This window comes from Carassius carassius, chromosome 31, assembly GCF_963082965.1.
Source record: "Carassius carassius chromosome 31, fCarCar2.1, whole genome shotgun sequence".
NCBI lineage: Eukaryota > Metazoa > Chordata > Actinopteri > Cypriniformes > Cyprinidae > Carassius > Carassius carassius.
Window position 1 is genome coordinate 5,545,211 of NC_081785.1, and position 143,798 is coordinate 5,689,008.

A 143,798-nucleotide genomic window follows, 5' to 3' on the forward strand; every position below is an offset into this window, starting at 1 on the left:
TGACACATACTCAGACAGACCGGGTATAAATACACAGAAGGTGAATGAGGGAACTGGAGACAGGTGGGGAATAATCAATTAACTCAAACAAGGAGGAAGGTGACCAAATAAGGGAACAGACAGTTAATAAGGTGACAGACACCGTGGGAAAGGAGGACATCTAGTGGAAACCCAGGGACACAACCCAGACACTGTGACAATTTCTTATTAGTCCTCTCTGTACATTAACATCCGGCAGAAATCTATTGAAAGTTACATAAAAACATTTGAAAGGATGATTAAGTTTTTGTTAAGACACTTGAGAAAATCAATACAAGGAAGAGAGATGAATTCCAGTAAATGCTGCGGAGTATGTCTGAGCATGCATTTTGCACAGCCTGTCCTTAGAAAAGGTCAAGACAAGAAACTAAGGGTCAAGGTCAAGGTTGTTTTGGATAGCATGACTTAGTTAACCCCTGCTCTGACAGGTTACTAGAAAGCAGCCATGTAAAACTACTAGATAGTAACTAGTAGTCATAATGTTACTGTGGTAACAATAGCTGTAGTAACTGTGGTATTTTGCAAGTAATTATTTACCATAGTTACAGTAATTGTAAAGGTTTCAACACGTAGGTAGTACAGTATCAGACACCTTTTCAGTTCAATCTTGACAATCCTGTCGAACCTGGCGGTGTCAGGTTTTCATATTCAACACTACTAACATCACAGAACCAGTTTGTAAACTTTATATTTATTCTGTTAAACAGCTTTTTCCTGGATGCAAATAAACGTCCACGCCCTCGTTAAACTCCCTGCCACGTCATATTCCACGCACGCAGACAGAGAGAGGAGGGAGCGATAGAGCGATACCCGTATTCTGACAAGCCCCGCCCTTTATCTGATCAGTATTTGTGAGGATTGGTCAGAGGCACTTCAAACCAGTCGGAACGCAGGCGGAACTTCATAACGCAGGCGGAAGTGTGTATGTCATGCTGGAACATTGAGGATCTCTGTAACTGGATTGGAGTTACTGGATTCATTCAAACATTTTACAAAACGAAAGCGGTCAATATCCATATGTCTCCGTAAGTAAATGACAAATCGATCTTAGATCTTAGGCTGCGCGAATCTACAACAGTTGATCTCGAGCTCTGTTGACATTTGACTGAACATACGGATTTTTTTTGGGGAATTACAGATTGAGAATGTAGGTAGATTTTGGATGTTGGAAATGAATCTAAATAATACAGGGACCTAATAATGTGTACTTTCTACACTGAATTGTGACCTTTGCCTTCATTAGTTGGGGTTGCCATAAACTGCTTTGAGATAATTTTATGCTTATTACTTGGAATATAATATTTTCTTGGTAACTTTGACTAACTGAATGTTGTACTGTCATTCTTTGGAGTTTTGGTTTGTAATAATGACACACCTCGAAAAGAAATATCTTTACATGGTGTGTCTGGTGTAAGTTTTTATTAACAAATTATAATTTTTTTTGTTTTTTAATTGTCAGTTTTATGTTTATATAGTTTAAATATCTTTTTTAATGTCAGTGTTATTTTAGTGTAAATATTTAAATTGAACTTTATTATTTTAATAAAGTTACACTAAATGAAAATGAGAAATGTTTCCTTAGCATGAATTAAAAATTAAAAATAGTTTTTTATTTATTTATTTTATTACTGTCAATGTTTATTTCAAGTAAGTTTTATTCAACAATAATAGCAGAAGTTTGAATTTGATTTGTGTTTAAATGATCAAAGTCCGAATAAATTGTTGCCAGTATGCATTTATTGCCAGGGATTCCTGATCCATGATAAATTCATATAAAACTTTATTTGATTATAGGGCCTCTGGAATGTTGCTGGACGAGACTCCTCTGTTTGATCCTTCTCTGCTTCAAGAGCTGGACTGGAGCAGCAACACTGTCTCCTTCTCACCTGCCATTTCTCCCTCTCAGCCTGGAGAAGGTCTGGTCCTCCGTCCTCTGTGTACTGCTGACCTAGACAGAGGTACTGCTTCCCATTCAGCACTCTGCCCACTCATGTTCAGTACTTCCAACAACCAGGATAAACATGTTTGTCTTTATTGATTTTTTTTAGGCTTCTATAAGGTCTTATCACAGCTAACAGTGGCTGGGGATGTCACAGAAGAACAGTTCAAAGGTACTGCATGTCCCTAATGCAAAACATCTCTCATTTCTTCATATATATATATATATATATATATATATATATATATATATATATATATATATATATATATATATATATATATATATATATATAAAATGTGTACTTTTTATTATAGCAAATTTTGAACATATGAAAAAATCTGGAGACTATTATGTCATAGTGGTGGAAGACACAAATCTTGGACAGATTGTTGCCACAGCAACACTCATCATAGAGCACAAATTTATCCATGCTTGTGCAAAGGTACTTAACATTTTCAATGTATTTGACTTAATATTTAATTACTTTAAATATTACTTTAAATTAACTTTAAATATGTATTTTGCAATTAAGCTTATTTTTTTTCATGTTCATATATATATACATATATATATATATATATATATATATATATATATATATATATATATATATATATATATATAAATAAAAAAATTGTCTCTGAAGAGGGGGCGTGTGGAAGAAGTGGTTGTGAGTGATGTATGCAGAGGAAAACAGCTGGGAAAACTGTGAGTTTGTTTTTTGAGACACTTTTACATTAGTTTTACTTTCAAAAGGTACTTTGAACATAATACTTTTGCTTTTGTTTTTAGGTTGGTATCAACATTGACTCTCCTCAGCAAAAAATTGCAATGCTACAAAATAACGCTGGAGTGTGCGCCGAAAAATGTGGAGTTTTATAAGAAGTTTGGCTACTCCGCTTCAGATGAGACTTACATGCAGCGCCGGTTCTTTGACTAAATCCAAAAGAATCTTGAACATCATAGAATGTTTGCTTTAGAACTCTTAATCTGTTCTATTTTCTGAGATTAGACTACCTCGAACTTGCACCTTTTTTAGCTAGCAAAAAAAAGAAAAACTTGGTAAATTGGTGACAAGTTTTGTCACAATATCAAAATATTCTGAAATAATGCATTTTGAATTCGCTACAACACAGAACAATGTGCATATTCAAGAACGTTACTAAATGTACGCAGCCAACATCAAGCACTTGCTTTGAAAGTTATTCAGTTGTCTGTTTAAAATGTGTTTCACTTCACATAACTTGCTATAGAAACAGAAATCATGTCTGATCACATATAGAATTCACAATAAGTAACACTGTGGCCTGTCTTAAGAGAAAAGCAAAACATTTTGTTTTATAGAAGGGCTTTCATACTTGAATGTTTTCTAATGTAAAGATTTATATATGTAAATTGTTTTTGAAGAGGGAAAACAAACCGTTTCGAACCCATTTAGTTTCCAAATATTCTTTTTTTATCCTCTTTTACTTAAAATGTTAATGCTGTGTTTTGTGCTTTATTCTCTTTAAAATACCAAAACTCAAATCACATTTTTCATTCTACAAGTGAGTACTATGAAAGCCGTATTGAAACGGTTTTTAATTATTTCTGTTTCTCTTGCAGGTACTTGTTTTCAACGTAGAAATCAGTAATAGAAAAAAGGTTTACATTTATTGTGCTCAATGTGTATTTTCTCAATTCTGGCTTTAGTCTTAGCCACTGGTGATAATCATTAGTCATGTGTAAAACTTAAATGAAGGAAAATAAATTATTTTGAATAATAAATGATGCAATGAAAGCATATCTTTGTATGCTAAATGTCTTTATTTTTGTACTTTCACTGATAGCCGACAAATTAGGGGCATTCAAATACTTTGTCTCATCTGTCAATCAACAGCCAAACATGTGGCATTGATGGTATTTGTGCTTTTATAAATGTTATATTTGATGTATCAACAATGAATGGCAAATGGGTGAATGAATGAAAACATTTTCATTAAAAATCAATTATAAATCTCAAGTTTATAGTGTATTTCAATGAAATGCAATCATCATTCTGAATCCATCTAAACCCAACAGTCTCATCATAGACAGTCGTATGTTTGCACCAGGGATAGATAACATTAAAAACACAAGATGTAAGTAGCCATCTTTTATTGAGCAGTAGGATGTTAATTCTATGGCAAACGCATCTTTCCTTATCTCAGTCTGAATTCATTCCCCACATAAACACTGATTTATCCTACCATTTCTATGGCAGTAACAGTCCCATTCTTTAATCCCATCCCCTCCCAACCCAAATCCATCCAACAAAATAACAGTAATTCAAGTATCAAAAGTGCATTATTGCAATACTGTCCCGCTGCAAATGCAAAATGCTTTAAATACTATAAAACTGCGAAACATTTCAGTGCATACAGCTCAAAAAAGAAAAAGAAAAGCTTCCCCAGCTCCAAGGGACACGAGGAGCAGTCTCTCCCTCCCAGCCCCTGTACAAATATTTACATTTTTAATCCCAATAAAAATGTAAAAAGAAAAGTCCACTGTGGTTAAGCACTTTTTTTAGTAAAGCCTATCCATTTTGTGCTGCCGTAACTTGCATACTCCCGAAATCTTCATCCTCTTCTAGTGTTCGCTTTAGACTTCCTGTAGGGAAAGAAAGATGATATTAAGAATGGCCATAGTACCGGTATGTATAATGACCCTGGTTTCATACATTACTAATGTACAAATTACACAGCTCATTTCTATAGTACAATTAACCCAGTAATTTATCATAGATTTAGAAGATGTTTTTATCCAAAGGGACAAAAAAATGAGTTACTAACATAACCATTAATCAAACGGAGCCAAGAACAAAATCAGATTCACAACGCAAACATTAAAGAGTACAAGCTAGAAGAGAGAGATCAAGATATATAAAAAAAAGAAACCACTAAAACAGTTGTTGTAAATGCTACAAGAGAATTGAGGCATCACAACACTATAACGTGCAGTATGAATAATTGAAAATTGCTAAATATTTTAAGCGTTATTAAATTATTAGTATTTTTTTAATATTAATTTTGAGTGTTAGAAGTTTTTGGAAATCTAAATAAGCACATTCACTTACATATTGGCAATAAAAAACTAAATAAAAATTATATATATATATATATATATATATATATATATATATATATATATATATATATATAAACTAATGTAGTACCAATATACTATGTATCGCTATTAGAAATGATTAAACTATTTACAAACTTAACCGTTTGGCCATAAAAGAATGTTCTCTTACCTGGCATCCCAGCTTGGATGGAGAAAGACCTGCCCAACTGAATGGGTGACATCATCTTGATGGTAAGCTTTGCAAGATATATTGCTTCATATTCCTTCATGAAAACAGAGAGAGCATCCATTTATTATGTACACATGTATATACAACAGGTATTGCACTTAATGCTGAATGAATTATTAATGCTGAGATTTGTTTTTAAATCATACCTGTAGCTGATGAACAAAGCCTACATTGGGATTAATGCAAAATCGTCTCTCTTGTACATGACTAAAGGCATCCCTGTAAATAAATAAAATGACAGGATATGCAAACTTCAAGACAAACCATATTATTCTGTATTAATATTTTTGGACATGCATGAACTGTTTCTCCGCTAATAATTTTACCTGTATTTCACACCAAATGTCTCCATAAGGTAGGCAATAACTAAGGCAGCACTGGAAAAGATAGGAGATTTTATTAAATCAAATCAAGACATTTGAGAATATTTTACAAATGATTTGAAGTTAAAAGACAATTTTTTATGACCACAAATAAAATATGATTATGGATTTTGGTTTTGGCATACCTTCTTGATATCCCTGCATTTCCATGAACAAGTACCTTTCCTGCAACACAAAAATGGGCAAGACATTAACATTATAATAAAATAAATGTTGTCGACACTGCAAACCTATTTTCTTTACAAGAAACTGAACCCAAGATTAAAACAAAGAAAAATCTAAATGTAATATTTAAAGTATAGATCAATCAATATGGAGAAACTTTCATTACCCCCTGTCTCTAAACATCCATCAATAAATTCTTTAGTCTATGAAGAGAAAAATAGATTATCATAATTAGACAAAAGTTTCACACACACCAAATAAAAAATTATTAATAATAGGAATTCATAAAAGAAAGGTCAGCTTACCATTGGGAAATACCTAATAATATTTTCCACAGGGTTATCTGCTATATCTAAAACAAGGTACCTATAAACAAATAAAAAACGTAAATTAGCTATTAGAAATAGTGGAGCTTTATACTTAAGTACCACACAGAAGAAAGGATATCCAGAAATCAAAATACCTAAATTTATGAGGAAAGTTTGGCTTTATAAAGTTGGCCTCAATGTCTTGTCTGACACACACGATGTGAGTTATCCCCTGCTTCTCCAGCATTGAGAGCTGAAAGAGAGAATGAATTAATACAGGAATCCCAAGGTACAGATCATTTTCATCATGAGAACAGTTTCTCTCTACAGTACCTTACTCTTCATAGCAGCTGAATAGGGGCCAAGAAACAGTCCTGGGAGGATTTCCTAAATCATGTCACCAGACAGTTTTAGTAAAAGTGATCATTTGATGACAAGGAGGTATGAAATGTGCCTAATAATGTAAGATGTTGACTCAAAAAAAAAAAGTAGAAAAAAAATCACCACTGAAAAACAATCTTCTGAAAGTTTGTACTAGCACAATAATGTACTTCACCGCAAGTGCTACATCTGTACAATAGCCATAAAAACATAAAAAAAATCATGTGCAAAGTTTGTTTATTATCACTCACCTGCATCTCTCTTCTCATTGGATATGCCCAGTCCTGCAGAAATGAGATTATAAAATTTTATTATTAGTTTTTAAAGGCATTCTTACAGTTATAATATTATCTCACCACTATAATCATAAACTGCAGCCACACAGGTGATCCATACGATCCAGACCAATTATTTTTTTAAATAATCAGTTCTGTAATATTAGTGTTCAAGTTAGACCAAAACAAAGCATCAAAGTAATGCACTTGATAGACTGGAGTCATATGATTACTTGTGGATCATTGTGATGTTTTTATCAGCTGTTTGGACTCTGACTAAATTACTCCAAATCACTTCTGATTAAGAAAGAAACTCATCCTTAGATGGTGAACTACTCCTTTAAGTGAAAAGTCTTGGGGGTAAAGGTATATTATCAATTAAATATTATCAAATTTTGGTTAACATTATATTCAATATTAGCATCGTAAAGAAGGTTAGAGATGAATGACGTGTTTGCTAATAAATCGAAAATCTTAAAGCAACTAAAGTTAGTTATTAATAGAAATTATCAGATTATTCACATATTATTCCCACTATCATAATAAATACTACCCATACTACATTTCCTGACTGAGATGGTTGTCATTTGTAATGAGAAATGCATGACTTCGACTCAATTGTTGTTATTCTAGTACACATGCATCGGATGCACATGATAACTGCTCATAGAAACGAGTTAGTTAAGAGCTTTATATATTGAATATATCAGCACAGACCGCTGTATTTATTCATGCATTTACACACACTAGTCAATCATGTAGTGCTTTGAAACAGACAGATTAAAGAGTGACTGTTGTTAGCACTGCGCTAATAGAACATACCAGCTGCTCTTCTTTGGAGGCGGGCAGGGACGGGAACTGGAGTTTATTCCCTTCGTCCATTGTGCGAGTGGTATTCCAGCTTTCAATAAGTTCACGTCCCCTTTGATGGATTGAATATAAAAGACGAACTAAGTGCAAATAAAGTAGAGTTTATGGAAAAGCTCCGCACTCAAGCACGCCATGCTGCTTCCACCCGGAGCGGTCACGTGACACGAGAGCGCCATACGTCGGGAAGGGGCGCGGTCATGGGATGTCAGTCAACGATCACCATTCAATGTTTAGGTGTAATAAAATGCTAATGTGTTGACATTTAAAAACAAAAACCAACAACAACAAAAAAAAAACAACAATATTTAGTGGTAAACTATGGTGCCCGTAAGGTGACTTGTTCGGTTTATTTAGTTTTGTTGTGGCCACGAAATAATAACTCGTGGGAACGTGATAATAGGCTTGTTTGAGATGTGCAAAATATGCGTAGAACCGATCACCGGTGATCAGCGCGAGATGCATGCCGGTTAGAAATGTGTCCGAGTGACGTCCGCCTTGCTCTGATGTCATGCTGACATATGTCAAAAATCTCTCGCGAGCGCAAGGCGCACATGTCGGATTCTGCAGTCGGGCGCAGTTGCTCTCCACCGACTGCGCTGATCAAAAGCACTGATTGGAAACGACTTGCTGACGACACAGCTTAATGCTCATTGGTTTAAACAACAGTGATGTAACGTTCTCTTTTAAAATGTTTGATTTTAAAACAATAATATCATGTTTTGTGTGTTTATGTTATGTGTGAATAGTCCCAAACTATCTGACAGTGCGATCTCTTTGGGTTAAGTAATTTAATTTTTATTAAAAAAAAATCTAATAAATAAAAACATGTATGTCTATATTAATGAAAAAAAAATATTGATAAACACGTCTTTGGTATGTAATTAACCCCATAACTGTCACCGTCCCACCTGTGGGACGCTTGGCACTCTTTTTTGTTGTTGTCTTTTTCTCTATAAAATCTTTTAGTAATCATCATAAATCATATCATTTGAAAGCTTAGAAGCCCAAGATTCATCCTGTGAAAACCATATTGAAATCGGACATTGCTTTACCATGTATTTGGTACTTTAATATCTAATGGCGGTCACCTCCCCCTTAGTGGGCAGGGTCAAGTGTCATAAAAGTAGTGGCCACAACAAAACTAAGTAAACCGAACGAGTCATTTTACGGGCACCTTAGTAAAAAGATCAAAGTTGGTAGAAATTTTCAATGCCCATAGGATAGAAAAAGAAACAGCATATACCCTTCGCAAAGACCCTCCCCCCTTAGTTACTGTTGCTACGTCCGACAAGCCATGAAAAATACAAGGCGGAGCAAAGAGGCCACTGACATTGTGCTGACAGACAGGACAAAGCAAGTTACTTCTTAGTCTCAGCTTTCAAATTTTGTAAATTTTTAAAGAAATTCAAACAATAAATACCGTTTTGTGTCTCTTTAATGTGTTGTGACCAAGGTTATAATCGTTAACGAAAACAAACGAAAAAAACGAAAACTAGGTGAGAAAACACATTGTTGTTAACTGAAATAAAAACAAAAACGAGACATTACAATAAAACGATAACTAACTAAAACGTGTGTTTGGCACAACTAACTAAAATAAAATAAAATTATAGATTAAATGTCTTTAGTTTTCATCTTTGTCAATGTCTTTCATAGAGCAAATAACATTCAGCTGCATTTCCTTTCCCTGTCTCTCACTTGTGCGTCTCTCTCATGTACACGTCCGTGCGCACACACAGAAAATTGTACAGCTGGGGTGTTTGTATAGAAAATTATTGCTTGACTGAAGTACACTGTGTTCCAAATTATTATGCAAGTGACATATCCATAGAATTTCAGTACTCCGAAATCATATTGATATGTCACTTGCGTAATAATTTGGAACACAGTGTAAAACCATCTCTCTCTTTCTCGCCCATGCACACTCACTCACGCACACACCCAGGGCACACACACACACACTAAAAAAATTAAAAGCTGTATTTAAAGTTTTTTTTTTTATTTGTTATTTGTCATGTTCTTTTCTCAGATTGAGCTCTCTGACAATCTGACAGAAAAGTCTTGTTGTGGCTCAAAAATGGGTTGAATACATGCGGTTCATGTATGAGGTTTTTTGCTGGCACACGTCACTTACACATTTTGCACTTACTGTTTACATATTTGTGCCCATAGGTTTCGTTTTTGAATGAATATTTTCTAAAATTGTATAATGTTTTTGTTGAGTTATTATTACACAATACTTTTTCTGACCTTTTTTAATCTTGCCCCTGACAAATAACTTCAATTATGTAAAAAGAATAAAACTAACACTAAAACTAATAAAAACTAAACTAAAACTAAGCATTTTCAAAAAATAAAAACTAAACTAGCAAACCCACTTTAAAAACTAATTAAAACTAAACTGAATTTGAAAACAAAAAGTCAAAACGAAAAAAAAAAAAAAACTAATGGAAAATGCAAAACTATAATAACCTTGGTTGTGACAGATCACTGTAACACCTCAGTTCAAGCCACACGTGAACTGATCATCTCTTCCTCTGTACTAGTTTTAGCAAAAAAATAAACATGAATGAACATCAGAGTGTATCTTGTTTTAACAGCTGAATAACAGTCCACCGATGTTTGTCTGGTTCGTTTGTTGGACAAAATGTCGGATTCAGCGTTATGATTGGTCAGATCGTCTGTCAATCAAAAGAGGTGTCCTTTTGTTATACTATGAAAAGTATATTCATTCATTCAGCTAGTTGCAAAAAATGCTAAGTGTTGATACTTCTATCAGGAAATACAAATTTATTTGTTCTATATAATGTTGATACCATTTTATTAATCATTCAACGATACATTAACATTGTGCCCCTGTACTGATATGGCTTAAAACTTCATGGTTGGTGTACGTGGGATATGGTAACTTTCCTAATGTCATAATCTCCTATAACAGCACACCAAATGCCCTAAAATGTGTCAATCATAAGAAAATATATTTGTAGGAATATAATCCTTGTTACATTGTTAAAAAAAGATTCCAAAAGGTTTTTTGGAAGGTCATCTTTCAGTGACCAGTTCTTAAAAGAACCATTTTTTCTTAGTCTAAAAGATATTTAACATAAACTAAACAATTTTTTACAACGATAAATATGTTTTTGTGCAATTAAAAGGTTCCATGGATGTTCACAGTTCTACATGGAACCAAAGATGCCACTAAGAAAACCTTTTTTTGGCAACAACAATACTCAAGATACTGACCAGACATCAGAATATTTATTGAAAATCCCATCTGTTAAACTTTCTGGTGACATCCAGCGAACAGGATGGAGACCTTCACCCTTACACACATCACGGGCCAATCCCAAATGTCCTATTTTAATGACCCTTTCTGGGTCAGTGTAGCTTCTTACTGACAGCAGACAGTTCCTTGCGCAATATCCCTGTGCATATTAAAAATAGTTTAATTTAGATGTATTTACATTCATGCATTTGGCAGGCACTTTTATCCAAAGAGATTTACAGTACAATTGCTTTTAAGGGTGTATTTTTCATGTATTTATGTATTCTCTGGGAATGAAAACCCATGACTTTGGGATTGTTAGCTACAGGAATTCTTATATTAACACATCTTTGTTCCAAAGCATACTCACTGGATATGATACATTACTGTTTAAAAGTTTAGGGTCAGTATGTTTTTTTTTTTTTTTTAGAAAGAAATGACAATGGATTAAATGAATGAATTAAATTAAATGAATGAATGCATTAAATTGCTCAAAAGTCTCAGAAAAGGCATTTATAATGTTATAGTGTAAACACTGTCCTTTTGAACTTTCTGTTCTTGACTGAACTGCTTGATTTCTGAAGGATGTGACACTAAAGTCTGGAGTAATGCTGAAAATTGCAATAGAAATAGTTATTTTAAATTGTAATAATACTGTACTTTTGATCAAATAAATGCAGCACTGGTGAGCATATGAGACTTCTTTAAAAAACATGAAATAATTTCACTGACCCCAAACTTCTGAAAATTTTTTTTTACAGCAGTAAATCTCAGTAATCGGCCCTTTTATACTTTACTTTCTCCCACAACACTAATTAACAGTGTCATTGTTAATTAGCCATTTGCTCTAGACCAGGGGGCACCATCATCATTTGTTTTGCTCCATTTGTTCCCTATAATCATATTTTCAGCATGATTCTGAGAGCAAACGTGTCTTTTACCTCATCAAAAAAGCTTCTTTTAAGAATATGGTTTTATCATAGTCACTGGCATCTTTCGCAGTGTCTGAGAAGAGATCGGTTTGTGAGACAACGGTTTGTAGCAACCTATAATCGTCAAAACAGCATGTAAGTAGTCCCCATAGAAGTACAGAATATATGTATGTGTGTGTGTGTGTGTGTGTACCTTGACAGCCACTCTCCTCTCAGGAACAACTTTACTAATTTTGGCTGCCAACTGTAACTCTTTCATAAACTTCTCCAAAAGCACAACTATACCCAGCTATACCCGACAACCTATGAAGCTTCAGACAGTCTCTTGGAAACACAGGAAGTGTCCTTGTCTCTCCTTGGGCGGGTACGTAACTGGGAAATGTGGGAAAGCTGTTTAAATATCAACACATTTTGTGGCTTATAGATGCAACAAAATCACACTGAAAAGAAGCATTAGTTTGTAAGTGATGTTCCTGTGTACCTGATAGCATAGCAGTCATTACCAAGACCATATAAACATTGAAAATGCTCCAATTCCACATTTGAATGGACATGCACAACTGTTTGTGTAACTGTCCCAGGATCCTTTTTCTTATGACATCTGTGCCAAACTACATCAAAACAGCAAGTGAAACAAATGTTGTGCTTTCAAATCCTCCAATTAATATTAATATGATGATGAAATAGACTTTTGCAAAAGGGAACTGTGTCATTTGTGTACTTACTGACTGCAGCGAGGATGAGAATAATTAGTGTAATACAGGCAGCAACCGATACAATCACAATAATTAATTTCATGTCACTGTCTAACGAAGTTCCTGCTGGGTGACAACCAGAGAGCAATTAAAGCAATAGTTCATCTAGAAAAGAAAATATGCTGAAAATGTTCTCACCCTCAACTATTCAATATGTAGATGAGTTCATAGAGTTCATTGGAACAGATTTGGAGAAATTTAGCATAACATCACTTGCTCACCAATGGATCCTCTGCAGTGAATGGGTGCCGTCAGAATGAGAGTTCAAAAAGCTGATAAAACATCACAATAATCCACAAGACATCCACACAACTCCAGTCAATTAGTTAACTTTTTGTAAAGTAAAATGCAGCGTTTCTAAGAAACAAATCCATCATCAAGATGTTTTAACTTCAAACCACTGCTTCTGGACAAAATACCAGTCCATCATCCATGACAATGCTTACTTTTGCTTGTTTAGAATTGTTTTGGACTGTTTGCGATTGTAAAGGGTGCTTGATCTGTGCATATTTCTCCCTTGATTCAGATGAGACAACCTTTTCATGGAGAAAAAAATATGATGCATTATTTGTGGATGATTGTGAGATTTTTATCAGTAGTGGACTTTCATTTTGACGGCACCCATTCACTGCAGAGCATCCATTGGTGAGCAAGTGTTGTAATACTAAATCTCTCCAAATCTCTTCCAATGAAGAAACAAACTCATCTACATCTTGGTTAGCCCATATGCATATGTTGTTTTTCTTAAATCAGCTGCTTTTGATGTTTACATTTTTATTATATTTAAATGTATATTCAATGAGCAATGCAACATTCTTCCCAGGATTAATAAAATTTGTTTGTGTTGATTCACATTTACCACAATACGAAAAAGGGGTAATGGTGATGTTTAGTTCGGTTCCTGTTATGGGAAACGTATTATCAGGATGACAATCTGGTGAGTTACTGCAGAAATGTGTTGGAAAGATGTTGGAAACATCATCAGTGTAACTGTCAAAAAACATTGTTTTCTTTTAAATAACTCAAGGTGGATTTACATAACCTAATTTAAAATAATAATAAAAAAGGTGTATAAATTTTGGAGCACAATTCCACAATAAAATGACACAATAAAACATAGTCAATACTGCTGAGTTTCCAGAGTATTGACTATTTAATAATAAATTTACATGGTAATTGTTGAAAAGTATGGAGCTATAAAAATAATGTGTACAGTATAACTTGGTCTTGGGAATTTAGACAGTATTAAGAAATCTAGAGAATAAACCTTTACTGGGGCTTTGTTTTAGGAGACAAATTTGCTCTTCTTACTGTCTAAGAGAAACAACTGAGATATTGAAGTACTGCATTTGTGATTTCTCTTTCCTATGGGCATTCTTATGTGGTGGACATGTTTTATATTTATTGATTTGGAAAGAACGGACCTGTGGTGTTGCTCTTGATTAGACTGTCTGCGAGACAGAAATCGGCATCCTCTTCTTTCATCCTTAATGAGTTCCATCTGGATGCAAAGACCCACCGGCCTCCATTCTGCTCTGAAAGTCATCACAGATGGAGCAATAAGATTATTGTTTATCTGAAGTCAGAATGCACTGAAATCATTAGCAGAATGGTGAAGTACTGCGGTTGCATGAAGCTTAGCATGATTTCGTCAAGTAGGGTAAGCTTTTGGAATAACTACCTCAGATTTTAAGTTAGGTTTAATGCCAACTGATGTGCTTTTTCAGTGTTGATGTCAATATATCAATATTTGAGGCTCATAGGTTATGCTTATGAAAATAGGTTATGAAAAAAAGTCATTTTTTCTATAAAAAAGTTCTGTAAAACCAGCAATGTTTCTACATATTTCTATTTTAATAATATTTTTAAATGTTTCTGAAGGATCATGTGACGATGATGATGATGCTGAAAACTCAGCTTTGCCATCGAAGGAATAAATTACATTTTGAATTGTAATCATATTTCATAATATTACCACTGTATTTTGATCAAATAAATTAAGCCTTGGTGAACAAAAACATTAAAAAGTCTCACTGACCCCAAACCATTGATGGTAGTGTATATTTGTAAAGTACTTTACAAATATACATCACGGTAATATCTTAATACTGAATTGGATTTAAGCTTATTTTATTGATTAAAAAAAATCATTGTTAATAATTGTTTTTGCATATAGTAATGGGAGATTTAGGATAAATGTGTTTGAAAATAATGTCATCATGAACAATATCGTAGTTACTAGTCATTAAATTTGCCATTAATTTCTTAACTGAAAAAATATTGTTAGTTCCTTTTGATTTTTAAAATTAAATATGACCTGGACATTATTTGTACCCAAATGCATGTTGATATATATATATCATGCATTTGGGTACAAATAATGTCCAGGTCATATTTAATTTTAAAATTTACAATTTTTTTTTTTTGATGTACAAATGCACCATTTGAATTTATATATATATATATATATAATTTTTTTTTTTTTTTTCATTTTTTTTTTTTTCAGAGACTCCCAGGTCAAAGTTATGTCATGAGATACGGTCCAGGATGCATAAGGTGCTGTGAGCTGACATGCAAAATCTGGGCAGGAAGAACGTAAATGTTTGTAAACCAATCAGTAAACAGATACTGAAGTGAAAGAAGCGAATAAATGGTAAACTTGATTACAAGACCTTGGAAGTAGTCCTACTCACTTTGGCAAATGGCATCTACACTGTTTGAAGCCACCTTTGTCTGTATAGAATTACAATATTTCAGACATTAGCTCAAGTAAATAAAAAAAAAAATCAATACTTGTCCAGATTGCATATTAACAAATCTTAAAAGTCTTACCATGGGGTGCACTGAGGCATCAAGAAACCATTTGTCACATCATGAAGCTTTGAGAGAAATAACCAGAAACCAGACGGAAACGGGCGTTTTTGTAAGAAGACTCTTGTGTCATATATATCCACGCAAACAGATTAAGCAGACTGAACTATAGCAACTCGATTGTAAAGTGTAGAAGTTCTTATCTTTACAGTTGTTGTAGATTCAAGGCAGTGTTTATTTAATAGTTAAAGTGCTATCCGTTCCAATGAAAGAAAAATGTGAATTTCATCAATAAGATAGTACATTCAATGCCTTACTCATTATAGTATGTAAAGGTATTTAGGGACAGATTCACCATATCTAAGATAATTTACATAACCATCCAGAGAGGTATAGATGGGAAAATCTTAAAGTCTTTAAAATGGCACATACAGTATGAAGGTCCCGGATCATTTTGTTTTCGCAAACTCTGTTTTATGGAGTTTTTGTCAAATGAAAGCTTGTTTCAGAAAGACATTTCATCAGGTGAACACTCAGTATGTTGTTAAACATTACAATCCAATGAACATACTGTACTTCTATCCCTCACAGCGTAATTTTCATTCCTGTCAAAAATGAAATATGCCTCTACCCTGACTAAGGTCTACTGGTTTTCTATCCCTATCGACGTCATCTGTCACATAATGCCTAAAAACGTATTCCTGAGTTTGTAAAACCAAACAGAAATAACAAGTATAAACTACCTGTAGAAATCTGACAAGTATGAAATTTGAAGCACAGCTGAAATGCTGAAATGATTTGCAGTGGTTATCAACATCATGTTATTCCTTCAGGTTATCAAAGTTTTACCTGACTTCACCTGTAGGGGGTGATGCTTCACAAAACCTTTGCTCTAACTGAAGTCAGAGATGAATTATGTGTATACTTTATATAATCATTTTATGAATGTTAAGTCATTTATCTATATTTACAGTATTGCTTTTTTTTTAAGTATAGTGGTAGTGATCTGCTAAAGCGCACCTTGCCATAAGTCTCTGTTAGTACATTTCTTGTGAAACCTTGCTGTCTTAAACACAACAAATGCTTATTAAATATAGATTCTCTTCCAGAATGGCGATAAATTAAAAATATTGTCTTTCTATTCCAGTTTTTACACTTTGTTTAGGATGTGGTATTCATTTTGTACCACATCCACATTAAGTAACTTATGATTGAATTTTCATTTTTGGGTGAACTATCCCTTTAAGAATTATCATGCAAGTTCCATGTTACAGAACATTAACGATTCCAAAATGCTGCATGTTTGCACAAGAGATTTGCTTATATAACCTATAAAAACAAGCTGACATTTACTGAGGACCCGGACTCCCTTCATTTTGATTGAACTAGAGATAGCGGTGTTGATCATTTGCCTTTTGAGTTAATGCATGCATGCAGCATGCAAAACATTCATGCGGCAGGAGGACCATGATGCCTGCTCACTTGAGAGGACTTTTAGAGATGTGTCTAATTAAGCTACAGGTCCTTTTGTGACTAAGCTGCTTTCAAATCCAGAAACCCCCTGCGATTGACCCTGCGATGAGACAATGAACTAGATGTGTTTGTTTATATATTTATCTCATGAGAAGCTCTGACCCTTTAATCAGACCTTATTAATATCATGAAATGTTTTTCCACTGTCTTTGTCAAGTTGTCTACTCGCCAGGCTTTAGATATCACACGCTCAATTCAAAAGACCACAGTGTGAATGATGAAGATTTATCCATATAGATGCATAGCTATCTGGGAGATAATTTTATCCTGATTGATAAAATTAAGATCCTACCCTCTACTTTTTTCATTAACATGACAATATGCAAATGCTTTTTTATGTTGACTTCAACATCATATATAAGATTTTTTAATGTTTTAAATTAAGTATCATATGCTCACCAGGGTTGTTTTGATAAAAATGCAGTAAAGTAATTTTGTTAAGGATTGTTAAGGATGTTAATATTCTCAAGAAGCATTTCTTAACATTATTTTTCTTCTAGTTAATATTATATTGCTGTATCATTTTTGTGGACCATCATATCTTTTTTCAAGATTCTTAAGCCACATTATATAAGCTGCATTTCAGTGGAGTATCAGTGGATTAATAATTTGGATGAACTTTTAGCCAAAGCCAATCCCTACAGCATAACATTCACTCCATACTGCTGCTTAAAATCACGAGGCCTGGGACAACATGTTTTATGGTTAGTACATAACTAGGATATACTATACAGGGTCCTCCATCCCTGCTTTTTGAAAGGCAGATGTGTCATCTAAGGCCATCCCAGAATCATGAAGAGAAAAGTAAAAACCTTTTCACGTATCAAACAAAGCCAGCAGTTTTTGGAAGATGCTGTAATCAGGCACCCTGTCACTTTCAAAACATGTTTAATATGAGTTTATTCTGGGTGACCCTCATTGGCAATATCCAACAAGAAAATCCCTAGCATGACTCTGACTCACAATTCCTTCTCACTTAAACTGATTAAAAGTAAAAAATAGAATAATGCTGAAGCTTATTTCTTGTTCTTGATTACAGAAATATTGTGTCCAGCTGATTTGACTCAGTCTCCATTTAAGGGTAGATGAGAATGTGTGTGTATAAAAATTGTTCAAAACATTCTCCACAGCCTATTGAACAAAATCCCTCCAGAGAGATTTTTTTAAATTACAGAGCTGAGGGAAAAAGGGACAAGAACGTGCTTCTCATATCTTCTGATGTTGATTACAAAGGCCATGCCTCTGTTTTGGTTAAACATCAACTTTCGCCTGGTAGAAGCTAGATGAAATAGGCAGATGCCAACACGGAGAGGTGGCATGACATGCTCTCATCCTTTAAATCCATAAAAATGAATAAAAATATAACACTATGTAGAAAAATGAGACTGACTAGATTAAATATGGATTCACCAGTGAGAATAAAAAGGTTTGTGTTGACTGCAATGAGTTTAACACATTTAATTATTGGCTGTGGAAAGGATGAAATGATCAATTTGCGAGAAAACGTTTTAGAGACCTTTGCAAAAATGTTCTTGTTATGAATTTTGTTGCATGGATGTAGTATGGCTATAATACATTTTGACCTTTAAATGGGCCCAATTTCAAGAAAAATATAAAAAACTTGGTCACAACATAAACAAGAGAGATTGAAACTGTAAACCCTAACAATGTAATGAAATTAAGAAAACGTGAAATAATGTCACATGATCCTTCAGAAGTATTAAAAAGTATTAAAAAGTATTTCTTTAAAAAATAAATAATCATACACACCATCATCCAGTACAGTAGTGTATATAATATTATAGCAATAGGTTGGAAAATATCAAATAAATGTAAATAATAACTAATTAAATTATTTTTTGTTATAGCCCTTATCTGAAGCAAAACAGCTGAAAGCATTAGTCTGAAACACAGATTTTGCATACCAACAAAGGCCTAATAAATCAGCATTTCAGCATTTTTATAAGATGCTTCCAGTTCCTGCTCAAATAATCTGTGATAATAAACTTCTAGAACTGAATCATTTGGCCTTTTCTGCCATGCTGCAGCAGCCCCTTTACAGAATATCACTGCTACATGTCAGACACACAGGCTCCATTCCTTATCCTGTGGAAAAGCTGCACCTTCCCTGACCTGACATTTCTGTTCAGAGCCATCCATCTGCCATCAGCAAGAGGTGTTGACAGCGTGGTCTGATGGGTCGTCTGCATCTTCACTTCCGACTGACACAGTTTTCTCTCCGCAGCTGTGAGAAAACAGATGAAGCTTTGAAAATGGAGAGCAAAAACAAACAACGAATAAACTACCCCACTAACCGAACATATCACTTGCGCATCCTGAGCCCTGTTCCCTTCTCAAACAGTGTGTGACCACCAACCATTTCCTAAATTTATACCAAGATGCAAGTAAATCCACAGAGAGAGATTGATAAATACTCTAGTAAATGTGTTTCTGGTTTTCTTGTGCTTCACGCAAGATGGGATAAAACCCGGCCTCATCCAGAGCTTAAATCATCCATCTGTGATGACATATCATTGCACTGTCACCTTCTCGTTCATTACGGTATTTTTGTTGTAGAAGAGGAGGCAGGGCTACCGGGGCTTATGCTGAGGAATCGCACACTTGCGTCCCACATAGCTGCAGGACAGTAGGAGGCACGCCAAAAGCAGCGAAGTCAAGTCCAGAGAAAACACAACCAGCTCACATTCCTGTACGCATCCTTGGCTGTTAGATAACAGTGGTGTGCTTTTCAAATGCTTCCCCCGTGCTTGATTTAGGTTTTCCAAAGCCTGTAAAGCTCCTTAACACAAAGTAGTCTCCACACGCCACTATAGTTTTTCTCAGCATCAACAAACTTTGTGTCATATCTCATACAACAACAACTCTGTAAAAAAGTAATTTTTTAAAGCTGTAAATAAAGATTACTGAAGTATGTTTTACAAGAAAATACCATTTCAGTCTTTCTACTTTAATATGATTTTTGCCGTTGAAATCAGCATGAGTACCAAAAGGTTTGAATAAAATCACTTAAGCAGCATACATTGAAACCCACAGTAAATGTGAACAAAATGGGAACGGCTGGCTGAGGGGTTCCAGATCGGGGTCAGAGGCTCTCCAGACACTGGATGACTGCCTCCTTCCAGTCGGGGTTGGTGGTGTCTGGGAACTCCGTGGGGCGATGGTATGTGATCCTGAGCCAGAACAACGTCACCAGTCTCTCCCCATCGAGGGAGCTGGCCAGGGCGAGCAGCATGAATGCCCTCACATAGGTGATCGGTCATGACTCGCCTGAGCCACGGCGATAAATAGAGCCTGTTCCAACATGATAGCGGGGAGGATCGAACAGAAAAAAACAAACAAACAAACAGGTTAGAAGGGGTTCTGCTTTCTGTCACGGTCTGCTATTATGTCACGATACACTCAGGGAAGGAATGAGGAGACACAGGAGAACACTTCAACATAGAATTTAATGGAACTAGCAACAGGAAACTCGCAGAAGACATTTAACAGCAGACAAAGAACTGAGAACACTTTAAATAAAAAGACACCAATGGGAAACATCTGGGAGCAAATTAATTAATTAATCAAACACAGCTGGAGATGTACAGTATACACACAATGAAGACAGGAACAGGAAGGACCAAATAAGGGCAAACAGGAACATACACGTGACAGTGTCATAGTGATACACCACATACTTTATAAATTAAGCAAAGTTACTAATTCACTAAAAAATGTGTTAATTATTAATAATTTGGTCTGTTTTTAAGTATCTTTAATAGTGAATAGTTGATAAATACGAAAGAATGAAAGAAAATGAAAGTTGTGACATTTGCCAAGTATGGCATGGTAGCTGTTCATTCACTCCCCTCCACCTACAACTCCTGCCAGCACTGAGACTCAGACCTGTGACCTTTGGGTTACGAGTCCAACTCTTTAACCATTAGGCCACAGCTGCCCCATCATACAAATACAAAAGTTAACAGACCATCTGATTATTAAATTAATAAATGAATTAAAACAACTTCTCATAGCCTTTAAAAATATATATACTACTACTTCTACTAATAATAATAATGGCAAATAATAAAAATCATAAGTTTTTCTCTTCCTAAAATGATATATTTTGATCTTACGGGAAAAAAGCTGTTTTTATAAAAAAAATATATAAATCAATACATTCATTATATATACACTGAACAAAATTATAAACACAATACTGTTGTTTTTGCCCCCATTTTTCATGAGCTGAACTCAAATATATAAGACTTTCTCTATGTACACAAAGGGCCTATTTCTCTCAAATATTGTTCACAAATCTGTCTAAATCTGTGTTAGTGAGCACTTCTCCTTTGCCGAGATAATCCATCTCACAGGTGTGGCATATCAAGATGCTGATTAGACAGCATGATTATTGCACAGATGTGCCTTAGGCTGGCCACAATAAAAGGCCATTCTAAAATGTGCAGTTTTATTACAGAGCTTAATGCCACAGATGTCGCAAGTTTTGAGGGGGAATCCAATTGGCTTGCTGACTGCAGGAATTTCAACCAGAGCTGTTGCCCGTGAATTAAATGTTCATTTCTCTACCATAAGCCATCTCCAAAGTTTCAGAGAATTTGGCGGTACATCCAAACAGCCTCACAACCGCAAACCACATGAAACCACACTAGCCCAGGACCTTCACATCCAGCATATTCACCTCCAAGATCGTCTGAGACTAGCCACCTGGACAGATGCTGCAACAATCGGTTTTCATAACCAAAGAATTTCTGCACAAAGTGTCAGAAACCGTCTCAGGGAAGCTCTTCTGCATGCTCATTGTCCTCATCGGGGTCTCAACCTGACTGCAGTTCATCATCTTAACTAGCTTGAGTGGGCAAATGCTCACATTCAATGGCGTCTGGCACTTTGGAGAGGTGTTCTCTTCATGGATGAATCCTGGTTTTTACTGTACAGGGCAGATGGCAGACAGCGTGTATGGTGTTGTGTGGGCAAGCGGTTTGCTGATGTCAACGTTGTTGATGTGGAGTGGCCCATGGTGGCGGTGGGGTTATGGTATGGGCAGGCGTATGTTATGCACAATGAACACATGTGCATGTTATTGATGGCATTTTGAATGCACAAAGATACCATGACGAGATCCTGAGGCCCATTGTTGTGCCATTCATCCACGACCATCAGCTCATGTTGCAGCATGAGAATGCACCGCCCCATGTTGCAAGGATATATACACAATTCCTGGAAGCTGAAAACATCCCAGTTCTTGAATGGCCAGCATACTCACCGGACATGTCACCTTTTGAGCATGTTTGGGATGCCCTGGATTGGTGTATACGACAGTGTGTTCCAGTTCCTGCCAATATCCAGCAACTTCGCACAGCCATTGAAGAGGAGTGGACCAACACTCCACAGGCCACAATCAACAACCTGATCAAGTCTATGCGAAGGAGATGATGCACTGCATGAGGCAAATGGTGGTCCCACCAGATACTGACTGGTTTTATTGATCCCGGACCCCCCAATACACTAAAAATGCACATTTTAGAATGGCTTTTTATTGTGGCCATCCTAAGGCACACCTGTGCAATAATCATGCTGTCTAATCAGCATCTTGATATGCCACACCTGTGAGATGGATTATCTCGGCAAAGGAGAAGTGCTCACTAACACAGATTTTGACAGATTTGTGAACAATATTTGAGAGAAATAGGCCTTTTTGTACATAAAAAAAGTCTTATATCTTTGAGTTCAGCTCATGAAAATGGGGGCAAAAACAAAAGTGTTGCGTTTATTTGTTCAGTGTGTGTGTGTGTGTGTGTGTGTTTATATATATATATATATATATATATTATAGAAAATTAAGTGGTTTTCACTTCTTGTTAGCCTTTTGGGGGTAAAATAAATTTGGCTGAAATTTGGCTATTTATTTTAGACTGTGATAATGCTTAAAGCCTCAAAACTTGTAATATTCAGAGTCATATTTGTATTCATTTGGTTGTAATATCATATATATATGTTTGTTTCTTTTTAAAAATCTAACAATCCTGCTCTATCACTCCTCTTTATTTACTATAAACTGAGTTTGGAAGGATAATGATCCAGCATTAACTTCCTTCATCAGTTGTGTCGTGTGTCATCACAACAAACACTGGATGGAGAAGCAGATACAAACAGTTCAGTCCTGTGATCTTGAGGTTGGATGTGTTCCCTTTGCATCTACCGCCCTCCCGTTTGTTTTCCCCACCCCTTTCAGTTCCTCCTATAAACTCTGTAGCGTGTCCTGAGAGCCTGAGTGTCTACATGTATACATCCAACATTTTCCTGCTGTTTCACACTTTACCGTATATTTGAAAGGACTGCTTCCTCCTTCAGCTGCCATTTTACGGGTAAGAACAATTCTTTAATCAAGTAAATATTAAGTTTAACAGACCTTGAATTGAATTATCACAGCTACTTCATTAAAATAATGTCAAAAATATTAGCTTTAATATTAAAAGATTGATTCTGAAGATTTCCACGACATTGCATATGGTTTATATCAGAAAATAGTGGAAGAGATTGAAAATATATTCAAACCTGAAGGACACAGAGGATGAACTGTCTAGAAAGAACACCAAAAGCACATTTGCATCCTGAACATAAAATTAAATTTGTTTCCATGCAAATCAGCAAACTGAAAACAGTGGGTCAAAGTCAAACAATAATTTGATCAACTCTGATGCCGATGATAATGCTTTATTTATTTTTACTGTACAGCCAGTACAGAGGATCATTGTATAGTCTTTTGAAATGGAATAAAAGGCAAATCTAGTTTGCTTTCATTAAACTTCAATCCATCCTGATCACAGATGCTAGTGTTTACTTTACATCTTTGCGGTTATAATTGTCACTGGATCACAGGACTAGAATGCAGAGCCTCCCCTGATAAACACTGGCTTTTGGAGCCTTTAAAACAAGATCAAGTTCATAAGGATCTGCTTTTGCTATTTTTACTTTTATCATCTAGCTGATGTTTGTTTACCCAAAGCAACAGTCCACATGGAGCTACGGGTCAAGTGCAGCACTCGAGGGCCTAATAGCGATACAGGTGCTCTTTAAAATCTAGTTCAAGCCTAATACACTACAGCACTATGAAATACTGAAATTTCCCATCCCTTTTCTGAGCATTGGTAAGCCAGGGAGAGAGACAGATAGAGAGAGACTTGCTGTCTAACTACCTCGTCTCTTTAATGGTCAATTAACTTTGTTAATAGGAATGTTGTTCCTGGAAATTATTCAAGAATGTCTTACTTGGAATGTTTGTACATCAGTTTTAGTAAAGGGAAACAGGAGCTGAAAGAATGTATTGACAATCAATGGTTGACTACAATACAATTGAAAGAAGTGACTCGACTGACTGTATATGAACTTAGTCTGGAATTGAGCACATATATCTGGAGACAGCTGATAAGAGAATAGCTTTAGCTGTTAGACAAGTGGCCGACACTCACGAACGCATGTCATTCACAGCTTTTAACATGAGTGCCCTAAAGAGGGTAAGAGTACGACAGTCAGTGCTCTTTGAACTTTGAGTGCCTATAGAGGATTCATGCTAATCACATCACTTTGGCAAATCACAATTATGCAAGACAAATGCATGATATGAATAAAAAGAATGAAAATTGCAACCAGATTATAAGATTCAGTTATTTTTGTTTTTATTAAAGAATTGCTAATAAAGAAAACTTTGACTGAAATTCATATGATCTCTACTATACATTTTCATGTAGTATTTTTAATACTTTTTATATATTTGTTAATCAATTACATGAACCCCTGATATGTGAATAATTAAATCGGGAAGGAAAATGAAAAGAAAAATGGCTTCATGTTTTGAATGAATGAATAAACAAATAATGTATTTATTTATTTACTTAGATTTCTGAATACATAAATATATAATTTATAATTAAATATAGACTTTTACTTATTTTTACCACTCCTTAAAATTTTTTATTTGGCTTTTTTAAGAGTAAATCCCATAGTGCTTAAAAAATAAATACATAGTGCATTTATAAATTCATTTAAATAAATTGGATTTTTAAAATAATATTAATACAATACATTATATACTGTATTTAATATTTAATATAAAAAAAACGAATCTATTTATTTTTGCTATATTTACCCAAAATTATGGATTTTGAATGTTTTATACATCTCGCTATTGCAAAAGAAAATATTAATAAATATTTCAGTGGTACTTGATGCATCACTTTGATTTTATGTAGAAGTCATGAATACAAGAATAAGAAGACAGTGATACAGAATTATAGGCAAGGATGCAACATCACAACCTGAAAGGTTTATTATCATCATATTATCATATTATCGTCATCTTAAAATAGAACATTTTTCTCTCCTTTTCACCATTAAGCACCACAAGAATGCAATAGCACCACCATCTCCATCCATCCATTCCTCTCACTGCATCTACTCTGCAGTTTTGTTTAGGATGGAGAGGGTGCAGCACATGACACGCTCAGCCATCCGGAGGGCATCCAACGTCGAAGTGAACCCGCAGACCAAACGCAACCTTCAAGATCTTATCATCAACTTCTCGCTCATCCTCGTCTGCCTCCTGCTCATCTACATCATCGTCTTGCTCATGTGACACCAAAACATGACAACCGGCCAATCACAAGATGCACTGCTCAAGATCTTGGACAATTTTGGGAAATTGAAAATGTCCTACCAATGATGCAACGCGTTAAAATTTCCTGAAATTATATGAGGGTGGCAGATATTTTTTCTCTATTTATGTTTGCTGCATTCTTCTTATAACAATAAACATATTTTTTACCTTTGAATGAGTAAAAGCCTCATTCACATATATTTTGTATTTTATATATATACCCTATATATATATATATATATGTGTGTAGCTATATATGTTATATATATATATAAACATACAAAATTATATGTTAGGTTAATTCAGATATGTTTTGTATATGAATGTAGACCTCACAGGGGAAAGCAGTCATCTGAACTGGTGTAGTTCACAAAAACATGAAGATTTAACATCAAAATATCGTGCTTGTTGTGTTGAAATGCTAAATGTATAGGTCAGTCCCGTAAATCATATATTATTCACAGAGGAACAGAGCATGTTGGCACTGATGTAAATCAACGGATTGTTTACACTTCCAGTGAACATGATTTGAGAGAGAGAGCTATAATGGGTAATTTAAGGATGTTGTTAAATGTGGCCAACAAATAAAAAGAATGTTTGTTTTAAGTCCTGAGTGAATTTTTTTAAACAAAAGTAACAAGAAATAAGCCATGTGTAGCCTAGATCCTGTTCAAGTCATTGAAGCTGAAAACCATAAAATGCACTGTAAAAAAATACTTAAAGTGCATGTAAAGGGATAGTTCAGTTATAAATAAAAAAATGTCTTTATTTACTCTCCCTCGTTCCTAACCTATATGGCTTTTTAAATAAAATTCACATACAAATGTAAAGAATCTATTTTTTCATAGTTTATTTAAAGCTGTAAATAAACCAATGATTATTGGGGTATCATTTCCTGATTAGCAATTTCTGAGTGAAAATTGTTTCTACACAATTTTTTTTCAGTCCTATGACTTCAGAGGACTTGAAATATTATGCAATATACTGCAGAATACATTTAGCCCAATTTGATAGCTTTTGGTCAGTATAAACAGTGGTTGTACAAAAAAAAATATGTGTATATTTAAAAAAAAAAAATTGCAACATTTTTGGAAACTAACATCACTACTGACATCACGTTGAGTAAATAATGACACAATTGAAGACATGTAGTCCTTTTACCATTCTCATAAGCTATAAAAATGATGGGTTGTTTCAACCCAACTTTGGGTAAAATATGGACTAACCCAACTTTTGGGATAGAAATGTGGGTTAGTCCATATTTGACCCAAAGTTGGGTTGAAACAACCCAGCATTTTTTAGAGTGTATATTTAAGATATAAATGTTTTATTTATTTATTTTATTTATTTATTAAATTAATGGTTTATAGTTTGTAAGAAGACAATATAACACAAATATATATGTAAGTGTCTGTGCAATTTATTTCAAAACTGGCAAGACATTGGTATTCCAACAGTTTTAGTCCAACCAGAAAAGACACATTTATGAATATTATATGAAATGAATCTGCATCTCATTTTAAATCAAGTAAATGCCCATATCAAAAGGGAAAATAACAAACTCACAGTGAGATATCAAGAACAGACGAATGGGTTATTGAAAACTGCAGTTTCACATGCCTATTCAGTTGGGTGTCTTGAAAATTTTAAAAGGAGAAGTACTGTGAAAATAACTCTTGTGGTTGCTGTTCTTTTGGTGCTACAGTCGAATCCTCAGTCTTACGAGGGCTGCACAAAACACAGAGAAGTCAAACAACCAGTTACACTGCAGCAACATTAAAGGAAAAGTCAATTCACACATCCTAATCAAACACTTCCACATGAAGTTAGCATGGAAAAAGAAGAAAGCATGCTACTTTATTGCAGGATGATACTATCTAAAAATAGATATACTTGTGAACAATGGCCACAAAAAATATGTGAACACTTAAGCAACCCCTTGAGAATGTCATTACGAAAGATTAGACGTTATGTTAAAGAAAGTTAGCACAAACATGTTTCAAGCAAAATATTTCACAAAAAGCAGGGTTTATATGATGAAACAACAGACATACTGTTCAAAATTAAGGCTTAATGAATTTGGATCAGCTCCTTAAAGACTCGCTCCAATGAAGAGTTCAGGGTTTCTGCATGTTTTATGAAGGTAAATTTGAGACTTTTTTGAGACCAAGTAAAGAAAGGAATAAACTGAATGGAACACAATACGCTAATATAGTCTCTAAATGTAAATGTCTTGTATTAGCAATGCTTTAAAGTTTGAAAATACAACTTTCAATAGATCTTCACTTTTTAATTAATTTTACTTAAAAAAAAATAATAATAAAAAAAACTTAAGGCTTGAAAAGCTCTACTCCCGACTTCCAGAATATGGAAATAAATGTTCCTGTACCTTCTGAACACACTGCAAAAAAGTGATTTTGTCTTGTTTTCAAAAGCAAATGTCTGAAGTTTCTTTAATCAAGATCCATTTACTTGAGAATCAAAATGACGAGATAAGAAGTCTTGTTTTATTAGAAACGGATTAATATCAGCTGAGTTAATGATTAAAACAAGAACAAATATTGCCAGTGGGCTCAAAAAATCAGCTTAATTCAAAGGGAAAACTAGTTTCACACCCCACTGACAGATGTTTGTTCTTGTTTTAAGAATATTCGCTTAATTTGTGTTCAGTTTCTCTGAAAACAAAGACTTCTTTTGCTTCATTCATCAGTACATTTATGTTGACTTAAGAATGAATATATATTTAAATTGGAAATATATTCTTTTTTTTGCATTTCATGTTTACTTCAATGTGTTACTTGCTGTAATTTTCTGAGTGAAAATTGTTTCAAAGTACTTCACCACTTTTTTGAGTAAATAAAACATATAAAATAAACAGTTTTGCCATTTCTGATGCATCCTTAGCAATTCATTTCGAAAACAGATTTAAACTCATTTAAGATTAACAGAAAGTCTTTACCAAGCATCACTCAAAATATGAATGAATGTGCAAATATCAGTAAATAAAAAAGTATTTGCACACACTATTTAAGAAAAGTAAAGTTAATGAGGAAAAATGGGTAGATTTTAAAGTTTTTTTGAGTTAGATATTCTGAGTTAAAAATATGGCAATACATCCAATTCATAAGTGTCTAAATATTTTTGTGACCACTATACACGTGTATTTACATTATTTTTCTATAATAGTCAATATTACAGTCAAGTAACCTTTGATTTTTTTGGTGAAAGTAGGAATGATCCTAAAATTTGATATCTGTTATTACTGCAGCACGCAGTGCAGTTTCTCTTGACCAATAGGAAGCTGCCTTCCTTGTTCACGCATCAAATGAATCACAGGCACCATGCTGAACTATTTCCTTTTAAATGATAAATAAAATATGCCCTTCTACCAGACACAGTCTAATATTATCTCTCAGCCCAAAGTTCCTGAGCGTGATTTTCCCTAGACAAGAGATACCAAGACATACCAAGAATAAGCTCATTTTAAAACCACAAAACAACAAATGCAAGACATGTGAAGGGTGGAGTACGGCTAATGGGCGGAGCCATACTCGTGACTGCTATGTGATGACATGTGATGACATCAACTGCATGCTCACATTGGCATTCCAATGCCATTATGTGATCACACACAGTTTATGTGTACTTTCAGTCCGATTTGTGATTATTCTTGTCGAACTGGACATAATAAGGACATTGGTACATACAATTTATCATGCACATAAAAGTAGCATGAAGTACAAAAATGTTAAATGTGTGCCATTTGCCAGCAAGACGCATTAAGGACTGTGTGACAAGCATACCCACAATTCACTGGGACACACATATCAAAACGTCCAATAAACAGACAGACGGACGGTTTTTCTACTGTTTGGACTGAGACCGTGTGATCCGACCAATGGCAAGACAGTTCTGTGGTTTTAAGCATGTCTCTTGTGAGGACAAGGACGTCTCGGACAATCTCACCTCCGAGTGGAGTCGGCCTGAGGTGGAGGGGTTGGAGGGGGCGGAGGATTGTTAGATCTGAGCTCATGGTGGTGAATGGGGGAGTTGGGGACAGACACTAGGCAAGCAGGCGGAACCGAGCCGCCCGCCATCCCTTCCGTCGCAACAACACTTAGGTTCGGAGAGCTGGCGAAACTGTTGACAGGTTTTCTACTCTTATGCTACATTAAAAGGACACACACACAGAAAGGGATTGTGGGAAGTCGGAGGTGATGGCGAATTGTAGCTTGAAGTTAAACGATGACAAGGTAATGAACATCATCTTAAATGCGAACAGAAATGACAGATTATAGCTCTGTTACAAAACCTAATGAGCTGACTGTCATAAGCACAGTCCTAATTTTCCTATTAAATTAAATATAAAAAGTTATGAGAGCATGTGTACTTCGTTATGAAGGAAATCCCAGAATGTACTTCATCAAAAGCAGTTTCTGTAGCTTAGCTGGTGACACTAGACACACCAAAATCATTGGATTGAGCCTCAGATCAAAATGGCTTACGTATGTGACAATGCCGAAAGTAAAAAATTATTACTTTTTTTAAACAAAGGATGCATTCAATTGATCAAAAGTGACAATAAAGACTTTTCTATTTCAAATAAATGCTGTGTATTTGAATTTTTGTGTTCATCAAAGAATTCTCCACAAAAACATTACAGAGCATAACTATTTTTAACTCCGATTATATTAAGAAGTTTACCTGAGCACCACAGGAATAAATATTTTAAAATATATTCAAAATAAAATATATTATAAAATATATTTAAAAAGTAATTGTAAAACATTGCACAATATTATTGCCTTTACTGTATTATTGAACAGTGCAGCTTTGGTGAGCCTGAGAGAGCATTAAAAAATCATACAACCCTATAAATGTTTGTAGAACTGTGTTGCATCATTAGCCACATTCTAATGTTAGATTCTATTGGAACTGTGAAGATGCTAATGCTGATGTAGGGTGCATCATATGGGACTCTTCTGAGCTTTCATGTCCTATGTAGGCAGCACATTAGGTTTTGGAACAGAACTTATGATTTGGAAAGCAGGGTAGAATTGATGTTTGAACATGGATATAAGACAGACAATGACAACCACACAAACACAACTTACGCAACAGAAAGTAAAAGTACAACTAAAAGAACAGTAGAAGGCTATAAAAAGTCTCTGCAGAATATCCCATTTCAGAGCTACCCCTGTAAAACACACTTCACATAAGGCATAACCTTTGAAGTATTCTTTTATAATATTCATGGATTCCATGAGATGAAGTGCTTTTAAAAAGGTTTGTGATTTTTTTTTTTTAGTATCATATCATATCCAATGTATGTGGACTTTGGAGGTATTCTTTGATCAGTGTGGCTGTTTCTCTCTAACCTTTATAAGGGGGTTTATGACCCCAACATTGGGATTGGTGTTGAACACCTTGTTGAAACCAGGCTCTCGATTCACCAGCTCCAGTTGATAAAACTTCTTGTCATCCTGGAACAAAGGAGGCACAGTCAGACCGAAAGGCCCTGTGCAGAAAAATCAATGAACTGATATTGACTTTTGTCTAAAGACATGTAATGCTTTGGGACAAACAAAAAAAAGCTATGTAGTAAAACAGTAGTACACATATTACTTTTAATGGGATGCTACACCTCTACAAACCATTGATGTGGATACTTACCACAAGTTTCTTGACTAGGGCTTCTCTCTCTGACACTATTTCTCTGAGCCCAGCAATCACCTGAAGGTCCTCTGGTCGGCTTTCTCTATTCCTGAACTTCTCCTCCGTACCTTCCAACCTGCTCATCCCACATACATTTAAATTAACAATTATACCACAGTAGAAACAATGGCTCTGTCATAAAACCTGTGACCAAGTCAACGTGTTTAAACATCATAGGCACGGTGTTATTTTAGTTATTATATACGGTTATAGTTTTTGTAATATTTTCCATTTTTGTTTTAATTTCAGTTTATGTTTTAGACATTTTGTTATTGCTTTTATACTTGAAATTATTAAAAAAAAATATTTAGCTGAATTTTACTTCAGTTTAATTAAATTTTGTCTTAGTTTTAGTTTAGTATTAATTTTTGTTGTTCAACTTCTATTTAAGTTTTATATAATATTCCTATTTAATTTAATCTTCATTTCAGTTAAAATTTTAATAGTTTTAGTATTTTACAATAACAATACTGCATTGGCATGCTTTTGATGTGAAGTTTTATAAACAATCAAAGTGATTACATTGCCGAAGTTCGTTATTTTGCTGTACTGTTGGTCGCTAATAAATGTTCCCCTAAGACCCCAAGTAAACTCTTTTTCATAATTCTCATTACTAGCCATCTCTGTCACTCATGATGCTTCAAATCATAAATTTTCACCAAAAATGAATGACTTTAGGCCACTTTCCTGCTTCAAATTTCACATATATCCTTCATGTTTAATACAGTCCCAGAATGCATTGCTACGAGCTCAGTGAAAATGTGTATTCAAGAAGGCCAACAAGATTTGTTAAAAATAGTTCCATCTAATGAAATTTTTCACCTAATATATGTTATGTAATTTTGTATATAAGAGACATGCTAACATCAGACTCTATTGCAATATTTTAATAAGCATAAAAAAATACTTAGAACATTATCCCCCCATTTCACAGAAAAGGCTTAAGCCTAATGTCAATGTCAATGTCAATGTCACCTTTATTTATATAGCGCTTTAAACAAAATACATTGCGTCAAAGCAACTGAACAACATTCATTAGGACAACAGTGTCTATAATGCAAAAATGATAGTTAAAGGCAGTTCATCATTGGATTCAGTTATGTAATGCCAGACTAAAATCTAAATCCGAGCTGTTTCAACTGAAAGTAACTTGTTCTGACTGATTTTAAATATATATATAGTAGTAGTAGAAATCAAAGCAGATTCAGGTTTTGAAATGAAGCTAATGTGATTCATCTAGCTGTTTTCTGAAATATTCATGAGGATATTACATTAAAATTATGTGTTTTGATATTCAACTCAATTTGAGATTCAATCAGTAACTGAGATAAAGGGACTCACAGAATCTGCAGAGCAGAGATCTTGTCTTTTAGCAGCTCTTGAGCTTTGTTAAAATCTGACAGCATGATCTGGGTCTCTCTGTTATGAGAAGCATTCAGCTCTTCAATCTCCCTCTCGAGGCGCTTAGAGAGATCCTGTTCATGAGCCCTACATCAAATAAAATCATGTAACATATGCAAAACAGTTGGTCCATTTATACACAAATCAGGGTTCTTTACTGGCATCTATGGTTCCATGAGGAACCTGTAACATCCATGGAACCTTTCCATTGCACAAAAGGTTCTACAGAGGAAATGGTTCTTCAGATTATTAAATGTTCTCCACACTAAAAACAAAAGGTTCTTTTCAAGAATTATTCACTGAAAGGTTCCCAAAATGGTTCTTTACTGTTTCTTTACTGTCTTCTTTACTGCTATGAAAACCCCGTTTTAGAACTTTCATTTTTAAGAGTGCAGAGTCTACAAATAGAGCAAATATTCTTGACAACAAACACATTCAAATGTATTTCCTTCTGAGAAGCACAAGCTCACTTATTTATTACAACACATTCCCTCAGTTCCCCAAAGAACATAATCTCTTTTCATGAAAGCCAGAAATTAACTAATTTTGAATGAAACCAAATTAAATTTGTTTGTATATATCTGCCAGACACCTCCAGTGACCTTGACACATTAATATCGTTTGAACAGAAGAATAAGATGATAATGAGTCAGAAAGCTCTGCCTGGAGGCTGTGCGCTTCTGCGTGGGAAATGGCTCTGTCTGCTTTCTTCTCACATTAAATTAGCTTCTAGTTCAGCTAGACTGACCTTTAGGGTTTTATAATTTAATAGCTGATGAAAGCCAAAAAAGATTCTACACACGCATAAGATGACAGTGACTCTATTTTGCATAAAAGGAGGCTACCAAAAACCGGGATAATGGTAATGTTCACCATTTGTATTCCAACCTTAACATGAAAGTATTACAGTGAGCACTGCAATTTCCTGTTTCTTTATGTGTCTGGCTTTGCTGACAGAGATAAGAAGAGAAGACAAAAAGTGATGAGGAGAAAGGGACAAATACGATCAAAAGGGTGAAGCAAGATCTTCAGTTTGCTCGACTGAGTGCCAAGTCACGTAACTGACAGTCCAATAATTTCTAGAAGTTAAAACAGCCTGATAAAGGGTTAATACATCCTCACATATGTTAATTAGTTGGTACCTGATATGCAGATTGGCCTCACTGCGCACCCGCAGAACTTCCTTCCCTTTGAGCTCCAACTCCTTGGTCAAGGTGCTGATGGTCTCATTGAGCGAATGGATTTCATGGTCCAGATCGGCGATCCGGTTCTTCCTGCAGCTCACCTCCTGCCTCAGGTCAGATATACGCCCTAGGAGGTCTTGTTCCTGCAGAGGCAATCCACAAAAAGTTATATGGTTACAGTTATAGACTTTAACAAAAGGGCAACTGTGTCTCTAAACGAGACGGCCAGACCCAGGAGATTACAAAACGTGTATATAGGTCACATTAAAAGAGATTCAATTGTGCTGAAGTACTAAATGAAGTGAAACGAACATGAGAGAGTGAGACTATGAGTGTGTATTAGAGAGACAGACAGAGAGGGGGATTATAAATCAAATATGAAAATGGGAAAGTGGTGTAAGTCACGGTGAGAGCTCTCCCATAATTCAGAATTCAGTACCTCATTTTTTATTCATTGTGGTTATTCTTCAAATTTCTGCAAAGTGCAGCTTAGCTTAGAGACATTTTTGAATAGCCTGGCACTTGTTTGACCTCTCAGTCAGATTCAAGCCTTTCTATAGTGAGAAACCACAACCCTGTTTGAAACCAAGGGCACCGTGTGGCATCTGGATTTATCCAAACAGGTTGGAAATTCTTGGCCTTCACACTGGATCCCCCATTCAAATGTGGGATTTCGGTATTCTCTTTGTTTTTATTAGTGGTCACTATTAGTATTGATCATACTTAAAGGAATAGTTCATCCAAAAATGGAAAGTTTGTCATCATTTATTCACCCACATGTAGTTCTGAACCTATTTGACTTTCCTTTATCATACAAAATGTCGAAATCCAAAAACATCAGACCCCAGTGACTTTCATTATATTGACAAAACAGCCCTGATACATATTTCAAAATATATTACAAAGTCATAACAAATGATGACAGAGATCTTAACAAACCACTAACTCTGAACAGAGTACTATTTAAATAATATTATAGTATTTATTAACTAAATACTAAATTCTAAATTTGCTTTTATATTTATTGTTTATATATATATATATATATATATATATATATATATATATATATATATATATATATATATATATATATATATATATATATATATATATATATATATATAAATAAAAGCTACAAATCATTTTTATTTCAGTGTTAGTTTTTAGCAATATTAGTATTTAAATTTTCAAGCCATAAGCAGCTTTTCTAATAGTTGTATTTCATTTTATTTCAGGTAATAAAAAACACTCAAACTACAGAAACGACAGCATGTCCTGAACTGTTTATTCTGCAGACATAAATGATGTCTGTGGGCAAAAAAAATCATAGACATGCACAATATGTGCAAAAAAACAAACAATTGTTCAAATGGAAAAAATAAAAATATTCAGAGTCTGAAAATTGAAGATGCATTGAAATGAAGCATATCATGCGGGACTGTCTGTTTTGTTAAGGCTCAAATGTTTTGCAAGGCATGAGACATCAGAGTTTCCCGTGAGAGAAAAAGCTTCTTACTAAAAGCAAATATAGTGAAAATACAGGGTATTACCAGTAACCAGATGAAAGTGTAAGTCTGAACAAAAATATAAATCAAGATACCTTTCTCTTTTGGAATTAATAAAGAGTCTGCATCCATCATCAACCCAAAATGGTAAGTCTGCTGATGATACCTGCCATTTCTGTTGGGTTTAGCACCAAGGTACAGAGTCATATCAAGCTTTGTAACTTTCAAAAATGCTCACATGTTCTTTGCAGCGCTCGATCGTGTCATCCAGCTCTCGTTTGGCCGCATTGTTCTCCTTGAAATGTACTTGTCGCAGGTGTTCGATGGCAGTGGCGTGGAGATGATTGAGCTCAGACCGCAGGGAAGCTACACAACATAAAAGAAACCCAGTACAAACCAATATTTTTACCTTATTTTCTTGTATTAAGAGCTTACTAAGAGCCTAATTGTGGTATAATCGCTCTGAGGGGTGACCAGAAGGTTGTAGCTTCAAACCCCTGCAGTGAGTGATCCATGAGCTATTATCATTGTACCCTTGAGTGAAAAGATTTACTCTGTAATAAGTGCACTTTAAGACACTTTAGGATAAAAGCAGCAGTGAAAATGATTATTTGCTTTCATTATAACAGTGGATATGAATATACTACAAGACTTTAATGACCCCATAAAAGGCTCTAATCTTGTAGGCTGGAATGTGGTGCTGTAGTTAATGAGAGCGTATGACTCGTCTCACCCAGCATGGCTTTGCCCTCATCCTCCAGCTCAAAGCGCAGCGTCTGGAGCTCCTGGTCCGACTGCTGCTGAAGGATTTCCAGGGTCTGTCTGTGGGCTTCACTCAAAGTGTGTAACTCCTCTCTCTGTTCCTGTTCTAGACGCTCCTCAAGCTCCTACACAAATGCACAAGTACAGACACAGATGAATATAAAGGCATAAAAATACAGAAGCACACATCTAATGCATAAAAATATAGAACACACTCACATCTGAATTCATCACACTCACTCATGATGCGATGGGAACAAAATGATAAACTAGATTTGTATATAATGAAAAAAATGGTAGCTCTGAAAAAACAATGTTAAAATTTTACTTAAGCTTAAGTTTTTTGATCTGCTTTGTCACTGTTATTATTATTATTATTTAAAATATCTGTTTTCAATTTTAATATATGTTAAAATGTAATTTATTCCTGTGATGCAAAGCTGAATTGTCATTACTTCAGTCTTCAATGTCACATGATCTTTCAGAAATCATTCTAATATGCTGATTTGGTGGTCAAGAAACATTAATTATTAATAACAATGTTGAAAAGTTTTGTGCTGCTAAACATTTTTGTGGAAACTGCAATACATCATAACCCTAAACCTTTGCACTATAGTGTAAATATATCAAATATATATTTATATATAAAGACCAATCACAGTTCAGTATGCAAATGAAAGTTAAAATAAAACCCAACTTAGAATGTTACAATGACATCATCACTGCTGTTACACTAATGCAAGGCAAACAGAATTTTCAAAAAGGATTAAGACCAAAATACAAAAACAAAGTGTGGATCATAATTGGGAAATTCTGAGATTAATCATGCTTGTTTTATACAAACCCGATTCCAAAACAATTTAAGACACTGTACTAATTGTGAGTAAAAAAGGAATGGAATAATTTACAAATTCCATAAACTTATATTTTATTCACAATAGAATATAGATAACATATCAGATGTTGAAAGTGAGACATTTTGAAATGTCATGCCAAATATTGCCTCATTTTTTGATTTCATGAGAGCTAAACATTCCAAAAAAGTTGGGACAGGTAGCAATAAGAGGCCGGAAAAGTTAAATGTACATATAAAGAACAGCTGGAGGACCAATTTGCAACTTATTAGGTCAATTGGCAACATGATTGGGTATAAAAAGAGCCTCCCAGATTAACAGTGTCTCTCAGAAGTCAAGATGGGCAGAGGATCACCAATTCCCCCAATGCTGTGGCGAAAAATAGTGTAGCAATATCAGAAAGGAGTTTCTCAGAGAGAAATTGCAAAGAGTTTGAAGTTAGTGCATAATATCATCCAAAGATTCAGAGAATCTGGAACAATCTAGAGCTGAAACAACGAATCGATTTAATCGATTAAAATCGATTATTAAAATAGTTGTCAACTAATTTAGTCATCGATTCGTTGCTAAATAACTTTTATTTGCCGTAAGCGGCTCATTTCGTGCATATTTCAAATCTGCGGTGACCAAAGTGTGGCAGTAATGAGCCACCGGAGGTTTTACTCAGCCAGTACAACAGGAGAAGTAGCGAATAGCCAATAGCTGGCCTTGTTTTATGTCACGTGCTTCCCGAGCAGCGTCTCTGCAGCCATAGACTATGTCTGCAGCATTCAGCGTGATGTGGGAGTACTTTACATTGAGCCTTTAAAAAAGAAGAGTAACCTGTAAACTCTGCACTACTGCACTGTTTAAGGGGACGTTCACATATCGCGTCTTTTGCGCGATCAAGTTCGTTATTTCCAACACCGCATCGAGTTAAAAACATTTAAACTTTTCAGAATGCCGCAACCGCACCGCGGGTCATGTGACAAGAACTAACCAATCAGCTTCATCCTTTCCCGTAACAACGTTAAAAGCTCAGTCAAGATGAAAGGAACAGCTGATCATAGTTGTATATGGATTTCCATTTTGAAATAAATTTAGTAGCAGAGCTACTGCAAGCGATTTTTTTGAGCTACAAATCCATTTATCCTTTGCTGAAATTTCCGCGTCTTCAAGGAGAGAGCAAGGAGGTTGCTTAGCAAAGGCAGACGCCTCAGGGGCGCTTCTGCGCGAGCGCTTTGGAAAGGAGGAGAAAGCGGTGCGCCTAGCGTTTTCCACGCGTTTTAGGCGCGATATGTGAACGGCCCCTAAGACTTTCATTTGTGCAGATTCTCCAGTACAATGTTGTTTGCAAATGTTTAGTCGTAAAAGCTAATAACATTGCTTTTTAACAGTTAACATTTAAAGCTTTACAAACATGTTCTGTGATCAGTTTGTCGTTTACCAGTTCAAAATCCAGTCGTGCAGCCTAATTATGACTGAATGAGAGAGGTAAATGTAGATATTTGAAATGCACTTTTTTTTCTAAGTATTCACTGCTCTTTTTCACACAGCAGGTTTTTTGTGTGTGTCCTATTTTTTTTCTGGACAACCTTCTGATGGATTTTACTTTAAATTGTGAGTTCCATTCAGGTTTCATGCCATTGGCACTTTTTTTGAAGGATTGTTTACAATTTCACAGCAAAAGCTATAAAGCTGTTTCCCAGTAAATAATAAAATACAATGCACTGCAATTTTATTCTGTTTTATCCTTATTCTTCGTGAAAATATGTTCTGAAAGATTCCTTAATAAGCTTTGTTCAGGATGTTAAACTACTTTAGGAGCTCTAAGGACTGCCATGGTGAAAACATTATTTGAAATCTCCTTGTGAAATTTGCTAGAGTATGGGTCAGTGTTCTGATTGCAGAAGAGTTCAACAAAAGAATTACTAACACAATAAAACAACTCCAGGTATATTTTTGATGAGGATATGACAGTGCAAAATGGTTAAAATCTCTTAAATCTATGCTGAATGATAAAGACCATTTATTAATAATTTACTTGGGGAAAAAATGGAAAAAACTAAAATATAAGTACATAAACCGATTAATCGATTAATCGTAAAAATAATCGACAGATTAATCGATTATCAAAATAATCGTTAGTTGCAGCCCTAGAACAATCTCTGTGCGTATGGGTCAAGACTGGAAAACCACACTGGATGACCGTGATCTTCGGGCCCTTAGACGGCTCTGCATCACATACAGGAATGCTACTGTAATGGAAATCACAACATGGGCTCAGGAATACTTCCGGAAAACATTGTCGGTAAACACAATTCACCATGCCATTCACCGTTGCCAGCTAAAACTCTATAGGTCAAAAAAGAAGCCATCCCTAAACATGATCCAGAAGTGCAGGTGTTTTCTCTGGGCCAAGGCTCGTTTAAAATGGACAGTGACAAAGTGGAAAACTGTTCTGTGGTCAGACGAATCAAAATTTGAAATTCTTTTTGGAAAACTGGGACGCTGTGTCATCCAGACTAAAGAAGACAAGGACAATCCAAGTTGTTATCAGTGCTCAGTCCAGAAGCCTGCATCTCTGATGGTATGGGGTTGCATGAGTGCGTGTGGCATGGGCAGCTTTCACATCTGGAAAGGCACCATCAATGCTGAAAGGTAAGTTCTAGAACAACATATGCTCCCATCCAGACATCGTCTCTTTCAGGGAAGACCTTGCATTTTCCAACATTACAAAGCCAGACCACATACTGCATCAATTACAAAATCATGGCTGCGTAGAAGAAGGATCCGGGTACTGAAATGGCCAGCTTGCAGTCCAGATCTTTCACCCATAGAAAACATTTGGCGCATCATAAAGAGGAAGATGCGACAAAGAAGACCTAAGACAGTTGAGCAACTAGAAGCCTGTATTAGATAAGAATGGGACAACATTTCCTATTCCTAAACTTGAGCAACTTGTCTCCTCAGTCCCCAGACGTTTGCAGACTGAGGGGATGCCACACAGTGGTAAACATGGCCTTGTCCCAACGTTTTTGAGATGTGTTGATGCCATAATATTTAAAATCAACTTATTTTTCCCTTAAAATTATACATTTTCTCAGTATAAACATTTGATATGTCATCCATGTTGTGTTCTGAATAAAATATTGAAATTTGAAACTTCCACATCATTGCATTCTGTTTTTATTCACAATTTGTACAGTGTCCCAACGTTTTTGGAATCGGGTTTGTACTTTTTAGAGCCAAAACTGTAAAATATAAAAACAAATGTCAACATGAATGCAAGTTATTTAATATTTAAACATGTTTTCCTTAAATATCATACTTACTATGTTTCCCCAAAGTACAAATCGGCCTTTAAATATAATAGTCTACAGTATAGTTGACTTGGTATTTTAGGAAGGAGATCATCATATTAAAAACTCTAAATATCTCTGCATCAAGCAATTTGGACTGAATTATTTAGAAATTTGGGAAGAAGACGATTTTCAATATAGTGGGTCAGTTACTAATTAGATGATGTTGTACAGTGTAATCTAATTAGAGAATCATCCCGTTTTACTGTTGACACTCCACCATTTTGTGGATAGTTTCTCTTTATCCTGCTGCTTCCATGCCACCCCATGTTTGGGAGGAACGAGAGTACATTTAAACAGTCCACCCACAGAGCCACTCTAACACGCAGTGCCCACAACCGCATTCAAGGATTGACAAAAATGGAGAATGAAAGAATGGAGATGAAAGCAACTATTAATGTTTTTTTTTCATTACTCAGTTATCCGAAATATGGCCAAATCAGCTTAAAGAAGCTTCTTTCTTGGCTGCAGCGCAAGGCTGAGTGAGATGGAGAAAAGCTTGTTAGATTCTGCATCATGTGTCTGCTTCAAATCTCTGGGCTTGCTATCTTAAAATATTCTATGTAATGCACAATTTTGAAATGAAACAACAGCTGCGCTTTCCTGGATGAGAAACATGTCTTCATATGCAAAATGTGTTTTAGGAGTAGACTGTAGACATGCAAGGACAAAAAGAAGGGTAATTTACCATACAGAAGTCATGCACAGTGGAGATTCTCAGTGTGGGGTGATAATGCAGGGGTGACAAATCCAGAGAGTAAAGGAAACAGACATGTACAGTACTATGAAGGGGAAAAGGAGACAGTGAAGGTGGTAATCATTACACGGTGATCACAAATAGATGAAAAACAGGTGGCATATACACTACCATTCAAATGTCTGGGGCCAGAAGATTTAAAAAAAAGAAATAAACACTTTTATTCTGCAAGGATGCATTTAATTGATCAAAAGTGACAGTAATGGCATTTATAATGTTATTAAAGAATTATATTTCAAATAAATTATGTTCTTTTTAACCTAATATATAAAAAAGAATATTAAAAAAATCAGCACGTCTATTGATTTTTAACCTTAAAAATAAGTTATAAATAATTTTTTTATAGCATCAAATCATCATATTAGAATTTTTTTTTTTAAAGATCATGTGAAACTAAAGACTGGACTAATGGCTGCAGAAAATTCAGCTTTGCCATCAAATCAATAAAAAACATTTGAAAATATATTAAAACAGAAAACATTTTAAATTATAACAATATTACTGTTTTTATATTTTAATCAAATAAATACAGCATTTCAAAAAACATAAAAAAACCCTCCAAACTTTTGAACGGTAGTGTGTGATTAATTACGTATGCATGTTTTAAAATTAAAACAATAAAAATGTAAATCTAAAATGATAAAATATAAAAACAACAAATATAAAATGTCAAACTACAGTAATAAAGATCAAACCATAATAATATTCACTGTGAGACGTGATGTGTGAACAAAACAGATAAATATCATAAACATTTCCGATCAAATTTAGTTAATTTATGCAAAGTGTAAATAACATTACTTAATCATGTAGAATGCATTCAATACAACTTTTTTATTTATACTTTATACTAGCTATTTTATTCCAAAAATGTTAAAAAATATTTCTGAAAACATTTCAGTTATGTGTGGAAAATACTGGAAATACTTTCAGAAAACAAAAAAATGACAGAATTCTCCTGTGATGCATGTATATTCATTGTTGGGCATACCTTACGTAAATACTCAAATACTAAATACTATTGAAAAAAAAAATGTAAAAGTACATTTTAAGAAAACCTATTTTCAAAAAGTCCACATGGCCAAAAGTGTCTGAGTGTCCGTTATTGATGAAACACACATCTGCATCAGAGGTACTAGGAAGACAGAAGCAGATCTCCTCATGCTCATGTCATTGTGTGCGAGTTTGCATTTGGCATGTCTGTGTTTGCATGTAAGGTGCAGGTACCCTAAGCTCCATTTGTTGTGCTTCCTCTATGTCCTGCATGGCGCAGCAGTGGGCTTCCTGCAGGTGGCACTCTCTGTGCTGATGCTCCAGCGCCAGCTCCTGCAACTGCTGCGCCAGGTGCTCGCGCTCTTGACTGAACTGCGCCTGCAACTGCTGCAGCGCGCTTTTCGACTGTGACATCTGTAGCTCCAGGCTCTGCTTCAACAGAGAGATCTGACACAACAGAAAAACAGGTTCATAAGACTCATACAGAATACTGAGCCCTCAGAGAGATGAAAAAATGACAATGCCACAAGCAATCTGAAATGTAATCCTTTCAGAAATAGCGCAGTTTTGCAAATATGAAATATGACATCAACTGCATGCAACATGCTATTACAATCATTTTGTCTGCTGTCTTGCCATTGAGCTTTATCATCAGTTTTATGCAAGTAAAATACATTAATTTAGATCCGCTCAGCAGTATTTCCTGAACTACCCCAGGATACCCTAAATGAGAAAAGTAATATAATCTAAACTGATAATCTACCAAAAGAATAATGATCTTAATCTTCACATGTTTCAGTACATAATAATGAGATGAGGCCTAAGATAAGGAAATAATAAAGAAAGCAAATAAACAGGAGATGGTGAGCAAATCTCTGCATGCAGAAAATAGTGGGCTAAAAATAGATATTGAGGCAATAAAATGAGGGCAAAAGAAGAGGAGGTTTGAGGTTGATGGGACTACGCTGGAGTTAATTTTAAAAACCCTACAGACCAAAGTGAATCCGCCTTGAACTATGAAGGAAAAAGTATCTCACAGAGCCTTCATTACCTACGTGGAAAATGTGACTTATCATATTTGTTTTTTGGAATTGTATAAATAGAATTTATATAATTATTGTTTTCAAAAGTACTGATATAATTGTCTATATTATGAATTTTACAGTTACAAAAATTAGGCATCAAAATATCTGTGAATTAATAAAAAATGTAATTTAATACATCATTAAATCAGATGAATCATAGTTAAATCACATAGCAAAATTTTTTAGAAAATGCCGCACATAAAGACAATTATAAGACAATAATTTATCATGGCAGACAAAAGCATCAAATATGTATTATAAATAGTTGCTTTCACCATCGAGTCAATATATTATTTATTTTATTTCACATAACTGAACATAAGCCTATCACTGGCATACAGTCCATAGCAATCCACTTTGCACTGATTTGTCAATCTGTCTGAATTAGACGTAGGGGCATTCAAAAATGAGCAAGGACATAATGAATAATTGTTACATTTTATACAAAATTTTGTTGTTTTTTTTTTATAAAAAATGTATCTCAATAAAAGGTGTTAGTTTTATGGTGTTCATTTGAATGTGTATTACAAAACTTGTGTATTTGAACTGAAAAAAAGACATTAGACTAACATAGACTGCTTCTAATGTCATCCTGATGGCAGAAACAAAATGTAAATATTGGCCAATATTGTTAAACAGTCATTTATATACAGTATAGATACAACCCGAATTCCGGAAAAGTTGGGACGTTTTTTAAATTTTAATAAAATGAAAACTAAAAGACTTTCAAATCACATGAGCCAATATTTTATTCACAATAGAACATAGATAACATAGCAAATGTTTAAACTGAGAAAGTTTACAATTTTATGCACAAAATGAGCTCATTTCAATTTTGATTTCTGCTACAGGTCTCAAAATAGTTGGGACGGGGCATGTTTACCATGGTGTAGCATCTCCTTTTCTTTTCAAAACAGTTTGAAGACGTCTGGGCATTGAGGCTATGAGTTGCTGGAGTTTTGCTGTTGGAATTTGGTCCCATTCTTGCCTTATATAGATTTCCAGCTGCTGAAGAGTTCGTGGTCGTCTTTGACGTATTTTTCGTTTAATGATGCGCCAAATGTTCTCTATAGGTGAAAGATCTGGACTGCAGGCAGGCCAGGTTAGCACCCGGACTCTTCTACGACGAAGCCATGCTGTTGTTATAGCTGCAGTATGTGGTTTTGCATTGTCCTGCTGAAATAAACAAGGCCTTCCCTGAAATAGACGTTGTTTGAGGGAAGCATATGTTGCTCTAAAACCTTTATATACCTTTCAGCATTCACAGAGCCTTCCAAAACATGCAAGCTGCCCATACCGTATGCACTTATGCACCCCCATACCATCAGAGATACTGGCTTTTGAACTGAACGCTGATAACATGCTGGAAGGTCTCCCTCCTTTTTAGCCCGGAGGACACGGCGTCCGTGATTTCCAACAAGAATGTCAAATTTGGACTCGTCTGACCATAAAACACTATTCCACTTTGAAATAGTCCATTTTAAATGAGCCTTGGCCCACAGGACACGACGGAGCTTCTGGACCATGTTCACATATGGCTTCCTTTTTGCATGATAGAGCTTTAGTTGGCATCTGCTGATGGCACGGCGGATTGTGTTTACCGACAGTGGTTTCTGAAAGTATTCCTGGGCCCATTTAGTAATGTCATTGACACAATCATGCCGATGAGTGATGCAGTGTCGTCTGAGAGCCCGAAGACCACGGGCATCCAATAAAGGTCTCCGGCCTTGTCCCTTACGCACAGAGATTTCTCCAGTTTCTCTGAATCTTTTGATGAGGTTATGCACTGTAGATGATGAGATTTGCAAAGCCTTTGCAATTTGACGTTGAGGAACATTGTTTTTAAAGTTTTCCACAATTTTTTTACGCAGTCTTTCACAGATTGGAGAGCCTCTGCCCATCTTTACTTCTGAGAGACTCTGCTTCTCTAAGACAAAGCTTTTATAGCTAATCATGTTACAGACCTGATATCAATTAACTTAATTAATCACTAGATGTTCTCCCAGCTGAATCTTTTCAAAACTGCTTGCTTTTTTAGCCATTTGTTGCCCCCGTGCCAACTTTTTTGAGACCTGTAGCAGGCATTAAATTTTAAATGAGCTAATTAAGTGGATAAAAGTGTAAAATTTCTCAGTTTAAACATTTGCTACGTTATCTATGTTCTATTGTGAATAAAATATTGGCTCATGTGATTTGAAATTCCTTTAGTTTTCATTTTATTAAAATTTAAAAAACGTCCCAACTTTTCCGGAATTCGGGTTGTAGATTTACATGAGATCAGGGGCACTGACCCAAGGAAGCACTAAAGATAGACAACGAACTTTAAGAGATGCTGACAGATGTCTGACACAGCAACATTTACAGGCTCATGACAAAAGTGACAGTGATGTGACTCTAAAAAGACAGACTACAGGAGGCAGGCTGTCACATTACAGAAAGCACTACACATGCAAAGCATCATGGTAAATGAGGACGCACACACTATGTGTATTCTGCTTAAATGTCTTGACATAGTATCTAAAATTTTCAGTCACGCCAAGATTTCATGATATTGTACAAGACCAGAAAAGCCTTGACAGCATCAGAATTCCAAAAAGAACATCATGTCAATCTTAACTATATGGCGGATGAAATATGTTGACAGATACTCGGCTGACAGTTACTCTAATAAGAATCACAGCTATGGGACTTACTATGGTCTCAGAAGTCATGCTATTCCAAATTTGATGACATTTGATGGAAATTGGGAATTTCCTTGCTCTTTTAAAATAAAAAATGTATGTAGGTAATACTAATATGTTGAAAAAGGTCCATTCCCAGTCCAAACAGACTTCGTTTCAAACTAAACTGCTAAAACGAATAATTCAGAAATTATTATACTATCTTCATGGTATTTGGTGTCAGAAATAAGAGCACATTAACATATGATCATTAACAAGTGCATTTCAACATATATTAGTTATTCAGCAACTTATTTTGCTTTAATGAGTAATCCAGTTACATAGAAGTTAACAGAGGTCATTACATACAGAATAATTGCCTGTGTTTTTTTGTGAACTTTTGATTTGCCACTTTTTTAAACAAATATTTGTTTTGATTTACATTTTTGTTTACATTTAAAAAAAACTGCACTTTTGTTTGATTTTTACAAACATTTGCTGCTACTTTAACAGATGTTTGTTTCTTTTGTTTGTTTCCATGTTTTGTTTGTTCTCACAAATATTTGTTTTGTTAAACTTCTGTTTGTTTTTCAAACACAACTGTTTGTGCAATGAGAAACCTAAAAGAAGAGTACTTCATGAAAAAAAAGTTACAATAGTGTAGATTACGGTCCATTTTTATTTTTACATTTCTGTTTTTATAAACATTTGTTTGATTTGCTATATCTTTTCAAACATTTGCTATCCTTTTTATAAATGTTTGTTTGTGGGGAATGTTACAAGCGTAACAAGTGTAACATACACTTTTTGTTTTTAAAAACATTTGTTTTGATTTTTTACATTTTTGTTAGATTTTTTACGTCAATAACGTTTGATACTTTTTAAATGTTTTTTGTTTAGTTGTATTTTTCTTATAAATGTTTGTTTTGTTACAGTTTTGAAACAAGAAACCTGAAAACAAGTCTACTTCTGGGAAAAATGTTACAAGCATAAAAAGAGTAAAATACAAGATATTTGTATTTTTAAAAACATTTGTTTTGAATAGTTAAATTTTTGTTAGATATTTTGTTGCCTTTTTTATTAGATTTTTATTGATGAATGTACTTCTGTGAATTCTGTGAATTTTTTTTTTTTTTTTTACAAAAGTGTGGAATACACCTGTAAAAAATTAAATATAGACAACAGGAATAAACAACAAAATGTCACCTCTGTGACCTTCCATTACCTGTTCTAGGAGGTCCTCGACTTTCCTCTGCCAGCTCTCCCTGGCTGCCATCATCTCCAGGTCTCTCTGCTGGGAAAGTTGTGTCAGGGCCACCTGTTTCTCTGCCTGATGTTCAGCTGTTAGCTCTTCCTGAAGACCCTTCAGCTCAGCCCTGAGACGAAACAGAGAAACTGAGGGTAAAACTGACAGGATGAAACAGATACAAGGACACATTACTTAAACAGCGTAGAAGTGACTCTGAAAGTGACATATTAAATTGTTAATAAGTAAGAACCACACAGATGTCTCTATAACCTTGTATACTGTATAATGTGTGCTGCTGTACGATTGTGAAGATTAGATGGTAACCTCTTACTTTTGTAATTAGCATATTTTAATCCAAATGCATGTCTGTGTAAGAGGATTTGTCACAGGCTTTGATGCAGGACAGACTGCTCCTATTTTAGATGTGATTTTTCGTGTGCACTCTCACACGATTAAAACAGTCACAGTTTATACAATTTAATGCACTGTGCACTGACAAATCTCGCTCTGTTTTTAGCCTTGTTTTTTCTACAGTAATGCATAATTTATATGCTTCGTGCAGCACCTCAGAGCATCGGTCCACTTGAGATCCAGCTCCTTTGTGATTTTGTCCATTTTCTGTTTCTCCTCTGTTTTGATAGCGATGACCCTAGCTTCATGTTGCTGTTTCTGGGTCTCTATCTCCTCCTGTGAGCAGATAATGAGATAATGCAAGGAGAGAGCAGTTTCCAGTAGAGCTGTGAACACAAATGTCATCTTTAGACATGCAACCTCTTCCTGCAGGCTTTAGTACAGAACTAAAGCCTCTGTTTTCGGGTGTCTTCAAAATTGAATGTGGCTTAATTTTTATTTTAACATCTCTGCCACGCTCCATTATCAGTCTCCTATTGCACTGATTGCCACGCTGAATTCCTGCTTCACCCTCTAAACGATGAGATGCGTCAATGGTTTTCACGCTTCTAAAAGCGTGGAAGAACTTGAACATTTTATATCAACATCTCTAAATGCTTCTTCTATTTCAGAATGAGAGACTGACTCAAAATGCATGTAATTTATAATAAATGGAGTAAAAAACATTGGAGCACTTTACTTGTAGATCCGTGAGCAGGTTGCTTGTTTCTCTCACTCTTGCCCTGGTGGCGTCCAGCTCAATAAAAAGCTTTTCTTGGCTGTCTTTAAGACAGGAGATGTGGTTCTCAGCAGTATCGAGATTTTTTTCACTCTCCTTCACAAGATCCTTCAAATGAGACACCTGAGAAAAATCCACAAAGACAATTAAACGCATTCATAAGATTACAAAATGGAGGTCATTCTTACTATGCAGTAGATTCCCTTACATTCAGTATATGTCTTGATAAAATAAATAAAATAATAAATTCACTATTTTTAAAGATGGAAATGACATTAGTTCACAATACTACAACTATATATATATATATATATATATATATATATATATATATATATATATATTTATGTAAATTGGTTTATTGCTGGTTTAAGGTGGTTTACTAGCTTTGTCCAGCTATTAAATTATCAACCAGTTCAAAACGAGGCCACCACCTAAAAATGCAGCTGATCAACCATCTAAATCATTTGGTCTAGGCAAACAAAATTACAATCTAAACCTTTTTTGAAGCAGAAAAGTTCATCTAGACAAAAATAAATAGTTGATGTTCTAAACCTCTTGGTTGGCCATGTTGAGCTTGGTAGTGAGTTCCTCTCGTATGGTCTCCAGTTGTTGTTGCAGGTGGTTTCTCTGCTCTTCCAATGACAGACGCCGGATATCAAATTGTTGTCTCATCTCCTGGGAAAGTAAAAAGAAAAAGAAAACCTCAGAAAAGCCATAGCAGGCCAACAGAATAAGAGGTGAAACCAGACAGTAGGACAATCTGCTGCTGACAGATGGAGTCTTTTTCAATTTAATTACACAGGAGCTGTAAAAGAGTTTTTCAGAAAAAATTGAGTGACGTGATTGTCATGAGATGACAAGAAGATTAGTCAATATTTCTTGTGATTGAGAGCTATTTTTATGGAGTGCCACAAAAACAGTGGGAATAATATCACTGTCATATTGTCATCACTGCAATGAGAAACGGCTGTTTGCATAATCAAAACTACTCAACTCGAGGAGCAGAAAATGCAATTTGGCACAGCTCTCAGGGTTTCAATAGATGATTTGGGAAAAGTGGTAATCCACCAGTCATTTTTTAATAAGACTAAATATTAATATACTTAATTTGTTTTGCATTAAGACGTTGCAGTTTATTTTTATTAAACAGAACACAGAGAGTAATAAAATCAAAGGAGAACACAAGGGAGTGAATATCTAATGTGAAAATGCTAATGAAGCAAAAACTTAAAGTTTATTATAGATCTAAATTCATATAAACAAATATTCATATTAACATAAAAGGTTCTCCCACAAGTTAAAAAATGCCAAGCCAAGCCAGCCAAGAGATGAGTCTGGAGAAATTTAGCATTGCATCACTTGCTCACCAGTGGATGCTCTGCAGTGAATGGGTGCCGTCAGAATGAGAGTCCAAACAGCTGATAAAACATCACAATAATCCACAAGTAATCCACACGACTCCAGTCCATTGTGAAGTGAAAAGCGATATCAAGTGATATAATGCTAAATTTCTCAAAATTTTGTTCTGACGGAAAAACAAATCTTGGCTGGCCTGAAGATGAGTACATTTTCAGCATATTTTCATTTTTAGGTGAACTATTCTTTTAAGAACTAAATCCTTAGTAAAAAAAAAAAAATGTTCTTACACTGAGCAACTGGTTCTTCTCTCTCTCGGCGGCACTGCGAGCACCTTCCTGCTGGACTCGGTGTTTCTCCTTGAGTTCCTCTAAGGATTCTGCTTGGCTTTCTTTCAGACAGGCCGTTTCCTCCTCGTATTTGGCCCTGATTCGCGCCAGCTCCATTTCATAGTTCTGCTTTTCCTCACAAAGTGACTGCCAAAACACCACAGCTTCATTTACACTTTGTCAACTCTCGGTACCTTGTTTCGAATACCATGATAATTGTTTCCAATTGGCAGTGAGTGATTTCAAAATACTATTTAGCAACATTTTGTGAACATCATATTTGACACGTATGATTATATAGTCCCAGTCTCAAGGATGTAACCAAATATTCAAGATTTAGGAGAGACTAAATGTAAAAATCAAATAATCTGTCAATGGAAAGCCCTTATGCCTTTATTAAGCAATAATCTGAATATTTGACTCTGAATGTCTATGGTGTTGCATCAATGCAACCTATTTTATGACACTGACTATTGTGATTAACTTCTGTGATTAACTATGTGGTAGAGCATTGCGCTATCAAGTGCAAGGTTGGGGGTTCGATTCCCTGGGAACACATGATAGGTAAAAATTGATAGCCTGAGTTCACTGTAAGTCGCTTTGGATAAAAGCGTCTGCTAAATGCATAAAATAAATATATGCTGATTTGGTGCTCAAGAAACATTTCTTATTACTATCAATGTTTTATATTTTTGTGGAAACCATGATAATTTTTTTCAGGAATCTCAGATGAATAGAAAGACTTCCTTAGTAACTCTAAACCTTTGAATAGCAGCAACAATTGCAAAAAAATAAATAAATGCTTTCAAACTGTTTTTTAGTCTGCCTAATTTAAGAAAAAAGATTTGACCTTCTCCAGGTTGAGGATCTTCTGATGCTGTTGTTCTTCCACTGTTTGAATCTGTTTCTGAAGTCTCTCTCTCTCCTCCTCCCGCTGTAGGATCTTCTCCTTCAGGCGGTTCTGCTCTGAGCCCAGGTCCCTGATAGTGGCCTCGTGGCTCATTTGGGTCGCTTGAAGAGAACCTATCTGACCTGTTAATTAAATACAATGAGGATTTTTATTAGTTTAATGCTTCCTCAAAAATAAATATGGTGCATAATTTGTAGACATGAAGGAGTCAATCGCAAACATAAAAACTAAGTAGAATTCAAGTGAAAACAGAGCTAAATCCATCTCAGCCAAGCTATCACGAAACTGTAACCTCTCTAAAAAAATCTCTCACACTTAAGCTTGAGTGAGTCAGTGCAATATACTGAAGAAAAATGCATTTCTTCACGACATTATTCTCACTGGCTTTGTGAAGGATTTCATTGGCCTGCTGCTGAACCCGATCTCTGCTTCCCTCCAGCTCATATTCTGTATCTTTCAGTTGCATCACCCAAATCTCTCCATCCTGTATGGCCTCTTCCAGCTGCTTATGTAACTCCTGTAAATAGGAAAAAAACCTTTTGAGATTTATTATTATTTTTTAGAAAGCATCTAAACTCACAGACTCATCTCAATGATGTTTATTTACATTTCATTATATGCTGTAAATTGTACCCAAGGCATTTTGTGTTTCTTCAACTATGGCCAATTTTGGCTCAAAAAATGTACTATAAACACACTTTTCTCACCCATACTTTGCATAATTCCCCAGGAACAATGTCCAGTGTACATATGCTGTATGCATCGTCAATTCTGTCAAATCACAAACTGCCTAATTTCCAGCATATCTCAGATTGTGCATTGTGTTAAATAGCATTCTGTAATGGAAATCACATGGAATACATAAGCTGCCTCTTTTTCCTTGTCTATGTATTCCAAGTAAACACAATTAAACATTCATTTTCACACTGAAAATTACAATTTGGAAATGCACAATATCTTTATTTTCTTTATGCATCACATTTTAATACTTTGTCTCATGAAATTTTTTTTTTGTAGACAAGTGCACTTTTGATAAAAATACTAATCATTTGCTGAAAATTCAGCTTTGCCATCGCAGGAATAAATTACATTTTAAAAATAGAAAATTTTAATAATATTTCACAATATTACTGTTTTATTGCACTTTTAAAGTCAAATAACTGAAGCTTTGGTGAGCATAGCGACTCCTTTCAAAAACATTAAAAAATCTTCCCGATCACAAACTTTTGAATGGTAGTGTACAATCACTTATTGTTTAGATTATAGATATTAAAATGTGTAATATTTATGATAGGTTTCCTTATTTAGATTAAAATTCTGTGTCTGGGAAAAGGTTAAAACAATAATATTAAAAGTAATAAAGTTAAGTTATGAAGACATTTTCAATATGACTGTATTATAACAGAAATAAAACCATTCTGACCGTTCTAATAATGAACTCAATAAAAGTGCCTAGAGTTGAAGAAACAGCCTTGAATGAATCTTACCGTAATTGTGACTTCTGCATTATTAAGAGATGCCTGCAGTCTGTTGGTCTTGTCCCTGCTCTCTCGCGCCTCATCCTGAGCTCTGTGGAGTTCAGCACGGAGTTTACAGAGGGTCCTCTGAAGAGCTGACTCCTGCACCTGAAACTCCTTCCTCAGTTCCACCTCCGTCCTCCTCCAGGCCAGCAAGTTCTCTGTGGTGAGCTGCTGCGTCCGTCTCATGGCCTCCAGCTCACGTTCATAGAACCCTTGAGCCTTGCTTAGCTTGGCCTCGTATTCCTCCACCAACCGGACTTTGTCCTGCGTCAGCTCCTCCACGCGCTCCATGAGTGACTCCAGCTCCGTACGATGCAGCTCAGCCAGTTTCTCCTGTTCCAGGCTGGAGGATGCACTCTGGTTCTGCTGGCTTTCCAGCAGCTCCTGAACTTCCTGTCGGTGGACCGACTTGAGTTCCTCCAACGCCCGCCGTTTCTCCTGCTCAAACTGGGCTTGCACCTGACTGAAGGAGCGCAGCTTCTCTTCGAACTCGTGCCGCATGTCCTCCACTTCACGGGACATGGACACCACACGTTGTGTGTGCTGGGCCTCTGTGCACAGCTGCGTGTCCTCCACACGCTGCCGGTACATCTCAAACTCGGCCAGCGCTTGGCGCTTCATGTGTTCGTGCAGCTCCACAGATTCCTCCAGGGACTGCAGGCGCCGTTTCAGGTCGGCCTCGTCCCCGATCTTGCTCTTGTAGTGAAGGATCTTCTCCCGAGCCTCGGTCAGGATGTGCTGAACCTCCTCATCGTGGACCTCTTTCAGAGATTGGATGGCATCTTCGTGCTCATCATTTTTTGTGTTGAGGGCGTAAATGACCTGTGAGAAACATGAGAAAATACGTTTTTATACAGCTGCAGAAAACTGGAAAATGTTGCATCATTGTTAGACAGTGGTCTGTCTGTCTGTCTTTCATCTCATTCCCTCTAAAAACTGGTGAATAAGTCAGCCATCAGCACCCTTAAAATCTGTGATTATGTGATCGGTCTTCATGTTTACTGAAAACAGCAGATTTTTGAGGTTATTTAAAATGGAATAATCCACTTATGAGTAATTTTTTTACTTTAAAGCACATTATATTAAGTACTGGCAGATCCAATCGCAGAGCAGCAAAGTATGGTATGGAGGCCAGACCTTTCTTTCTTCTGTGAAATGATATTTCAAAAAACAATTCTCAGTGTTTTATTAATCCATACAATTAAAGTTGACCCCATTAACTTTCATTGTTCATAAAACAGTTGAAGCATTCATTAAAATATCTTCAGTTGTGTTCCAGAGCGGACACACAGGTTTGGAAGTACATGAAGGTGAGGAAATTATGCCTTTCACAGTTAATTTATCACAAACAATTAACACAACTGTTTTGTATTACAAGTTTTTGATAATGTCATGTTTAAATATGCAAATAAGGCATTGTCTAATTCAATATGCACTGATTTGAATACATTTCCAGAACCAAAATCTCAAAATTGGATAAAGCCAGGTTTAAAATTCTTATTTAATTTTGTTGACATTTAGTGTTAAATACAGAGGGGGTTTGGGATATATCAATTTATCTCTCTATAAATCAGAAAATATAGGTCAAGAGCCATAAAAATAATTTTTTAGGTATAAAATGTTAAATATACCAGGTGAATGATATATGAACAAACCCCTCTGTAAATACAGTAAATCACAAAATATAGTCAAAAAATACATTTTAAGTATAAAAAGATGAAACAAATCCCTCTGATATGTATTGTGTTTGAAATCTACAGGTGCAAACAGATAAAGTGTCATAAAATATTAAACAAGGGTTTTGCATGTAATATCTTGCTTAAAGCCAAAAAATATTCCTCCAAGCAACCAGTGTTCATCTTGCATACCTCTATAACTGGTTTAGTCTGGTTTAGTTCAGCCACCAAATCAGACAAAAAAAATGTCAACAAACCGAGAATAACTGCACAAGGACATACAGTATACACCTCTAAAGTTAAATAAAAAGGAGGAAAAATCATTATGGATCCAGCAGTCCAAGGACACAGCTTCGTTTGACCTCCGGCAGGCACCACAGTGCACTGGCAACCAAAAAAATAAAAATCTTTCCACTGGACAGTTTAATATAGTGCAGTATTCTCTTAAACACAATTAGACATTAAAGATGTACATTATGTACATATATATTTATGCTATTTCAATAAACTTTAATCCATTTTGCACATCCCTGTATAAAAATGTAATGTGTTTTTTTAGACTAGAAGTTTTTATATATTTTCTTGCATACATAATATATATAGAATGTTAAAAGCTCCTGTAAACCAAATCAACTTTCTTGTATTTCTATAAAACTCTTAATTTAATAAACAAGTGTCAGTATTAAAAAATTACTTTTGGAGCCAACGGTTTTTCCAGCAAAGCATTTTATAATCATGACTCTCTTTGGTTGTGCACATCAAAGCAACCCGCCTTCACTTGATGCTCTCGCGCAGCTGTTCTCCTTTTCATCTTTAATTGATTCCTTTCTGTCGCATCCATGTTATTAACATACTGTAAGGATACCATGTTCTGCACAACTGTAGTTATGGATAATAGCTCTACCAAGATTAATAAGTGTATTAATATGTTCCATGTCAGTTTCAAAATCATAAAACTGGACTTTCCTAAACAAAGCTCCTCACCATAACTTACCATATTGAGGAAATGGATTAGATGTGAATTTAAATAAATAGTTTGGCTTAAGTCTAAGGAACTTCAAAGGGTATTTTTATATTCAATTCAATATTCAATTCAAGTTTATTTGTATAGCGCTTTTTACAATACAAATAATTGCAAAGCAACTTAACAGAAAATTAAGTTTCTTCAATATTTAGTAGTAGCTTATCAGTGGTGACTTATAGCACAAAAACATTATTATCTTTATACTTTATGACTTTAGATAATCTAAGAATATATAACTACAATTTCAACTTCATAATTTATGCTGCAAAATAATTTTCATTACTCCTATTTGGCGCCTCATAAATAAATAAAATTTTCACATTCTCCGATTAGTGCATACCCGTTTCAGTTTAGTATAAGTGAGATACTATTATCATTTTTATTTTTTCTGTTCTCGTTTTAATTTGAGTTATTTTGTTGTTTTTGACATTGTTTTTAATATATTAATATAGTTTTTTGAATAAGAATATAGTTAATATTTTGAATACATTTTTATTTGTATATTTTCTATTCTCATTTTAATGTTAGTTATTGTGTTGTTTTTGACATTGTTTTTAATACATTAATGTAGTTTTTTGAATAAGAATATAGAATATTCATATAATAGCCTACATAAGGTTTTTTTATATTATAATTCAGTTAAAATTTATTTTATTTGTGACCTTTTTATGATTTACAATAATACTATTGTATAATAACCTTGGTGTACACAGTGTAGTACATTCAGATTTATTTATTTTATATATATATATATATATATTATAGATTTTTTTACAATGTGTTTTTGTTGTGTTCAAGAAACATTACTATAATGAATACCAGTAACATTTCTGTGAAATGCCTGCCTACTTTTGGTAAAATCTTTAAAAAATATCAGCATGTTCGATTTTCCTTACATTGAAAAAAATAACATAGCATACGACAGGAAATTAAGAGGTTAAATATTGTTATTGTTTTCACACATCTAGTTCTGGGACCCTAAACATAAAAACAGTAAAGGCAAAACATGCAAGGTTTTGAATCTAAAGCAAACATTGCTCTCATGATGAGCATAAATTACACAGTCAAATAAAATCAGAGGTAAAAACTAATAAGGCATATGCACTTTTAATAAATGTGGATGTTAATACACTAGACTGATTATTTCTGCATTAAAGACTCATTATGTAACATGCCTTGCTGACTTGTTTTTGCATAAATGAATCAGAGATTAAATACAGCTAGCAAATTCTGTCTGGGATTATAAACAGATTTTTTGCAGGGGAAAAAACACTGCGGTGCAACAATTTCAATATGTAGGGCATCTTCTCTATAGGGGATAAGGATTAAATGTCATGCATAATCCTGTTTACAGTATATTCACATTAAAGTTGAGATAATGTGATCAAAATACAAGCAATGTGATCATACCTTAGTGAGCTGTGCTATTTTTTTACTCATCTTCAGGTGCAGATCTTGAGTGTATTCCATGGTCAGCGCAGATTCGTAGAGTAAATGGCTGGATGTGGATGATGGACTGGAGCCTGATCCAGAAGCAGCAGCAGCGGGAGAACTGATGCCCGGAGCAGCGCTGTATGGCGGCTGCCAGCCCGTCCCTGTCCCCGTCGCCATCTTCACCTACCGTCACGATCCCAAATCCCTCGCAAGTAGGTTAAGGATGGTCCTGCGCCATCAGTATACCGGTCATCCATATGAATTCATGTAAACCCATCATGTTGTGTCTCTCTACGTGTCGAGCTACAACTGTTCACCTGACTCACCACACAATCAATATTTTAACGTCTGACAGATGTGGCTGTTATTTGTCTACACCAGTCAAATCATCAATGGCGGGAGACGAATGACAACGAACTGAGCGCTACAATGTAACACTCGAGCATCATCACATTCACGCGCAGCGGCGGATGAAGCGCGAGGAGAGAGAGTTGTAAATGACGTCAGAGCAGTACGGTTACCTCACACAGCTTTTCTGCTGCAGATACGTGTTATAAATACAAACGGGCCTATGATATGAATTATCAACAAAACACACCAACAAGTGTAGTTTTCTCATTTCAGGAGTGATGCGTTGTTAGCTGTGTCTAACACGGGCAATAATGTTATACAACGTATGTATAAAATAATAAATATCATACAACGTATATAATACAATATGATATTATATAATATTCTTGTATAGTGTATATATTGACTATATTATTTTATTTACATTTTTATAATTTTATTTGATTTATATCATTTGTTTTAGTTGTATCAACATACATTTATATACATTATGTTTTATCATATTTTATTATTGTGTATACAAAATATATTGGTTTTAATACATTTATTTAAGATAACTCGTTTTTGTTTTTTAACTATGTAATTGTTTTGACTATTATCTGCACTACATTAATGAAATATCTGAGATTCATTACATATTTGTGTGTGCATTATGTGTATATATATAAATGTATATATTTTATGTTTATAAATTATAAATTATCTGATTATATTATTATACCATATTATAGTATGGAGCATATACTCTTAATTATGGCCTTAATATAGCCTATAATATTTTATTTGATTAAAATAATGAAAATATTTTCACTAAGTATCTAAGACTCATTATATATGTGTTTATTAATACATATATTTTATAAATTATTATATTAATTATGAATATATAATTTTTCACACACACACACCCAGAGAGAGAGAGAGAGAGAAAGAGAGGGAGAGAATGATCTGATCAACATACCTCCAATTTATCAACGAAACCTCAAGCCTCAACCACCCTATGTAGTTTTGTTGAGTATTTACTGCCATCTATTGGTGTTTGAACGATATGTTTTTACTGATGTTTACTACAACCAACCCATTTCAAATAAGAAAAAAGTTCTTATTACCTGTGTGATATTCAGGAAATGTTTACAAGACATATGGGTCAACACTGTGCTTTCAGCAACACGCCAAAGTCAACTGCTAATGCAAACCTAAAGGATCCTGGAGACATACATTTTAAACTCTGAACTCTGAAATTATTGGTTGTCTTCACAAGATGCCCTCCAAAATCAAAGTGAACATTAATGTTTTCTCATCTCCCGTTTGAAGACTCAAACAAAACCAAATAACAGGAAACCAGAAACATTATCAAAGATGATATAATCTTGTCATCTTTCTTGACAATTGGTATTATTCAACCATTCTTCCTCTTATTTTCTCTATTATTTTTTTTTTTTTTAACAACAGAAAATCATGATGGAACGTGAATTTTAAGTCTTGAATTTGAAGACTTCCAGCACAAACAGTTCATTGCTTAATAGTTTTATGTCTGGATGAGGATGATATTTTTATTTTTAACTCATATTAATGGATTTTATGAATACATTTCAATGTTATTTTCTGTAAGTTTTATGTGCCTTTTTTAGTGGCACTCATGATCATGATTTACTATTAAAATATATGCAGGGTTTATAACAATAATAACCACAAAATATATTATACATTTTTACTGAATATTAACATGCAATAATATAAATAATTAATCATAAAATTACATTAGATTAAACTTTTTTGTCATTATGCAGAGTGCAAGTAATGAGCAAATAAAATGCAGTTAGCATCAACCAGAAGTGCAAGAATATAGTGTTTTATAGCAAGTGAAGCTATAACTTATAGTATGTACAGTGGAGTTGCAATATACAATATTAAACAGAGTATGTAGCCTACAGAATATAAATAGGAATGCAAATATAGGGTTATATGTACAGTATGAACAGCAGCAATGTAAGAAAAGTGTTAATACAGATGTTGTATGTGCAATAAACGATGTACAGTCTATGCAAATATTATTACTAAAAACATAAATTTTTACCTATATTTGTTGTGGTTCACGAAATTAACTCAATGTTAGTGAAACATTAACTCAAGCTGAAGGTTGACAGATGACGTCACGTCGTGCTTTTAAAAAAATGTTTTACACCGTGTGAATGTGAATGACTGTTACAAGCACGTTAAAAGTGGAGCATCTTTCTTCCTCAGTCAGTCGAACATCTCCGACAGAACTGAGGTCAGCATGTGAGGATTCATGAAGATTGAACACGGTGGTTTGCAGGCTGTGTACCATGGGGAAAAGTTCTCGGCTGCTAAAAAGCGCTTGGTTTTATTGACCAGGATGAAACAATCAAAACGTGCAATGGAATTGACTGACATGAGCTTTTTGTCTGCTGAGGAAAGGGCAGCCATCCGTCAAGTGCTCCTGAGAGATGAAGATTTAAAACGACTGGAGAGGGGAAGACTCAGGTAAGAAATGGTTGTTCGACCTACACTGCAGTCTGTAAGTTCACGGTGAGCTGTTTTATACAAGTACGAATGCTTAGTTACCAAGCACTGTTTTCCCGGTTTTCCTCATAAAAGTTTTTAAGGAAGTTACAGGTTATTTAATTATTTAGAATACAATTTAATGGAATGTATTTTTTTAAAGGTTTTATGTATTTTAATTTAACTTAAAATTATTTATATATGTTACAAATAAATTCATTTATTAATTGAAGTGTTGGCTTTTATATATTTAAACATGCTGGTATTTGACCAAACTATTACAGTTAAAATACTTGAAAACTGCTAAATTTGATCCAAAACAGTCAACAATGGTGTCAGTAGGCATTTGGCATGGTGACACATTAAATTTGTAAATATGTTGCTGCCATACTTAAGCTTGTTGTTATGATAAACCAAGTGTGAGCATCTGTTGACCCATATTTAGTGAAAATACCATGTGTTCTGCTTTTGCTACAGGCACCTCTGAGGGTTAAGTGTGCTGCTTACTGTACATAAAAGGATAGTTCATCCAAAAATATAAATTCTGTCATCGTTTCTCACCCTCAAGTTGTTCCAAAGTCCATGACTATATAAATTTATTTTTCCAAATAAAAAGAATGTATTTTATGAATGTATTTTCACATGGGTTAACTTAAAGCATACTTTCTAGTGAATCCTAACTAGTGAACCAAAGCATATGCTAAACAGCTTATAAATTTTTCCTAAATATGACTATTTTCATTTTTGGGCGTGGGAGCAATGTTTAAGTTATAAGGAATTCTGCACATTTTCCAATGTCTTTGGCCAATGTATTCTAAATTGTGAATCTGTATGTGTAGCCCTGTTTGTGCTTTTATGACATATCAGGAAACTGAGGCAGTCAGTCGCTGACTTTCTACAGTTGAAGACTTTGACAGGTGAGTGGTTTGAAGAGCTCAGGGTCAAACAATACGGGCAGCAGACAGATGTCACAGCAGTGGTGAGGTTCTCCATGAGACGGAAGAAAACAGCAAGTATGCAGGAGTTCATGCCATCCTTATTGAGATGATGCTGTTATCTTTGAGTACCCACACCACAACTGTCTGGTAATTTCAAACTTTTTGCTTTCTAACTGAGTCATATATACAACAAACTGTGCCCTGATTATGTCCTGCATTGCCCTTCTCTACTGTAACTAAAACTTCATTTCACTGTTATGTGAATATAAACTAGGTGCATCTAGATTTGAATCAAGCAGTTTTGAGTATGTCAGAACTGATTACATTTTCTGTTTGTTTTCCATTCCTTAATGATACACTAGACGAGAACAAAGAGCATGAAGAAAGTAATGGCCTTTTTTTTACAGCACTGAACTGATTTTAAATATGTACATTTTTCAATATGTGTGTAATATTGTGTATATATTTTTTTTCCCCCACTGTAATCCATAAAATGACCCTAGATTAATTCATCCAGTGCTTAGTAAAGAGGTTTGTCATATTATATATTATATTTAGTTTTTCTTTAAATATGTAGAATGTTAGAAAATCATGTTATGCTTTGTAAATTACATTATTACAAATTACAAATCTGGGGTTGGGAAGATTGTTTTATTTGATATTTTTAAATTTGACTCTTATGATCACAGATACTGCATTTTTTTTTTGACAAAAAATACAGTATAAACAGTAATACGGCATAATAGAAAACAGTTTAAATTGTAATGCTATTATGTCATTTTTATCCTGTGACAAAACTCAATTTTCAGCAGCCATTATGCCAATCTTCAGTGTCATATCATCCATAAAAATCATTCTGATATACTGAGCTGATGCTCAAGAAACATTTCTTATTATTTTCAGTGTTGAAAACAGTTGTGCTACTTAATATTTTGTGGAAACTTATAATTTTTAGGATTGTTGTTTTATTAAATGAATGCATCTTTCTTAAAAAACAAACAAACAAAAAAAACTGCTGACCCCAAACTTTTGAACATTAGTGTATATATGAGTTCAATTTGGTGATGTTTTGGTCATACTTTTCAGTACAAATGATCTTTGTTTACAGAGGCATCATCTGCTCCAAGAGTGGTTGGAAGAAAAGAAAAACTACGAGCAGAACTCAATTGCCCTGACCCACAATGCAGTTCATCAGAAGCACAACCCAAAGAGCTCTCTGATGACTGAAAAATATCTGTTTTTCCCTTCTTAAGTGCAGTTCAAGACACTAAACCTGAAAGAGGCTCCACAAAACATGCAACAAATCCAGAGCCAAGGCGAAAAATTCACTTCCTCCAGCACTACAGAGAGAGCAACTGTTTGAAGAGAAATGGGTAAAGATCTCCCTCAAACTGAATGCAGTGAAACCTATGCATGATGAAATCAATAGTGTTGAACCTAAACACAAAGAGGTAAAATCACATGTCGAAAATACAAAGACCTTATAGAAGCCATCAGGACCATCAAGTCCAAACACAGAGCCTCCATCTTTAAATTTCATGAATCAAACATAATTTCTAACTGTATCTTAAGCTGAACCTAAATAATTTAACCAAGATGTTTTCTTAGAAAGATGTTCATCAACTGAGTTTCAGAATCAACCACAGACTTAGTTTTCGCCAGTGACTGGACACTCAGATCTCGAAGGTTCAGAGGAGGGTAATGAGTCTATTAATGCTTTCCAAGATGGTACAGTCAGCAGTGTTCAGTTGAATGTACGTTTGGAGAGTCTGGGAGCGATAAACTGGGTCCCTCAGACTGATGAGCATGATAACAGAATGAATGTATCCAGAGATATTCTTAATGATGAGGCAAGTTCAGACAGGAAAACAAATCAATAAGCATTCCTCTGCTGAAAAAGCATTCCAAAGTTAGTCATTAAAAGGGGGGATTGAAATGGATTCTCATGAATTTCCTTCCGACACTCTGCTGGGGAAAGATTCTTCCAGTGATTCTGGCAATGACCGACCAGTGGAAATGGAAAAGAAATCCCCTAAAGATATGAGATGTTGCACAATAAAACAGCGGATATAAGTGTAGTGGAAGATATTAAAATGTCATCACCACCTTCAAAACCAAGTGTCAGTGACAAAACTGTGCAAAGATATCCTGATCCTCATGAAGATAAATAAAAAATAAAGTCATCAAATGATCCGAACTGAGCAACTCAAGTTTTAGCAGAATTAAGCCAAGACTACCTTTCAGTGACAGATGATGGGAAATTAGTGCACACTGTAAATGTTGGAGTGCATTTTGAAATTAAACATTACGACAACTTTTGTTAAACCAATTCAACCAGCTAAACCTAAAAGTGAAGATCATGCTGGGCTGGGTCAAGGTTCTCCAGAGATTAAAGTTTAGGAGAACAACTGAGCAGAGGATGAGGTCAGATATAGTACTTCAGGCCAGTGCTCAAAAGGCACGACCACCCATCCTGCAGAAGATCACAGATCACTGCTTTGAAACCAAAGCAGGAGACTATGATACGGTTCTCACAATAGTCCTAATGCCATCTGGATCTCCAGATCCAACAGAAAATGAAAGATAAATGATTATGAGATCTAATATTAGAAGCTGATTCACCATGTTAGCTTGAAGTGAAAAAAATACATTTGACTTTAGGACAAAAACATGGCGTGTCAGATCTAGAGGCTTTACTTGAGGAATCCACATCTAAAACTCATTCCTACTGTGATAGAGTGGGACACTCTGAAGGGGATAATACTGGTCTGACAGTTTCCTTTGACAGGGCTCCGGTCAGAGAGAAGGGCACAGAGAAATTATTCCAGCAAATTTTAATATTGTAGTTTGGGTACAAGCATTGGTGTACAAATAGGTATATATATGTGTGTGTGCATGTGTGTGTGTGTGTGTGTGTGTGTGTGTGTGTGTGTGTGTGCGTGTGTGTGTGTGTGTGTGGTTTTCGATAAGGTTACGCACACGCGAGCCACCATCCCACAGAATGCGGAGTCGGGAATGAGGATGTGATGCGCTCGGAAAGGAAATGACATCACTACAGTTTCAAAATTAAATTACAGGAAATAAAAGACTTTCCGACATAGCCGCCCCCAAATTTAGCAATATATTTGAATCCCAAAGGAAAGTCTACTCAGTTGGCGTCATCTTCATCCTCCCAGGCTGGCAGCCGCACAAGGCGCACGACTGGCTGTAGGTAGGTCTGTCCCTTAATCTTAACTCCAGCTGCCCTGACTCGTCCATCCAAACCGGTACAGGTCTTCACCACTCTCCCGATGGGCCACTGAGCTCTGGGGAGCTGCGAATCAACCACCATCACCACCTGGCCAGCAGTCAGATTGTCTGTGTCCTTGTGCCACTTCGACCGCTTCTGAAGGTCCGGGAGATGGCGACGGATAAAGTTGGACCAGAAATGGTCCGCCAGGATCTGGCTGTGGTGCCATCTTCTTCTGCTGAGAAGGTCACTAGATGCATAGACAGCCTGTGGGAGTGATGCGTCATGGCGTCCCATCAACAGTAGATTTGGTGTGACGGGATCCGGATCCGCAGCATCGGAGGAGAGGTACCAAACGGTTTAGCATTGAGTATTCCCTCCACTTCAATCAGCACAGTCTGCAGCACAGGTTCAGCGGCGGTGTGGTCCTGAAGGATGACTTGGAGAGCTGACTTAATCGACTTGATCTCTCGTTCCCACGTTCCCCCAAAGTGTGGAGAGCCAGTGGGGTTGAAACGGAACTCGATTTGCTGTCTGGCCAGCTGTTCTTGAAGAGGAACTTCTAAAGTGGCAAAACTGGCTTGCAGCTCCGCAGCTCCACCTCGGAAGTTGGTTCCTTTGTCAGCCAGAATCTCAAATGGCTTTCCGCGGCGGGCGATGAAGCGGCGGAGAGACATCAGGAAAGCATTAGTGTCTATGCTCTCCAATAGGTCAAGATGCACACAGCTCGTCGTCATGCACTTGAAAATCAGACTCCACCGCTTTTCTGTGCGCCGGCCCACCTTGACATTGTAGGGACCGAAACAATCGACTCCAGTCGACCAGAAAGGTGGCTTGTATAAGCGGAGTCTGGCAGTGGGTACTTCTGCCATCCGAGGGACCACTGGAGTAGCGCGCCATTTCTGACATTCAACACAGCCGTGCTGATGACGCTTGATGGACTCTCTTCCCCGGAGGATCCAATATCTTCTCCTCATCTCGCCGAAAACCCGCTTGGGACCAGGATGTAGCAGTTCATTATCATATTTCTTAATGAGCAGCTTCGTGACATAAGATTTGGGATCAAGGATGATAGGATGCTTCGCATCTGGGTCAAGATCTTCTGCTCTGCGTAGTCTACCTCCCACTCTCACCAGGCCAACAGCTTCATCATACTCTGGAGCAAGCATGAGCAGGCGACTCAGTCTCGAGATGGACTTTTACCAGCAGCAAGAGATTCCACTTCTTCAGGGAAGGACTCACTCTGGGCTTGTCTGAGGACATGTAGCTCTACTGTTTGGACGTCAGCTGCTGTCATGGTGGGACTGCTCTGGTCATCAGCCGCCCTGTGAAGGCTCTCATGGGTAGCCTTGAGAAGACTGTCCCAGTTGTCTATATCAGACCTGAGTGTCGTGGTCAGAGAGTAGGTGTTGGCTAGAGCAGTATCTTTGGCTAGACGGCGTTCTGTGCTCCGTAGCTGTGGGAGCAATGTGTGCTTTGGAGCCCAGAGCGTGAGGCTTGCTTTGCGCCTCAGTAGTGGAGTAGCATACCTTGTTACTCCATACACTTCTGCCTAGCTAAATGGAGATGCTGGACTGCTGAGGGAAGGATGAGGGTTCTCTCTGATCCGTCGTCCAGAATAGCGAAACCTTCCAGAGAGTGCTCGGCATTGTACAGGCGCACCTTAACTAGCTTCAACATGACTCTCTGCAGACGACTAGGACGGTCAACGTATATGGTGTCGGGAGCAGCACTGACCATTAACACTTTCTTAGCCTCTTGGGAACACACTTCGTGGAGCACGGTCAGGTGTTGCTGTTTGCACACTTGACAAGGCTTCTTAAAAGTACATGCCTCAGGTTTATGGTTCCTGCCACACCTCCAACAGCCTCTGTCTTTAATCCAGGCGGAAATCTCTGATGGGGTTAGCATTTTGAATTTGGGGCATAAGCTAATGCTCACGGACGGGCAGTAAGGCTTCACACTGGGTTTACCTTTGGGTGACTTTGTGCTGCGTGCAGGATCTGGAGGGGCTACCTTAGCTTGACTCTCAGTGCTGTAAAACACGTTGGATGAAGGACCATGGGATTTCCTTTGGCCCTTAACTGGCTTAGGCTGGTCTTGGAACATCAGAGCTGCTCGAGATGAAATGCGCTTTGCTTGTGACTTTAACTGAAGCCAAACAGAGAAGTCTTCAAGCGTGTAGGTCTGATCAGTGCCGGTCCTCAGGATGCCTCGGTTTATGCTGTACTCCACAAATGTGTCTCGATAGTTAGTAGGCAGTTTGCTGAGCAGCCTGTTGACGTGGGAGCCGCATCGCAGTTCGTACCCTCGAGGGAACGGAGCATGACAACTAGACCTTGTACTGATAGGGCAAAGTTGTCAAATGCCTCTGGATCTCCAGATCTTACGTGAGGTGAGTTTAAGATGGCACCCAGCTCAATCTGCACGAGCTGACGCGGTTGCCCATATTTATCTTGGAGAGCCTGGAGGGCTGAGGTGTACAGCTTTGTACAGCTTTGCGCCAATTCCATCTCTTTCTCTTTCTGGTTTTCGATTAGGTTACGCACACGCGAGCCACCATCCCACAGAATGCAGAGTCGGGAATGAGGATGTGATGCGCTCGGAAAGGAAATGACATCACTACAGTTTCAAAATAAAATGACAGGAAATAAAAGACTTTCCGACACCTACACTGCAGATGCTTGGGAGGCGGGCTACTGTTCTTCCTGGTAATGTAATTTGTACTGTTGCAGCACTTGAAATATCATTTCATCATTCCTTTTATCCTCCACTGCAGTTTGCAGTATTGATCAGAGTAGTGTCCTGGGGCTCGTTCTTCGTACGTTGCTTATTACATCCGAGATCAAATGACACATCCAAGATGATTTCATCGTGCTAATCATAATCCAGCTAATTGAGTTCTTCGAACACACCTGTTGTTCATGATTAGTATCGCTGGATTGAGTTATCTGAGATAACTGCGCGTTCACGCGCTTGCTTAAAAGGGGATATGTATCGATAGTAGAAACATTGATCAGCAACGCTGCTATTGGCTGCTCAGCGTGGCCAAAGAGCGCGCACAGTTTTTCTCCTCAGCAGAGCAAGATAGTCGAAGTTTATTCGGAATTTTAATGTTTAATCAAAACGCCAGGGAACACCTCAAAGTCTGCAAAAGCCAGGAGAGAGGGCTGGCAAAAAGTAGCAGACAATTTAAATCCGTTAGAAGTGGCCATGTTATATGTTTTTTATCACTTATTAGCCTATATTTTTGTATTTTAATAATTGCATAATTATTTTGTTCATTGTAATGTCAGAGTCACCACACTAGAACATGGGAACAAATAAAAGTGAAGTACAAAATATTCTACATGGTATTTTTTTGTTATATTATAGTCTCTTCTCTTCTATAAAAGGCACTGTTAAATAAATGGTTGTCTGTTTATAATAGCAACCAAGAAAAAGGCTGAAAAAATAGAAAAGATCTTAGTAGCCTACACTGTAAAATATTTTGCTGCATTAAATTAAGGCTGTATAGTCATTTCAACTGTTAAATCTTGAGTAATGATGAATTGCTTTGACTTGTGAAAATGAAAACTGATAAACTTATGTTAATGTAAAACTATTTATTGAAGAAGAGTTCAAAAAGAGTTATTGATCACATTTTTCCCAAGTGTAGTTCATTGTAATGACATTGTGTTTTCCTCTTTTGTGCACTTTTACATAATACACCAACACTTGTTAACTTAAGTGGACATTTTCTAACTTTCCAAAGGAAAGAAAGTATAAGACTTTGTAATGTCTATTTGTTTCCATTGCACTGGACAGTGAATAAACCCTCTCAGATAACTGTCATATGGAGGAACTAGCCTACCTGCAAGTGCATAATAACTTTACTTAATTTATACTTGTATGCTTTATGGCTGCAGTATAAGTTGCCGGATTCCACATCTACAGAAAGGCCTACAGAATAGTCTGCACAGACAGAGGAGACATAGGCCTACAGGTGGGCAGTGTATAGCCAACTTTTCCTTTTTATTTGTTGCATGAGGCATGTGTCTAATATCTCTTGTGGCAGGCACTTGACCACTGGCTTTTCTTTACAAAGAACAATTGAAAAAAAACTCAAGGAACTAAGCATATTTGTCTTTTATTAAACATTTAATGAAAAGTGTTTTTTTTGGCAATGTTGTGTAATATGGCACATGCAACAATGTCACAGGCCCTGTCAGGTGTGCAACCCTCAGACTTTTCAGACACTGAAATCTTCCCTTTAGATAGCCAAAGTTAATCTCATTGTGTGCCCTTGTCCTGGAGCTGCAACTGGTTTGGGTCAGGGAATGGGGTCATAAAACCCCTGTCTGCAGGCAGGAACATGTCATAATCACCTATGAAATAATGCAGTTCTGTTAGGATCAGCATAAGTGTAATATAGCTCGATATTTAATTGTGGAACTTTCCTTACCACTTTTCAAATAATGTGCATAAATGTGAATCTCTGCAAATTCTTAAGTCATGCATAGATCTTGGCCATTTGCTTTCACATTTGTGATATGGAAAATTTGTCAACTGCCTTTTTTTATTTGATATAATATTATTAATCTGGAATATTAAGAATCACAATAGTAATTGGGCTGCACATTTACATTGTGAACCCCCTTTCTGTTCACATAATCCCCTTCATTGAGGCCTTGATGGCAGTCTATAGTCTAGCATAAGCCTGAGTGACATATACTGTAATCAGCATGGCCATGATTGCATGATCTTCATTAAAAAAATATTTAAATAGTCTAATAAATAGTATAGTCGTCTAATAAATAAAAAAATAAAAAACTGCTTAAAAAACTGCTTTACAACTTTGGGTCTAAAGTGGCTTGGAAATGTCACCAAAAAAAACTAAAACTGTTTTTTAAACCTAAAAGCACCAGGCAAACTCCGAATGGCACGACAGACAGCACTTTCAATCAAGTTCTCCGCATCTCCAATAGTAGGCTATAAAGGAAAAAGCCACTCGCAAATAATCTTAGGGTACAGTTTGTTCTGTAGTTAAAGGCCGACTCCGACAAGTCGAAAATAAATGTGCCTTTCCAACAAATTAATAATGTAAACGACAATCTCAAGAGTCCTGAGAAAAAAAAAGAAAAAAAATTATATATATATATATATATATATATATATATATATATATATATATATCAGAATCGCGCTGGACTTCCCGTATCATCTCCGTTTATGAGCCGCAGTCTAATCCTGTTTACATGAAATAAGCCTGCTCGCGAGCAGGTTTAAGATTGCGCACCTGTTGCTATGACAGCAACTCCGGAATGAGCTTCGAAGAACCAAACAATCCAAGATCATGCCAAATCGTCAACAATCAAATCCAGCTAACTGAGTTAGCGACATACGCAGAACGAGCCCCTGATTGTTAAATGTTAGCTTATGTTTTCCTTTGCTATTTTTGTTTATAATGTTTTCTACAGAATGTCATAGGATGAAGGTGTTGATTCAGATGATGATAATACATTTATTGTCCAGCTACGAGTCAGATCTCTCTAGCAGAAAAGACTATTTGGCTAGCGTCCTGTCTCTGACTGATGTGAGCTGGACCTTTTCCATTTCTACTTTGTATTTTTAAGATGTTTAAAGGCTAGTTTGCCATTGCTTGTCCAAACTTGTCAATTACCTTATAAACAGTTTATTATAAGTAGTTCCGGCCCCAAATAAATGGTTTAGCCAATGCTGGCTTGTTTGAAAAACATCATAAAGCCTTAGCATTTTAAGTACATCAACTGATGTTTCTGCATATTAAACATCCCAAAAATAATCTAATCAATTAAAAAAACATTTAAATAACCCTAAAATAGTATAAAATTATCTGCATTACATAATTTCATAGAATGTTGCTAAGTTTTGCTGTCCAGCATGTGCTTATGTCACATAAGGGCTGTTGTTCTCCAGTGGGGCGCAGGTTCAAGTACAGACTGTGTCATTTCCCAATCCCATATTCCCCTCTCTCTCCCACCCTTTCCTGTCATCATTCAATTTCCTATCCAAGTACAAGGCAATAAAAGTCCAAAATGTAAAAAGATGGTGTTCCAGAGATTTATCCATGTTCCTCTCCCTCCCCCATAGGCACACTGGTACTGCTGAGTGTGTATAGCGATGCAGGGGATTTTGGGAATGTTGAAGTACAGGGCTTTGTGGAGTTTGCAGTGATGCAAACTCCTATCTATCTATCTGTCTGTCTGTCTGCCTGCCTGCCTGCCTGTCTGTCTGTCTATCTTCAGTTATGTGAAGACCTACCTCTATCCAGACAAGTATCCAGACAAGCCTCAGTTTAGGAATAGGTAACAAATCCATTTTTACATTGGAGCTGTATTTTGTACCTAATCTATATTTAGAGTCCTGATCTAAAAACTGAAGGAAAGTTTCTTGAAGCCATTCCATTAACAGGGTCTCTTTTAACCTGCAGGACAAAGCTATGACAAGAAAGTAGATTATATGGATTCGATGGATGAGGAAATTCAAATATGGAAAAGAATGTTAATCCAAACAGTTGGGTCGAGGGAGAGCTTCCTCTGAGGTCCTTCATGACCCCGAGGAAATGACTCTCCTGAGTCTCAGATGTTTAGTTGCAAAAGAAAAACAGTTGATGGTTCCCAAAACAAACCAAGCATATTCTATTACCAACTCATTTTCTTCTTTCAGGCATTCTCTTAACAAAAAAGGATATTTTCTGCAACAATACAAAGAGTATATTAAATAATATGTTGAGAACTTAGTTTGAACATCAGATATGAATATTAACCATTGACTGTATACAGTATATGGAATAGTCAATCGTGCTTAATCATATTAAATAATTTATCCATGCATAAATTGATATATGTATTTTAAGAAATGTGATTGTTGTGATCAGGGCTGGCGATTGCTATAGGCGTTACGTTAGGCAAGTGCGCAGTTGATGAAGAAAATTAAGCGGTCTAATAAACCCAGGGTTTAATTTATGCCGGAACAAGCCTGATCCGGATCCGGATACGGCACCTCCGAAATCCGATCCGCCACCTCATTTTGGCGGATCCCCCTCCTCCAGGGGTGGCGTTTCAGTATGGCAGACAGAGATATGTGCCGTGAAAAACTATCCAAAATTCATATCTCTATTATAATTCGTTATTATTATTTTAAATCACAGGGTTTTAGAAATATTTAACCAATGATAAGTATTTAATGGAGCTTGTAAATCTTCGTAATGCCACTGGATCCTCAAGCTCTTGCGAAACCTCGTCACTTCACGTGCTTCCACTCAGATTGACGCGCGCACACAACCTGGAGGAGACAGATCTCCGCTTATTCCCAAAGCAAGGGTAAACAAATAACTGCTTGAATAGTACAGCATTTCTTTACTCAAACACTATGTCTGTAAAGGCTATTTTTTTGTGTGTTTAAAGACTGGAGAAGTAGTTTTTTTGCCATCTAGCTAATATACTTTTGTACGTTTAAAATATCCTGTGCATAAGTGCTTATCGTTTATATCATGAGAAAAAAAAAAACATAACCGTTATATCCTGACCTGTAAAAGGTGATAATGGCACATAAAAAGGTGTGCAAATTATTATACATTTTTGTGACAATCCCACAATGACCCGATTAGTCAAGTGATAGTTTTGTCAGCTGTCCTGAAATGCGAGTGAGTCTTGTATCTCAGCGTGCAGGTCACTGATGCGCTGATGAGAAGCGCGCTCTGAGAGAGTTATGACTGATTTAGACTTTGTGTGGATTTATTTTATTATTCAAACCTAGAAGTTATGTTGAATAAATACAGGAATTTCCCTCATTCTAAACTTGAAAGCTGCGAGATTTATTAAAACCATGCGACACATAGTCCCCCTCAGAAAAGTTTTTAGGCCTGGAAATTGTTGTTTTAAAATCGCATGGCATTTCTATGTTATTCATGACCTTACAGACCCTATAAAAGCAAATGATGCACGCTCTTAATCACTTAAACTGGACCACCAATGTGATTGCGTGAGTGCTCTCCCTGCTGTAATTGCATGCCGGATCCGTTGCCTGTGACGGTGGGGTGAAGGAAGGACTGGAAACAATAGCGAGTTAGACAATTTAATAAAAGTAAATAAACAAACAAGAGTACAAAGACAAGGCTGGGAAGACAACACTCCAAGATGGTGGTGAGGTGGTGAGGAATCCGGATGATGACAGTGAGAAGGCAGCAGGAGAGGATGGCACAGGAACTGCGGGGAATAGAGCCGAAGGTAAGTCTTTGTGGCTGAGTGAAAGTGCGGAGAGTGGATGAGGTTCTGGGGAAAACACGGACATCCAAACGCAAACAACACTAAAGCCAACAAACAGGGGAAGCGACATTAATTGTGTGAAATGCGAAACACACAGACTTCACCACAAAGTGCAGAACCCAGAGATCACGGTTTACCAACCGTGACAGTACCCCCCCCCCCCCTCTAAGAACTCCCCTTGGAGTTCCCAGAAGGGCCTACCTGCTGATTGTAGTCATCAATAAGGGAGTGATCCAGTATGTCCCTAGCAGGTACCCAACTTCTCTCCTCCGGACCGTAACCTTCCCAGTCCACCAGGTACTGGAATCCTGTTGAAGAAGTTGAAGAAGCCCATCCGTTTGAAGAAGCCCATCAGGAGGCCGGTTAGATGACTTACCACTGGCGCAAACTGAGCAAGCCAAAACAAAATCGCGGACGTCACGAGCCATACGTGGCCACCAGAATCATTGTTTAACCAACCCATTAGTTCGACTTATCCCTGGGTGACAAGCTACATTAGAACAATGACCCCACTGGACGACTTCGGACCTTAACTCCTCCGGCACAAATAAACGGTTCGGTGGACAACCGGACGGAGGCATTACCCCTTGTAAGGCCGTCTTGACCTTCGACTCGACCTCCCATATGAGTGCTGAGACCACTCATTTCTCAGGTAAAATACACTCGGGAGTCACCAGGCGGGCGGAGGGATCAAAAAGACGTGATAAAGAATCGGGTTTGACATTTTTGGAACCTGGGCGGTACGATAAAGTAAACTCAAAGTGACCGAAAAAAAGTGCCCACCGAGCCTGCCTGGAATTGAGTCTTTTGGCAGTTCTAATGTACTCTAAATTCTTATGATCGGTCCAAACAATGAAAGGTACCCCTGAACCTTCCAGCCAGTGCCGCCACTCCTCTAACGCTAATTTGACGGCCAACAACTCTCTATTGCCAATGTCATAATTACGTTCAGCAGGAGATAATCGATGAGAAAAAAAACCGCAAGGATGTACCTTATCGTCCAAACAGCACGTTGGGACAACACTGCTCCTACCCCCACCTCTGACGCGTCGACCTCCACCACGAACTGCCGTGTGGGATCAGGGGCCACAAGGATGGGAGCCAAAACGAAGTGGCTTTTGAGGTTAGTGAACGCAGCCTCAGCTGCGTCTGACCACCTGGACGGAGTACTGGGAGAGGTCAAGGCTGTCAGAGGTGAGGCTAGTTGGCTGAAATTGCGAATGAAACGCCAATAGAAATTGGCGAACCCCAGAAACCGCTGTAGGGCCTTACGGGAATCTGGAGATGGCCAATCTATAACAGCCATAATCTTGTCAGGGTCCATACGTATTCCCTCGGATGAGACGATATACCCTAGGAAGGGAACAGACTGTGCATGGAATACGCATTTCTCCGCCTTGACAAAAAGCCCATTCTCAAGTAACCTCTGGAGCACTCGTCTGACGTGTTGAACGTGTTCCTGGAGAGATGAAGAAAAAATCAGTATGTCATCCAGGTAAACATATATAAACTGTTCTACCATATCTCTCAACACGTCATTAACGAGTGCTTGGAAAACCCCGGGCGAGTTGGAGAGCCCGAACGGCATCACCAAGTATTCAAAGTGCCCTCTAGGGGTGTTAAAGGCGGTTTTCCATTCATCCCCCTTCCTAAAGCGGGCCAAATGATAGGCATTACGTAAATCCAATTTTGTGAATACGGATGCTCCCTGCAACCTCTCGAAAGCTGAAGACATGAGTGGTAATGGATAGGTGTTCTTTATCGTGATGTTGTTCAGCTCTCGATAATCAATGCAAGGTCACAGAGAAAAAAGAATCCCGCCCCCGCTGGAGAAGAGGAAGGGCGGATAGTGGATGAGGTTCCGGGGAAAACAGGGACATCCAAACGCAAACAACACTAAAGCCAACAAACAGGGGAAGCGACATTAAACAATGTTCTCACAAACATAAGACGTGAGACAAACCAATATATAGGGAATGAGTAATGAGTGACAGCTGCTGCTGATGACAATTAACGGAGACGCCCACAAACTAATCAGTGCAGACTCGAAACACACAGACTTCACCACAAAGTGCAAAACCCAGAGATCACGGTTTACCAACCGTGACATTGCCCCGCTTTGTTCCGGTACCTCGCAATTTAAAAATTAAGCACTGTATGTATTACTAGCAAACGTAACTTCACTGATAACCTACATGGTTACAATTTAACACCACTGATCTGGCTGTTGCAAGTGAAGGGGCCACAGCATTCCAGGTCCCAGTGAAACAGGGGCATAGCCATCTTTTCAGAAGTGAGGGGGACAGAAAAAATAAAAATAATTAAATAATTTTATATATATTAACAGTACAATACAATATAATATAAAACGTACATGACATTTCTATAATCTATACAGCCTATCAGTCAACAGTTTTTGAACAGTAAGATTTTAATGTTTTTAAAGAAGTCTCTTCTGCTCACCAAGCCTGCATTTATTTGATCCAAAGTACAGCAAAAACAGTAATATTGTGAACTATTTTTTACTATTTAAAATAACTTTTCTATTTGAATACACAAAATTTAATTTATTCAAAGATCAGCATTTATGTGAAATAAAAAGCCTGTGCAACATTATAGAGTGTATCATTCAGAAGCTTAGAGTCAGTAGGCTATATTTTTTATTTTTTGGAAAATAAATTATAGAAATGAATACTTTTATTTAGCAAGGATTCTTTAAATTGATCAAAAGGGATGATAAAGACATCATTTTAAAAAATATTTCTATTTCAGATAAATGTTGTTATTCTGAACTTTCTATTCATCAAAGAAACCTGAAAAAATTCTACTCAGCTGTTTTCAACATTATCATAATATGTGTTTTTTGTTTTGTTTTTTGGAGTAGCAAATCATAATATCAACATGATTTCTGAAGGATCGTGTGATTGGAGTAATGATTCTAAAAATCAGCTTTAAAATCTCAATAAATTACATTTTGAAATATATTCAAATAGAAAACAGTTATTTTAAATAGTCTAGTAAAAATATTTCACAATTTTACTGTTTTGCTGTACTTTGGATCAAATAAATACAGGCTTTGTGAACAGAAGAGACTTGACTGGTAGTGGATACTATAGGCAACTTTAATTTTTCTATAATTTCTAGCTTTTAATTGGCTTAGAAATATATAACTGCTGGGCAATGACAAATAATAATGATTTTTTTTTATATACTACAAACACTTTTTTATCACGTAATAAGGCAGAATAGTTTCTATAGTGTTATAAATGCTATGTCAATTAGAACTGCATTGTTCATATACTTTATTTATCACCTGCTGGAGATGACTTGAAAAACAATATGTTGTCGCAATCGTCTGTTTTCATACAGTGATAGCTGGACGCTGTTGCCCATATTAGGAGTTTCCTGGTATGACTTTCTACGCGAGAGCGCCCTCTGGCGTCGAGTATGAATGAAACACACTGCAGTAGAGTTTAGCGCAGAATAAAACATCAGGTCATGCGCAGACTATCTTGTCTCCTTGAGTTTAAATCTATATTTATTCATACCAGCTCTTGAAAACCTCTATGCGAACACATTTGACTGAAAAAGTGCGGGGAACAAATTTCCATGATATTAAAAGTGGAGGGGACACGTCCCCCGCGTCCCCCACGTAATCTACGCCCGGGGGCGGACTGGCCATCGGGAGCACCGGGAAATTTCCCGGTGGCCTGACGGTCATTCTGGCCTGCCGGCTTCCGCTGTGCAGTCGATCAGGCTGACGTGGTATGTAACTGCGAATTAATTGACGGATTTATGAATCAGGCGATCGCGGAGCGAAAATGACACCACCACATGACCAAACATCAGCGAAGCACTGCCTAATTGGCTACATCCAGAGGCAGGCTTTATCTTAGAAAATCGCTTAAAAAAATGGAGCGTAAGCGCAAAGGAGGAGCAGAGACGGAACATATAAAAAGGAGAAAAGCCCTGGCCACAGACACAGCAAATTGCTGCAAAATCCCAGCCATGTTCGCCAGTAAGGGAGCAGGTCGCGCTGGGACCGCTGTTCAACATAATCTGACAAAGCATCTGTAATATGGTTTACTATAAATAACACGTAAAACAAACAGGGTTCAAACATATATGTTTCTGTTGATTCATGGGCATTCTGGATTCCCAGACATTACAACAACAGCGATGAAAAATACCTCTACAAATCATTCACTCTTGTTCAGTACTAATAGGAACACTGAATCCATGCATTCTCTTAAAGTGACAGTCTTTATATTAATCGAACAGCAACAACCGAGAAATCACTCACTGCTCTTGATTAAAAAGCTTTTTTACTTTAATAAAGAACAATCTTTAATTTATAGTCCAAAATGCAATGTTGTTTTACATTTGATTACTTTAATTTCTGTACCTAAAAACTAATGCAAGACCTACCTAAAAAAAAACCTGGAAGTCAGTTTCTTTTATTTGTATCTTTACTCTATTGTATTTATTTGTGCTGTTGCTTGTAGATAGAATATTCTTAATAATATTGTAATGATAAAACCTTAATAATCGTAGGGAAGAAGGAGGTGGGAACCGGCGGACAATCAAATGAAACTTTAATTACAAAATAAACACAAAACAGCGCACCAGCCCCTCACGGACGACTGATGCGCACAAAATAAAACCAAAACATAAAATAAATGTCCTCTCTCGTCCTTCACTGTCGTCGCTTCAGTTTTATATCCTTCCATCTCCTCTGTGGGACTCAAGACCGGTGGTGGGTCGCAGGTGTCGCTGATTTCGCAATCACTCCACCGGCCTCGCTCGTGTTCCCACATCCCTCGGCCCCGCCCCACTCGTCACAAATATGATAATATATATATTTTTTGAAAGTATAGTTTTTCCATAAACATAGCACATACAACTATACCGAAACCGTGACTCTAAAACCGTGAAACAAACCAAGCGGTGAAAAAGTTGAACTGTTCCACCGTAATATTTACATAATCATTTGGCAGACGGACGCTTTCATTCAAAGCGACTTACAATATAAAATCTATTAACATGTTATATAACATGTATATAATGATAGATGTTTTAAAAGAGCATCTTAATGACAAACTAGCACACTGTTTTACATATGAAGATACAGTATTTTTTTTTGTGCCAACAAAAATTAATTGACCAGAAATGGATTTTCCATTTATGTAGCCTAGTGTACAATGCTTATTTATTTTGAAGGTGATGAAGGAAGCAACAGTAGCACTAGTGCTGCTAGTACTCCTGCTGTTGAACAAGTGAGGGTGGACAGTTCAGCTTTTGAGTCACAAGCAGGAACCTTCAGGTAAAGTTTTAGCTATAAGCAAAACTAAACATGGCTGTACTCTTTTTTTTTTTTTTTTTTTACTCATAAAAATATGTGCTTTTATCATTTATAAGGTTATCAGTAGTAGGACTGTGATCATTGGAACATTCATTTGATGGCTGCATAATTCATATAGATTATTGAAAGTGCTTATTTCATATTGCAGAGAAACTCAATGTGCAGAGTGAGAGAGAGAGGGATTAATGAAAGATGATAGAGACAGTGAATGCCTTGATACTTCTTGATACTTAATTTGATTATTTTGCCCATCCACAGACTAAGAATTGTGATTTATTTTTTAAGTATAACCCAATTCAAACAACTGAAAGAGCCAAAAAGTTAAGCAGTCTGGTGGACACATGAATTGGGTGGTGATGACTGCAGCAACAGAGGTGGCCTGGGGTGGAGTCAAATTCCCGGCCTGATTTACTGTCCCAGTCCGCCACTGTCTACGCCCCTGCAGTGAAACACAGACCACTGAGACCAGGGATACAGGATACAGCCTTGGAGGCGCAAAACTCAATCTCGCCTAGGGCAACCAAAGGGCTAGAGCCGACCCTGGTTGTGATTCATTCTAAAATTTAATTTTTTGAAGTTGATTGTTCACTGAAAAAAGATAGAACACGTTTTTTTTTTTTAAATGCAAATGTGATTAGCATTTATATATTCTATAAATTACACTGCTATATTAATTGAACTTTTTAAGCATAAATTGTTATATAAATTGACAATGTAAATGCAGTGTTTACATGAATTTACTAATTACTTAAACTTATTTTACAAAATGTAACTGAAGAACTGATCTGCCCAGAATGTTTCATTCGTTCGTTCCAAGAGAATCTTTCGAATCTACTGTCGTCATGGAGACAGATGAACTGGAACATTCCCCAGTGTTTTGAAGGCCGGGTTGCGTCTGTGGCATGCTGCTGATTCTACAGCAGATGGCGGTATTTCCCACTTTCATTGCACTCCCTCGTTCCAAGACATTTCCTCCCAAAAAATATAACGGAGATGGAGAAGTTCTGGAAGTCCATACGTTTGAGTCAGCGGACGTTTAACTTTCCCCTTCTGACTAAGTCCCTTCGACGGATGGGATAAGGAAACTTTCGCCCTAAGAAAACTCATTTTATAGCGAAACTTGCTTATTTTTGAGAGTTTTGTCATTGAAATGTTACAAATAGTTATCGTAATTGTCAAGAAGTTTGGCGGTTTTAACGACTTTCCAGGTAAGAAACATACTATAGGCCTACAACATAGCATTTAGTCAACATGTATTGGAAATATGATAAAACTTAAAAGTTGGTATGATACAAACTGCATAGGCCTGTATTTGTGTATTTATACATGGTGTTATGAAATAACGTCATTTAGTTCGTTTGTTTAAAGTCTGGATCTGGATAGTATATAGGCTAGTTTAAAAATATTTTAGTAGGCTAGATTAAATCTGATATAGGATAGCCTCAGAAGTTTGTTTTCCAGAAATACTGTGTTTTGTGATTAAAAAAGAATACTCTGTATGTATATACATATTTAAAAAAATATTTTATCCTTTAGTACTTGAGTTTTAGCCTATTTACGTGTTGTTCTGAATTTTACAAAAGTTAAAAAATATTTTTTAAATATATATTGAAAAGTCAGAAATCCCTAAAGCATTCTTTCAGAGCGGGGACTGACCCAGGAACATTTCAGAAGAAGTGCCAAGGACTTATGTTATTGTATTTGGCAGCAATATGGAGAGCGAGGAGACCACTTGGATATGTTTAACACTGGGGGTTCATCTGTGTTTATAATACTCACTGAATTTATTCTCTGTGTCAGCTTGAAGGTTGGTTATCTCCTGTCTAATCCAGAACATCTTTCATCATGGGTGACTGGAGCGCACTGGGGAAACTTCTTGACAAGGTCCAGGCGTACTCCACGGCAGGAGGCAAAGTCTGGCTCTCCGTCCTCTTCATCTTCCGGATCCTGGTGTTGGGGACGGCGGTGGAGTCCGCCTGGGGAGACGAGCAGTCGGCATTCAAGTGCAACACGCTGCAACCCGGCTGTGAGAACGTGTGCTACGACAAGTCTTTCCCCATCTCCCATGTGCGCTTCTGGGTGTTGCAGATCATATTTGTGTCCATGCCGACCCTCCTGTACCTCAGCCATGTCGTGTTCCTTATGCAGAAGGAGGAGAAATTAAATAAAAAGGAGGAAAAATTAAAAGACATCCAGAGCAAAGGAGAAGATGTGGATGTGCTGTTGAGGAAAATTGAAATGAAAAAGTTCAAGTACGGCCTGGAAAATCACGGGAAGATCAAAATGAGAGGAGGGATATTTTACACATATATACTGAGCATCGTGTTAAAGTCCATATTTGAAGTTGTTTTCCTGTTGATTCAGTGGCACCTTTATGGATTCAAGCTGTCAACTGTTTATACGTGTCAAAGGTTCCCTTGTCCACATAAAGTAGACTGCTTTTTGTCTCGTCCCACTGAGAAGACGGTTTTCATCATCTTTATGTTGGTCGTTTCTCTGGTCTCTCTGGCCCTCAATGTCTTTGAGTTTTTTTATGTGATTTTCAAGAGGATGAAGGACCGTTTCAAAGAGTCGGAGAAAAACTTTGAAAGCGCCTGTAATATCAAGACCTGCCCAAGGAACCCGTCCAGATATGGGTATTACAACGACTGCTCGGCCCCCGTCCCTAATCTGGGCTATAACCTAGATATGGGCGATAAATCCAACTCCTCTGACAATTACGACAAGCAGGCTCATGAGCAGAACTGGACTAATTACAGTACAGAACAGAACCAGCTGGGTCACACTCGGCGTTTTCCATATACAGAGAAAGTGACTCTGGGGAAGGATCTGCTGCTCAAAGAGCTTGAACCTCGACCCAGTAGTCGAGCGAGCAATCGGGCCCGGCCGGATGATCTTGACATCTAGCAGAAGCCTCAAACACAGGTCCCATGGACAATTTCTAACTTTTACAAGTGGTGAACATAAAAAAAAAAGAAAAACTGTGAAAAGGAGACTGTCACTGACATCCAAAGAGTAATATTTCAGCATTTATATTTATTTTAAGAGTTTTTGCTATTGTCACTCAAGCCAAACTGTTTTTTATATGTAAACTGTATTTGCGCTGTGATTGTAAGAATTTAAATAATTTCATAGGTTTACTCTAAAATAAACATTTAATACAGTAAGTATATGGGTAGTTGATGCATATGTGTCCATATGTTTTCTTTACATCAACACTAAGTTATTAAGTAAAAAATTTATACCACTATTTTTCCACTATTTTAAGCACTATTTTGACTTCACTTCACTACACAAGTTTTAAATGCTGCAAATATTCCATATAGTCTGTCTAATTTATGAGGTCATAGATAATAATTATAAGTAGAAGTATTAATACTCCAGTATAAGTAATATATATATATATATATATATATATATATATATATATATACACACACACACGGTATATATATTTATTTATTTATTTATTTTAATAATTAGAATTTGAATTGTTTAAGCTAAAACAAAAACCATGTTTAAATACATTTTGTTAACTGAAATAAAATAAGTTGTTTTAGTACTTGATGTACTGAAAAAACTAAAATAGAAAAAACCTTTAAAATAACAACGGAAAACACACAAATAAAAACAAATTCTATAATATTTAGAAAAACTTGAATTGTGAATAATAATAAAACACACTTATGTCAACTTCCAAAAAGTATTTAATGTCATCTACCCATATGCATTTTAAATACAGCATATATTTGATATTTTTCAGGGGGGAAAAAGTGAAATCAAGGAATATGTGCAATGTTTTACAGCACATGTAAATCTATTCACTTTAACTCTACTGGAATAAATTAAGATCATTCATTCAACTCCAGCAGGAACTTAACACAAACATTCTTTTTTCCATTCTTCTTTTCCAGCAGCATTTTTCCATTGTGGGAAGTTAGCCAGATCGTATAAATGGAGCACTGTTTTCTGGAATCTTTACAGTAACTGTACATGTTTTCTGCTCTGGGCCAGTAAAGCCCAATGTCAACCCACCTGACTGCTTATCAGAGCTAAGTGTAAAGTGTTGACATAAATGTTGGTTAACATATTCACATAATTCACAAGTGGCTAATTGACTCCCTCTGATTGACAAATGAAAGCCTTAAAACTAGTCTGAAATTAAAACAAGTTAACTAGATTCAACTTTTTCCTCTGTTCTCAGAGTTTCCTATTTATTCAAAGGGCTAAATGAAAACACATGCCTTCACTCAAGTCTGCCAGCCACATGTGGCTGAGCAAATGGGCAAAAAACCCTGTGAATTGTGAATGTGCATTTTACTCTGAAATAGGTATTAGTAAAATCTGGGCTATGTGCATCAAGGACATGGTGCCGTTACGTGGCATACAAGGATTAAAGTTAATATTTGCTGTTTACTGTTGTATGTAAAAATATTGCACATTATCAAAAGCCGATTAGATGCATTAAATTATTTAATGAGGTAAAACTGTTGGCATTTCTTGTGTTCCTCATGTGGATGATCAAATGTGACCTAATGAAATGTGCCCCTTGTAAACGTGAATGTTCTTCAGTCATGAAATTAGACTTTGAAGGAGGTTTAATAACTCAGTAAAACATTAGCTTGCCCTAAGCGGTATAGCCTGGATGAACCTATTCCACCAAAAGTAAAGCTTTTCAAAAGTGTTTAGCATAATTGTTCTACATTGTTTATTGACCAATTGCAACTGATAAATGCATCACTGTTTGTCATCAATAATTCTGGTTTATGTTATTCTGGTTATGATATTCAGATTATCTGTCTATCTCTATTTATCTATCAATCCGTTCATCCGTCTGTCTGTCTATCCATCTATCTACATTCATCCATCATCTATCCATCTGTCTGTTTGTCTACACATTCATCCATTGTCTATCCATCATCCTTGTATCTATCTGTCTATCAATTGATCTATCTATCTATCTGGCTGGCTAGCAACACAGTAATGCACCTACACAAGGCATAAAATTAAAACTAAAAATCATCCATGTTTTTAACATTTGTAAGGCCTAAATGTTCTTCAAATGTCAAATTGCTTCCAGTGAAATTGTCTTGAGAAACTTTAAAACCGATTTTTGTTTTAAGTTCCATTTTAGGTTCAAAATAGTACACAAATAAAAGGTAAGTGCAGCCAAGCTCATCTTTTACTATTGCTTGGCCTACTGTAAGATTTGAGGCAGCTGGACATACCATACCATGGACATAAAGCCTGTCAGTTTAATTTAAAAACAGCAGGGGTTTAGTTCTGTTAGTTCAGAACGTTCTGCCATACCGATTACATTATAGTGTAGCATAGTATAAATTTTGCAGTGTCTAATTGTGTGTGACTTTATGGAATAGCACATGTTTGGGATCCTACCTGAATACATAGCAGGACCATAAACTGTCTAAAAATAAACATTTTGTTCTCATTGCTGTGGGGGTGCGTTTTTGAAGTAGTGGGCTACATAAAGGCTTTGTAGAAACAGCATGTGTTGGTCTATTAGGTGAATTTTACATAGCTTTAACATTAATCATTTTAATTACATGAAATATTCTCAATACACCCAAAAGCTCCATGGATACATTCAGGCCTCCTCCTTGGCGATGTAGGGCGTTTGGACAAACAAGGGAGTGGTTATTATAGGCCTTATGGTTTGTGGTGATACTTACTGAGGTTTATTCAACAGTACGGACTGAAGTCAGCCCCACATTAAGCAGCATCATGTGATTTCCTCCAGCATTTTAAGCCACTTTAAAAGTTTTGAGATACTTTTGAGGGTGAACTTATCTTCTGTATTGTAGGAATTAACTGTGAAGAGACTCCAGTTGTTGGGAAACAATGGCAAAGAGCATAGCTAAAGCTTTCTTACGCTTGAGTTTCAACAATCAAATGGCAAACAAATGGAGAAAACACGATGAGTTTCACAGCTGGCAACTTTTTACCTAACAAAGCTCATGGTTTAACTGTTTTGGGCTGTTGGCTATTTTTAGTTTTAGTTATTTTTAGAGTCCAGTGACGCAATGAATAGAAGAAACCTTAAATTCAGATATTATAAAATATCCGAAGAAAATACAACCCGAATTCCGGAAAAGTTGGGACGTTTTTTAAATTTTAATAAAATGAAAACTAAAAGACTTTCAAATCACATGAGCCAATATTTTATTCACAATAGAACATAGATAACATAGCAAATGTTTAAACTGAGAAAGTTTAAAATTTTTGCACAAAATGAGCTCATTTCAATTTTGATTTCTGCTACAGGTCTCAAAATAGTTGGGACGGGGCATGTTTACCATGGTGTAGCATCTCCTTTTCTTTTCAAAACAGTTTGAAGACGTCTGGGCATTGAGGCTATGAGTTGCTGGAGTTTTGCTGTTGGAATTTGGTCCCATTCTTGCCTTATATAGATTTCCAGCTGCTGAAGAGTTCGTGGTCGTCTTTGACGTATTTTTCGTTTAATGATGCGCCAAATGTTCTCTATAGGTGAAAGATCTGGACTGCAGGCAGGCCAGGTTAGCACCCGGACTCTTCTACGACGAAGCCATGCTGTTGTTATAGCTGCAGTATGTGGTTTTGCATTGTCCTGCTGAAATTAACAAGGCCTTCCCTGAAATAGACGTTGTTTGGAGGGAAGCATATGTTGCTCTAAAACCTTTATATCCCTTTCAGCATTCACAGAGCCTTCCAAAACATGCAAGCTGCCCATACCGTATGCACTTATGCACCCCCATACCATCAGAGATACTGGCTTTTGAACTGAACGCTGATAACATGCTGGAAGGTCTCCCTCCTCTTTAGCCCGGATGACACGGCGTCCGTGATTTCCAACAAGAATGTCAAATTTGGACTCGTCTGACCATAAAACAATATTCCACTTTGAAATAGTCCATTTTAAATGAGCCTTGGCCCACAGGACACGACGGCGCTTCTGGACCATGTTCACATATGGCTTCCTTTTTGCATGATAGAGCTTTAGTTGGCATCTGCTGATGGCACGGCGGATTGTGTTTACTGACAGTGGTTTCTGAAAGTATTCCTGGGCCCATTTAGTAATGTCATTGACACAATCATGCCGATGAGTGATGCAGTGTCGTCTGAGAGCCCGAAGACCACAGGCATCCAATAAAGGTCTCCGGCCTTGTCCCTTACGCACAGAGATTTCTCCAGTTTCTCTGAATCTTTTGATGAGGTTATGCACTGTAGATGATGAGATTTGCAAAGCCTTTGCAATTTGACGTTGAGGAACATTGTTTTTAAAGTTTTCCACAATTTTTTTACGCAGTCTTTCACAGATTGGAGAGCCTCTGCCCATCTTTACTTCTGAGAGACTCTGCTTCTCTAAGACAAAGCTTTTATAGCTAATCAAGTTACAGACCTGATATCAATTAACTTAATTAATCACTAGATGTTCTCCCAGCTGAATCTTTTCAAAACTGCTTGCTTTTTTAGCCATTTGTTGCCCCCGTGCCAACTTTTTTGAGACCTGTAGCAGGCATTAAATTTTAAATGAGCTAATTAAGTGGATAAAAGTGTAAAATTTATCAGTTTAAACATTTGCTACGTTATCTATGTTCTATTGTGAATAAATTATTGGCTCATGTGATTTGAAATTCCTTTAGTTTTCATTTTATTAAAATTTAAAAAACGTCCCAACTTTTCCGGAATTCGGGTTGTATAAAAAATATCTGGGACCTGTGAGAAGATTTTTCAGACTTTATTTTTTGTGCGTCTTCCACTATAACAAAAGACAAGATACCAGTTAGGAACTACATAAAGAATATTTGAACTTAAATAATTTTGTGAACTAGCCCTTTAACCATGTTTTATTTAATTCATAAGGAGCATTGGATAATGGATATGACACTGCGGTGACAAACAACGTGCCAGTAATGTCTGCGAAATTGTAGTAATGTATTCCATGGAATTTCTGAGGTAAACTGCAATCGCATGTGCACAATGGAACACGCCTGCCATCTAGCGGCCGAATTTAAGAAGTGCGAATCATTCCGCACAAATGACAGGGACTGTAAATGGCAGTTCCCACGCAACTTTATCAAATGGACGGGACTTCTGATTGGTCGGGCACAATGAATTGAAATAATATTTTGCTTTTTTTTCTTCTATTTTCCAAGGTATTTTTTAATGTAGTGGCAATTCCCATATTTTTTATAGTCCAGATTGCTTGTGCTGTAGCAGCTGTGATATGATACCTGTTACTGTTCTCAGCGGTGATATGGATGGACCTATATTAATTACTGAAGAATGTTATCGATAAAATCATTTTCTAGAGATTGCTGCGTCTCGTTTGACAGGCAATCTTAGGGATTAATACGTATAAAAAAGAAAATACAATATTTTAATTGTGCAAAAATGGTCTAGCAAGACACGCCCTGACGCCTTATATGCCGCTTTCTGAGCCTTCCTGCGCCCCCTGGAAGAGGACATCTTTCCTTATGAAGACCCACCGAACGCTTCAACATAGTTAACGGGGGTTAGCCTACATGATAAGTGATCAAATGTTTTGTATAATTACTTTTGCATGTGATAGCAGTTTATTTCAGTTTTTACAATGCTGTACAATTTATTATACGAAGGGGATCATCTTATTCTATAGCCATGTAAAACGTCCATGTCTGTACTACAGATCATTGGTGCACTGTGATGCTTTAGAGTTGAATGGATTTATATCTGATCATTATGTTCTTTGTGCATCAATGAAAACCGCTGCAAATGAAAATGTATTTCTCTAAAATAAATGATTACATCTGCTCGAGAGAGAGAGAAAGATAGAGAGAGAGATAGAGAGATGCAAAGCTTTGAAATAGTAACTGTTTTTTTACACAGACCTGAAACTGCATAAACATTTTACTTATCGCTTTTTTTTTCTTTTTTTACTGTGGAATGTGAAACTATAAACTTAAAATAAAAAGTTGTTCAGTTGTTCAAACGCAAAGTCCCAGACCTATTTTTGGATTATACTATTGAAATTACAGTGTCACTTCTCACCATGTATTTGAACAAATCACAGCTTCAGTTGATAAAAAATCCATCCAATCAGTAGCTCTTCCCCTAAAGCCCCGCCTCCTGACAGTATTATTTAGTTTGGGCTTTGCTGTCCCAAACCCTGAAGAGACTGTGAGCTCAGTGACTGTACAAGGACAACTGTGTGTTTGATCACTGCATTTAAACTCTCAATATGGTTGATGCATTCTGTGCAACTTGGAAACTGGTTGACAGCCAGAATTTTGATGAATATATGAAAGCACTGGGTAAGTAAAAATAAGATATTATTTCGCAGAAAGACACAATTCCTCTTAACACATTGCACGTGCAAGGTGCAATTGTACCGTCTAGTGTGTTTGAGTGCATGATATTGTCTGTATAATTTATAAAATGTTATTAATATTTTTGTTCTGTCTGTAATGTTTTTGGATTTTTGTTTTTTCCCCCACAGGGGTTGGTTTTGCCACTAGGCAAGTAGGCAATGTTACCAAACCCACAATTGTCATAAGTCATGAGGATGACAAAGTTGTCATAAAGACACTGAGCACCTTCAAAAACACTGAAATTTCTTTTCAACTGGGAGAGGAGTTTGACGAAACCACAGCAGATGACAGACATGTAAAGGTTTGTGTTTTGATTTTGCTTTTTTCTTTATTCACTGCTACACGAGTGTCCACAATATATCTAAAAGGAGTTGTACAATACAAATCTAAAGCACTTTTCTTCAGGTTAGGTCTCTTTATACCTTGCATGAATTTGATCATATTATGATGTAATTTTAGTTTATATCATGCACAATGATAAAACACTACTAAAATGCATTTTTTCATCTCCTTATAGTCCACTGTAACCTTGGAAGGGGACAATCTTGTCCATGTTCAGAGGTGGGACAGCAAGGAGACTAAGTTTGTTAGAGAAATCAAAGATGATAAAATGGTTATGGTAAGCAGAATTATTAATATTAATTTAGAATTTACGCCAAATGTTCTTTTTAATCAGTGTCATGGATATTTAATGTTCCTAAATTTTCTTTCCTCATCTTTGCTGTTTCCAGACCTTAACCTTTGAGGATGTGCAGGCTGTCCGCACATATGAAAAGGCATAATTTCAAACTAATGGACAACAGTGTTACCCTGGCAACTTGACAATATTACAAGGGAATTTTTACATTGTGTTCTCAACTGAGTTTTCCCCTTTTTAAGACGTGAGACCTTTTATATAAAATGCATATTGTGAAGTTTTTGTGAACATTGCCGAATGTCTTTAATGTTAGAGGATTTATAATTGAGGCCTGGCTTTGTGTCAAATTGGATGAAATAAAAACTTGTTTAAAAACTAACTCTTTGTTTCTTCCTGTTTTGTGCGAACACTTTAGTTTTCTCATTAGTTTAATATTGAAGGAAATTTCCATATTTGTAATATTTGTCACTCGAACAAGACAGTATATACAAATAGCAGTTTATCACAAATACACAATTTTCTGAAACATAAATGAGAAATGCAAACTGAGGGCTTTACAACATTTATTTTTATTTCAATTTCACAAACATAATTTAAAACAATATAAAAATACATATATTAAGTTAATTTGTCATTTAACTTAAAATTACATTACAAAAAAAGTGCCTATAGAATAAAAAAAGGCATAAATGAACAATGCATAGTTTTCTTGCAATGTTCCTAATAGAAGACTTTATTGCTCTTTAGTAAATTGTATAATTTCATCCAGTGTTAAGGAATAAAGTAATTAAAATGGTTAAGGAATATTTCTGAGATGTTAAATCTTCGATTTTTTGATTGATGAGAATTTTGCACACTAGTTAATATAATGAAACAAATAATTTATCAGCATCATCCATCATTGTCAATTTAGCATTATGTTGTGAGATCTTATACTTGATTTTATGCAATAAACCCATATGAAACTTTAAAAATAAATAATGTATTAATTGATTTTTTTGTTTTATAAGCATATGGTAGATTTGGGATTACATACAATTTAGTTTCATTACACATAATCCAGTCCGATTATGAATTGTATCCTTAAGTACTAGGATGATGACCATAAGGTATTAATTATCAGCCAGTTCTGTGCTTAAGATGCTAATTAGATTTAGACTTTGAGAATCAACACTTGGCCGCCTTAATCCACTGAACGGATGGCCAGCACACTTGAGTCATATCTTAGAGGACTGAACTTAATTTATCACCATAATGAACTACTTCACTATGCTAGCATTTCAAGCATCCACTTCAGACTGAAAACTCAACGACTTGCACAGTTGTGTATCATGAGAAAAAAGGCTGTCTGAAGTCCTGAATGACTGTTTGTTTGACTTCTGGAGCAGTTTGAACACAAGCGACAATCTATTTAAAAGACTCTTTAGCGAGGGCCAGAGATATCTGCATTTGGATTGAAAATGCCAGTCTGGGAGAAGAACAGTCCTCAGTTTGTTTAATATAATGCTGGGACGAATGATTGTGCACCCTCATGAAAATGTCCTGTAGTAACCCTTCCATAACTTGAACCTTCCAGGAGAGCACTTCGCCACTGGGGCAAAGTTAATCCTATAATCCGTGTTGTCTTTACATAGGAGTATCATTCGATCAATTTGACCAACCTTGTTCAGATGCTTTATAGCCTATAGCATGCTGTTACCATGATACAACCACTTTGTTAAATTGCGATATATACACTTCATAGTCAAAAGTTTGGAATAATAAAAAAAATGTATGTTTTTGCTTAATAGTACTGTAAAAACAGTACTATTGTGAAATATTACAATGTAAAAGTACTGTTTTTTTATTTGAATATACTTGGTCCTGTGATGCAAAGGTGAATTACGTACTATCAAATATCATTCTTATATGATGAATTGGTCATCAGTTATTATTGGTGCTCAATTATTAATGGTTAATGGTTATTATTATCATCAGTGTTTCGCTGGTTAATATTTTTTGGGAAAGTGTGATACATCTTTTCAGGATTCTTTGATGAAAAGAAAGTTCAAAAAGACAGTATTTATTTGAAAAATAAATATTTTGTAATAAATATTGACTTTACAGTCAAAAAAAAAAAATAAAAGAGGTAAAAATAGTTTTTAAGACTGATGGGAACCAAATCAACAAATTAAAATTATATCTAAAGAACCATTTGACCTTCACAGAAATAAATTATGTTAAAATCTATTATAATCGTTTTTTTGTTTGTTTTTTTGTTTGTTTAATGTATTTTGATCAAATAAATCCTCCTTGGTGAGCATAAGAAACTTCTTTAAAATATATATATATATTTTTTTATCTTAATTATTCAAACTTTTGAGAACTAGTGTAATTAAAAGCAGTCCACTTAATTGAGAAGTTTCAGGGCAAAACAGCAGAAAATGAACTGTCACTTAACATCATGAACTTTAACAGTCTGGTTTGACTCCTGAAAATGGCTACTATTGCTCAAAATAATATTTCAGTGTGTTCCATATTTTATAGTGTCAGTTTAGTGTGACCCAGGACTGTCACGATGGCTTCAGTCTAACAGCAGATTGTGAATGAACTGTTTCTCTCACAAAAGCATCGTAATTGGAGTGGAAAGTAATCAGTCTTTGTTCTCTGCATTCACTGCTGATCTAAAAGCATGAAACTTATGAGCAAATTTCTAGGACAAACATGGAGACAAGCAGCTATAAATATAGCTGAGATGAGAACCAGTTTTGCTTTTGCTTCAGGACCCAGTTTAAAAAGTAATAACCTTCATCAAACCTGTGACCCTTTTTGGATGCAGCTGTGTTGCATTTTCTATTATCTTGCATAGTTTAGAACCTTTTTATCAAGGTTCACCAAAACTCATCATATACTGTCTGTGGCCTATCAATTTGCGTTCAGATGTCATATAGAACTTGGTTGGACTAGCAGCATTTTTTATGCCAGCACTGAGGAATATAGGAGGCTTCTTCTTTTTTTTTTTTTTAAAGCTTTATAAGCCTATTTATGTAGGTGGTGGTAAGTAAGTTAAGTCCTTATGAGTTAGTCATCAAACAATTAATTCAAAAACTCTGATTCATTCATCCATGCATTCATTCATTCATTCATTCATTAAAAAAACATTTATAGTGCATCTAAATGAATGAATCATTGAATCATTCATTAATCCAAAGCATTCAAACATAAGAAATCACTTATTGTTGTTTCTCGCAATATGATGTTATCCTAGTTTAAAAAAACATTTTCTAAGAATGTTTTCTGCTATGAAAATGATATTTCGTAATTTTATATGAACATTCATAATGCCCAGTTTTTAAATGTTTTAAAAACTTTATTTTTTCCTGGTTATGTGTACATTAAGGGAAAATTACTTTTGAATATTCACTGACCATCCAGAAGATCATCCAACTGAAACGTCCCATTAACTATGTATTAATAATCTTCATGTGCTAAAGTTTTGAGAACATTATTTAAGACCATATGACTGTGAATTAATATTCTGTTAACAGAATTCTAAAACCTGTAAGTAAAGCTTTCATTTATTTTAGATCACCACAGGTGTTTCCAAAAGTGCCAAGACTACCGTGCAGACTAATTTAGTGTAAAAAATGACTAAGCAAGAGAAAAAAAAAAGAGGGGATATGGGGGGTCTATTCACCCCTCAGTCTATGTCAAGTCTCTGCAACCATTTGTCAGGAAGCATGAATGCTTGCCTTCATCTTCTCCCTTTTTTTTCTTCTTTAGGCCAACCACAGTTCAGCTTTAAGCTGATTTTGCTTCTCTTCTTTGTGGGCCAGGAGTAGTCCGTTCTTCCATGGGCCAATAGCCTGTAAGTTTAGGAGTGACATCACCGCCAGATTATGCTCTTGCCAAGTGTCATGAAAGAAACTCTCCCCGTTGTTCCCCAATGAAAAGAAAAGAGGCAAAGAGCCTCTGGGAAACCCTGACACTCCTTTTTGCCTCCCATGGAAACACAGAAGAGAAAATATTTCAGTTGACAATGCACTGATCGTAATCAGGCACCGTTCCAGGATCGGACCACGGTTCACTCTGGGACTGCTTGAAATTTTTAGGCCGGTCTTGTTGCATAATAGCTAGTTATGTTTAGTCCGATAGAGTGATTCAAACTAATGTGTCTTCAGTTGGTGTCAGTTTCACATTTTCAGTCATAGAGAGATGTCTGTGTAAACTAAGCTCAGACATCATTTCATGACTGAAAATCAACAGCTGTATTATAGTCGTATTGTTTTTCTTTCAGTATTAATTCCCAATTTCTGCCAAAAATCAATGCTATATGAAAATATTGATAACACTTTAAAATAGGTAACACTTGTTAACTATTAACTACAACATTTCTCTCAATAAATTCTTAATTTGCTGCTTATTAATAGTAAGGTAGTTGTTAGGTTTAGGTATTGGGTAAGATTAGGGATGTAGAATTAGGTCAAGTAGAATAAGGCATTAATATTTTCCTAATTAGCACTAATACATGGCTAATATTATAGTAATATGCATGCTAATAAGCAACTAATAGGTGTTACCTATTCTAAAGTGTTACCAAAATGTTTTAAAACAATTAATAATTCAATATATACACACACTACTATATATGTGTAAACGTTTTATATTCATATGTTAAAAAAATATCTAACATGCAATAAGGGTAATTTAGAGTAGGCTCAGTTGGATTGTTTAAGAGTTTTTTTGGAAGCTTGAATAGCATTCTGGCAGAAACCTTGAATAGCACAAAGCAGGGTCTGCATACCAATGCAGTTAACACTCAGCACTATGGCAACTTTTTCTAGTATTGTGAGAGTGATAGATTAAATAAATTTTAAAAAGTCCTTAATCTTTTTTTTATTTCTCCCAATGTTTTTTTAATTTGGTATTTAGATGTAATTGTTCAATTTTACATTGAATTAACTTAAATGTTGTTTTTGACAAAACTTTCCAGTAATATTGTTAAAGATAGTTTTATATGAACACACTTTTAGAATGTTATTTGATTAATTTATCTAACAAAACATTTGTATGTTAACTTGCTTTTTCACAAAAATTACACCAGAAAGGTTACACGAGAGCATATTGCAGTAATGCCACCTACTGGTGACAGTGGATGTTGACATAATGCCTGAGTGATATTGAATAATGATATATTTCTTCAAAAAGACCTGACCAAAGGAAAAAAAAATATTGGGGAAAAAGGAATAAAAGAGCCCCCAAACAACTGTGATTATTGCAAACATTTATTTATTCTAAAATTAAATCAGACCTTCAGCTGAATTCTAGTCTGAATTACAGTTACAATAGCATTTACAGTTGCACTCAGGCTTTTTTTTCGACTGGAGACCATATTGCTGATTCTGTTGAGAGATCTATTAATATGATTTCAGTTTATGGCTATAAATTGTACAGAAAATGTTTTCAATATCTGACCACAAACCATGCAAAAAAAAAAAAAAAAAAAAGGGGAATGCAATATTGCATTATACCTTACAGAAATTGTATAATTTCAATTACAAAAACAAATTAAATATGGTCTGGTTTAGACACACACACACACACACACACACAAAACATGCAAACATCATGCAAAACTATTATCTTTGAGGAACATTTTTCAAATATGACCTGTAAATTAGATTAAAAAAATAACAATACATATCTCAAAGAACTATATGAACTATTGAAAATTGCTGTTATTCATTGCTTCACAGTTTGCATGAGAACACACCAACAAGCTCAATGGTTACAGTAATTTTGTTGTTGTTGTTGTTGTTGTTGTTGTTTTAAGTCCAAAAAAGACTTATTTCTGTTACAAGTGCATGAGCATTTCTACAATATGCATTTGTACAGTTGACTTTACATACTCTTATTCCAAGACATACCCTGATCCGGATTTCTACATTTCTTAAAATGTCCAGGTTTTGGCTTTTGCTCTCTACAGTCCTCAGACATTATGTGTACATGTATTTGCATTACTTTCACTGTTCTCTCTAGATCCCACCTTCTTGTAGTCCACAGTTGGTCGATTAAGCACAATGCCTGCACACTGGTAAAACTACTGTACAGTCATTACTTTCAGCAAGTACAAAAAGATAGTCAAAACCCAGACATTTTAGGCAATTTAGAAATCCTGGCCAGGACATGTCTGGGAAAAACAGAACGTACGGTAAGTTACTTAACATCAGAGGTAAAAAGCTCTTTGTACAGACATGAGTTTATGCTCTATGGAGCCACATGCTGAACTCATACAGAAAGACAGTGGCAGTAAAATAAATGTCTCCAGCGCAGCACACTGGCACACTAGTTTAATGGTGTGTCTTACTAGTACACACCATTAAACACTCAATATCATTAAATCAATTAATGGAGTAATGAGCCAGGGAGCCACCAGGGGCAGTGTTGAAAAAAACACTGTGGTTGCATGCAATACATTTCATCTGGCACACAATTTCATCCCATAATGAAAAAAAATATTCTGGATGAGTATAATATTCAATAGACATTTTTTGTTACACAATTCAGAATGCCATTTAATTGGCTCTTCTCTATTAGGAAGATATATCCATGTAATATTGCAAAAACACACCCACATTTTTACAGACATTAAATAAACTATTAATGTTATGCAGAGAAAAGTAGTGTTTGCAATGTGATATACTAGAACAGCGTTGATGTTGCCTTGATGTTTACTGCTTTTTCCTGGATTAAGCACAACAGTTTATCTTAATTTTGTTATGCAAAATCCAGTGTGTTCATTTATAGAGAGCACTGAACAAAACATATTTGTTTCCTCTGTGTAGTATAGATTTATAAAACGTTTGGCAAGTTATATTAGATAAAGTGTATGGAAAGCTAAAAAAGACAGAGGAATAAAACAAAACAAAAAAATAAAATTAAGAAATAAATAAAATGAAGTATACATTCAGAGGAACTGAGCTTACTGTCCAAAGCCCTTATTTCTCAGTGCAGTTGTTACTTCTGTAAACAGTTTTTTGGGAAAACGGTATCACTAAGAAAGGATATATGAAATAGTTTACATAATTCTTGTTCCATTTTATCCTTCCTTCCGGTTGTACAAACAGTGAACAACTTTCAAACCACATTCTGACAGAAAACACAGTGGAATGCTTAGAATTAGCACCCCATCAAAATGAGGTCACGTATATATATATAAAAGACTATATAATCTTACAATCCTGAGCCCCACTGGATGTTCAGAAAGGAAGTTAGTTCTTTCATTACTTCCTGTCAGTGTTGTCTAGACAAACTACACTCACATTCCTTCTTGGACATATATATTAATCATAAATAGATAGTAATCATTCTGAAACAAAAGGCAAATCCATGGTGTTAAAAAAAGATGGATAGCTTTAAGATGGTATTATAAACAGTGCAATATATGCAAACTCTGTTGTTAAAAATGACAAAGAATCTGAGAAGGTTTTCCAAAGTAACTTCAATCTCTTTCACATTTCTTGGTAATTGCAGGTGTAATGCTGTAGGACCTACTGTGATCAGAGTATCAGAGCAGCAGATTCCTCATGGCTTTGCCATGATGCTTAATATCAAAATATGAGCTTTGGCTGGACTCACCCCAGTGGTGGTGAAAAGGGGAAGAAAGGATACTGAGTCTCATCCTCATCCACAAAGAAACACTGGAAGTAGGGAACGTCCTCTGTAGGGGAAAAGACATTAGAGATCATTAGAGACATTAGAGGTCAGATAAAGATTCATCATGATCTAAATCCCACATTGGACATACAGTAGTGACAAAAACTCACCCTCATCCATCTCTGGAATATCTTTGGAGACATGAGGTTCTTCTCCTAAAAAAAAGGGAAATACATATTTCTTTAATCAGATCTTAATCTAATTATTTTACAGTACACTATGGTAAACTGAAATCACAACTAAAACCATTAAAAACATTTTAGTTGAAATAAAAGAAACCAAGTGGAATCAAATTAAAAAAACTGCATTCATTTCCGTTAGTTGACAATATCTATAATTTTCATTTCAAGATAAAACCCGAAAATAACTAAAACTGAAATACATATTAATAAATATATGTTTTTTTTCAGTGTTCATATATATATATATATATATATATATATATATATATATATATATATATACAGTACAGACCAAAAGTTTGGACACACTTTCTCATTCAAAGAGTTTTCTTTATTTTCATGACTATGAAGGCATCAAAACTATGAATTAACACATGTGGAATTATATATGGAATTAAATACATAACAAAAAAGTGTGAAACAACTGAAAATATGTCATATTCTAGGTTCTTCAAAGTAGCCACCTTTTGCTTTGATTACTGCTTTGCACACTCTTGGCATTCTCTTGATGAGCTTCAAGAGGTAGTCACCTGAAATGGTCTTCCAACAGTCTTGAAGGAGTTCCCCGAGAGATGCTTAGCACTTGTTGGCCCTTTTGCCTTCTGTCTGCGGTCCAGCTCACCCCTAAACCATCTCGATTGGGTTCAGGTCCGGTGACTGTGGAGGCCAGGTCATCTGGCACAGCACTCCATCACTCTCCTTCTTGGTCAAATAGCCCTTGATGCCTTCAGTGTGACTCTACAATTTTCATAGTCATGGAAATAAAGAAAACTCTTTGAATGAGAAGGTGTGTCCAAACTTTTGGTCTGTACTGTATACACACACACACACACACACACACACATAAATATCTTACCTTTTACTTCCTTGTCCACTACAGCATCCTTCTCAGCTGGCTCGACTACTGATTACAGAACATTCACAAAACATCAGTTTACATGTTATGCATTTAGTATATGTTCCCCACAATCAGAAAACATGGGATGCACCTAATACCTAAACAGTTTTTATACAAATTTATAACTGTTACATTTATAAGAATAAAATCAAATAAGTAAAGCTTACCTTTTTGTTTGACTTGCTCAGGTTCTAAAACCAAAACAAATAGCTGTAGCTGTATTAAAAGTATCTTAAAAACATTCTGAAGCACGCTCATGCTTTTGTTTTTACTGTGAAGGGCTGGCAAATAGATTCCTGTTAGTTATGTGCTGGATTGCTCTGATTTTCTTACACATATAGTGTGATTAATATTTTAATATTTATTCCTAAGGCATATCAGATTACAGATCATGTCTACACATGCATTTTTAGCAAGTACGTACTATTTGTAGATGAAAAGATTTCTATACTATTATGAGTCAACTATTATATACTAGTCAGACATGATATGATCAACCATAACGTCAAGCCTGTTGATGAATATACAAAATAATGAATATTCTTGGAATGTACAGTACAAATATAGAACTTTTGCTGAAATGAAGAATGATATTAAAAGTCTGTGTTAGTAAATCAGCCATAGTACCTTTCTGTAAAGGTTCCTTTACTTGTTTGACCTTCTCATGTGTGATTTCTAGCATCAGGAGAGATGTTTTTAGTCACTGATACAACAATAAGAACAATTTATCTTTTTACTTAGCACTCCCTTAGAAAACTAGAAGAAAGTGCTTTCAATTGTTGACAGTAGATATATCTTACCTTTCTTTTTGGGCTCTGGTCTGATCTTAGCTTTTGGAGCCTCTTTATCTAGAACAGAAAAGTGAATAATTTCTTGGACATAACGGATATAAATAATTTGTTTTGATAACCTTTATTCTAAATAATAGTTCAAAGTGATTTACAAAGTAACAAAAATAAAACTAATCTAAAAAAAAAATCTGATTTAGGTTTTCATGGTCTTACTGTAATTGCCTATAAAAATAACAGAATTCATAAAATTACTTAAAGAAATTCTGTCAATTAACAAATGGATATTTGTATAATATAGCTGCTGTTACATAGCTTTTCTACACACCTTTCTTTGCAGGTGCTGGTTTAGTGATGTTTTTCAGTGCATCACGTTCTGTGTTATAAAGAAGACAACGAGAGCTGGATATAATTTACATTCATCTTGTACTGTATATATGCAAAGTAGAGAGCTAATAAAAGACAATATGGGTAAGACATAAAAATAAATTATACACAAGCAGAAGAGGCAATCTGACTGAAAGTGCATCGTGTAGAATATTCTAACATTGCACTTAATAAATGGTCTCTGGCAAATTCCAGAAAAAAAAAAAGAGAAGAAAACTTCCTGAAAATAATAGGTTCCTTTTCAGGAACTCGAGCTGCGTCGAAACGCTTTTGGGGAACGTCCCTGACGAGACCGACTCTGAATATCGTGTGCAATCAGTCCATCGGAAAGGCGTGACGTCACGGGCGGGGTGACGTAGCGACCAGGAAGCTATAAAAGCACGTGCCGTGCAGCTGGCTTCAGCTTCGAATCTGTCAGCAAGCGCTCTGTGTGTGCATGTCAAAGTCTGTCCTGTTGGTCCTATTTATTGTTGTCTGTCCCTTAGCCATTAAAAGATCGCTAAAACAGCTTAATATGCCAAAGCAAAAGCAAAAGACCTAACATATGAAGGGCGATTCCAAGCCACGTTATAGATTGTGTGTTCCTCCCTGCCCTCGCTACATTACGAGTGGGGATACACACAGTTTGTGCATGGCTTGCCTGGGATCGAAGCACGCTGAGTCGGCTCTCGAGGGGGCCGACTGCCCGCATTGTGAACGAATGCCAATGCGGACGCTTCGATCCCGCAGGGCTCTCTTCGAGAAGTGAGCCTTCGCAAGCGTTCCTCGCGATGCCGGTTCCGCTTTCGCCGAGGCGAAGCCGCGCCGGCATTCGTTGGGTTCGCAGATCGATCTGCTGGAAGGTATGGAGACGGGCACGTCCTTATCTCCTACGTTCCCACCAGATCTGCCTGATTCCGGGGTTTGGAAGCCCGAGCTTCGGCTCTTCCCCCCGAGCGTCGGGCTTGACGCTCTGCCTTTCTTTCACCGAGGAGATTGACACGGAGGGCGTAGGCGAGCTTGTAGTTGCACAAACAAAGTTGCATAAGCACAGTATAAAACAAACAGTGTCATTATACGGGCAGCGTTAGTGAGCAGCTATTTAATCTCCGAGGGGATTAATATTGTTTGTGTGACTAAGCTATTCGCGCGCTGTCGAGGCAACGCGTGTATTACATCATTTTCAGTTTTGATGTGAATTTTTCCATACCCGACCGCGTGTCTGGTTATTTTAACTCCATTTAATAAGCAGGAGTTGGTTCTAGCACTTCAATGTGTACTTTATCACAATCTAGACCGTGTTTACTTGTCTGATTGTTTGATTTCACTAAATTCTGAGGAATTTGGATTGCATTAGATTCTGAGGAATCTAATGACTGTTATCTAACTTCGAGAAGTTCAATATATCACTTCAATGTGTATTGTATCACAATCCAGACCGTATTTACTTGTCTGATTGCTTGATTTCATTAAATTCTGAGGAATATAATGACAGTTATTTGACTCATGAAGTTAGATGTACTGGAGGGACTGCTGGGCGGGAGCAGCCCCCTCCGCGTACAAACAGTCACGACTACAGAGGGCAGCCCCTACTGGGGTAGAGCGGTGTCCACCTCATTACACGGTGCCCGTCTCACCTCAGTGCCCTCGGGAGGTGGGTCTGCCAACCCTGCCGGAGTTTCAGGGTGCAGCGGCCTCCAGCGAGCACTACTCAGTTATTTCCGCCCGTGAGCGTAGCGGAGCTGGGATGCTCGCCTCCCCTTCGGGGGCCTCTTACTCCAGAGATCAGTCTCGAGAGACTGATTCCCTTAGTACATTAGCTAGCAGCGTGGAAACTACTGCCAATGTATCTCAATGGGTCCTGCGCACAGTGGAAAGACAATAGTCGGCCTCCTGCAGGCTCTGGTTATGGAACAAAAAAGTGAATACCCTTTTTAGGAAGGAGGCCATCGAGGTGGTCCCTCCTCTAGTCAGGGAGTCCGGGTTTTATAGCCGGTATTTCATAGTTCCAAAGAAGGATGGGGAGTTGCGTTCGATCTTAGACTTATGTCATCTAAACCTCTCAGTAATGTCACTGAAGTTCAAAATGCTCACTGTCAAACAGATTGTAGCTCAAATCAGATCCGAGGACTGGTTTGTCACAATAGATCTCAAGACGCATACTTCCATATGCATCCTTCCACAACACAGGAAGTTTCTGAGGTTCGCTTTTGGGGGCAAAGCCTACCAATACGGAGTACTTCCCTTTGGCCTCGCACTCTCACCCCGCACGTTCACGAAATGTGTAGATGCGGCTCTGGTATCCCTCCGTATGCAGGGCATCCGCATTTTAAATTATATCGACGATTGGTTGATCCTAGCTCAATCAGAGCAGATGGCGGCTCGACATCGAGATGTCGTTCTCGCACACATGGGGGAGCTGGGTTTGAGACTAAACGCCAAGAAGAGTGTGCTTTCTCCAGTTCAGAGAACCACCTATCTAGGCGTAGTGTGGAATTCGACCACGATGCAGGCACGCTTGTCTCCTGCTCGGATCGAGTCGATCCTCACATCAGTCGAGAGAGTCAAAGAAGGCCAGTCACTCACTGTCAAACAATTCCAGAGATTGTTAGGGCTGATGGCAGCTGTGTCCAACGTGATACCTTTTGGCCTGCTGTACATGAGACCCCTACAGTGGTGGCTCAAGTCCAAGGGCTTTTCCCCGAGGGGAAATCCACGTCGAGTTATCAAGGTCACGCGGCGGTGCCTTCGTGCCTTAGACATGTGGAGGAAACCTTGGTTCTTGAATCAGGGCCCGGTGCTGGGAGTTCCTTGTCGCCGTGTAACGCTAGCGACAGATGCGTCCCTCACCGGTTGGGGTGCGGTCATGAGCGGCCACCCTGCCCGCGGTCTGTGGAGTGGTCGCCATCTAACATGGCACATCAATTGCCTAGAGATACTAGCGGTCTATCGAGCATTGAAATATTTCCTCCCAGACCTGAGAGGTCACCATGTGTTGGTGCGCACCGACAACACATCAGTGGTCTCTTATATCAATCACCAGGGGGGTCTGCGTTCGCGCCCCTTGTACAAGCTGGCACACCAGATCCTTCTGTGGTCCCAGGGCAAGCTCCTCTCGATCAGAGCAGCGTATATTCCTGGGAGATTGAATGTGGGAGCAGACATACTGTCGAGACAGGGGCCAAGGCCCGGGGAATGGATGCTTCACCCCGAGGTGGTGAAGCACATATGGAGAGTATTTGGTACAGCCCAGGTGGACCTCTTTGCGACTCAGGAGACATCGCAATGTCCCCTCTGGTTCTCTCTAGTTCATCCAGCTCCTCTGGGACTGGACGCTATGGTACAGACCTGGCCGAGGCTTCGTCTGTACGCTTTTCCCCCTATCGCTCTGCTCCCGGGAGTTCTGGCGAGAGTACGCCGGGACGGGGCCCGTCTATTACTAGTAGCCCCGTTCTGGCCGGGCCGAGTATGGTTCTCAGATCTAGTCTCGCTCCTCGACGGCTCTCCGTGGGAGATACCGATCAGGACAGACCTACTCTCACAGGCGCAGGGCACGATAATTCACCCTCGCCCGGAGTTGTGGAAGCTGTGGGTGTGGCCCCTGAGGGGGCACAGCTGTTAGCAGCTGGTCTCTCAACCGAGGTTGTTGAGACCCTACTCCAATCCAGAGCTCCCTCTACGAGGAAACTGTACGCCCTGAAGTGGAAGCTCTTCACTTCATGGTGCAGAGACCGCCAGCTTGACCCAGCAGACTGCCCAGTTGGTACAGTTCTGGAGTTTTTACAAGCCAGGCTCTCTGCGGGGTTATCCCACTCCACCTTAAAGGTTTACGTGGCGGCCATAGCTGCTTTCGACGTCCCTTTCAATGGTCAGTCAGTGGGTAGACACCCCCTAGTTACATGTTTCCTCCGCGGTGCGCTGAGGCTGAGACCTCCAGTACGATCCCGTGTTCCCCCCTGGGATTTGGTTGTGGTTCTAGAGGCTCTTTGCAAGCTCCATTCGAGCCAATACAAGATATCTCAGATAGACATCTGACACTTAAAACTGCCCTGTTACTGGCAATCACCTCACTAAAGAGAGTTGGAGATCTTCAGGCCCTTTCGATGGCCCCTACCTACTTAGACTTTGCCCCTGGTATGGCCAAAGCATTCTTATACCCTCGAGCGGGTTACGTTCCGAAGGTTCCCTCTGTTACACCACAACCTATCGTACTGCAGGCCTTCTGTCCTCCTCCCTTTCGGGAGCCAGACCAAGAGAAGCTAAACTGTATGTGTCCAGTGCGAGCACTGGACGCATACGTCCACAGAGCTGCCCTGTGGAGAAAATCAGACCAATTGCTTGTTTGCTACGGTCCTTCTAACAAGGGTTCTCCTGCCACCAAGCAGACCCTTAGTCGTTGGATAGTCGAGGCTATCAACGTCTCCTATGAGTCCTCTGGTCTTCCCCCTCCTTTGGGGGCCAAGGCTCACTCTACTCGGAGTATGGCGGCCTCCAAGGCCCTCTCAGCAGGTGTGTCCCTCTTGGACATCTGCAACGCTGCGGGGTGGTCCACGCCCTCCACATTTGTCCGATTTTACGATCTTGACATGCGAGCCACGCCGGGCTCTTCTGTTCTCTCGTTTTAGCTTAGAAATTAAAATTTTACAGTCTGGTTCCTGTTTTTTTTTTTTGTAGCTCGTTATGTCTATAATTCATAACCAACTTGTGTAATTGAGAAGTTTTAATACCTTTTTTTGCTGTTTTGACCTTTTCCTTGGAGACTGCTGGTTTTGCTTTTACACCAACAGTCTTTGTATCTAAGACACAAGCAGCATGTGGTTTAACGTAAACCAAACATTTGTACAAATAATTTCTGCTAATTTTCAGCCTGATAATGTCAAAATCCACCATATTTCTTATACGGTCAAAATACCTTTGATTGTTCTGTTGTCCATTCGTAAAAGTGTAATTTGATTTTGAGTGGACTCCAGATCACTCTTCATTTCACCAATGTCCTTCCTCAGTGAATCCAGAACAGACAGTTTTTGGTTGATAGAGTTCAGGAGCTCCAAGTCCAAACCAATAAGACCAACATCATCTGTGTATTCAGAAGTGTAAAAGGCCATTCAGACTCTTATCAAATGCACAGATGTTACGTGAGATTCAATCACAAAAACACAAGCTTTAATTATTCATCAGCACCATAAAAAAAACTGTTATAAATACATTTTATAAAAGACTTTTTTTGGAGCTGGTTCTAATAACTTTTCTTTAACGAATAATGAAAATAATATTTCATATGATAATAACATTATACAATAATCATATAACAGAAAGCAACACTACACAAAGGATGATGTCATTGACATTCACACCTTTCTTCACAGGAGCTTGCTTAGCCACTAAAATGAAGTGAATCTTGTTTTTTAAGCAAATATTATTCTTTAAATTTAAATATGATTTTCCTTCAAATTGATGGTAAAATATTGGTAACTTTTGCCTTTTTTCTCAGAAGCTGGTTTAGCTTTCTTTCTTTCTTCCTTGATGATTTCAGCCTCTAGAGCAAATAAAAAACATAATACAGCATGATAAAATATTCTGCTTGGGAATGTGATTGTTAACACAGTAAACCAAATCTTTCTTTACAGGGGCTAGTTTAGCTTTCTCTTTGACAATTTCAGCCTCTAAAACAACAAAACTAAAAAAAACTTATGGCTTGGCTAAAATTGATGACTCAACTAAAATAACCTGATTATTTTAAGATGCTGAAACCTAATTTACTACACAGGATATCACACTAAAAATTCCTGTGTTCCTGTAGCTCAAGTGGTAGAGCATTGCATTACCAAGTGCAATGTTGAGGGTTTGAATCCCAAGGAGCATGTTAAGAGAAAATTGTTAGCCTGAATGCAATGTAAGTCGCTAAATGCACATATTTATTTATTTATTTAAAAATAGAAGCAAATAAACTTATAACTTCCTTCACAGAGACTGGGTTAGCTTCTTCTTTGATGACTACATCTTCTGAATTAGTGACGATGAAAGAAGTGTATAACATTTAAAAATTTAAAACACACAGATAAGGAAAACTGTTGATTTAACATTATTAAATAGTTTATTAATATACCTTAAACATCATTCTATCAGATGTTGAATGGCATTAACGTCACAAAAAAGTACCTTTCTTTGGTGCTGGCTTTGGCTTTTCTTTACTCATTTTGGGTTCTGTAAAACATGGCAGCAGAACTTTACAAAAGCAAATGACAAATAGCAAATTTTGTGTTACATGAATTTTGAATTAAAATGTCAACCATGTGAGTACCCTTTTCTTCAAGGACTGGTTTTGCCTTTTCCTTTGGACCTTCAAATGAAAAGGTGCAAAACATAACTGGATTTGTTTCTGAGAAAATCCTGAAATGCTTACAGTATTCAGATACTTATTCAAATGTGCAAATGTTAAAAGATAAAATTGATTACGCTACATATATTAATACCTTTCTTTTTAGGTTCTGGCATTTGTCCAGGTTCCTTTTCTTTATGAAGTTCATGCTCTATAAAAAAGCAATTTCAAGTGATGAATGATCATACAGTAGAAAGCAACATCATTACAGGATGATTTTATTCACATCAATACCTTTCTTTACAGAGGTTGGTTTAACTTTCTCCTTAATGACTTTGGCCTCTGCAATTATGACAATTTAAGAATGTTTAGAGAAAGCAGACATTTTCTTAATTTGGCTAAAAAATGATGTTAATTTGATAGAGTAAATCAAACATTTCTTTTCAGAAGTTGGTTTAGCTTTTTCTTTAATGACTTCAGTCTATAAAATCATGATAATATAAAATATATTTCAATCATAACCATTCTTTTAAAACTATGAAAATATGAAAAACATTTTTGACATTGTCTTTCAAGAATAAATGACAGTATACCTTTCTTTGGTGCTGGCTTTGGCTTTTCTTTGATTATCTCAGGAGCTGCAAAATATGGGGCTGATGCAAATCAGGCTGATTTTTCAGTTTCAAACGCCTAACAAAGGACTACAATACATTCTTAATATATTTAGCCTTTGAAATGCTGAGTTAAAGTATTTTCACTCATGTTTCCAATGGGAAAACTTATTTTTGGTGCCAGTTGAGTGGCATTTTCTTTCACAACTTCTTTCTTTCAGGCTCTGTAAAACCGTTTAATTCATGTAATGAACAATCATGATATAGCAAAAAAAAAAAAAAAACCAACAGCATATGCAGGGTGATTTCACTGTCATCCATACCTTTCTTTACAGGAGCCAGTTTAACTTTCTTTTTGATGATTCGTTCTGAATTAAGCTTAATTAGTTCGAATAAGAAAAACTTTTGATTTGAGTAAATTTGAGCCTGATCTTTAACTTGACAGCAAACATCAGGCTGCATTAATTAACTAATTCTTTTCTTTTCAGGAGCTGGTTTAGGTTTTTCCTTGATGACATCACCCTCTAAATTGTTGATAATATTTACATTTTTAGCATGATCTTAAATTTTCTTTGGTTATTTTTTTGTTATACTATAAAGTAAATCAAACCTTTCTTCTCAGGAGCAGGTTTATGTTTCTCCTTGATGACTTCAGCTTCTAAAATGGTGATATTGTAAAATATTTAAAGCATTAGCATTATCTTAAAACTGGCAAAGATAGAAAGTTAAACAAATATTTTTTCAGGAAAAAAAAAACATATTCAGTAAAGACAAAAAGCATAGCCTATAATAGAGTAATTAAGACTAAATTAATGCACTCCTCAAAACTGGTCAAATAGTTTACAATAAAAGCACAAATTATTGGCCTGTGTTGAAAAAAAAACCTCTTATAACTTGGTTTTGGTTCAGGTGCCATTTGTTTAGAAACTTCAGGCTCTATAATGCAGTATTTTTTTTATGTGATAATTTTTATCAGCAACACAAGCTGATTTTACAAACACACATACCTTTCTTTACAGGAGCTGGTTTAACTTTTTTCTTGATGACTCTAACCTCTAAAAAAGGAAAAGTGTAGAAAGATTTAGTGGGGACTTTTTAATACAAATAATTTTTATTAAAGTCCATGTTAACTGAATTAACACAATAAATCAAACCTTTCTTCTTAGGAGCTGGTTTTACTTTCTGTTTGATGACTTGATGAAAAAATAAAATGGAAAGCATTAGTATTGTCTAGGCCAGACTAGAGGTTTTGACATTATTCTTACAGATGAACTCAGACACCTTTCTTTGGTGCTGGCTTTGGTTTTTCTTTGGTTATTTCAGGTGCTGGAAAACAAAGCAGTAAAGAACAGTCACAACTGAGTTCTTACATTTGCAAATGTGTAAACTGGTCAGTGACACTGTGTCACAAATTAAATAAAAATCCTTTGTAACCTCAACTGTAAGAGGTTACAAGGTAAATAATGACAAGTTGTAAAGGAAAACTTTTAAATGTATGAGATTCAGTCTAATCATGTATTCATTGTTGTAAATATTGATATAGCATATACTGTATCTTATTACCTTTCTTTGGAGGTGCTGGTTTCTCTTTGATAACTTCAGGCTCTATAAAATAAATGGATAATTCACTTTCTATAATCTTAACTTTAAGAGCTTCTGAAATGGTAGGATAAAGATAACCGACAGTAAATGTAAATTCAGTAAATGTTTTCAAAGGTTCAAGAACTAACCTTTTTTGGGTTTTAGTACAAGTGCCTTTTTTTTAGCAACTTCATGCTCTATAAAATGTAATAAATGATCATTATAAAGTGGAACAACAACAGCATATTTAGCATGATTTCATTAATATTCATACTTTTCTTTACAGGAGCCAGTTTAACTTTCTTCTTGATTACTTCAGGCTCTAAAAATGCAATGATGTGAAAATATTTAGAGATTACAAAAGGTTTTCATTAACAATGTTTAAATGTCCTTGGCTAATTTTTAAACTGGTATTTAACACAGAATGAAAGTCCACATCAAGCTACAATAATGGTAACTCCAACCTTTCTTCTTAGAAGCTGGTTTAACACCTTTGATGACTTCAGCCTCTGTAATGATAAAAACCAGAAACAAAATGGCTTTTTAGCAAATATGTTCATTAATTTGTTTAACAGAAATGTTCATTTGACTCTTAATTTTGCTTAACAACAATACCTTTCTTTGCAGGAGCTGGTTTAGTTTCCACCTTGATGACCTTAGCCTCTGAAATGTCAATGATGAATAAATATTTTGATACTGTATATTCTTTTCTTTAACATAATTTTTTAATATGTTTGTAGAATATGTGATTTCTGCTGGATGACTTCAGCCTCTTACATTGTGATGATGAAAACAAAGCAAGCAAAATGTATATTAAAACCTGATTGGGGAAAACATTAGCTTGTATTATTGCTCTCACAAATAATGTTATATACCTTTCTTTGGTGCCCTCAGTTTTCCTTTGGTTATCTCAGGTTCTGTAAAACATGGAATTTATGAAACATAAAAAAGCTTGGAACATGACACATATTAGTCTTGCCTGATAGTAAATTTTGCAAACCTTTCAAACAAACATCGCATACACTGCATCCTAATGTGATACCTTTCTTTGCAGATTCTGGTTTAGATGTCTCTTTGGTAACTTTGGGTTATACAAACAGAATTATATTTCAGTTTTAAAACAGTTCAGCAAAGACATGTCTTTACAGCAGCTTCAGGCTCTGAAGCTATGCTTGGACATTTTTATTTGAATTTTTGCATTGGCCTTAAAAACTGGTAAATATTTGTACCTTTCTTTGGTGCAGCTTTTGGTTTTGCTTTTTTAACTGCAACGGCAGTTTCTGCAAAACATTCAGATATCATTTCATATGATTATGTTTGCTTGAATATCTAATTGTTATAAAGGGAATATACCATTATCACAGACTTATCCATACCTTTCCTCACAGCGACAGGTTTATGCTTGTCTTTGGCAACTTCTGCCTCTGAAATATTTCATATTATACAGAATACATTTCTAGACACAAACAACGCACAAAACACTGAACCGCTTCGAAAACATGATAAACTATGCACACAATTAACCTTTTTTGGAAGGTTTGGCTTTTGCTTTCTCTTTTGGAACTGCAGGTTCTGTGAAAGAATTGAAAATTAACAGCATATTTAGTGTTATGTTTCATGTTCAATATGTACTCATATAAAAAAAAAAAATTAAAGATCACTTCTTTGACTTGATATCAACAGATACAAATTTAACTTGTTACTGGACAGAAATAAACACTTGTTAAGTAGTATAAATACCTTTCTTTACATCAACATTTATTTCTAAATTACATAACACAGTTGTATTTTGTGCCATTTTCACATTTGAAAATTATTACCTTCGGTTTCTACTCCGGTTTCTACTTTTCTTTAATAATAATTTCAGGCTCTAAAAATCAAACTGCTTGGTAAAATATTTACTTAGTGTTAATGTACATGCTTAAGTAATGTAAAATATTCAGAAAGTTAGTGGTTTAGTCTCATCACAAAAAATGTCCAATAAAAATCAAACTGTACCTTTCTTAACTGGGGTTGGTTTCACTTTATCCTTAGTAGCTTTAGTATCTGAAATGACCATAAATGCATGCATTAGAAAGTGAAGTAATATTCAAAACCTATTTCATCAACATCAGCAGTTTATGACACATAGAAAAAACACTGCATTTAGTTTAAAATGGCATTTATTGTCTGTGGAATGTCATACCTTTCTTTCCAGGAGCAAGTTTTGGTTTTTCAACAGCAACTGCAGCTTATAAGTGAAAATAGTTTTTTTATATATAATCAAATATACATCAAGCAATTTTTTACATCAAAAACAAAGCAAACAAAAACCCACATTTATATACTTTCAATGCATATTTTGTAAACATTTTTTCAAAGCACAGGGGTTAAAATCTTAATAAATATAATTACTCTTTTTGCTTTAACAGTTTTGTTTTTGCAAACTCCGGTTGCAGCACTGCATGGCATTCATTAAATCATACAATAAAACTGATTTCAAGAAAATACTTAATGAAAAACATACCTTTCTTCATAGGTTTATATTTTAAAATTCAATGTATTACAATGATTGAAACTTTAAATATGCATTGCGATACCTTTCTTTGAACGAGCTGGTTTAGCCTTTTCTTTTGTAACTCGAGGCTCTGCAAATGAGTGAAGAAAAATTAAGACAATATAAAAGTCTTTACAGTCACTTTTGTTATAAAAAGTTTATCTAATGCCAAACCTAGTGTACATAATGTACTTAAATTATGAATTTGCTTCATCATGTGTACAAAACACAATACCTTTCTTAGATTTTGCTGGTTTGGTCTCTTTTTTGGGCATTTTAAGTTCTGAAAAATAAGCAAATTTCCAATAAAATATATAGTGTTTCAATTTAAAATTGTACATTAACCCTGTGTAATGAGGAAGCAAAGCTTTATTTATCTATTCTACTGGTTTTAATACATCATGTAATGAATGTACCAGATTTCTTCTTTTTTATAGGGGGTTCCTCGTATACTTTAGTCACCTTGACCTTTTTCTCAGTTGTTTTCTTGGTGTCCTTTTCTAGAAAACATTTAATATTCATAGTACAAGTATATTATGTAATAAAACAGAGGTGAGGGGTTTTACATGTAATCTATAAGTGACTGAAGCAGGTCTTGACCGTAGCAGTGGGCTGAGCATAACCTTCAATGTTCTTCTTGAAAAACAGAGCAGAATCTAGACTTTGTTTGAGTACAATCTAAAGAAATTGAGAAATTAGATACATTACGTAGATAAGGTCAGTATGGTTTACCTGCTGGTTCTCGAGTCTTGTCCTCTTTGGATTTTTCTTTTATTTTAGCCTTTTCTATCTTCTTTTCCTTCTTGACTTTTTCTACTGTTATATTTATTTGTTGTAGTGTTATCTCTTCCTCTTTACCTTCAGCCTTCTTTTCCCTCATATCTGAAAAGATAAAGTGTCACAGTTCTATCCTTTTTCTCTTAAATTGCCGTTTTCATTCTGCACAAGCACTTCATTTTAAGGTGTGCAAGCACTAAAGAAAATAAATCATTCACCTTGAATGATTTTGTATATCTCCTCTCTAGCTTTTTTCTCTTTGGCTTCTTTCACTTGTTCAAGAACTGAAATCATGAATAAATATTAAATGAGAGTTACATGTTTTAACATCCATTTGTTTAATGAACATTATGAATTAGTGCATGAATTAACGCACTATTAGCTTGTTATTAATTTATCATGAATACTACTTGTAAAGCAGCAAAGTGGTGGTCAGCCATGTCATTGCATTAGATGGCAAAATGAAATTAGTAATATATAATGGATCAATTAAATCATTCATTCTCTTAATGGAATTATTCAGTCAAGCAACATCAACAGCTTTGCATTGCATCTTAATTTTGTCTATTTAAAGAAAAAACACTGGACAAAAGATGCTAAAAGTCTTAAATTGAGTAATGTCTAATTGATTACTAACATCAACTATATCTCTATAGCTGTATATAAAACTTGCACAGCAGCAGGGTCCTTTAGGGAATCCTCCAGCTGTTTTTGCTCCTCTTTTAAGCATCTTTCCAGAAGCAGAAGGGAAGAAGCAACAGTGATTGAAGCGATCTTCATCCATCAATTTGTTCTTCTTTCCAGTCCAAATTGTAAGAGACGAGTGATAACACAGTGTTCTTCAGAACTGATGAAATATCATTGTGATGTATAGATATATAACTATATAGATTGATAGCTCACAACAATGTAAAGTTATATAAACAAAATAACTGACATTTCAGATGCGTTATGGCCACCAAATTAGTTCATTTATGGTTGGCCCACAAAAATAGTTTAGCTACAATGTTGTGAACAATAGAATTCAAACACGAAATCAATTGGCCAATCAAATTATTGGTCCTGATCTTTTTTTATAGTTGCTGCTAATAATACATTGCAAATCAAATTAAATATTATGTTATATATTTATAACAACAATTAATAAATTACTTATTCTATCAGGTGCAATTATGAGGGCAATATTAAAGCCAGTTTAGCTATGTTAAGATCAACTTTTATTAAATTATTAATTTAAATAAACAAAATAATAAAGTTTTAATTTAATTAATAATTTTCCCATGGTAAGTGAATTCTTTGTTATTAAGGTCACATTTACATACTGATTGCCTTTTGTTGACTGAACTATCACTTTTCCCTATTTCTGAAGCATATAACATTTTTCTATACCTCTGTCAGACTCTTCATGAAGATCCTGTGTGCTTCTTGGTCGTCTGTGCCAATGGAACGGCTCTTTGATGTTTTTCTCCTGCTCAGGCCTGTTTTTATGGCATCTCTCTTCCTGTCGTTATTATTGTTATTTTCATCATCTCTGTTTGTGAGGTCATGCTGGACAGGAGAAAGGACCAGCTCCTCTTCCTCATCATGTTCATCTTCACCAGCAGTTGTTCCCAAGATAGTTCGATCTTTAGTCTCCACCTCAACCTCATCTTCATTCACCTTATTCTCCAGGTTCTTTGTGCCCTTTTCAGCATCAGCCATTGCCACATCTTCCTTCTCCTCCTCATCTCTAGTGTTAGTTTTGTGTTAATGTAAAGCTTTTTAAGTAAATTAAAGAATGTGCATTACTAACCTTTTTCCATAGATGGCAGAAATTCTCCTGGAAAAGATTTAGGAATATTGTTAAATGAACATATTTATATTATGAGTTATTAAGTAGAGAGTGAATGACACAAACCTTTTCGTCTTATAACTTGCGGTGTGTCATCTGAAACAGAGAATGGCAGGGATAATTAAAAGGATAATTGTATTTTAATATACAAGCATACATTTGTGATATACTTTATATGATGAAAACCTTTGTCTTCCATGTTGAAGAGATAGGCCAAGAACATATCCCTCCTGTCAGCAAACTCCTCAACAGTGTCTGTGACAACTTTCATGGGATCAAAGCTAATGTCAGGAATACCACCTGAGAAAAATGAAACAATATAATGCATCCAAACAATTTTTTACAAATCAAATATTGAATACAAATTAAACACAATGTTTCAAGCTGAAAAATGAACAATACCTTCATCCACTGCAAACAGACTGGTTAGGTAATTAGAGACAGTGGTCTTTATGTCTGTGGCCTCCTCTACAACAATTTCAGCCAGTCCTGCAGGATCAGTGCTCATTTTGGGAAACCAAGCTGAAATATTGATGAAGTGCATTTATTTTGACCTTTTTTGCAGTGCAACTTATAACATTCAACATGTCAGAAAAAAATAAAATAAATAAACAGAATCACTGAGAAAGGGTTTTCCCATATATATATATGTATATATATATGTATATATATATATATATATATATATATATATATATATATATATATATATAAAATGTATCTATAAACTTTTTCTAATTAGCATATTCATGTGTTTTTGGGGCAACATGTAATGAAAAAAAGAAGTGTAATAATGGGAGTAATACTTTTTACAGTTTCATAATAATATTTAATATTTCATAGGATTATTGTTATTGTGGTGGAAAAATTCATTTAACACTGCTTCTGTATGCCTATATATGCATGTGTTTTCTTAGAATTGCTGTGTGGGTTCAGATGGATGACACCTGGGGGGAAAACAGATGTCTGAGAATGACCTGAGAGGGTCATTGGGCCATATAGTGGGGGGACAATGCCTGAGGATGACCTGAGGGGGTCACCTAAGTCCTAAATGTGTGAGAAACAGCCCATAGAGAGTATTCCTTGTTATGTGTGGAAATTTACAGCTGCTAAGACTTTGTAACCTTGACGCAGCAAAGGGATATAAGGTGGAGGACTGCCCTCTTCCTGGGTTGGTTTCACTCTGCAGGAACTCACTGTTGCTGTATGACTGTCTGACCTTCTTTGCAAAGAATAAAAGCTTTCTTTTTAATTATACCTGAGAATGAGTCTGTCTCTTGTGCTGATGAGAGTTGATTTAAATTTTGCCACGACATTATATAATTTCTTTCCCAATTCACCAGTTGTTTATTCTTTATAACATGCTTTAAGTCCTGGTGTCCTCTACAGTGGACATCAAATCGATATCCTGTTTCGTAACAGAAAGTCATATTTTGATTTGAAACCCCACAACATCTTTCTGAGATGTTGATTTATGACAATTTGAACAATTTGAAAATGGTCAGATTTAAATGATCATTATAAAATATAATAAATATAATCGTTTCTTTAACGTTGTTCAATTTGATAACTAAATTAATGTCAGCCATTTTTAAATACCAAGGAGATGGAGTGGTCATGATGAAACTACCAATCATTTGGGATCTCTGAAAAGCCTTAAATGTGCTCTGTATTGGACATCCAACTGTTACATGTGATATCATAGACATTCAGCGTTATCCTAACGATATCACTGAATGTCTAAAATAATGTGAGAAATCTATACCTTTAAGGTACCCAAATATGGCTGAAGAAATGGTCTTAATCCTACTCAAAATTTGCAGAACTGCTTCAGTGGCAATGTCCCCTGGATAAATGATTGCTACATCCAAGATATCTATGCAGCATGGAAAGCATAAAACAGAAATCAGTGAGTCTGGCATGAGCAGCTGAAATTATTTTTCATTGATATGCTCAAATATGACTAATTATTTCTGTATGCAAAGGAATCAGTGGCAATTTCAAATGTAGACTGAAATGTGTTCATCAGCAGAGCACATTATGAGTCTCTGATTACATGTCAGCTCTCAGAACAACAACGGCCAAATATTTCAGAAATGCAGGTACCGTACCTTCAAATAAGTGGAATAAGTAGCCCACTGGGAATCTAATCCATTCAGTAACTTCATCCAATACAGTGCCACCAAGTTTAACTGTTTCAGTAATGCCTGTATCCCGTTTAAAAATAAATACATAAAAAGATTCTGACCAATTGCTTATTTGGGGAATCATTCACAAAAATATTAATTTTCAGTACCTTCAATGCCCCCAAACATGGCTGAAATGTATTGTATAATGGTCTTGATCCCACTTAATATTTGCACAGCAACTTCAGTGACCATGTCCACTGGAGTAATCGCTACAGCCAATATGTCTGTAAAATAGAAAGCATTGAACAGAAATTTGAGCAAATATGTCTAATAAATTCTTTTTACCAAGTTCTTGAATTATTGCCCATAAATGTGTCTATGATTGCATGTCAACTTCCAAAACAACAGCCAAATATTTCAGCATGATCAGTAAATCAGGTACCTTCAAACAAGTGGAAAAAGTAGCTCACTGGAGATCTGATCCATTCTGTAGCTTCATCCAATACAGTGCCAGCATATTTCACTGTTTCAGTGACTCCTGAATCTCCTGTATGGAAAAACAACATAATATAAAGCAAGTCAAAACTAAATCGTGTTTTAAACTGCATATGAATTATGTTTAAATGCTCCAAATGATTATATATACATACCATCAGCACTAAATATTCCTGACAGATAAGACACAGATGAGTCGGCTGCTAAACTAATAGCGTCCTTCGGATTAAATATTATTTCAGTGACATACTCTGTTTCCAAATAAAAAATCAGAAACAATTGCATAAGTCATGGTATTCAGCAACAAAATATAATACTTCTCAAAGGATTGGCTTAACGTTAGTCAAAAATTAACATTCTGTCATTGACGTTACTCAGCTCATGTTTTGCATGCAATGAACTTTGCATTAAAAAAAACACACAAAAGCATCATAAAAGTATATAAAAGTGGTCCATATTAGTCCTGCGCAATATTCCAACCCACAAGATTGATTTTGTGTGAGGAAAACATCAAAATCAAACTCTTTATTTAGCTACTGACTTCCACCTCTCGGCATGTTCATGTGAGGAATAAGTGACGGACAATTCATTAATAAATCATTCTGGTTGAATCTATTGAGCGAATCGAATCCATCATCTTAATGACTCCCCACATAGCAAACGGACTTGGCCCACATGTGGCCTCAAGCTGGCACTGCTGCCTCCTGTCTGCAATGGCATGTACCCTTTCAGCCAGAGCTGGGCCATGTGTGGCAATGACGGTATGGCAGGGATCCGGCAAACAATATCCGGGCCGATTGTTGGTGGGAGGAGTCCAAGAGTGTAGGTTTGCTTTTGACATAGGTGGGGACATAAACCCAAGCCCCCCACCCCCCCCCCCCCCAAACTTCTTAGGTAATATCAATAGTATGATGTTGCAGATGCGTAGAAAATTGCAAAAAGTCCGGGTGGTACTTGAGCTGAGGGACAAGTCATTATGTGCCCCAGATCTGGGCCAGAAGACATTTGCTATGTGGGTCAACGATCTGGTCACAGACAACTAGATAGGAAGATTATGGGCCCTAAACACAAAGTGGAAAGCGCACGGCGCAGGTGCACTCGGGGAATGCCAAGTCCACTTTTGCTATTTTAACAAACGGGCGTAACGTTCAATACACCAATCAGAGTGTCATCTCCCATTCCCTTTAAGAGCAAGATGCGCTCGTGCCCTGGAATTTGTTGGCGGAAAAGCTGAAGGCTTCTAAAGCGAAGAAACCGATGCACGAAGTTAAAGCACGCGAGCAGATCATCTACGGGACAATCAGGAATCCACCAAAGCTTACAGAGGTGAAGAAGGCGTGGGATGATGGTTTGGATGCAGGCTTTCAAATGCGATAAGTCGGTATTGGCACGATTGTTCAATTAATTAGCCAATTTATCATTATAAGTAGTAATAGGCTGAATTGCAAATAGGTAACCTAATTCTAATCTACGCAATGACTATACATTATTACATTTTTATATTTATGTAGCCTACACAATAATATTCTTTTACACTGTAATCCTTTTGTTTTTAATATTTGGCATGTTTGTGTGATCCACATCTCTGTGTGTAATAAGCAAAGTCAATGCACACTGTGGACCCGCCCAGAGGTACATTTTCTACCAACGCGCTCTTTAAATAACAAAAAAATATTGCGCTTTAGACTTTAGACCAGGTTTGAGTTGGTCTATGGCGCAGTCTATTTTCAGCTCCTTAAAAAAGCAATGCACCTGAACACACCTCTTGTTTTAGACCAGTACGCCCATGGGCGCGCAAATGCATTTGCTAATTAAACGATGTGGAAAATGCCAATGGCGCCGGACTGAAACTAGCAAACACACTTGCGCTGCACCTTGCGTTGCATTGCGCCGGGTGTATGATAGGGCCCTAAGTGTGAATAATTACGTGTTTTATTTATTAATGGTTTTTTTTTTTTTTTTTTTTTTTTTTACACAAAGCTACTGTATGGCTTAAGAATGACAAGTTATTCGTTTGGACTGTTTGTGTGATGCTTTTGCAACCTTTTTTGAGAACTGAAAGTTTCGGTCATTGTAATTGCACTGAAAGCAATGAATTAATTTTCACATAATTTTTTGCTAATTACTTTCAGCTACCAAAATAAGCTATTTTTGTGTTTTGAAAGCATACCGATAGCATCATAAAGCATGTCGTTCATATGGTTTATCCTTTTTTCAATGCCTTCAATGGCCTTGCTCACTGCTAGCACTGGATCAGAGCCAAAATCCTGGATGCCTACATGAAAACCGTTCAGAGTGAACCCAACAAACGCAACAACAGCACAAAATTAAATAAAATAGGTACTGTGAAAAATAATTAGGCCTATTTAAAACTTACTTGCAATCTGATTGTCACTGACAAAATCAAACATGACAACACCTGCTATTGACCAAGAAATCAGAAGTGTGATGATGACCACCCATTGTGCCGGACGATTCATTATTCGTAAAATTCCATGGCTCTGGGCAGTAAGTGAGTCTGAGTGTGCTGTCCTAGCCGGGGCATCTCCACCAGTGGGAGGGATGGACTTCACTACGGGACCTGGAGACATATGGATGAATTTATACATAGATGGTCTATAGCAAACCTTGCTCTGAAATGTCACAGAAAATGGAAAATGTTACGCTGAAATATATTGCTCTTTTGTTATTGTGTGAATATATTCTAAATACTTTCCATATTTTTCTACATTTTTACAGTTTTATTTCTATATACAGTAAATACAGCACTATAACAACCTAATATTTGTTGCAGCTGTTCTCTAAGAGCAAGATGCATGACTGACTTCACGCTTGCAAGAATAAACTACATCTTGTGCTATTTTCTCCCTGCTGCTTGAGTTTATTGACATCATGAACATCATGAATATTTTACTTGTCATTCCAAAAAAGTATCATGTTTGCTAGATTCACCAAATTCACAATTTTGGGGACTGTATTTTATAATGTTTTTGGAAGAAGTTTCTTTTGCTCACCAATTATGCATTTATTTGATCAAAATTACAGTAAAACAGTAATATTGTAAAATATTATTCTAATTTTAAATAACTGTTTTATAACTTTATAAAATATATTCCTGTGTTGGCAAACTGAATTTTCATCATCCATTATTCCAGTCCTCAATGTCACATGATCCTTCAGAAATTATATATCGTCATCATATATCAATAATATGTTGATTTGTGCTCCGATAACATTTCTTTTTATTATCTATATTGAAAACAGTGCTGTAATATTTTTATGGAAATAGTAAAATATACTTTTTTCACGATTTTTGATGAAGAGAATTAAGGTTCAAACAGCATTTGCACTGAAATATAAAAATAAATCTATACACTTTAGAGGTTATGAATATTTTAATTATGGACTTCTTAATATAGAAAACATGATCTACATAAATGTTAACACAGCATATTATTTGTTTCAGCAGATCAAAATCGGTTTGTGACAAAAACATGATCAACTGAGCTGTTATTTCATTCATGGTACCACAACTATTGTGAACTTTTATTTTCCAGACATTATTATAAAATATCATAATATCTATTTATTTATTTTTTTTATCCTTTATTATTTCAAATGTCAAACGCAGGAGATCATGAGTAAAAAACTTGCAGTACCTTTAGTAGCCCGAGCCATAGTGGTACTAGCCGAGTGTCCTTTTATTTTGCTTGTGTAATCTTATTTGGAGTGTTTCACCCAGTTGATGTTAAATCCCACTCAAGAAAAGATGTTCTTTGCTGTCTCCATTCAATCCACAGATGAGTCCTCACAATCTTGTGAGAAAAGCAGGATGAGGGTTTTTAAAGTGCCGGATTTGGGATCATGGCTGGGGGAGAATGGGATGTTAGGCCAGGGCTGTAAACATGGGAGTTCAGGCTTTTGCAGGGGACACAGCAAATAGGTGCTGGTAATTTAGCCCATGTTATTGGTTCCTCACATGGGCGTGAGACAGGGGAGAAATGCTGGGGTGCTTCAAAGTAATCTTAGCCACTGCAAGCCTGGTTTATTCTTAGACAGTGTAGTGTTTACCAGTTGCACTCTTGCCTTTTTAGATGATAGGGGGTGTGATCTTACTGTAAGAGAAAGAAAAGAAGACAGTTGCATGTTCACAGACTCAAATGTCTTTGGGTTTTGATGTTTCAGATCCTGTCATTAATTGAATGTATGTACCATCAGTGATATTGCATCATATTATGTAATATCGCATCACCACAGTGATCATGCTTTTCAAAATAAAGTGTTTTGATGATTTCAATTAATTTAATAATTTGCATTAGGGTCTATTACACAATTTAAAGTTAATCATGCTTCTAATTAGCACTTTTTATCTCAAATCGAACTGCATATGGCTTCCCTGGGGATTTTATAGAACAGATCTGAAATATATAATCACGGATCCTATATTTAACTTAGGGAGGAGTGATGTGAGATGTGGACTTCAGTGTGGTTGGATCAACATGTTTTGGCTGGAATGCAATGGCCCTCCACTGGACATGCAGAGAATTACAAAACTGCAGTACTGAAATAAAAATATAGCAGCAATATGGAGCTGAGGGTGAATACAGACCTTGCTGGCTGCATGCAAATTGTTTGATTGATTAAAATGATACAAAAATACTACCATTCCAAAATGTTGGGATCAGTATTTTATTTTAATTTTTTTAAATAATTGAATATTTTTTTTCAGCAAGGATGCATTAATTTGATCGTAAATGACAATAAAGACTTTTACAGTTTAAAAAAATTAAATATTTACAATATCAAATTAATATGTAAAATAAAATATTTAATGAATTATATAAAATATTACAAAAAAATGTAATATGCAAAGATATTTAATATAGCTATTTAAATATAATGCAAATATAATAATTAATAATAATTTTATTATTTTTATAAATGCAGCCTTAATTTGTGAGCTTAAAAGACTAATAATAAAAAAATACATTACAAAATATTACCAATCCCAAACTTTTGAATGGCCATTGCATTAAATAATTCCATAAAAATTGCCACTAATGTTTTAGAGCCAGAAAGCATCCTTTTTTTTTTACCTCGAAGAACCTGCAAAATGATCTTAGCACAAAAGATACTCAATTATAATTAGATGATAGTTGAAAAACCTAAAGTTTGAAAGAAATGGAACTGAATGACACTTTATTCTAAAAATGTTTATACATAAATGAAACAAAGCAATTAAATAAACATAACATTTATGAATTAATCCAAATATAGATGGCACAAAAATAAATGTGAAAATTGTGAGGTTGGATTTGAACACAAATGCAGCACATTATTTAAATTATATGCCCAGAAAGCTTTCAAATGAACCACAAAATATTGCCTGAAATCAACATCATAGTTTTGAAGAGTGAGTAACTGCTCTTGGAATGTGGCTCATGCCGATATTGTCACCAGGGATGGGCAGTATTTCAGATACATGTATTTAAAATAAGTATTTTAAATACAAAATAAGTTTTTGTATTTTGTATTTTAAAGCCTTTGAAAAAAAATGTAATGTAAATTGCATTTAAGTAAATTTTTCCACACAGTATTTTGTATTTAAATGCATTTTTCCACACAGTATTTTGCATTTGTATTTTAAATACATTTTCATGTATTTATGCCCATCTCTGATTGTCGAACACAGAATATGTCAGAATATCTTTGACCTACAGTAAGCATGTTCACAGAGAGGTCCGTCACTCCTTAAATGCAAAAAAAAAGTAAAGAATGACCCAATAATGAATATTCAGACATAATTTTATCATAATGGTCAAAATGAGGGGCAAAAAACAAGGCAGACCAGCAATGAGTTATCTTGAGTGAAATTCTACCATTTCATAATATTTCTCTATGTATTTAGTTGTGTTATTTTATAATGCATGATATTGTGAGATATATTTAAAGGGTTAGTTCGCCCAATTTGCTAAATTATGTCATTAATAACTTATCCTCGTGTTGTTTCAAACCCGTAAGACCTCCGTTTATTTTTGGAACACAGTTTAAGATATTTTAGATTTAGTCCGAGAGCTCTCAGTCCCTCCATTGAAGCTGTGTGTACGGTATACTGTCCATGTCCAGAAAGGTAAGAAAAACATCATCAAAGTAGTCCATGTGACATCAGAGGGTCAGTTAGAATTTTTTGAAGCATCGAAAATACATTTTGGTTCTAACTGACCCTCTAACCGACCCTCTGATGTCACATGGACTACTTTGATGATGTTTTTCTTACCTTTCTGGACATGGACAGTAGACCGTACACACAAATCAATGGAGGGACTGAGAGCTTTTGGACTAAATCTAAAATATCTTAAACTTTGTTCCGAAGATAAATGGAGTTATTAATGACATAATTTTCATTTTTGGGTGAACTATCCCTTTAATGGACTTGTTTTTTCTCTCTCACAACAGTGAGGATGTTAGCAGTCATTTTATCTTATTTGCAGGAAAGATGCAAGTATGGTCAAGCATAATGCCCACTTGGTCTCGTACTATTCTGATACATACACTGCTCTATTGTTAAACCAAAGTGACTAAATAGAAAATGCACTCATTCTAAGAAGCAGAAAGCAAAAGATAGACATTGAGCGCTTGCTAAAAGCAGGTGCAAAATAATTAGGCCCAGCAAAATCGCTAAAACCAGTGCAGACATCATTACCTTCTGTGAAAATCACAATAATGTGTCAGAAATGCTACCTATGCACTGCTGTATGTCTCAGTTTTGACATGTACAGTTAATTTAATATACAACTGACAGAATTCTTTTAATATTTAAAAGAGGCTGGTCAGCATCCTACTGGAAGTGTCTAGGAATGATTTCCAGAATCATTGTTAATCTTAAAACAGTTGGTGCCGCCTCTTGATCATGCTTTCCTCACAGCGTCGACTTTCTCAGCCTGGATAAGAACGCAAAACAGCATTATAAAAAGTAATAAAACAAGCCAAATACAAGGGAAAACTAAACACACTATTTACACTACATACAAACAAGCCATTCTTATTATTAATTGTGACTGATGTCTCTCCCCAGAACTCTATTTTTGGCTTTATTGACAGATATAATGCGACTGCACGTCCTTTTTTCAATGGAAGATGAATTGTGTCAGACATTGGGTCGAGATGGCACAAAACTTGGAAGCTTTTCTCATCAAATGCTCTTTCGATCAGTATTTTGAAGGGCAGTCTGTTGTGGCATACTCTGTAGTCTGGAGCTCCTTGTTTAGAGGTTGTCCCCGGGTTGGTACTGTGGTTCAGTGGCAGTGAAGTAATCCTCCAGGAAGGCTTGTAGATACTCAAAGGTGGGCCGCTCCTCAGGATCCCTCTTCCAGCATTGGAGCATGAGCTCATGCAGGGAACTGGGACAGTCCTGGGGACAGGGCATCCTGTAACCACGCTCTACTTGCTCCAAGACTTCTCGGTTGTTCATGCCTGAGGGACAAATGCAAAGCATGTGCTCTTTAACTGAAAAAAGCCGTGGGGCCCTCAAATTCCTGTATGATGCTGAGTTGTACTTTATTCATCCTCTTAAAAAGGATAGTTTACCCAAAACAAAAAGTGAAAGTGAAAAGTTTGTGTGGTCAAGTGTGGTTTTGGACCCCATACACTTTCATTGTATGGACAACATTCAAAGAATCTTTTGTGTTCATAAGAAGAAAGATAACCTTACAGGTTTGGAATTGTTTGGGGTGAACTATGCCTTTAAGTCTGTAATGGGTTTCTTACTCTCATGTCATTCCAAACCCCTAACACATTGGCTAATCTTCAAAACACCAATTAATTATTTTTCAAGGAGACATAACACACAGTTTCTGTCAATCTCATGTTAATCTTGAGTTCCTATACAGTAGCCTCGTGTTCTTCATATCACTAAAGAATCTTTAGATTTATCAGATTTATAAAAGACAGATACATAGCAAAAACACACTTCTTTGGTGACATCGTTGATTTTGTGGTCTAAAAAACAATGACAAATCCGTCTCAAACAAATACACATATTTGAGCTTTCGTGTTTACCATATGTGATGTGTGTGCCAATCATTGTTTAAAAAGAAATAAAAGCCTCATATAAAATGATGTTAATCATATAAAAGCCTCATATAAAGCAATGATTATCATATAAAGAGATATCTCTTATAAAGGTATAATTTACCCCAAAAAAGGTTCCAAGTCTGCACAATTTTCTTTCTTTCTATCTTGAATGTTTCCGCTTTTGTCCATACAATGAAGTCTATGGAGTCCAAAACAGCACTGGACCCCACTGACTTTCACAGTAAGGACAAAAAACACAGAGACATTTTTTTCATACAGGTTTGGAGTGACATGTTGGTGAGCAAACAATGACATAATTCTGATCTTTGAATTTTTTTTTTTCATCAGTCATTTAAACTGATTAAATTTTAGTCAGCTGCTGTCAGCATTAATGGTCTAAAAATGTACCTTCCACCATCAGATCTCACCTGGATAGGGCACGCGTCCTTTGGTGACCAGCTCTGTGAGTAGAATTCCAAATGACCACACGTCTGACTTGATGGTAAACCTTCCGTAGAGTGCTGCCTCTGGAGCCGTCCACTTGATTGGGAACTTGGCACCTACAATGGAACACTGGATTTATGGATCTGATCTCTACTTGTGAATTGGGCAACGTTCCCAGGGAAATTACAGATTTAACTCTGTTGAATATGTGCATAAGGAAACAAACATTAGTGCAGTCATATGTTGTATGACCTGTATAGCCACGTCATCCCCATTTGAGAAGTTGCCATGTAGAAAAGTTTCCATATGCAACTACACATTGTACTATAAACACTTACAAAAAATAAATAGAAACACAGTAATACACGTGATTCCGATATTTTTTTAACAAGTTAATGCCTAGTGAACAAATGCATTATTGCAATTCAAATGTGGTAAACAATTGCCATATGTTAACATTAGTATTTTCTCTAATTTACTGTAGAATTATGTTATACTGTGATCTTAATAATACATTTTAATAATAAATACTCCAGCAAACAATCCAGACATAAAAGGAAATGTACAGAAATTTTAGCAGTACTTAAATCATTTAACTTAAAAACAACATATTATTGGTTTTTATAAACTCTGATCTTTAAACTCCAATAATGCAATGTACTTTTTTCTGAATTGTCAGTGTAAATGTGTAAAGTGAAGAAAAATGCTGACATATGGCCACACTGTACAATAGAGGGTTGACTGAACCTATGAAGACAGTAACTAAGCCTGATTTGGGAGTGTAACTCTCACCTTGTCGTGCTGTGTATTCATTGTCCTCTATTAGTCTGGCCAGTCCAAAATCTGCAATCTTGCAGACTAAACTGTCATCAACAAGTATATTGGCAGACCGGAGATCTCTGTGGATGTAGTTCATCCTTTCAATGTAAGCCATGCCTGCAGCAACCTAAAAGATAAGTGTGCGAGCAATGGAATATTTAAATGTCCCATGGTCAAGTAAGTGCTTACTGAAACCAGATACCTTGATCTATTACTGGTATCAAAAATTTTTAACTAACCTGAGCGGCCATGTCCACTAAATTTGGCAATTTAAGCCCACGTCCTTCACCATCCTTCAAGAAATCCAGCAGGCTTCCTGAAAGACAATTACATTTACAGTTACATGTGAACAAACTTTGTGGTTGTTTCGCGTGCACAGACTGGGAAGTTTTCCATGCTGCAGGTGATCTCCATGACGTCACCGACGCAATAACGTCATACGTCAATTACTGTGTGGACCCGTGCATACCAATCAAAAAAAATCAAATACTACAATAACAACAAACCGTGGTTTAACAAAGATATTAAACAGTTAAGAAAGGAGAAAAATGCAGCTCATCTATCAGGAATCAAAGAACAATATATGGCTTCCAAATACAAATCTGCAATAAGAAGAGCCAAATCCAACTATGCTACTAAACTAGAAGAACAAATCACCACTAATCATACACGTTTTATCTGGAAAAAACTTAAAAACATGACAAATTACAAAAAGAAACCCACCCCCATACCTGACGGCGATAATCAGCTCTCTGATACACTCAACTTCTTTTATGGGAGGTTTAAGCAGGTACCGGCTACACCACCATCTCCAAGGTGAGGAGCACCTTCAGGGGACTTAAGAGGAATAAAGCCCCCGGCCCAGACAACATCAGCCCCACCGTTCTCCACCACTGCGCTGCAGAACTGGCTGGGGTCTTCGCCGACATTTTCAATACCTCCCTCTGTCAAAACTTAGTACCCAAGTGCTTCAAAGAATCCATTATCATCCCGGTTCCTAAGACCAAGACCATCTCCTGCCTCAATGATTACAGACCTATTGCCTTGACATCAGCAGTCATGAAATCATTCGAGCGCATCATACTCAATCACCTAAAAAACCGTCACCACCCCCCTCACGGACCCATTCCAATTTGCATACAGAGCCAACAGGTCAGTTGAGGACACCGTCAACTTAGCAATTCATCACATACTGAACCACCTTGAGTCCGCAAATACATATGCCCGCATCCTGTTTATGGATTTCAGTTCTGCATTCAATACAATAAACCCGGCCAAACTTTTTAATATATTACTGGACATGAATATCGACGCATGCATCTGTCACTGGATTCACAGTTTTCTCTGGAATAGGCAACAGAAGGTAAAGATTAACAATTATACATCCTCCCCTCTGTTCCACAGTACAGGCGCACCTCAAGGTTGTGTTCTCTCACCCTGGCTATTCTCTCTCTACACAAACCAGCTCACATCACACCATAGTTCTGTCGGCCTATACAAATATGCGGACGATACAACCATCATAGGATTCATCACCAACAACCAAGAAACCGAATACCATGCACAGATCAACCAAGCAGTGACCTGGTGTACAGACCATGATCTCCTACTCAATACATCAAAAACAAAATAACTCATCGTCGACCTAAGACGTCAGCTATCCCCCAAAACTCCAGTGCTCATTGAAGGTGAACCCATCTCCATCATTGATACATTCAAATTCCTTGGGACCCATATCAGCAACAACCTCAAATGGAAAATCAACACAGATCATATCTACAAAAAAGCCCAGCAAAGACTTTTTCATCTCCGACAGCTCAAGAAGTTCAGAGTAAGGTTTCATCTCCTGCTCCGCTTCTATACGGCCATCGTTGAAAGCATCCTCACCACATCCATCACAGTTTGGTTTGGCAGTCTTGACACACTTTCCCGGAAGAAATTACAGCGCATCATCAACAGAGCATCCAAAGTCATTGGTTCACCCCTACCATCCCTTGAATCACTCTACCACAAACGGACACTACACAGAGCCCACAAAATAATTTCTGATATCACCCACCCTGCACACTACGCCATCCAGCTACTGCCCTCTGGGAGGCGTTACAGGACAATCGCCTCCAGAACAACTCGCTTCAAAAACAGATAAACAAATAAACATTTTGAACTCTGAACGCTGAGGACTGTGGATTAAGCATGACCCCTTATGTATTATTATGTATCAATGTGTTTGTCTGTATGTATATGTATGTTATTTTATTTTATATGTTTATTGTTTGTTTAATGTAATGCTGGAACCTGTACCAAAGAGCTGTACTGAAAACAAATTCCACCAGCTTGGCTATGTGGTCATTAAAATTAAAATCAAATCAAATCAAACCTGTGTGATTTCTTTGGAGGTATAACAGGAATATTGTTTTCTTTTTTAATAAAATTTTACAATTTAAAATTTCCAGCATCATTACTCAAGTCTTCAGTGTCACATGATTCTTCAGAAATCATTCTAATACATTGATTTGGTGCTCAAGACACATTTCTTAAAATCAATGTTGAAAACAGTTGTGCTGCTTAATATTTTTATGGAAACTGAGACACATTATTTCAGAATTCATTAATTAACAGAAAGTTCAGAAGAGTAGCAATTATCTAGCACTTCTGTTTGCAAAAACCGTTCTTACCTTTGCTCATATATTCTGTCACAATGTAGATGGGTTCTTCAGAGACGACCGCATAAAGCTGCACTAGCTTGTCGTGCCTCAGTTTCTTCATTATCTGAGCCTCCTCCAGGAACGACTCTGGGGACATTGTGCCTGGTTTCAAGGTCTTCACTGCCACTTTAGTATTGCCATTCCAAGTGCCTGCCATTCAGAGAGGAGATTTCATAGTGAGTCACACAGCCCTTGAAAGAAACCACATAAAACCTTCCATGACAGCTGGCTTTCTTTTGACAAGAGGAAATGTTCTCTGCCTCACTGACAGGGCAAGAGTTATACCCCTGGAATTATAAGTAACGTATGAATATCAAACTCTTTTATTGGGCATGTGGTTAAGCTAATCTCTTACCCATCCAGACCTCTCCGAACTGTCCATTCCCCAATCGTTTGATGAGCTGAAGTGACTCCCGTGGGATCTCCCATACATCTTTGGTTTTGACAGACAGGTCAGCAAGGCGGGGCATGCCCTTATGGCATGGGACTATTAAACGGCAACAAAGTCCTGCAGCCCGGGCTGAATGCAGAAATTTTAATAGATTATACTGTTAGTTTACCATTTAAGATTAATACATTTTTGCATAATGCATTTGATGCAGATTTACCAGAATAATGGTGCACAAGCTGCTGGAGTGTTTCAAATTGAGCTCTAGTGGTGATATAATATCCTCCATTGTCCAGTTTGCGGATCTTGTAGTGCTTCACATGGTCGCCTTTACTTTCATCCCAGTCCTGTATGGACAATGAATATGCTCCTAGAAAAAAACATGAGAGTACTGAAAATTAGATACAGGACAGGACTCAAATATCAGTTAAAAATTACAAAATGAACTTTAAGTCAGAATGTTTTTTTTTTTTTTGGAAGAAATGACTACTTTTGTCTGGCGAGGATGCATTAAATTGATAGAAAGTGACAGTAAAGACATTTACAATGTTACAAGAGATTCCTATTTCAAATGCTGCTAATTTTAAACTTTCTATTCAAGAAAAAATGTATCACGGGTGCCAAAAAAAAATTAAACGGCACAACTGTTTTCAACATTGATGTTTCTTGAGCACCAAATCAGCATATTAGAATGATTTTGAAATAATCATCTGACGCTGAAAATTCAGCAATAAGTGACATTTTATAATAGATTAACATATAAAACTATTTTAAAATAATTTGAAATTGTATTAATACTTCCCAGTATTCCTGTTTTTACTGTATTTTTGATCAAATAAATGCAGCCTTGGTGAGCATTTATTTGGACTTATTTTGAATGCAATGGAAAAATTTACTCACCCCACATTTGCGAATTGTATCATTTCTGCAAATTACCTTTGGTGGTCTCACTCTCCCTTATAAGGAAAGTGCCTCTGGGATTTCCATTTGACAACAGCTGCCGTTCTGCATCTTTACGGCCAAGTTTTCCAAAATACCAACTACAAAGGGATACATAGTGCTTGTTTTGGTTAACAGTATGACCACATGACAAAGTAATGTTAATGTCCTTGTCCCTATGAAAATACAACTAGGACAAATAACAGAAACTGTTCTTCTGGATAGTCTTCCTATTTCTATTTCACTTTTGTCTATTTTCGAACTAAAACAGAACTTACTCTTCCGCCTGTATGGAGTCTACTGGAGCCACATAATTACTGGGTATGTATCCTGTTCCACCTGTAGTGAGAGAGCGCGCCTCCCACCAGTCTCCTTCCCTGAAATACAGCAACAGGAGCAAGAGGAACAAATTAACACTGAGTACATTTCGAATGGGTCAAGTTTCAATTATTAAGAAGGAAACTATAATGCACATATAAAAAAATGTTAATGTAGAAATCTCCCAAAAAGTAAAGTACAGATACATAATTGCTGTTTGGGGTCAGTAAGATTTTTTTAAAGAAATTAAATTAATATTTTTATTCAGCAAGGATGCATTACATTTATCAATTTATTATGTAATTTAAAATGATATTTCAAATAAATGTTGTTCTTTTGAACTTTCTATTCATCAAATTATAAAAACAAATTGCATTTACGAAGCATAATGGTATTCAACACTGATAATAATAAATGTTTATTGAACACCATATTAGTATATCAGACTGATTTCTGAATAATATTGTGACACTAAAAACTGGATTAATTGATGCTGAAAATTCAGCTTTGCATCACAGGAATTAATTATATTTTACAAGATAATAAAGTAGAAGAAAGTTACTTAAAATTGTAAAAAAAAAAAATCACAATATTACAGATTTTACTGTATTACTGATCAGATAAATGCAGCTTTGTTGAGCATAAGAGACTTCCTTCAAAAACATAAAAAAAAATCTTAAAAGTATATTAAAAGCATTATTTTATGTTTCAGACAGCATCCTACTGAAAAGTTAACTTAAAAAAATATTCAGAAAGAACATTTTAGGATTGGATTATGAAACATTGTTTTTGAAGGTCTCTTTAAATATGTTCTGTGAACTCACGTGCTATTTAGAATCTGGAACTTTTCCCCTTTCCTGAAGCTGAGGTCATCCTCTGACCTTGCCTCATAATCATAAAGTGCTACAAAGAGTGTTACTCCTGCAAAAGAAAATGACAAATAAAATCGGCTTACTAAAACAATAGAAATATTATAATGGCTCAACAATGTGCATTGTGATCCAAAGTGGAAATTGTTAAAAAAGATTGAGAAAATGTTTATTTTAAAAGGTCGACATTAAAATATATATTTACAACTCATTTGGCTTTGATTAAATATTTTCAAATAAAATAGGATATCAAATGAGAGAAATGTAGGCCAGGACTTGATTTTATCCATTAGATCATGATACCAGAATGAAGCCAGTAGGGAAGGGGCTGAAAAATTAGGCCTTGGTGATGTCAGCCAAAAATGAAAGTTTTTTCAGAGATTTAACAAGGAAAATAAACGTTTTTATTTTTTTAAAATTGGAATTATGTGGACTGATCCATCAGGCTCAGTAAAAACAGGAAAGATTTCCGTGGAAGTTAATAAAGGTGATTTTTATGTCACACTGACTTCAACATTCAAGATACTTCATTTCATTGAGTGCTAGAACAGCAAAGTCCCTCATTTGTTCTACCTGTTCCACCCCGGGATCGTAGCGTTCCAGAGTGTGAAGAAGAGTTCACTCCCCCAAACACTGTCACTCCTTGACTGACAGGTGCATGGAAGTTATTGTAGTTAGGTATTGTGGTGACTCCAAAGCTGGGGTAGTGCTGAGGTGTCGGATCAGCCCCATATCGATATCCTGCATGCTGTGAGACGCTAGTTTCTCTGTCGTCTGTAAGTTTGGTTGCCTCTTTGTCCTTGCATTGCACACAGCCCATTATCTATATTCTTTGGGGTGAAGAAAGGAAAAAATTATGATGACTTAATATATATTTATATCTGCTTTGACATTTTATTGGTTTGAATCTAATCAAATTAGACATATTAAAGAGGAGGTTAAGATTCAGAACAACTGACTGGAAGTAAACATAAATCAATAATTAATTCAACAAGTGACTCAGAGAGACATTTGGTTTTAAGCACAGTCTGTAATTACAGTAAAAACAAATGGATGTGTAAATATGTGATTTATTTAATCTTAATTGCAAATGTCATGATTTGGATTATGATAATGATAATTGAATAAGTTAAAGGAAGAGTTCACCCAAAAATGTACATTTGTTGAAAATATATTCACCCTCAGGCCCTCCAAGATTTTGATGACTTTGTTTTTTCATCTGAACACATTTGGAGAAATTTAGCATTTCATCACTTGTCCACCAATGGATGCTCTGCAGTGAATGGGTGCCGATAAAATCTTAAAATTAATGTCTCGTGATAAATTTATGTCTTGTGCAGCAAAAAAACTATGTTTAAGAACTAAAACCATCAACTTTAAACATACGTTTAATTTAAATTTTTTTGGCTGAAAATACCAGTACATAATCCATAATAGCATTTCCTCCAGTAAAAAAATTAATCCTCGTTTGTCCTGAAATCAAAATCCACACCTTTTTTTTTTAGAACTGTTTTGGACTGTTTGCACTTGTAAACAGTGCTTGATCTGTGCATATTTCTCTCCTGATTCAGACAAGATTACTTTTTCACTAGAGGAAGCAATATTATGGATAAGGGACTCATATTTTAGATGAAAGCAGCGGTTTGAAGTTAAAAACGTATTAATGATGGATTTGTTTATTACAAATATGCAGCTTTTCGCTTCACAAGACATTAAGAGTCATGCGGATTACTTGTGGATTATTGTGATGCTTTTATCAGCTCTTTAAACTCTCATTCTGATGGCACCCATTCACTGCAGAGCATCCATTGGTGAGCAAGTGATGTAATGAGTAAATTTTCAGCAAAAAAAATGTGGTTGAACTATTCCTTTAATGTGACTATTATCCAACCAAAACACATTTTCTATTCTGCAGAACATCATGTTAATATTAATAAATGTTTATAGAAGTGCCCTGTTTATAAAAGACTGGAAATGTAACACATGCGGAAAGTAAACAAAAACATATAGTTAATAAACATACCACGGCAGGCACTGGGCTACCACAGTGGAGTATTTGCATTCCATTCATTTAAAGTTAAAGATGATGTGAAAACATCTACAATTTGCTCCTTTGCCTGAGTGGGCAAAACAAAAGCCAGAAACATTGTTTTATTGGCAAACAATGTATGGGGAACTATAGCACACTGTGTTGAAGAATACATAAAGTCTAATGTCTGTATAAGTTAAACATTTCATCCTTTAACATCCTTTAATTATTCTGCAGAAAACAAAGAATTCAGAAGAGCCATTCATGCTTTTGTTGTACAAGAACCACAGACAATACATCAAATATGAAATTGTTTTATCTATATTGCTGAAAATTAAAAGTTATATAATTTCATATCCATCATAACATAAGAACCTTTAATTAAGTCCGAAATAACCAATCCTTTTCATCAATGAGACTTTTTGTTCATAACTACAGAGTAAATATATTTACAGAGATTGCAGAGAGATTTTCAGGAACCAATCCTTTGAATTAAGAGATTTAAACTATAATTTGAGTCTCAAAAAGATTTGAATGCTGCTAAATGGAGCAGATGACTGAGACTCAAAGCATAGAAACATTTCCACGACTTTTGATGTTTTATTACTTTCCAAGAGTATTTAAAAATTCCCTGATTTTTCCAGGTTTTCCATGACCGTGCTAACCCTGCATTTATCATTCTGGATGCATAAAGCAAGCAATAAGAGGGGAAAAATGCTTTTTGTGCCCAAGGGCCACTGCATATAGGCTTCATTTGAATAGATATAAAACAAGCAAAAAATAAATCAATAAACAGATTATACTAAAAATAAATAAAATAAAGCATAAAATCCGTCAAGTCACACAAATACTTGCGTGCTGAGATTGTAAACCCTGATAAAGGGTATTGTATGATTTCAATGACTACTGTCCAGTGACAGAGGCCTTATTCTTCCATTCAGTTGTGTATATAAGGCTTTTTCTGCTGCGCATCAATCCTGCTGCCAGAGACGAGCGCTCAGGAGCAAAAGCATCACACCATCCCTACAAGAAAATACATTCGTTCTCGATGTTATATATTGCTAAACATCATGCGGCTTATAAAGCGAAAGCGTTATGGTTAGTCCGTCGGTACTAGCGTTATAAAGCCTCCATCTCCCATCATTTCCATTAACCACAATATCCATTGGATACAAATCGGCTGCACCAAGTGTATCAAAAAACGCCAGACCATCAGAAAATGCTTACCAAGAGAGAGGGGTCGACTGAAGTATTTTGGATTTCACCGCAAATAGACAATCGAAAATAGGTCATTTGGAGACAGCTTCTTCTATTAATAAAATATCGGTGAATTACGAAAATAACGACATTGGCCCTGACGGCTCAGGCAGCTCCTGTCGCCGAGTGTAACAGATGATGGCGTTGCTGAGGCGGATTCTCTGGGGACCGAGGATGTGATTGACAGGACGCTCAGCCAATCGGGTGGGGCAGAGGACGCCTGCGTGCGCGCGCATGTTTTGCCTCCTCGATGGTCCTTTCTTGCTCCTACTATGCAGCGTGGGTTCAGCTGTGGTTACCATAGAAAAACAAAGACTGTCTGGTCATGCTCCACAAATCTCTCTGTAATCGTTGACAACCTGTGACACCAATAATTTAGTGTGTTGTCTGAGTTTAGAAAAAAATAAATATATTTTTTCATAATCCGTGCAAGTTCAGCGAGGCACACCTGCTTTTTTAGACTTAGATTTTAGATTTTTTTTTTTTTTTTTTTTACATATTTTCTATTTATTTTATTTTATTTTTTAGCTGAAAAGGCAAAAAAAAAATTAGGTTCCATTATGATAACATACCCTGATAAATATTGGGACAATGTGTGTTCATTCAACTGTATCTTATTTTTTTATATATTTTTCTCTGGCAGTAATGTTGGAAATATTAAAATCTTAAAAGGATTGTTCGGTATTAAATTCTGTGAACATTCTGTTTGAAACCTGTATGACATTCTTTCTTCTGTGGAAAACAAAAGATGTTTGACAGAATGACAGCCTCAGGTGTAAAGTCTTCTGAAAATCTCATAGCATCTCCTCTTTGGGTGAACTAAGAAAGTCATAAAGGTTCAGAAGAACATGGGAGTGAATAAATTAGGATTTTATGGGTATGTGATTGTGCCTGTTCTAAAATTGACTTTTGATAGTTAGCCCGAGTCGTTTCATCCTACTAAAGGATCATATATGTACCACTACAGACTCTTTTCACAGACTGTGATGATGCGTTTCTATGGTTATTAACATAATAAATCTTATAGTTTTATTTTAAAAAATGTTAATGTACATTTCTAAAACTATACTTTGTTTTCTTTAAATTAAACTAGCTCACTCTGTATGAGTGTTTTCTATTAAAATGGCCAAAGGGAGTGATGCAGATTTGACATCCCCTCGTTTGACCATTGTAACCAATGGTACTGCCATACATGCATATACATGTTACATAGCCAAAAAATGGCAATGCGTGTATATGACGTGCAATGTTACTGATGTAAATATATATAAATCAGTAATCAGCAAAAACAGATCAAGGTTTGGCATGAATTTCAAGCATATTCAATGTTTTAATCTTAGAAAATGAAACTCTGCAGTGGACTCTAAATCAACATCTGTTGCTGTAGCGCCAGCCAACAGTTGTGAGATTTTTAATATTTATACTCATCAAGATTTTGTTGAGTCAGTTAATGCTATAGCTGACTTTTCAAAATGTGTTTGTGATGCTTCAAATCATTGTTGATCAAATGCCACAATTAACATATGTCCCTAAAATATTAAATCTGTTTTAATACTGTTCATTTACATTCTGTCATTTTAATTTTAGAATATATTATTTTTAGATAAATATCCAGTTTGCACAAATCTGTTTTGTTTAGTGAATAGGCTTTAATGTTTTAGGGATTCTCTGTTTAACAAAACATATATCAGCTTAGTGCGCAATATAAATCTTCCCTCCTATCATGGATTACTCAGGCAGATCATTCACTCATTCAGATGTAACCAAATATTTCACCATTGCACATTTACAATGTTATTATTGTTTATGAGCAATCATGCTGTGATGTTGAGCAGTTTCCATGGTGACGTGAGTTAGTATGGTGATGTGAAAGCGCACTTTAGACTATTTCAGTGCATTCAAAACAACTCTGTCTGGGTTGACAATAAACTGACTGAATCTAGGTCACCAGGATTCCTCAGAATGAATTCATCATGCATGCAGTGTGTGACTGAATGTTTATATTGGAAAATTGTAACCCAAGTTTGGAGCATTGGAAATTAAATGCTTACATATTTATGTGTTGGCCTATGTAGTGTCTATATAGATAAAGTGGCATAATGCATACGCAGCCATTTAATAGTTTTTGCGTTCTCCCTTCATATTTTGAATAAACCAAAAGAAAGATCTTTGAAGAGACAGGTTTATGAAAAAACAACAACAACAAAGACCAAATGAGAGAAATAAATAAAAACAGAAATAAAAAGAAAAGCAAAACCTTTGCGGCTGGGTACATTGGTTCTGAATCACCAGTTGCTGGTTGCGAGCCCTTCCTCTCCTCCAGTGCGTGAGTGTAACCCCTCCCCCGGGCTTCACGCAGGCCTTTGATTGGCTCTCGCCGCACTTCTGTGACGTCATGGGTATTTTGGGCGTTGTATCCAGCATCTCATTATCAAAAGAGAACAATTTCATTATCTCCATCTCGTATTCTAAAATAATATATTTGAGAGAGTGCTGTAATTTGTATTTTTTCTCAATCAGTTGATCACAGCTTCACCTCTCTTCATCTCCTTTCCGCAGCTTTATTTGAAAACAGACGCTCTTGAGAGGGAGCACGCGACGAGTCTGAGGGAGAAGCTCGCGCTCTTTGTTCATTCATTTGATCTGCGATTCTTTGTTGCGTGTGAAACCATGGGAGCGCAAATCTCCAAAAACGGAGCAAAAGACGAGACCGCTGCCGAAAAACCAGCCGAGGCTGCGAATAAATCAAACGGGCAGGTAATAACTTTAATTATTATCTATGTGCAGGCGTGTGATGTTTTGAGGGGGTGTGCAGTACCAAAAACCAAGTCGGTTCAAATGAACAATGAGCCGATCAACAAAGGGTCTCTCCACTTTCCACTTAAAACCAGCATTTTGTATTAAATATCGACGTTATTGTTTTATAAAATTTAATGTAGAGCATACATTTGTTACATTTAACGTCAGTTAATGAAATCGGTGTTTTTAAACGGCAATTTTTTTTCTTTTAAAATCCTATAATTACGATTACAGTCAAATTCGGTGATTCCATTCAGATTTCTAAAAATGAGTTCAACAGGAACATCTTCGTAGCTTTATCAAGCTTTCCCGTCGTGAAAAGCCATTTCGGTCAAATCACCATGTCTTTCTCACATCTTGTTGATAAAACGGAACCACAAATAAGCCATGAGAAGCATTACGTGGATTTAATATATGAGAAATGGCTTTAATATGAGAAGTGGGCTTGTAAGATTGTATGCACTCAACACGATGATCTCCTCGGTTTAATCAGAGCCGGTTGGATCTACTCGTCCATCTTGCAACGCTTTCACGTAAATGGCATCAGCATCAGCCAGACAAAGTGCATGAGACCTTACCCACGTGGCGAACCTATAGACTCCAGATAACTTAGTGTTTTCATACAGAATTTTGTATTTAGTAGGTGGTAAATGTGCGAAATGATTTCAAATAATTGTGTTTTTAATCTTTACACTGGGTTTCCGGGGGTCCTTTAAAAAATCTTAACGCTTTCCTAATAAAAGGCCTTAAAAATTCTTAAAATGTCTTAAATTCAGATTACCGTTACAGCTAAAATATTTTAATTCTGACGTACCTAATGACTGTTTTCATGGCCAAAAGTTTTGGCAGTGACATACATTTTGTGTTTTGCAAAGTTTGCTGCTTAAGCTGTTGTTGTTTTCTTTCTCATTGTTTTTAGATTATTGTGTAGATGCATACAAAACAGATGTTATTAGATGCATTTTAAATAATTGTTAAAAGCTTCATAGGCCAAAAAAAAGTTTCACTGTTTGATCCTGACACAAAATGACCAGCTTTGATTGAAAATGACCAACATTAATTGACTTATCATATCAGCTGCACATGTGAAAATGTGAATGAGTACTGGTGAAATCACTATCATACTAATTTAATTGTAAGAGCAGACGGATTGATATTAAAAAGAGGGAAGAAGCACTTCCAATCATTGTGATCTTGTTGGCAATGGTTACCTCCAAAGAAACACTTGCAGCCTTCATGGCTTTGCATCAAAATGGCCTCACATGCAAGGACATTTCTACAAAGAATTTTGCACCTGAAAGAACCATTTACTGGATCATCAAGAACTTCAAGGAGAAAGTCTTCAGGACGTCCCAGAGAGTCCAGCAAGTGCCAGGACCGTCTCCTCCTGAAGGGTCAGCTACTGAATCGTGTCACCAGCAGTGCAGAACTTGCTCAGGAATGGCAGCAGGTTGGTGTAAGAGCATCTGCACGCACAGTGAGGCCAAGACTTTTGGACAACGACCTGGTGTTAAGAAGGGCAGAAAAGAAGCCACTTCTCCAAGAAAAATGTCATGGACAGACTGAAATTCTGCAGGAAGTACAAGGACTGAACAGCAGAAGAACTGGTGCCAAGTTATTTTCTCTGATGAAGCTCCCTTCTGACTGTTTGGAGAAGAAAAGGTGAATGCTACCATGAGTCCTGTTACATGTCAACAGTGAAGCATCCTGAGACCATCCATGTGTGGGGTCACTTTTCAACCAAGGGAGAGGGCTCTCTCATAATTCTGCCCCAAAACACTGCCATGAATAAAGAATGGTATCAAAACGTCCTGCAAGAACAACTTCTTCCAATGATCCATGAACAATCTGGTGATGGAGCACCATGTCACAAAGCAAGAATGATGAAGTGGCTCAAATTATTACATTGAAATTTTGGATCCGTGGCCAGGCAACTGCCCAAATCTCAATCCAATAGAGAACCTGGCGTCAGTCCTCAAAAGGCGAGGTGACAAGCAGAAGCCCACAAAGTGTGGCAAGAATGGATCATCATCAGTCAGGATTTGGCCCAGAAGCTAATATCCAGCATGCCAAAAACAAGGAAGAACAAGAGTCAACACTGTAAATATTGACTCATTATATATTTAGTTTTTGCCAATAAAAGCCTTTAAAACTTATGATATGCTTATCAATGTTTTTCAGTATACCATATAAATATGTGGAAAAATCTACAAATACTAAAGCAGCAAACTTTGTAAGCAAAACACAAAATGTGTCACTTCCAAAGCTTTTGGCCACGACTTTAAAATCATTTGATAGACCGAAAACTATTATTATTCATTTTATTTTTTTCTCCCCTGCGGTAAGTTACTGCATTCAGAGAGAACGGCAGTAGCAGAATACAGATTGAAATATCTTCTTAATGTTCTCAATAATAATAATATGGGTCGAGCTACAGCTGATCTCCGTCTAGCTAGTGTCTTTTTTTTTTCTTTCTTTTTTTTTTTTACTTGCCCGACCGGACACATAGCCTGATTAAATCATAAGTGACTAAAACTACCCAGCAAAGGATTGAAACACGAGAATGATTCTTCTAAATTTATTAGCCTACATTCAATGTAAATGGCGATTTATAATGGATATAGTGTATTTCTGGTATCAAGGGCGCGTTGTTGAGGCTTAAGCCCCATTCACACTGCCAGCTACCCTAGTTACCCCATAAAGCAGGATTTATACTTTCGCCTGGTTCCACTTTATGAGCCTCCGCTGACTTCGTACCGACCTTCCTAAATGGACGAGGCTTTTATTCTTGTTGCGTTCAATGTTATACTATTCTTTGAAACAACAGGGGGCGACGAGAAGTAATCTTCCTCTAAAACTGTCAGGAATCACAGGTGAGAAGTAATTTGCCTGTACAAGACTTGTGATGAATGAGTTAATGAATTCATAATTTCTTTATGTATAAACTTAAAACAATCTTGAACTATTGGCTTTATTTCGCATCAATCTATGCGGCAGTTTTTTTTTTTGGTTTATACTTCTGCGCCATTGTCCGTGTCGAAAATGCAGTACAGTCTATTAAAATACATTCAATGATCACAAATTCAAGACATGGGGGCAGACAATTTATATTTATACCATTTTATATTGTTAATGAATTTCACATGAAGAGTCAGATTTCACATAACTACAAAAGTGATATTGATAACAGTTCAATAAACTAAAATGTAATTAAGAGACACCAGTTTTAGACACCATATATTTAAACCGTAAAAATAACTACAAATAAAGCCACAGCGCTGTTTTGTGTCCCTGAGCAACATGATGGTGGTTCGTTCCTGAATGAATCAATACTTTAAATGATTCAGTTCAATCGCAATGACTCACTTATTAAAGGACCTTTTTATTTAAAATTCAAATATCAGTATTTAATGCTTTGATTAATATCAAAACCTTATTTATGTATTTGTAAAAATAGGCCTTCGGTAAATAAAAATATGCAGATTTAAGCATGATAAAGCTGGTAGAAAACTGAAAATATTGCTTCAGAATAAATTGTTTGCACCACCAAAAATCTTAGTGATGCGGTGCTTTTGTGGGGATATTTTGCATGGAATATTATCCTCTGTTATGAAAAGTTCACTGTATATCTTAAATATAATTTATTACAGTGATTATATTTTGTTTTGTTTTTACGTTAAACACATTAAATATTACGTGTGTGTAATATAATGTGTATTTCCATTACAGGTTTAGATCTTAAATTTCAAATGAGGTGGTATAGAAACCCTGTTACACAGTGCAAATACAGCATATATGAAGCATTTCCTTATTCCCACAGGAGAATGGCCATGCTAAAACCAATGGGAATGCCTCTCCAAATGCAGAAGCAGCCACAGAGGATGTGCAGGCCAATGGAAAGCACTCTGCTGATGAGGAGGTGAAAGCAGAGGAAGCAAAGGCCGAGGAAGGAGGTGCAGAGAAGACCGCTCCTGAGGGCGAAGTGGAGAGTTCCACCGTCGGGAATGGTGAAGACACAGCCAAAACAGAAGAAAACGGTTCTGCTTCGGAGAGCAGTGAGCCCGTCAAAACCAAAAAGCGCTTCTCCTTTAAGAAACCATTCAAACTTAGCGGCTTCTCTTTTAAGAAGTGTGCTAAAAAGGAGGCTGAAGGTGGAGAGGCGGCAGCAGCAGCTGTGGAGAATGGTGAACAGAAGAAGGATGCTGAACCAGAATCTGAGGAAGCCAAGCCTGAGGAGGCCAAGCCTGAGGCCTCCAGCGACGAGAACAAGACGGAGGCTCCAGCTGAGGAACCGAAAGCTGAGGAGCCAGCTGAAAACAAAGAAGAAAAACCATCCAGTGAGGTAGCCGAAGAGAAGCCAGCTGAGGAGAAGAAAGCAGAGGCTGCTCCTCAGGAACCAGCAGCCGCAGAGAGCTCCGATGCCCCAGCCACTGCCACAGAGTAAGATGGAGGGTAAAAAGCCCATTTTAAGTGACGTCAGAGGAGCACAAACATGGAAAATTTGTACAAAAACCAATGACATTTCAAGCCTTCAGTTTTCTCCCATACTTTTAATCCATTCCTGTTTCATCCAATACATTGTATATGGCATTTTGAAGGAAGGAAGTTGGATGGATTGATTGGAAGTGAAAGGCACACCCCCCCCCCCCTTTTTTTGTAGCAGTTGTATGGCTGTGTGTGTGGATGAGTGAGATTAATAGAGCATTGCTTGTTTCAATCGTTGTTGTTGCTGTTTTTGTTCATTTTCTTTTATAGGTGAACTATGTTAGTGTCATGAGGACATTAAGTTGAAATGTTAGTTGAAGGTACTGGTGCCATACAATTTGGTAAATCAAGTGTGTGGAAAAAGGAGCTATCAGAAAAAACATAATTGAACAATTTACAGATGTTACTGGTCAGTTCTCATTTGATTTTACTGACATCGTTACATGAATCACCAAAACAGGTGCTCAAAACCTCAGCAGATGCATTGTGCAATACTGCAGCATTACGTATTGGTATTGGCTTTTGTCTTGCTGGATTTTACAGTGTTGAAAATGGCTTTATCATATTTTCTTTCTTAATATCTATGGTATCAAGTATGAAGTTTTTTTCCCTCTCTTTCTGGAAATAATCCTGTTTCAATGAGAACGTTTTTCTGAAATGTTAAACATCAAAACATTTGACCTGTCATGTGTAATGCAGTCCTAGTGGTTTTTATTCCAGCAGAGTTCCACAAATGTTTGAAAAATTACCAGTGCAATCGTCATGTAGATTCCCGCCCCCCCCCCCCCCCTTTCCTGTAAATACGTCAGCACCACTCTACTTGATTTTTAAATGGAATGTAATTGCGTGTAAATTGTTCACAATGCTTCTTTTACCCCTTAATTTTAGGGGCACTCAAAACAAAAATAAAGGATTTAGACAGACCGTATATGTTTTGTTTGAGTATTGATTTTGTAACATTGTCTTTATAGTGTGTGTGTGTGATTGTGAGAATTTTACAATAGAATAATGTGAAACATTTTATGTTGGTTGAGGTCTATTCTTCCATCACCATCTTTACCATCAAACCCATTGTGGCAACATATATTGAACAACAGTACCATGATAAACATTTAATTATGTGATTATATTATGGTTTGTAGGGGCTTGTTCTCAAATCACAACTTTTTATTATGTTTGTGTCTTTATCCTCAGCACTGGTAAATGCCATTCTTCTAAATTCCAAGAAAAGCCATATACTTTCTAAGTATAAAATGAATGTTAACAGCCACTACTCTGATGTTTTTAGCCTACCACAGGAGCTAAAGATAATTTAGAACCATGTATTTTCTGCACTCCAAGATGAACTCCGCCACTAATCTAACAACCTCAAGATGGGTGTGTTTTCACCCAAAATTCCTGTTCGTAGCTTAAATGCTGGATATTCATCTTGTATATGGCAATGTTAAACTTGTGGCTCCCACCTCTGCTCTTACAGATGCTAACGACTTCACTCTCCAGGTGTTCTTTTCTTAATTTTTTTTTTTTATTCCACCACTTCCCTCAAACCCTCCAAATTCAGTGCCTGCCTGTGGCTTGAGGCTCCCAGCTTCTGATTGCCTCCATCCAGCGTCTTCTGTTTGACTTGGTTCTCCACCTAACCCACATTATTTGGTTGACAGTGAATTTAACAGTCATCAAAGCATACTCTACTTCCTTCTGTTTTTAAAGGCACTACTCTTGAAACTACAGAATTTAGTATTATCATTATAATTTTTCTGCAACTGACAACACAAAATAGAAATATATCCATTCAAACATGTACTGTTGTAATTCTGCTGCATTGTATACTAGCTTGTAGTGAAACTTGTTTTAAAAAAAAAATGAAATTACTCAGCATTGTAAAACAAAACACAGAAAGGAAGTCTTTTAGGAAATATTTTATTTTAGGCATTATGATTTACAGAGAAAAATTAATCATATGGGATAACATTTATAGATGTTTATTTGTTTGCTTTTGGGTTTGTTTTTCATTTTCACCATATCACAATATTCAAGTCAAATATAAGGATGTCAGGAAGATCATTTCCGTTTAATCAGTAAGGATATAAGGACAACAATAACAGTAAAAATAAGAATTTGAATTAGCCACTGCCATCAGCAACAAGAAACCAAAAATACAGAACAAAAAAACAAGGAAAAGAAATGAAATTATCAGGACACAACCTCACATGCTCAATCCACACACAAAAAATTAATTGTAAAGGTTTTAACTGTATTTCTATCCCTGATAACATGTTACACTTCCTTCTTTTTGGCACCACTTCTTGGAGTTTCCACGTTGAGATGCTTGAATTTCTCAGAACAATAGCACAGTCTGTTGTGCATTAAGGTTTGCACAACAGGATATTTTGTTTGAGAAGTAGTGAAGTTACATAAGTGATGTGGTTGAATCACCTTATCACGTAGAGGCAATCAGGAACCCAGAGAAAGAGCAATGAACATTATCAGCGGCAAAAACACCATTAGCCTCATCATCAGGGATCTGGATATAAACAGTGTCCTGCTCATTGAGCTGAAGGACAGAACTACCAGACATCTGGTCCACAAATCCCTTGTTGTACTCATCATAGGTGAACATGATTGGATCACCATTTTTATAAAGTGCAACTAAAGCATTAGCACCATTCACATGCATGCTATAGGTAAAGTAATAAATTCCTGGAATCTGGCAGGTGAACAGGCCTGTCTCAGGATCATAATGCTGCTCTGCATTATACACAATCTGATCAAACTTAATTGGGGTACCAGTCGGGGGATAAGGTGTCACAGTTGCAACAGTGAATGCAGACACAGGACTTTTGACAAGAAGTGGGAATGTAGTTTCACTATGGGCCTTCTCAAACATGACCTCACCAGGAGGACCAGGAGGGCCAGGAGGTCCAACAGGACCTGGAAGTCCAGCAGGTCCATCAGATCCATGACGTCCAGGTGGACCCTGAGGCCCAGGAATTCCCTTGGTAGCCAAACCAGCTGGGCCAGGTGATCCAGGAAGACCTGGGTGACCTTTTTGGCCACTTGGGCCTGAAGGACCTGCTGGACCAACAGGGCCTCTTGCTCCAGGAGCTCCTGTCTCTCCTTTTTCACCTGCTGCTCCAGGATATCCTGGAAGACCTTTTGATCCAGCAGGTCCAGGTGTTCCTGGGGTACCAGGAGCGCCTGTTTGGCCAGCATCTCCTTTGTTACCAGGAGCACCTGTAGCTCCCCTTGGACCAGGTTGGCCTGTTGCCCCTGCATAACCCTGCTTGCCTTCAATGCCTTGGGGTCCCTGCTCTCCCTTGTGCCCCTTCAACCCTTGAGGTCCCATTGGACCTTGACCACCCTTATCACCTGTTGCTCCCCTCTCACCTGGGAAACCTCTTGACCCTTGAGGACCAGCTGGACCCATGGGACCAGTAGCACCTGGATATCCAGTGTGCCCTTTAGCACCTGGCTCACCTTTCTGACCCGTTGTACCTGGGCTACCAGCTACTCCCCTCTCACCTTTTGCACCAGATTCACCTGGTTTGCCATAACCTGGAACGCCAGGAGCACCAGTAGCACCAGTTGGGCCTTGTTGACCTTTTGGGCCAACAGGGCCTTGCATACCTGGGGCACCATTCTCGCCTGGCTTGCCGGGCATTCCAATTCCAGGAGCACCTGTTTGACCTTTTGGACCTTGTGAACCCATGCGTCCAGGTTCCCCATCACGGCCAGGTGAGCCTGATTTACCTGGTTCACCAGGAAGTCCAGATCTGCCAGGTCTTCCAACACCAGGCTCACCAGGCTTTCCAGGAGCACCCACTGATCCTACTGGACCTCTCTCACCTGGTGCCCCCTGAACCCCATAACCGCGTTCTCCTTTTTGTCCTGGTGCTCCAGGAATGCCTGGATATCCTTTAAGACCTGGCTCACCCTGGGGTCCCATTGCTCCTGGCAGGCCTGCTGGTCCAGCTTTGCCAGTTGCAGAAATGCCTGCTGGTCCAGGGCTACCAACAGGACCAGGCATGCCTCTGGGGCCTTGAGGACCGGGTGCACCAGAGTCTCCTTTATGTCCAGGTGCACCTGTGGCTCCAGGTTTGCCAGGTCCACCTGGAGTACCAGGTTTTCCAGGTGCTGAGTAACCAGCAGGACCAGGTGGTCCAGGGGGTCCCTGTGGCCCTGGCAGTCCTTCGCCATCTTCTCCTCGCTCTCCAGGGGGGCCAGGAGGTCCAGGTAGGCCTGGCTCACCAGGGATGCCTGGTTCTCCTGCTACAGATACCACTGGAATAAAACAAGAAGTATATCAGTGGCAATATTCATAGTCATTATGTACATCAGTGGCAATAACAAGTTATAGGTAGAATTGCACATTCCAATTGAAGTTTTGAATGTAATTTTATTATTTTCATGCGATTCTACATTGTACAATATACCAGTATAAAATTTATAATATATTGTGTTGATAGAGATCTGGACAGATAACATTTGGACAGATTTTAGAAATGTCTGACTAAAAGTGATCCTATAACCATATAGTACCTTTTTACGCATGTCTGCCTCCTTGGGAATTGTTTGACTATATATTGATTCACAGATATAACTACAGGCTTTTTGAAATAGAGCTGTTTTCCTAAGAAGCAGGACATCAGTATCGAGTTATGTAGGTAAGCTCTACAGATTCACTATAAATACCTTTTTTATTCAAGCTCTTTTTATAAAAGCAGTGTTCATACATAGAATTCACACAAGAAATAATTCACACAAGAAATAATACATTTTAAAACTTTAGTTAATACATTTTAAAATTTCAAACCTGATATATTGTTAATTCACAACAAATCTATACATATTCAGTTACACAAACAGTTGTATGTTAAATTATAATTATACTTCTTTTTTGTTGTAATTATTGTGAAAAAAAGTGCCTTGTTTCAAATGAAATGTAAAATTTGTATGTAAAAATATCTGTGATTCAGTTCTTTATCTTCAGAAACATTTCACTTCCTGGAATTGCATGCTTTATTGCTATTTTGTTGATAAATAATCTTGACCGGACAAAGGCCTACCAGAACATTTATCCAAAAACCTTGCGAGACAAAGTTTTTTTTTTTTTTTTTTTATTATTTGTATTTTGTTTTTTTTATATATACATTCATACTAATATCAGAACCACAAGTTATCTGTATTGCATTAATATATATATATATATATATATATATATATATACACA

The 143,798-nt window shown here is 36.3% G+C and overlaps 12 protein-coding genes and 1 long non-coding RNA gene across 16 annotated transcripts in view; 6 read left to right on the top strand and 7 right to left on the bottom strand.

Annotated features, from left to right (window-relative positions):
* Positions 1–948: 948 nt before the first annotated feature.
* LOC132111403 (glucosamine 6-phosphate N-acetyltransferase-like) lies at positions 949–3,437 on the top strand. Of its 2 annotated transcripts, none has more exons than XM_059518669.1 (6): positions 949–1,064; positions 1,834–1,997; positions 2,088–2,150; positions 2,296–2,423; positions 2,628–2,689; positions 2,774–3,437. In XM_059518669.1, exons 1-6 carry the CDS (start codon positions 964–966, stop codon positions 2,919–2,921), a joined length of 666 nt encoding a protein of 221 aa, XP_059374652.1. In that variant the 5' UTR covers positions 949–963; the 3' UTR covers positions 2,922–3,437. The 2 variants fall into 2 exon arrangements, with proteins under 2 accessions (XP_059374652.1, XP_059374653.1); XM_059518670.1 differs by having other exon boundaries at positions 1,045–1,186.
* A 361-nt stretch (positions 3,438–3,798) lies between these two features.
* Positions 3,799–7,902, bottom strand: LOC132111401 (serine/threonine/tyrosine-interacting protein A-like). Its single transcript, XM_059518668.1, has 11 exons — positions 7,650–7,902; positions 6,804–6,836; positions 6,505–6,558; positions 6,327–6,424; positions 6,169–6,229; positions 6,030–6,066; positions 5,824–5,863; positions 5,642–5,692; positions 5,462–5,534; positions 5,256–5,349; positions 3,799–4,609 (listed from the first exon to the last, which is right to left on the bottom strand). Exons 1-11 carry the CDS (start codon positions 7,707–7,709, stop codon positions 4,536–4,538), a joined length of 675 nt encoding a protein of 224 aa, XP_059374651.1. The 5' UTR covers positions 7,710–7,902; the 3' UTR covers positions 3,799–4,535.
* Positions 7,903–23,257: 15,355 nt separating this feature from the next.
* Positions 23,258–25,843, top strand: LOC132112015 (cardiac phospholamban-like). Its single transcript, XM_059519613.1, has 2 exons — positions 23,258–23,382; positions 25,413–25,843. Exon 2 carries the CDS (start codon positions 25,491–25,493, stop codon positions 25,647–25,649), a length of 159 nt encoding a protein of 52 aa, XP_059375596.1. The 5' UTR covers positions 23,258–23,382; positions 25,413–25,490; the 3' UTR covers positions 25,650–25,843.
* Positions 25,844–27,068: 1,225 nt separating this feature from the next.
* Positions 27,069–57,045, bottom strand: LOC132111404 (protein FAM184A-like). 2 transcript variants are annotated; one of them, XM_059518671.1, is made up of 17 exons: positions 56,537–57,043; positions 52,394–53,248; positions 51,288–51,423; positions 50,847–51,028; positions 49,958–50,143; positions 48,864–48,986; positions 48,270–48,431; positions 47,745–47,866; positions 47,156–47,306; positions 42,420–42,632; positions 36,212–36,365; positions 35,717–35,844; positions 33,929–34,113; positions 32,727–32,873; positions 31,344–31,461; positions 31,049–31,153; positions 27,069–27,398 (listed from the first exon to the last, which is right to left on the bottom strand). In XM_059518671.1, exons 1-17 carry the CDS (start codon positions 56,735–56,737, stop codon positions 27,390–27,392), a joined length of 3,177 nt encoding a protein of 1,058 aa, XP_059374654.1. In that variant the 5' UTR covers positions 56,738–57,043; the 3' UTR covers positions 27,069–27,389. The 2 variants fall into 2 exon arrangements, with proteins under 2 accessions (XP_059374654.1, XP_059374655.1); XM_059518672.1 differs by lacking the exon at positions 27,069–27,398 and having other exon boundaries at positions 31,049–31,188; positions 56,537–57,045.
* Positions 57,046–58,979: 1,934 nt separating this feature from the next.
* LOC132112016 (synaptotagmin-like protein 1) lies at positions 58,980–70,440 on the top strand. 2 transcript variants are annotated; one of them, XR_009424867.1, is made up of 3 exons: positions 58,980–59,416; positions 61,481–61,745; positions 70,053–70,440. XR_009424867.1 is itself a non-coding variant. In XM_059519614.1 (2 exons), the coding sequence occupies exons 1-2, from the start codon at positions 59,202–59,204 to the stop codon at positions 60,480–60,482; spliced, it is 396 nt and encodes a 131-aa protein (XP_059375597.1). In that variant the 5' UTR covers positions 58,980–59,201; the 3' UTR covers positions 60,483–60,580. The 2 variants fall into 2 exon arrangements, 1 of the variants encoding a protein (XP_059375597.1); XM_059519614.1 differs by lacking the exons at positions 61,481–61,745; positions 70,053–70,440 and adding an exon at positions 60,302–60,580.
* A 7,443-nt stretch (positions 70,441–77,883) lies between these two features.
* On the top strand, positions 77,884–80,406 carry LOC132111405 (gap junction alpha-1 protein-like). The gene is made up of 2 exons (XM_059518674.1): positions 77,884–78,459; positions 79,052–80,406. The coding sequence occupies exon 2, from the start codon at positions 79,097–79,099 to the stop codon at positions 80,156–80,158; it is 1,062 nt and encodes a 353-aa protein (XP_059374657.1). The 5' UTR covers positions 77,884–78,459; positions 79,052–79,096; the 3' UTR covers positions 80,159–80,406.
* Positions 80,407–86,384: 5,978 nt separating this feature from the next.
* LOC132111406 (fatty acid-binding protein, brain-like) lies at positions 86,385–87,614 on the top strand. The gene is made up of 4 exons (XM_059518675.1): positions 86,385–86,541; positions 86,727–86,899; positions 87,116–87,217; positions 87,330–87,614. The coding sequence occupies exons 1-4, from the start codon at positions 86,469–86,471 to the stop codon at positions 87,378–87,380; spliced, it is 399 nt and encodes a 132-aa protein (XP_059374658.1). The 5' UTR covers positions 86,385–86,468; the 3' UTR covers positions 87,381–87,614.
* A 7,196-nt stretch (positions 87,615–94,810) lies between these two features.
* On the bottom strand, positions 94,811–117,443 carry LOC132111898 (triadin-like). The gene is made up of 31 exons (XM_059519526.1): positions 117,103–117,443; positions 115,821–116,024; positions 115,614–115,718; positions 113,599–113,694; positions 113,391–113,495; positions 113,116–113,232; positions 112,931–113,026; positions 112,585–112,695; positions 111,222–111,341; positions 111,006–111,119; positions 110,886–110,915; positions 110,781–110,807; positions 109,207–109,272; positions 108,944–109,093; positions 108,628–108,711; positions 108,447–108,494; positions 108,255–108,302; positions 107,861–107,905; positions 103,778–103,825; positions 103,638–103,694; positions 103,466–103,504; positions 103,324–103,368; positions 102,077–102,241; positions 101,822–101,960; positions 97,127–97,200; positions 96,811–96,858; positions 96,638–96,685; positions 96,178–96,201; positions 95,969–96,016; positions 95,041–95,082; positions 94,811–94,934 (listed from the first exon to the last, which is right to left on the bottom strand). Exons 1-31 carry the CDS (start codon positions 117,119–117,121, stop codon positions 94,849–94,851), a joined length of 2,448 nt encoding a protein of 815 aa, XP_059375509.1. The 5' UTR covers positions 117,122–117,443; the 3' UTR covers positions 94,811–94,848.
* Positions 105,249–107,027, bottom strand: LOC132111407 (histone H1-gamma, late-like). Its single transcript, XM_059518676.1, has 10 exons — positions 106,905–107,027; positions 106,718–106,756; positions 106,551–106,592; positions 106,291–106,338; positions 106,140–106,184; positions 105,950–105,997; positions 105,826–105,872; positions 105,658–105,701; positions 105,376–105,420; positions 105,249–105,287 (listed from the first exon to the last, which is right to left on the bottom strand). The coding sequence occupies exons 1-8, from the start codon at positions 106,975–106,977 to the stop codon at positions 105,693–105,695; spliced, it is 351 nt and encodes a 116-aa protein (XP_059374659.1). The 5' UTR covers positions 106,978–107,027; the 3' UTR covers positions 105,249–105,287; positions 105,376–105,420; positions 105,658–105,692.
* Positions 111,739–112,086, bottom strand: LOC132111408 (uncharacterized). The gene is made up of 2 exons (XR_009424797.1): positions 111,847–112,086; positions 111,739–111,796 (listed from the first exon to the last, which is right to left on the bottom strand). It is a non-coding gene; the product is annotated as an uncharacterized LOC132111408 (long non-coding RNA).
* A 2,429-nt stretch (positions 117,444–119,872) lies between the features above and the next one.
* Positions 119,873–131,441, bottom strand: LOC132111409 (tyrosine-protein kinase fyna-like). The gene is made up of 13 exons (XM_059518677.1): positions 131,255–131,441; positions 130,022–130,115; positions 128,572–128,828; positions 127,954–128,050; positions 127,090–127,188; positions 126,809–126,912; positions 126,093–126,242; positions 125,840–126,004; positions 125,455–125,634; positions 123,019–123,095; positions 122,753–122,906; positions 121,945–122,076; positions 119,873–120,916 (listed from the first exon to the last, which is right to left on the bottom strand). The coding sequence occupies exons 3-13, from the start codon at positions 128,816–128,818 to the stop codon at positions 120,708–120,710; spliced, it is 1,614 nt and encodes a 537-aa protein (XP_059374660.1). The 5' UTR covers positions 128,819–128,828; positions 130,022–130,115; positions 131,255–131,441; the 3' UTR covers positions 119,873–120,707.
* Positions 131,442–133,700: 2,259 nt separating this feature from the next.
* LOC132111410 (myristoylated alanine-rich C-kinase substrate-like) lies at positions 133,701–139,492 on the top strand. Its single transcript, XM_059518678.1, has 2 exons — positions 133,701–134,041; positions 137,904–139,492. Exons 1-2 carry the CDS (start codon positions 133,955–133,957, stop codon positions 138,525–138,527), a joined length of 711 nt encoding a protein of 236 aa, XP_059374661.1. The 5' UTR covers positions 133,701–133,954; the 3' UTR covers positions 138,528–139,492.
* A 982-nt stretch (positions 139,493–140,474) lies between these two features.
* The window catches only part of LOC132111411 (collagen alpha-1(X) chain-like), a 4,769-nt gene continuing 1,445 nt past the window's right edge, over positions 140,475–143,798 (bottom strand). The window contains exon 3 of the mRNA XM_059518679.1: positions 140,475–142,849. Coding sequence (XP_059374662.1) covers positions 141,009–142,849 — 1,841 coding nt within the window. The 3' untranslated portion in view covers positions 140,475–141,008. The remainder of the gene's footprint in view (positions 142,850–143,798) is intronic.

Excerpts from the sequence above, each read along its gene's own strand:
- LOC132111405 (XM_059518674.1), top strand. The coding sequence starts at position 79,097 with ATGGGTGACTGGAGCGCACTGGGGAAACTTCTTGACAAGGTCCAGGCG.
- LOC132112016 (XM_059519614.1), top strand. The coding sequence starts at position 59,202 with ATGAAGATTGAACACGGTGGTTTGCAGGCTGTGTACCATGGGGAAAAG. Across the intron at positions 59,417-60,301 it reads CTGGAGAGGGGAAGACTCAG|GAAACTGAGGCAGTCAGTCG; the intron begins GTAAGAAATGGT and ends ATGACATATCAG.
- LOC132111898 (XM_059519526.1), bottom strand. Across the intron at positions 96,859-97,126 it reads ACCAGCACCTGCAAAGAAAG|ATAAAGAGGCTCCAAAAGCT; the intron begins GTGTGTAGAAAA and ends TTTCTGTTCTAG. Across the intron at positions 96,202-96,637 it reads AAAGGAACCTTTACAGAAAG|AACCTGAGCAAGTCAAACAA; the intron begins GTACTATGGCTG and ends TTTTGGTTTTAG.
- LOC132111403 (XM_059518669.1), top strand. The coding sequence starts at position 964 with ATGTCATGCTGGAACATTGAGGATCTCTGTAACTGGATTGGAGTTACT. Across the intron at positions 1,998-2,087 it reads TACTGCTGACCTAGACAGAG|GCTTCTATAAGGTCTTATCA; the intron begins GTACTGCTTCCC and ends GATTTTTTTTAG. Across the intron at positions 2,690-2,773 it reads GGAAAACAGCTGGGAAAACT|GTTGGTATCAACATTGACTC; the intron begins GTGAGTTTGTTT and ends TTTTGTTTTTAG.
- LOC132111401 (XM_059518668.1), bottom strand. The coding sequence starts at position 7,709 with ATGGACGAAGGGAATAAACTCCAGTTCCCGTCCCTGCCCGCCTCCAAA. Across the intron at positions 6,230-6,326 it reads AACTTTCCTCATAAATTTAG|GTACCTTGTTTTAGATATAG; the intron begins GTATTTTGATTT and ends ATTTGTTTATAG. Across the intron at positions 5,693-5,823 it reads AATGCAGGGATATCAAGAAG|TGCTGCCTTAGTTATTGCCT; the intron begins GTATGCCAAAAC and ends TATCTTTTCCAG.
- LOC132111404 (XM_059518671.1), bottom strand. The coding sequence starts at position 56,737 with ATGGCGACGGGGACAGGGACGGGCTGGCAGCCGCCATACAGCGCTGCT. Across the intron at positions 51,029-51,287 it reads TGAAATCCTTCACAAAGCCA|GTCAGATAGGTTCTCTTCAA; the intron begins GTGAGAATAATG and ends TTTAATTAACAG. Across the intron at positions 35,845-36,211 it reads TGAGGGCAAAGCCATGCTGG|CTTCCCTGCGGTCTGAGCTC; the intron begins GTGAGACGAGTC and ends TATGTTGTGTAG.
- LOC132111409 (XM_059518677.1), bottom strand. The coding sequence starts at position 128,818 with ATGGGCTGTGTGCAATGCAAGGACAAAGAGGCAACCAAACTTACAGAC. Across the intron at positions 126,243-126,808 it reads GGAGAGTGAGACCACCAAAG|GAGCATATTCATTGTCCATA; the intron begins GTAATTTGCAGA and ends GTTTTTTTCTAG. Across the intron at positions 125,635-125,839 it reads GTTCGGAGAGGTCTGGATGG|GCACTTGGAATGGCAATACT; the intron begins GTAAGAGATTAG and ends TCTGAATGGCAG.
- LOC132111410 (XM_059518678.1), top strand. The coding sequence starts at position 133,955 with ATGGGAGCGCAAATCTCCAAAAACGGAGCAAAAGACGAGACCGCTGCC. Across the intron at positions 134,042-137,903 it reads CGAATAAATCAAACGGGCAG|GAGAATGGCCATGCTAAAAC; the intron begins GTAATAACTTTA and ends TTATTCCCACAG.
- LOC132111406 (XM_059518675.1), top strand. The coding sequence starts at position 86,469 with ATGGTTGATGCATTCTGTGCAACTTGGAAACTGGTTGACAGCCAGAAT. Across the intron at positions 86,542-86,726 it reads TGAATATATGAAAGCACTGG|GGGTTGGTTTTGCCACTAGG; the intron begins GTAAGTAAAAAT and ends TTTCCCCCACAG. Across the intron at positions 86,900-87,115 it reads CAGATGACAGACATGTAAAG|TCCACTGTAACCTTGGAAGG; the intron begins GTTTGTGTTTTG and ends ATCTCCTTATAG.
- LOC132111407 (XM_059518676.1), bottom strand. The coding sequence starts at position 106,977 with ATGATATCTGAATGTTTTGCAGAAACTGCCGTTGCAGTTAAAAAAGCA. Across the intron at positions 106,339-106,550 it reads ACTGAGGGCACCAAAGAAAG|AGGCTAAGGTCATCAAGGTG; the intron begins GTATATAACATT and ends TTGACATTTCAG. Across the intron at positions 106,185-106,290 it reads ACCAGCTCCTGCAAAGAAAG|AGGCTGAAGTCATCAAAGGT; the intron begins GTATTGTTGTTA and ends TTATCATTACAG.
- LOC132112015 (XM_059519613.1), top strand. The coding sequence starts at position 25,491 with ATGGAGAGGGTGCAGCACATGACACGCTCAGCCATCCGGAGGGCATCC.